The sequence below is a fragment of the Phaenicophaeus curvirostris genome, chromosome 5 (assembly GCF_032191515.1).
Source record: "Phaenicophaeus curvirostris isolate KB17595 chromosome 5, BPBGC_Pcur_1.0, whole genome shotgun sequence".
Classification (NCBI taxonomy): domain Eukaryota; kingdom Metazoa; phylum Chordata; class Aves; order Cuculiformes; family Cuculidae; genus Phaenicophaeus; species Phaenicophaeus curvirostris.
The window spans coordinates 64,476,659-64,615,961 of record NC_091396.1 but is presented as its reverse complement, the minus strand read 5'-3'; the positions used below and the strand labels follow the sequence as shown (position 1 = coordinate 64,615,961).

General features: G+C 49.9%; 7 protein-coding genes across 9 annotated transcripts in view; 4 read left to right on the top strand and 3 right to left on the bottom strand.

The window, feature by feature from the left end:
* POLE2 (DNA polymerase epsilon 2, accessory subunit) overlaps positions 1–14,759 on the bottom strand; it is a 20,430-nt gene extending 5,671 nt beyond the window's left edge. For both annotated transcript variants that reach the window (XM_069856859.1, XM_069856860.1), the window contains exons 1-12: positions 14,681–14,759; positions 12,476–12,576; positions 10,050–10,125; positions 9,015–9,092; positions 7,651–7,744; positions 7,014–7,088; positions 6,035–6,118; positions 5,067–5,122; positions 4,623–4,672; positions 2,755–2,827; positions 1,613–1,785; positions 161–250 (exon numbers count right to left, since the gene is read on the bottom strand). In XM_069856859.1, coding sequence (XP_069712960.1) covers positions 161–250; positions 1,613–1,785; positions 2,755–2,827; positions 4,623–4,672; positions 5,067–5,122; positions 6,035–6,118; positions 7,014–7,088; positions 7,651–7,744; positions 9,015–9,092; positions 10,050–10,125; positions 12,476–12,576; positions 14,681–14,748 — 1,018 coding nt within the window. In that variant the 5' untranslated portion in view covers positions 14,749–14,759. The remainder of the gene's footprint in view (positions 1–160; positions 251–1,612; positions 1,786–2,754; positions 2,828–4,622; positions 4,673–5,066; positions 5,123–6,034; positions 6,119–7,013; positions 7,089–7,650; positions 7,745–9,014; positions 9,093–10,049; positions 10,126–12,475; positions 12,577–14,680) is intronic.
* Positions 14,760–17,705: 2,946 nt separating this feature from the next.
* On the top strand, positions 17,706–46,709 carry KLHDC1 (kelch domain containing 1). 2 transcript variants are annotated; one of them, XM_069856873.1, is made up of 14 exons: positions 17,706–17,965; positions 19,875–19,945; positions 22,419–22,536; positions 23,663–23,781; positions 25,479–25,557; positions 25,901–25,984; positions 27,877–27,960; positions 31,740–31,964; positions 34,887–34,945; positions 38,716–38,828; positions 39,632–39,704; positions 44,712–44,796; positions 45,118–45,170; positions 45,826–46,709. In XM_069856873.1, the coding sequence occupies exons 1-14, from the start codon at positions 17,864–17,866 to the stop codon at positions 45,995–45,997; spliced, it is 1,437 nt and encodes a 478-aa protein (XP_069712974.1). In that variant the 5' UTR covers positions 17,706–17,863; the 3' UTR covers positions 45,998–46,709. The 2 variants fall into 2 exon arrangements, with proteins under 2 accessions (XP_069712974.1, XP_069712975.1); XM_069856874.1 differs by lacking the exon at positions 31,740–31,964 and having other exon boundaries at positions 17,723–17,965.
* A 2,037-nt stretch (positions 46,710–48,746) lies between these two features.
* Positions 48,747–60,766, top strand: KLHDC2 (kelch domain containing 2). The gene is made up of 13 exons (XM_069856888.1): positions 48,747–48,993; positions 49,868–49,947; positions 50,931–51,048; positions 53,129–53,244; positions 54,250–54,331; positions 54,420–54,503; positions 55,278–55,358; positions 55,436–55,494; positions 56,017–56,126; positions 56,751–56,823; positions 58,847–58,934; positions 60,133–60,185; positions 60,452–60,766. Exons 1-13 carry the CDS (start codon positions 48,838–48,840, stop codon positions 60,573–60,575), a joined length of 1,224 nt encoding a protein of 407 aa, XP_069712989.1. The 5' UTR covers positions 48,747–48,837; the 3' UTR covers positions 60,576–60,766.
* Positions 60,767–62,273: 1,507 nt separating this feature from the next.
* NEMF (nuclear export mediator factor) lies at positions 62,274–89,789 on the bottom strand. The gene is made up of 33 exons (XM_069856785.1): positions 89,710–89,789; positions 88,055–88,123; positions 87,290–87,392; positions 86,160–86,285; positions 85,925–86,073; positions 85,644–85,711; positions 82,872–82,958; positions 81,887–81,963; positions 79,865–79,935; positions 79,699–79,774; positions 78,300–78,362; positions 77,906–77,983; positions 77,461–77,669; positions 76,312–76,497; positions 74,863–74,926; positions 74,238–74,326; positions 73,060–73,163; positions 72,456–72,518; positions 71,640–71,752; positions 70,991–71,048; positions 70,561–70,619; positions 69,386–69,506; positions 68,968–69,244; positions 67,843–67,885; positions 67,708–67,757; positions 67,272–67,419; positions 66,616–66,690; positions 66,340–66,534; positions 65,439–65,471; positions 63,397–63,503; positions 63,261–63,304; positions 63,095–63,174; positions 62,274–62,559 (listed from the first exon to the last, which is right to left on the bottom strand). The coding sequence occupies exons 1-33, from the start codon at positions 89,766–89,768 to the stop codon at positions 62,482–62,484; spliced, it is 3,222 nt and encodes a 1,073-aa protein (XP_069712886.1). The 5' UTR covers positions 89,769–89,789; the 3' UTR covers positions 62,274–62,481.
* A 17,180-nt stretch (positions 89,790–106,969) lies between these two features.
* On the top strand, positions 106,970–108,552 carry LOC138720579 (ADP-ribosylation factor 6). The gene is made up of 2 exons (XM_069856928.1): positions 106,970–107,067; positions 107,163–108,552. The coding sequence occupies exon 2, from the start codon at positions 107,410–107,412 to the stop codon at positions 107,935–107,937; it is 528 nt and encodes a 175-aa protein (XP_069713029.1). The 5' UTR covers positions 106,970–107,067; positions 107,163–107,409; the 3' UTR covers positions 107,938–108,552.
* Positions 108,553–124,086: 15,534 nt separating this feature from the next.
* LOC138720758 (ADP-ribosylation factor 6-like) lies at positions 124,087–124,605 on the top strand. The gene has a single exon (XM_069857107.1). It carries the CDS (start codon positions 124,117–124,119, stop codon positions 124,603–124,605), a length of 489 nt encoding a protein of 162 aa, XP_069713208.1. The 5' UTR covers positions 124,087–124,116.
* Positions 124,606–138,911: 14,306 nt separating this feature from the next.
* VCPKMT (valosin containing protein lysine methyltransferase) overlaps positions 138,912–139,303 on the bottom strand; it is a 6,071-nt gene continuing 5,679 nt past the window's right edge. The window contains exon 6 of the mRNA XM_069856920.1: positions 138,912–139,303. This exon is cut by the window's right edge and continues 238 nt beyond it. The gene's annotated coding sequence lies outside the window, so the exon portion shown is untranslated.

Genomic DNA, 139,303 nt, shown 5'->3' with positions numbered 1-139,303 from the left:
CCCTCTCATCCTATCACGCCAGACCCTTTTAGAAAACCCCTCCCAGCTTTCCTGCAGCCCCTTTCAGTCCTGGAAAGCTGCTCTAAGGTCTCCTTGGAGACTTTTCTTCTCCAGGCTGAAAAACCCCCTCATGTCCAACTGCATACAAAGACTTCCCTACCTTTCAGTGACTGGATTTGATTTTTTCCATATGGTGCAGATGAAAAGTTTCCACAAAAGAAAAAGCAGGTTGGAGGTGCAGCAGAATAACCTGGGAAAAGAGAGTACCTGTGAGTATAACATCCATTCACACCAGTATCCATAATCCTTCAATCTGTTCCTTGGAAAATAGAGTCTGAAAGAAGCTCTTCGAGCTCTGCTGCTGTTGGTACACGAGAACTCTTTTCTTCATACCAGCTTTTGTTAGATTAAAAGCGGTGATGGCAGTGTAGAAATGTCACTTCAAGGGAGCCCTCTGCTATTTACAGGCCCAGTTCCCACAACACTGTCCATGTGTATCCAACTGCTGACCCGGTCATGTAATTACACAAAGTACAATTATAATAAACAATACAATTCAACATGTACTCTGTCCTTAAAAAGAAAAATGGGGAGTAGGAAGAAAGGGGTTATTATTAACATCCGTGCATCATTGCAATGCAAGGCTTCTACCAACATTTAACTCCCTCTTTGGCATCAAAAAGCAAGAGCAACTGGAATTGCCTGAGCGTTGTAAGACTGATGAATCCTCACAATACCAGTGATCACCCAGAAATACAGAAAATAGTTAAAAAAGAAACCTGCTTCTCATCCCTAAGGGAGAAATCATACAATCATAGAATGGTTTGAATTGGAACGGACCTTAAAGGTCATCATATTCCACTCCCCTGCCATGGGCACGGACACCTCCCACAGGATCAGGGGCTTCAAGCCCCATGCAACCTGGCCTTGAACATCCCCAGGGATGGGGCAGCCACCACCTGTCTGGGCAACTTGTTCCAGGGCTTCACCACCCTTAATGCGAAGAAATTCCTCCTTATGTCCAGTCTAAATCTGCCCCTCTGCAGTTTATACCCATTACCTCTCGTCCTGTCACTACCTGCCTTTGTAAAAATAAAAGCATTTACTCCAGCACTCATCTCCCGCTCCCAGTTACTCCCCATTTTCCCAACGTGCAGTATCAGGCTTAGATTTACTTTGCTATTTTTCCATCCAGCTGGTGAACAGGACAGAATTATTTATACTAGAGAAAGGGCTCAGCAATATTGTTTTCCTTATTATTCTACTCAGCTATGATTGTTCTTAATTTATAATCATGAAGCTCATTATTTGCCTCATAAAAAATGTCTCAAATCAGGGAATGCAGCTTACGCATCTTTGCCAGCAAGTTCAGTGTTTTAACCTCACAGTCCCTTTTAACCACAGTTCCTTTATCACTTCAGCATTTCCAATCTTCAGTTTGCTTCAAGGATCTAGAGGGGCCTACAGGAAAGCTGAGGAGGGACTTTTTCCAAGGGCTTGGAGTGATAGGACGATGGGGAATGGCTTTAAATTGGAAGGGGGACAATCTAGACTAGACTTTAGGATGAAATTTCCTAAAGCAAGGCTCAGAGGCAAAGGAGCTCTCACCTACCTGAAAACATCGTGTGCAGCTTTTCCAGTACCTCTGCTTGGTCCAACCACACATCAGACAGAAACACAAACATGGCATCTTCATTTTCATCCTCCAGCTGCTTTAGTTTCGCAGAAGCCTTTACTGAAGCAGACGAAGGGCCTCCGAAGAAGTTCACATTCCCATAGAAGGCTCTGCATCATCACAATATTCAGTTAGTTCTGCTTTCTTCCCAAACAGTTTTGATTATGACTCACTACAGTCATTTTGATGATGATGATGATGGCTGGCCAGATAGTATCGACCATCATCCAGTACTTCATGGATGATCAATATGATTTCAAGACGATGCAAGGGCTGGAGCACCTCCCGTACGAGGACAGGCTGAGAGCGCTGGGGTTGTTCAGCCTGGAGAAGAGAAGGCTGCGAGCAGACCTGAGAGCAGCTTCCAGTGCTGAAAGGGGCTCCAGGAAAGCTGGGGAGGGGCTGTTTACAAGGGCCTGAAGTGATAGGACAATGGGGAATGGCTTTAAATTGGAAGGGGGAAGATTTAGATGAGATGTCATGAAGAAATTTCTCACGCTGAGGGTGGGGAGACCCTGGCCCAGGTTGCCCAGAGCAGTGGTGGCTGCCCCATCCCTGGAGGGGTTCAAGGCCAGGTTGGATGGGGCTTGGAGCAACCTGATCCAGTGGGAGGTGTCCCTGCCCATGGCAGGGGGTGGAACGGGATGGGCTTTGAGGTCCCTTCCAACCCAAACTATTCCATAATTCTATGTGGAAATTCATAGTGAAATGGCAGTCACCCAGACACAAAACAGGGCTGCTGCCCTGCCTTAATTTGACAGATTATCTCAGGGGAATATTTATCCTGGGTTCTTTCCCACATACATTCTTTGAGCACCAAGGATTTTCTTATTCCCATGTAACAGTTGCAATGGAGAGGGGCTGGGATCTCAATGGTCATTAATATGCAGAAACCACACTGATCCAAAGAAACCAACAAGTCTCAGAAATGCTTCCTTAAAATCCTATTTACTTGGAAGCACTTGGAGAGGGGGAAGAACCACACACTTTGATGTCACAGACATTATGAAATAACCACGTGCTTGCTTAGAAGCCCATAACAAAACACAGGGTGAGGCTGCCAAGAGCCGGCTTCATACCTCGTGGTAGCAGAAGGCTCAGTAGGTGGAAATCCAAACGCGTTCACATGAAAAACTTCATCTTCATACCAACCTAAGAGGTTTTTTAACAACAAAATAACCTTCAGTTTCTCTAACAACGCCATGTCCCAGACATTACTCAGTATTGGCAGCCGTGCTGCATAGCTCTTCCCAGCCTCCACCAACCCATCACGTGCAATAGCCCCAGTCCCTGCGCTGCTCCGTGGGGAACCAGATCAGGGAATCATCCAGACAACAGGCTGAGCAAGAAAACAGCTATTTTTTAACTCCTGTCACTTCTTTGCTGCTCAGCCATGTAAAGAATCTTCTCAATCCAAGTGAGTAAGGATGTAGGGGAACAGGAATCATTTTTGCTGGCCCTGGCCCAGAGAATCATAGAATTATAGATTAGTTTGGATTGGAAGGGACCTCAAAGCCCATCCAGTTCCAACCCCCCTGCCATGGGCACGGACACCTCCCACTGGATCAGGGGCTCCAAGCCCCATCCAGCCTGGCCTTGAACACCTCCAGGGATGGGGCAGCCACCACTGCTCTGGGCAACTTGTTCCAGGGCCTCCCCAGCCTCACCGCGAAGAAATGCCTCCTTATGTCCGGTCTAAATCTGCTCCTCTCCAGTTTATATCCGCTGCCCTTTGTCCTATCACCACAAGCCTTTGTGAACAGTCCCTCCCCAGCTTTCTTGTAGCTCCTTCAGGTACTGCAAGGTTGCTCTAAGGTCTCCTTGGAGCCTTCTCTTCTCCAGGCTGAACAACCCCAACTCTCTCAGCCTGTCCTCATCTGGAAGGTGCTCCATCCCTCGGATCATCCTTGTAGCCTCCTCTCCCATTCCAACAGCTCCATCTCCTTCTTATGTTGAGGATTCCAGATTCCACAGGACTCCAGGTGAGGTATCACAATAGAGGGACAGAGGGCAGAATAAGAAGAGGGGCCCAGAGAAGTCTTCATCAAACTCAGTATTGATACAGGCTGGGGGACGACGTGATTGAGAGCAGCCCTGAGGAGAAGGACTTGGGGTGCGAAAGGGTGAGAAGCTCCACATGATCCAGCAACGTGCGCTCACAGCCCAGAAACCAACCGTGTCCTGGGCTGCATCCAAAGCAGCGTGGCCAGCAGGATAGGAGGGGATTCTACCCCTCTGCTCTGCTCTGGTGAGACTCCACCTGGAGTCCTGTGTGCAGCTTTGGAGCCCACAGCACAGGAAGAACATGGAGCTGTTGGAGTGAGACCAGAAGAGGCCACAAAAATGCTCAAATGTCTGGAGCACCTCCCATATGAGGACAGGCTGAGAGACTTGGGGGTGTTCAGCCTGGAGAAGAGAAGGCTCCAAGGAGACCTTATTGCAGCCTTTCAACACTGAAAGTGTGCTGATAAGAAAGATGTTTTAGGAGGGCTTGTAGCAAGAGGACATGGGGTAATGGTTTTAAACTGAAAGAGAACAGGTTTAGAGTAGGCATTAGGAAGAAGTTTTTTGCACTGAGGGTTGTAAGGTCCTGGCCCAGGTTTCCCAGAGGCTGGATGCCCTGTTCCTAGAAACATTCAAGGTCAGGTTGGAAGGGGACTGAAGCAATCTGATCCAGTGGGAGGTGTTCCTTCCCTTGGCAGGTGGTTGGAATTGGATGGGCTCTGAGGTCCTTTCCAACCCAACGCATTCCATCATGATCACTGAAACCCTCAGTCCTCTGTCCTTTGCCTCCAGAGCCCACAATGTAACTGAAGAGGCTCCTGGCCAAAAAGTTTACTTGCAAACCTCACCGACGCGAGATGTGGCTGTTCAGCCACATCTGACAGACACAGAACTGCAGCAACAGAACAACTTATCACAAGCAAAGAAAACCAGTCTGCTTTACCTTCTGCCAACACAAAGCATGATTCGGTGTACAAACCACTGTGGAACTGGTGCAGAAAAGTTAAGAAATATATTTTCTTAAATCAGGACTCTTAAAGTAGTTCATTTGCCCCAGTTCACTTTCCAGCTGGTGCGGTAGATGTGGACAGCACTGGAAGTTCACAGGCTGCCTTCAGAGCCAGGCGATCACCCAGCTGCGGAGCTGGTGAGCTCAAAGAACCTGCAAACAGGAACACGCTCAGCTTCCACCAGGAGGAATAAACCCTGTCCTAACAGACTCTCTGAAAGGGCGCTGAGCTGCAGCGACCAAGTAACTTGAAAAGAAGGAAAAAGATAGAGCTGCGGTTCTCAGTACATAATTTGTAGTGGTCAGAATTGATTTGTTATTCAGTCTGCAGCTCTTCAGGTCTATAGGAAGTCTCTTACATCACAGAAAAAGGATATTGCTTTGCTAAGGTCGAGCTGGACGACGCCGGTAGGGTCTTCCAGGAAAAACTTCCCCTAAAAAACAGGACGAATGAATAAAGCAAAATATACCTAAACACACAAACACTTCAAACAGGAGCACCTATTGGCCAGCATTCAGAAATTAGCCAGTTTTAACCCTGTGAGCTTAGAAGACACGGGCAGAACTGAAAACAATGCAGTTATAGAATCACAGAATTGCTAGGTTGGAAAAGACCTTTGAGATCATCAAGGTCAACTGTACCTGTCCAGTACTAAATCACATCCCTCAGTACCTTATCTGCCTGTCTTATAAACCCCTCCAGGCATGGGGACTCCACCACCTCCCTGGGCAGCCTCTGCCAGTGCCTGAGAACCCTTTGGGTGAACAAATTTGTCCACATGTCCAATCTGAACCTGCCCTGGTGCAGCTTGAGGCCATTTCCTTCCATCCTATTGCCTGTCACTTGGGAGAAGAGCCCAGCACCCATCTCTCCACAACCTCCTTTCCGGGAGCTGTAGACACTGAGGTCTCCCCTCAGCCTCCTCTTCTCTAGGCTGAAAACCCCCAGGTCCCTCAGCCGCTCCTCACAAGACTTGTAGGTAGTAGTTACTTGTAGGACGTTATGGTAGGTGTATCACCACCTTCCCTTTAAGCTACAGCACTCTGGGTCGCTGGGGCTCCCCTACAATCACAGTTCAGCGCAACAGCACGTCCAAACACAGCCAGGGGAAGCGCCGGCATTCCAAGGGGCATCCCTAGAAAATGGAACTGAATCTGGCTGCCAACATCCACTGCCTGTGGAAAAATCTCCTCTTAGGGAAGGGCTCTTGCGCCACTGACGCTGACGGGGGCTCTCCCACTGACATACGACAGGATAAAGCAGTGAGATATTTAAGCCTCCTCACATTCTAATACACCACGGGATGAATGGTGGCTAAGAAACTCTGCAATAAAATGCAACTTACCTCCTTGAGCTGAGTTATCATCCCCAGCACAATCACTTCGCCCACTTTAGCTGTATTGCCCAACAGAGTTTCTACTGTTTTAAGCTGTAACCAAAGGCAAAAAACCAAAAAGCAAATAAAAATTAAATCAAACTCTCTATCTTTTCTTAAGCAATAAGACAAAGCACCACACGGCACGTGTGTTTACATAAACAGACAGATGAGCTCTGAGAGAATTCAGGCCCATTACAAAACTCAGGGACTCTTTTCTGAATGGCAAATGTAGCACAGTTTACAGAAAGATATGCAGTTGTGGATGCTAAAAACTGTGAGCAAGTAAATATTTATTGTGATTATTTTGCTTACACATGGATGAAAATAGGATCAAGCAAGTGGCAATTCCTGATCTTGCCTAAGAATTTCAGTTATAGTAAGAGGATCCTCAGCACGATCCAATTGGAACCACAGGACCAGAAGAGTAGTGACTTTAATGGAAGAACCTTAGCTTGAGGACAGAGAACCCTCCAGAGCGGCGCAGGTGACACCACACTCACGCACACACACTTTCATCTCTTTTTAGAAGAATATAGTAACTGTATAACATAGCAAGAGTATTTAACGTGAGAAAGCTGAAGTGGGAAGAACAGAATGGACTAAAGTTCTGACCTCCTTCAATTGTAGGTTTCTGAATTTAGTGCTTACGAAAGAAAAAAGCCAGGAAGGCAAAGTGTAACAGGGTGAATGGTTAATGTTCTTCCCTGTCTGGAAGCCACGTTTCTCTTGTGTTTCACAGCTGCCTTTGAGCAGCTTGGTCAGCAGCTGATCTGAGCCAAATAACGGCATTTTTGACCCACAGGCTAAAAATGATTGATAACAACTCATTACAGTTGATTACCCATATTGGATGTAAAACTGAAATGCCACTAGGGAGCTAATACTGCTTTAAAGTGTGACACAAATGCAGCTCCCTCTGCAAGGAAAAATACCTCAGCTTTTTTACCTGGAACTTGCTCCCGCTGTCATCAGGATGAGCAACAATTACTGAAGGAGTGAACAACTCGTGCCTGTGAGTCCTCTGCAGAAACCAAAATTGAATTAATCCAGTTTAAAACTAAATGGGCTCTGTCAAAAAGCCACTTCACCACTACACAAAACAGTTTTTCAAGTTCTCTATTTTAGCCAGCAATGTTTAATTTGTTGAGCAGAATCGGTTCTTTTGACAAGAATTTGCTTCTGAGAAAGAGATGATCAATAATAGGGGACAAAAACAAGCCCAAAGAGTAACAGCAAAGCATCTGTAATGCTTTTAAAGGAAGGTATTCGTGACTACCTGGGAGGAAGGGGCAGGAGAGCAAGGGAAGTAAACTGTGTTAAATGCTGACTGTAAAGAAAAGAGCAGGCACTCTCTTCAAGGTAGGACCTGCTAAAAATAAGTAATTTAGGTTTTACTAACAGAGAGCCTGAAGAAAATGCATTGCAAAAGTTTTCCCTTCTGCTCTCATTTTATTTAATTCCCATTTTATTTAAATCATACCTCACACAAGCACCTCAACACAAAGCGCTGCTGTGCATGTGAGAATATAAAAACCACCATTTTATTTGTGGATATTGTCAAACAAAGCAAAGCTTTTCCTGACCTGCTGTAAGATGAAGTAGCGTTCCCGAAACAGTTCTGCTTTATCTCTGGCAGTCCCAAATAAATTTGGTGCGGGGAGGTTGGTCATCGACAGCCTGCAAGAAGTTTAATACAGGCAAGATTAAAAAAAATGTACCTTCCACACACAAAAATGATTTATTGATCTAAGAGTTGTAGGAGGCTGTAAAGCTGTAACACGACTGCATAATTTATCTGCTCAGCGAGGAAGATTTCTGTGAGGGATCCCGTGTTTCTGCATCTTCAAGGCTACATCCATTTCATTTCCCTCTCACTCACAGGTCCTGAGATTTATGTTCCTGCCTGAATGGGGCTCTGCAGAAATCAGTCTTTAAAAAAGCAATTATGTCTTTTAAGTGGCTGTGACCAAGAGAATCATGAACTCCTAGCCATGAACTCTTCCTCTTGGTTAGCAGATTGTCTTCATGGCATTCTCTGCTTCTGATAGCCTGGAAATGGCACTGGAATTAAACCCCTCCTGCTTGATTTTGCTGGACCGGTAGAATCAAGGAGCAAGGGCAGAAAATAAGCTGCACATGACATGAAAGCTGCTGCAACCCCTCACAGTGAACACCACTGTCCCTTCCTCTGCTAACACCACTCAAAGCTTTCCAAAAACAAGGACAACTTGTGGCGCAGCAGCCTGGGCCCCTTGCTGTCACAGGGAAAATCTGCAGCTAGCAGACATCTACCACTGATTCCTCCAACTGCTTCTTCCCTTCTCCAGCCTGGGGATCCTAATTTTCTTTTGCAGCTCTCCTTAGGAATCCCCCAGGGCTGCAAGGAGCAGCAAGCTAGAGTATAAGAAATAAATCCATGCAACCGACAGAGCAAATTTATTAAGAAACAAAAATTAAGCAGCCAAATGTGAGAAAATCAACAAAAACTACATTTATCATAGAATCATAGAATCCCACCTTGGTTAGAAGGATAGAATAGTTTGGGTTGGAAGGGACTTTAGAGATCATCCAGTTCCACTATGGGTATAAACTGGAGAGGAGCAGATTTAGACTGGTCATAAGGAGAAATTTCTTCACAGTGAGGCTGGGGAAGCCCTGGCCCAGGTTGCCCAGGGAAGCTGTGGCTGCCCCATCCCTGGAGGTGTTCAAGGCCAGGCTGGATGGGGCTTGGAGCCCCTGATCCAGTGGGAGGTGTCCCTGCCCATGGAAGGAGGTGGGGCTGGATGGGCTTTGAGGTCCCTTCCAACCCAACCCGTTCCACGATTCTGTGACTCTATGAGCAGATGCAAGAGGGAAAGATCAGAAAACAGCTTTTTAACTGTACAGAAATAGAGGATTTTTTTCTTAAAAAAAGAAGTGGTCGAAACTTAAAATATGCAAGACTTACGGTAGAAACTTCTTTCCTTCCGAATTATAAATATAACGTGGAATGTCGAAGGCTCCAATAATGTTGAAAACATTTTCTCTGAAATAAGAATACATTTACATCTTTATCTGAAGCAGAGGAAACAAACAGTAACAAAACATGCTCAATAAAATTATATTCCTTTGTCCACTGTCACCCTGCGTTAACATCCTCTCTCCCACATAAATACACCTACTGGATGCTACTGCACCTTCTAATTCAAGAAAAGAAACCCTTCACAAGTTCATTTAGAAATGTGAGAGGGGTACATCTCCTTCCCTTATCATGCCCTGCTGTCTTTTTTAACAACAGAAGAGCCTTGGCATGGTTAACATGAACAGGGTTAAACAATGGGCACACAAAACTCTTCATTGTTAATCAAGTTGATATGTCCCATCATTCAGCACAAGAAGGACATGGATCTGTTGGAGCAAGCCCAGACGAGGCCACGAAGATGATGCGACAGCTGAAGCACCTCGTGTATGAGGACATGCTGAGAGAGTTGGGGTTCATCATCTTCATGGCCTCCTCTGGACCCATGTCAACAGCTTTTTATCCTTCTTAAGTAGAGAATTCCAGAACTGAACACACAGCTCCAGATGAGGTCTCACAAGAGCGGAGGGGCAGAATCCCTTCCCTCTCCTACTGGCCACTTTGCTTTTGATGCAGCTCAGGACACAGTTGGTTTCTGGGCTGCGAGGGCACATTGCCAGCTCACATTGAGCTCCTCATCAGTGAGCAGCCCCGGGTCCTTCCCTCAGGGCTGCTCTCAATGCTGTCGTCTCCCAGGCTGTATTTTAATTCCAGAACATCGGCTTTATATTTAGAATCTCAGGCCTATCCCTGAAAACAAATTTTTTAGGAAGGAACAAAACAAGCCTTCAAAGACAGTACCAGGGAGACAAAAGCACAAAGTAATTACAGCACGTGTACCACTGCCATTTATTTCCCAAGAGGACATAAGGGAACACAAACCAACTCCCATAAACATCAAACAGAAAAATAACATCACCATACATAGTTTCATCTGACGCCTGGCTGCATTCCTGGATGGCTGCTTCCACCATGGACTGTTCAACCATATTAGATGACACTGAAAAGGAAATAGCAAAGGTTTAGGGCTGCAACCTATGGAAAGTGGTAAGGAAGAACGTTAGTGGTGCTCAAATGTTTTACAGAAAAGGTTCAGAGTGGTATATTGCACAAATAATCCCCAACATAAGAAGAAGGAACTGTTGGAACAGCTCTAGAGGAGACCACAGAGATGATGCAAGGGCTGGAGCACCTCTGCTATGAGGACAGGCTGAGAGTCGGGGTTGCTCAGCCTGGAGAGGAGAAGGCTTCAGGGAGACCTTAAAGCAGCTCCCACCACTGAAAGGGGCTGCAGGAAAGCTGGGGAGGGGCTCCTGATCAGGGTGTGCAGGGACAGGACAATGGGGAATGGCTTTAAATTGGAAGGGGGAAGATTTAGATAAGACATTAGGAAGAAATTCTTCACGCTGAGGGTGAAAAAATATCCCTCACACACTGCCCCCACCATTAATTCACTAAACATGGAGAACCAGATAATTATAGTTCATGCAAAGCTGCCAAACATGCTGCAAATGTGTCAGATTGGAATTTTTGCATTCTGGAGGTTATTTTTGTTCCAGAACATTATGACAGAATCACAGAATCGCTTTGTTGGGAAAAACCTTTGAGATTATTGAGTCCAACTGCACCTGTCCACGACTAAACCAGATCCTTGAGCACCTCATCTGCCTGTCTTCTAAATTTCTCCAGGGATGGGGACTCCACCACCTCCCTGGGCAGCCTGTGCCACGGCCTGAGAACCCTTTCCGTGAAGAAATTCTCCCCAACATCTTGTCTAAACCTCCCCTAACATAACTTGAAGCCATTTCCTCTCATTCTATTGCCTGTCATTTGGGAGAAGAGACCAGCATCCACCTCACCACAACCTCCTTTCAGGGAGCTGCAGAGAGCGATGAAGTCTCCCCTCAGCCTCCTTTTCTCCAGGCTAAACAACCCCAGGTCCCTCAGCTGCTTCTCATAACCCTGTTCTCCAGCCCCTTCACTGTCCCCATTGCCCTTATTGCAGAGATTTGTGCCATAAATAAATATTCACATAGACCTGGAGATAGGCACATGGTTGTCTTTATGGATTTAAACTAATAATTGAAATTAAATACTGCAAAATACTTATGTCTGGCTGAATTTCAAGGGAAAAGCAATCAGTGCAGATTCACAAAAGGACTCCATCAGCCTAAATAGGTTCCTGGAACAGAAAGCAGTCTATGAAAACCTACCCTGGAGCTCCCTGCTCAGGGTATGGGACTTGTAATCACTGCTCCTGTATGACAGTGACGAACAGCAGAGCAGAAAGGGCACGAAGGCAGCCAGCAGGAATCACAGGGGAGAGTGGAATGTCTGAATTGCATCTCCACCATTGACCTCAAACAACTCATGGACCCTAGGGGAACCATACGGGAATGTACAGCACAGAATTCCACCTCGGACAATGATCAGCGCTGGCGAGGGCACCGACTGTGCATACTACATTGGCTCTGGGGCTTCTCAATCTGCTTTTATTCCCTGTTTGATCAGCTACGACCTGTTATCTCACAGCTAAAGTAAGGATACAAAGCCATAACTTCTGCAGTCTGTGCTCCAGTAAAACTGTGAAGCAAGCACGTACCCACCCTTGATTTAAATTTGCTGGGCACGTTTCCTGAACTCACTTAAGGCCTAGGATTTACTTTAGATCATGTTTATATGGATTTGAATCTCCTCAGCCAAAATCTGGAAGCGATCTCAAGTTTCCTAGTTCCCAGCAGCTCCAGTCAGCAAACATCTGCCTTGCTGCTTCCAAGACCATCCAGGGACAGTTAAACTCTGTCCTCTGTCAGTTTATGTTAATACCTTGGACCATTACATCAGTGCGCTTCATCTCCCTCCCCTGCAAGGGCAGGGATCTCTGAAAGAAGGAATGCAACTGTTTCCTTCTTACAGTGACAGGGAGGCTCCTAAGATCACAAACCGAATCCTTTTCTGGACCTGGACTGCTGAATAACAAGTGAATTAACTTACCACTATTTCTTTGGCTCATTTTAGTATTTAAAATGACAGGTTTGGACCCAAAGGCATCTGTAGAAACTGGCCCAAATGCTCTGAGTAAGTGGAGCTGGAAAAAATTGCTGCTTTTGGAAAAGATACCCAGCTGCCAACTTCTTAAATAGCACAGATACCTTTTGCTGATGTTACAAACTTCAGCATTGAACAAAATGTCATGAAATGTATTTATTTTGATCAACTTGGTAGAATAGAATGACACCTTGGAGCACAACATGCTGCCAGGAGCTCTGTCTTTGTCTAAACATTATAAACTAACGTTATACGCACAGGATCAACACAGTAAGCTTAAGAAAAAGAAACTGTTTACTTACAAGGCTGTTTTTCAATGGCATCGATGACATTTTCAATCACATCATCAAGTTCTACTTCACTGACAGACTGCAGAGCTTCGGTAAGATATTTCAGAGCATCCCTAATTCCAATTAAGAAAGTCAGCTCAAACAGCAATCAATATTCATTACAGTTTATACAAACTGTGCCAGTTTTAGCAGACGGGCCCCATCCCTGGAGGTGTTCAAGGCCAGGCTGGATGGGGCTCGGAGCAACCTGATCCAGTGGGAGGTGCCCCTGCCCATGGCAGAGGGTTGGAACTGGATGGGCTTTGAGGTCCCTTCCAACCCAGACTATTCTATAATTCTATGATCACTAAACGGCTTGTGATTAAAAAAGGAGAACTAATTACTACTGTGCAATACTGCAATAGTTTAAGCCAAAGAAAGGAAACCATCAGAGCTGCAAACATTGAAGATAAGAGGGAGGTGCAGAGAGCCTCTTCTTCAGAGAGACTCTGGTCCGAAGGGACCTCTAGGGTCCCCTGCTCCATCTTTCTGCTCCAACAGTGCAGGCCAGTCACTGCTCACAGCGCTGTTCGCTTCGAACACCCCTCGGTCCTGTCCTGGCGCTTCACTACTCTCCCTGGGAACAGCTTTTTCACAGGATTACAGAAAAGTCCACGTTAGAAGAGGCACCTGGAGACCACCTGGCCCAATCTTCCCCTGAAAGCAGGGACTTGCGATTACGCCATCCGGATACCGGAGTGGGCATCGGAGTGGGGACCGGCACAGGGGCTGGAGCCGGTACGGGAACAGGCACCAACCTGGCACTGGAGGACGTAGTGATGTGGGTACCAGAGCGGGCACCGGAGCAGGTGGAAAAGCAGGTACCAGAGCTGTGAAAGGAATGGGCACTGGAGGGGGCACTGATGCAGGCACCAGAGCGGCACCAGAGCAGCACCTGGAGTGGGCACCAGAGTGGGTACTGGAGCAGGCACCGGAGGAGGCATTGATGTGGCTATCAGAATGAGCATCGGAGCGGCACCCAGAGTGGGCACTGGAGTGGGCACTGGAGCTGGCACCGGAGCAGGCACTGGAGCAGGCAGTGATGTGGGTACCAAAATGGGCATTGGAGAGGCAACCGGAGTGGGCACTGGAGTGGTACCAGAATGGGCACTGGAGCAGGCACCAGAGGAGGCAGTGATGTGGGTAACAGAGTGGGCACCAGAGTGGGCACCGGAGCGGGCACCAGAATGAGCACCAGAATCGGCGCCACACTGGTACCAGAATGGGGAGCAGAGTGGGCACCGGAGGGGGCACCGAAGTGGGCACTGGAGCCGGCACCGGAGCAGGCAGTGATGTGGGTACCAAAATGGGCACTGGAGCGGCAACCAGAGTGGGCACCAGAGTGGGCACTGGAGTAGTACCAGAGTGGGCACCGGAGTGGGTACCAGAGTAGGCACCAGAGTGGTACTAGAGTGGTACTCGAGTGGGCACCAGAGTGGGCACCGGAGTGGTACCAGAATGGGGAGCAGAGTGGGCACTGGAGGGGGCACCAGAGCAGGCATCGGAGGAGGCAGTGACGTTGGGTGCCAGAATGGGCACCAGAGCAGCAACTGGAGTGGGCAACAGAGTGGGCACCGGAGTGGTACCATAGTGGGCATCGGAGTGGGCACCAGAATGCGCACCAGAGTGGGCACTTGAGTGGGCACCACAGTGGTACCAGAATGGGGAGCAGAGTGGGCACCAGAGGGGGGCACCGGAGGGGGCACTGGAGCTGGCAGTGACGTGGGTACCAGAATGGGCACCGTAGTGGCAACTGGAGTGGGCACCAGAGTGGGCACTGGAGGAGGCAGTGATGTGGGTACCAGAATGGGCACCAGAGCAGCAACCGGAGTGGGCACCAGAGTGGTACCAGAATGGGGAGCAGAGCGGGCACCGGAGTGGGCACTGGTGTGGGCACTGCAGGAGGCACCAAAGCGGGCACCGGAGTGGTACCAGAATGGGCACCGGCGGTAGCGCTGTGGGTACCAGAATGGGCACCAGAGCAGGCACAGCATGGAGCAGCGGAGCAGGTAGCAGGGCGGGTACTGGAATGGGCACTGGAGCGGGCACTGGAGCAGCACCAGAGTACTGGGTGTAGGAGTGGGCACCGGGACGGGCGCAAGAGCGAGCAGGGGAGCGGGCAGGGCAGCGGGGCAGGAGGCAGGTCGGCACCGTCCCGGTCCCCCCCCCGGTACTCACGCCCGCAGCAGGAACCCGCGCAGCCGGAACGCGCGGCCCGCGCGCCGCCGCGCCAAATCCGCGTCCATGGGGCCGCTTCGCGCCACGGGCCGGGACACGCCCCCTGCCCCCTGACCACGCCCCCTGCCCCCCTGACCACGCCCCCTGCTGCTCTGACCACGCCCCCCGCCCTGTGATTCCATTATTCTACATTTCTATGATTCCAGTTTTCCAGGATTCCATATTTCTATGATTCTATGATTCCATTATTCTACATTTCTATGATTCAATGATTGTACAGCTCTATGATTCCATTATCCCAGAATTCTATGATGCCAGGATTCTCTGTTTCTATGATTATATGATTCCAGTATCGTAGGATTCTGTGATTCCGCTATTTGACATTTCTATGATACCGTTACTCCAGTATTCTATTATTCCAGGATCCTATGATTCCAGGATTCCATATTTCTATGATTCTATGATCCCACGATTCTGTGATTCCATTATTCTGTGGTTCCATTATTCTACATTTTGATGATTCCACGATTGTACAGCTCTATGATTTCATTATCCCAGGATTCTAGGATTCCAGGATTCCGTATTTCTGATTCCACGATCCTCTCTTCCCACGATTCTCTGTGATTCCACGATTCCCTATTCTGATTCCCTATTCCCACAATTCTCTATTCCCACGATTCCCTATTCTCACGATTCCACGATTCCCTATTCACACAATTCCCTATTTCCACAATTCCACAATTCTCTGTTCCCACAATTCCCTATGTCTATGATTCAACGACTCCATTATTCTACATACCTATGATTCTATTCTTTCAGGATCCTATGAATCCAGGATCCCACATTTCTATGACTCTATGATCCCACGATTCTGTGATTCCATTATTCAGATTTTAAAACAACCAGAACAGGCTTTAATATGTCTGCATTCTCTTTTTGATACTTTCACCAGGCAAACCACAGGTCCTCCATACGGCCAATGCTCCATCACTAGAGGAATAATTCAATCTCACCGGTGCTGGTGCTGGATTTCACGCTCCGCTATGCACTTTTGCACAGCTTTTGGTATAGAGAAGGGTATCGCTGGTACAGAAGGGGCTCAGATGTTAGCAGAGTCTCCCTGAGATGCCTTACCTGGCTTCAGGAGAATTTGGGTTCTTTGCCATATCAGGAAGAAGGATGCTTTATTTTTTTAAGAGGATAACTAAAATAGCCAAAGTATTCCATAGCATTCCATAGCATTCCATAGCAATGAGAGACCTCGTTGCTCTCTATAACTACCTGAAAGGAGGCTGTAGAGAGGAGGGTGCTGGCCTCTTCTCCCAAGTGACAGGGGACAGGACAAGAGGGAATGGCCTCAAGCTCCGCCAGGGGAGGTTCAGGCTGGACATTAGGAAAAAATTCTTCACAGAAAGGGTCATTGGGCACTGGAACAGGCTGCTCAGGGAGGTAGTTGATTCACCTTCCCTGGAGGTGTTTAAGGCACGGGTGGACGAGGTGCTGAGGGTCATGGTTTAGTGTTTGATGGGAACGGTTGGACTCGATGATCCGGTGGGTCTTTTCCAACCTGGTTATTCTATGATTCTATGATTCCCTATTCCTGCAATTCCCTATTCCCATGATTCCCTATTTCCCCAATTCCACATCTATGATTTCACGCTTCCCTATTCCCACGATTCCCTATTTCCACAACTCCCTGTTCCCACGATTCCCTATGTCTACGATTTCATGTTTCCCTATTCCCCCAATTCCGTATCCCCAAGATTCCACGATTCCCTGTTCCCATGATTCCCTATTTCCATGATTCCACAATTCCCTATTCCCACAGTTCCACAATTCCCTATGTCTATGATTTCACAATTCCCTGTTCCCCCAATTTCCTGTTTCCACAATTCCCTATTCCCACGATTCCCTATTTCCACAATTCTGTTCCCACAATTCCATATTCCCACGAGTCCCTATGTCTATGACTTCATGCTTCCCTATTCCCACAATTCCCTATTCCCATGATTCCCTATTTCCACAACTCCCTCTTCCCATGATTCCCTATGTCTATGATTTCATGTTTCCCTATTCCCGCAACTCTGTATCCCCACAATTCCATGATTCCCTATATCAACGATTCCACAATTCCCTATTCCCACAGTTCCACAATTCCCTATGATTTCACAATTCCGTTTCCACAGTTCTCTGTTCCCACGATTCCCTATTTCCACAACTCCCTGTTTCCACGACTCCCTATGTCTATGATTTCACGTTTCCCTATTCCCGCAATTCCGTATCCCCACAATTCCCTATTTCCACAATTCCCTATTCCCACAGTTCCACAATTCCCTATGTCTATGATTTCACGATTCCCTATTCCAATTCCCTCTTCCCACAATTCCCTCTTCCCACGATTCCCTCTTCCCACAATTCCTTATGTCTGTGATTTCATGGTTCCCTATTCCGACGATTCCACAATTCCCTGTTCCCATGATTCCCTGTGTCTATGATTCCCTATTTCCACATTTCGCTATTCCCACGATTCCCTATGTCTACGATTTCACAATTCCCTATTCCCCCAATTCCCTATTCCCACGATTCCCTATGTCTATGATTTCACAATTCCCTATTCCCCCAATTCCCTCTTCTCACAATTCCCTCTTCCCCCAATTCCCTCTTCCCACGATTCCTTATGTCTGTGATTTCATGGTTCCCTATTCCCATGATTACACAATTCCCTGTGTCTATGATTCCCTATTCCCCCAATTCCCTATTCCCACGATTCCCTATGTCTATGATTTCACGATTCTCTATTCCCCCAATTCCCTATTCCCACGATTCCCCAATTCCCTGTCCCCACGATTCCCTACGTCTATGATTTCACAATTCCCTCTTCCCACGATTCCCTATGTCTATGATTTCATGGTTCCCCATTCCCACGACTCCCCAATTCTCTGTTCCCACGATTCCCTATGACTCCCTATTTCCACACGCCGCTATTCCCGTGATTCCCCGATTCCCCGTTCCCACCACTCCCCATGTCCCCCTGCCCGCGGTTTCCCCGCCGGGGCGGCGAGCGCGGACGGAGCCGCCGCAGCCTTTGGACCCTCCTCGCTTGCCGTCCGGGCCCGGCGGCCGAGCCGCAGCTCCTCGCGGCGGAGGCGGTGGCGGCCGGGCCGCTCCCCACGCCCCCCCAAGATGGCGGCGGGCCCCGCGGAGCCCTTCTGCGTGGCCGAGGAGCGGAGCGGACACTGCGCCGTGGTGGACGGGAACTGCCTCTACGTGTGGGGGGGATACGTGGTAAGGCGGCGGGGCAGGACCCGGGGCGGGAGCGGCCTCACGGGGGGAGCGGGGCGGGGAGGTGGGGGGGGGAACGGACGGGACGGGGCTCCCCACGCCCGCCCCCCTCAGCCAGGCCCGGAGCGCGGGCTCTGATTGGCTGTGGCCACACGCCCTGAGGCCGGAGCGCGGGCTCTGATTGGCTGTGGCCGCTCCCCTTTAGGCCTGAGCGCGGGCTCTGATTGGCTGTGGCCGCGCGCCTTTAGAGGAGGCCGTGGAGATGCTCTGAGGGCTGGAGCACCTCCTGTACGAGGACAGGCTGGGAGGGTTGGGGTTGTTCAGCCTGGAGAAGAGAAGGCTCCGGGGAGACCTTAGAGCAGCTCCCAGCACTTGAAAGGGGCTCCAGGAAAGCTGGGGAAGGGCTCTTGATCAGAAAGTGCACGGAGAGGATGAGGGGGAAAGATTTTAAGCTGCAAGAGGGGAGATTGAGAGATCTTAGGAAGAAATGTTTTGCTGTGAGGGTGGGGAGGCCCTGGCCCCGGTTGCCCAGAGCAGTGGTGGCTGCCCCATCCCTGGAGGTGTTCAAGGCCAGGTTGGATGGGGCTTGGAGCAACCTGATCCAGTGGGAGGTGTCCCTGCCCATGGCAGGGGTGGAACTGGACAGGCTTTGAGGTCCCTTCCAACCCAACCCATTCTGTGATTCTATGAAGTAATCAGTATTAGAAATTCAGTGGTTAACAATTAAATTTCAGGTTTGTATTTAACTCTGTTTACTGAATCTGGCTGCTTATTCCCTCACAGTCTTCCAATCCTGTCTACTGCTGAGACAATAACAAATGGTGTAATTGTTACTTAGCGTGAGTGCTGCAAGTGCATTGGGTAGGGCTTTCTTCTCCTGTTCATTACTCTTCCTCATCATTAATTCCCAAATTATTTTTCTTTCTTCCGTGGCCTCTTTTTGGGAGATTTACTTGATCTGTTTTCCCCAGAGGAATTCTTTTTCTCCTTCATGTTATGGCATAGGTTAAGTTCTTTTATATCCAACACTTTATTCTTTCACAACAACTAAAGAAAAACGTCAAAAAATGTACTGATTTTAAAAATAGGGAACTAATTCCTCAGGCCCACTCACTGACCAACTTCAATGTTTTGCCAAGAAAGATGTGTACCAGCATAAACCAGACCAGATCTGAAACTTGCACATTGAAACTCATTATCTTTGGTTTTGGGAGATGCTTTTAACTGGGCGACAACTCTTGGTATGGTTGAAATTCCAAGAGGAAGGTGTAAATGAAAAGCACAGGACAAAGAGTTACCTGCAGCAACTGAAGGAAGAAAGACCTTTGCGATCATTGAGTTCACCCTGAGCACCTCATCCACCCATCTTTTAAACCCCTCCAGGCACGGGGACTCCACCACCTCCCTGAGCAACCTCTGCCGGTGCCCGAGATCCCTTTCTGTGAAGAAATTTTTCCTCATGTCCAATCTGAACCTGCCCTGGTGCAACTTGAGGCCATTTCCTCTCATCCTATTGCCTGGCACTTGGGAGAAGAGCCCAGCACCCACCTCACCACAACCTCCTTTTAGGGAGCTGTAGACAAAGTGCTGTTAGCAATTAGCAAAGCTCAGCGACATCAGGGAATACCTAACACCACATCTGGACAGCTTCAAAAAATGAAAAACATCTTCTTTGAACTTCTAGTGTAAACTTAGCGTTATTGAGCTGCCTGTCTACAACTGTCACTGTCAGAGCAGAAATGCTGGGGTATGACTCTGGTAGATTATTTCCCTAAGGTTGTTCTGTGCTGCTAAGGAATGTAGTTTGGTATTTTGTTTTTAAAACGTGTGATGTGTAACGCAGAATTGAATCGATCACAGAATGGTTTGGGGCAGATTGTTTTAATGTTTGCCAATTTATTTTCGGTTGTAGTCAATTGAAGAAAATGAGGTTTATCTGCCTAACGATGAGCTCTGGATCTATGAAATGGATAGTGGGTTATGGTAAGTAGCATAATTTCTATTTAATTAGTAGATAAAGTTGATCTTTGCATAGATTACAGTTGGCTGCGGTGAAAATTTTGCCTTCCTTCAGGTATGTGAATTATCAGATGGGTTCCCTGGAGTTTAGATAGCAGACTTTTAATGTAAAGACTGAAGAACAGATGTTTACTTGTAAATTGTTCCAGGAAACATTTAAGTTCCTTAAGTCTCCTTGTTTTTCTCAAGAGGATGCTTGAAACGGTCATCTTAAGGCTCTGGTGTTCAAACAGGTGCATTTTATCTGTGCTTTTATTTTGGCTTAATTCTCTATCCATTAACTTTTATGTTAAAAAAACCCCAAACATTTAAACACTGGATATTTGGGTTCTTGATCTATTTACAGTTTTGTTATTACTGAATTGTGTTATGAGCATATTTGCATAAATAACTTGTAACTGACCAGATTGAACATCCCTTGCACTTTAATCTCAGTACTTTATATTCATTGTGTTTTCATATCGTGTGTGGAATGTGGTAACAATGCGTCTTTTAAAAGTTTTCCAGTGGTTGCTATTATGATAATTGTAATTAGTCTGGGGAAGTGGCATCCGTTTGGGTGTACGTGTGTTTTTTCTCTCCCCCTGTTTATGTGTTTCTTGTACACCTGTATTCAAGAGATTCATTGCCCCCATACTTAAAGCAGCGATCTGAAACAGAGGGAAAAGGGGAGGAGGGGTAGACTGGAAAGGTGATTCTCTGCTCCACTCTCATGAGACCTCACCCAGTGTCCTGTGTCCAGGTCTGGAATTCCCCACATAAGAAGTATGTGGTGCTGTTGGAACGGTCCAGAGGAGGCCACGGAGATGATCCAAGGGCTGTAGCAGCTCTCCTCTGAGGACAGGCTGCTAGAGTTGGGGTTGTTCAGACTGGCAAGAGAAGACTCCGAGGAGACCTTAGAGCAGCTTCCAATAATGAAAGGGGCTCCAGGCAAGCTGGGGAGGGACTTTTTACAAGGGCCTGGAGTGATAGAAGAAGGGGGAATGACTTTAAATTGGAAGGGGGAAGATTTAGATTAGACATCAGGAAGAAATTGTTCACACTGAGGGTGGACAGGGCCCAGGTTGCCCAGAGCAGTGGTGGCTGCCCCGTCCCTGGAGGTGTTCATGCCCAGGCTGGATGGGGCTTGGAGCCCCTGATCCAGTGGGAGGTGTCCCTGCCCATGGCAGGGGGTAGAACTGGATGGGCTTTGAGGTCCCTTCCAACCCAAACCACTCTAAGATTCCCCTCTTTCCCCTTTCTTTTCCCCTCCATCCCCCCCACCCCCCTTTCCCCTGTTGGTTGCTACCTGTTTCTTTTGGTACAAGAGGTGGCTCAAGCCACCTCATCCTCTCTCCTGGTTTCCACGCTGTTTTTCACCCTGGTGTGCCTGTATCAGTTGCACTGGTTCAGCTGTTTATATGGTCACACGGGAAATCAGATTAGGAAAGTGATCCAGGTTAAATATAACCTTTCATATTCTAGGGTTGGTTTTAACCTGAAGCCATTCTTGCTCTCATTCGATTTGCAGCATGAATGGTTGCACACACGCAGCCAAGTGCATTGCACGGCACAGGATCAAGCAGGAATGAGAGAGCAAGAGCAGAGGCGGGGAAGGTGGGCTGGCTGCAGCAGGGCTGGTGCCAGAAGAGAAGCAGTGCCCTGAGCAGCTGTTAGTGAGCTTTCAGCAGGGACAGTTTCCATGTGCGTTGTTCACAGCTTCTGATTTAGCCTTTCCTTTTCATGGCTGCCTCTGGTTCTTTGAGGTTGGGTTACGGTCAGATGTCAGAACTCAAAGAACTATTTTTTCCTGTATAGCCAGCAGTGACAGACAATCATAGAATCATGGAATGGGTTGGGTTGGAAGAGACCTTAAGGCCCATCCAGCTCCACCCCCTGCCATGGGCAGGGACACCTCCCGCTGGATCAGGTTGCTCCAAGCCCCATCCAACCTGGCCTTGAACACCTCCAGGGATGGGGCAGCCACCACTGCTCTGGGCATCCTGGGCCACGGCCTCCCCACCCTCTTGGTGAAGCATTTTTTCCTAATGCCCAACTAAATCTTCCCCCTTCCAATTTTAAGCAATTTCTCCTTGTCCTATCACTCCACACCTTGTAAAAAGTCCCTCCCTAGCTTTCCTGGAGCCCCTTTCAGTCCTGGAAGCTGCTCTAAGGTCTCCCTGGAGCCTTCTCTTCTCCAGGCTGAACAACCCCAACTCTTTCAGCCTGTCCTCAGAGCAGAGAATATGCACAATATTAACATGAATGTCATCTTCCACCTCAGGAGCCTGACTTCATCCTTCAGCTGTCATTTCTAGTGCTGGTTATGGTCAAGGCATCACTAAAACTGTCTTTTTATGTTTAAATATAACAATTATTAATACGTCTGGGTTGAGGTTGTTAATTTTAGCAGGTTTCAAAGCAGCTTTATGAGACTTAACATATGTGCTAACTGCAGGACAATGCACTTAATGGAAGGAGAGTTGCCCACCTCCATGTCAGGAAGCTGCGGGGCAAGCATTAACGGGAAGCTGTACATTTTTGGTGGATTTGATGATAAAGGATACAGTAACCGGGTATCGTATGCTCTTCTTTCCTACATACTGCGTTTGAATGAATGAACGGTAATGCTGAGTTACTGTTTGGTTTGGTGCACTCTGCCTTTGAATTAATGGGAAATTTAAATAAAAGCTTTTTTTTTGTTCGGTTCCATATGTTTCTGTGATTTTCATCAAATCACAGAATGATTTGGGTGGGAAGGGACCTTAAAGCCCATCCAGCTCCAAACCCCCTTGCCATGGGCAGGGACACCTCCCACTGGATCAGGGGCTCCAAGCCCCATCCAACCTGGCCTTGAACACCTCCAGGGATGGAGCAGCCACCACTGCTCTGGGCAACCTCGGCCAGGGCCTCCCCCACCCTCATTGTGAAGAGTTTTCTGCTAATGTCTCATCTAAATCTTCCCCCTTCCAACTGCATTTTTCACGGAATTGTAGCTTCAGAGTGAGACCCTTTATGGGAACCTTTCTGAGTATTTTTCTGAGAACTGCCAGAGTGTTTTCCAATTACTTTCTTGGGGGTTTTTTAATGTATTGGTAGCCATGATTTTAGTTGATCTCAGAATATCACTTTTAATTTTGCTTTTTGAGAGTGCTTACCTTTCTTGTATAATCAGGTAACACTTAAAGTTGAAATGTAGCTACCAGTGTTCCTTGTGACTGAAGACCGGGGTAGCAAAGCAGATGAAACGAGGTGTTTTATCGAGTGTAAAAGAAGTCGGAATTCAATCCTGACTAGAAAATAACTGAGATAAGCTGTAACCAGATCTCAGTTTAGAGCTCGGCTTACGAGTCTGGTTGGTTTTCCTCTAGTCACATGGTTAGTTTAGGCAGAATGACCAACCATTCTGCCAGAATGGAAACGAGAGCCATTTGTGCTGCAGGAGTGTTCTGCAAGGCTACCGCTGGCTCTGGAAGAAGTGGGATGTGGCTGCAATGCAAGGAAACTGCTGCTGATTCTCACACTTTTTGCGTTCTTGTTGTGTATTGGATCCTTCCTGTACGGGGCTGCAGATTGCAAATGTCACTGTCAGCTCCTTTGTTTAAAATGGCAGTAGTATGTTCTGGGTGAGGGTGGGTTGTTCTCTTTGCTGGGTTCTTTGACGTCATTTATACTGAAAATACTGTAATTTTTTCTTTTAAGCTGTATTATGTTAATTTACGAACAAAAACTGGAACGTATAGGTGGAAAAAAGTTACAGATTTTAAGGGTCAACCTCCTACACCACGTGACAAGCTTTCCTGCTGGGTGTATAAGGACAGGTAACACATTAAGTATATTTAATATGTGTTAATTGCAGAGAAGAAGTTTTGTAAAGTGAAGAGCACGCAGGTTTGGGAGTCAGGAAACTCTAATTCTTAGCTTGACTCGCTGTGTGATTTTGTGTAAGTCTCTTAACAACTTATTGCTAGAGTTTTGTCACCTGTGAGCTGAGTGATGGTGAGTATAAACCTGCATTAGGAGAGGGCTGGCAAAGTTAGTGGGAGTTCCTGGAATGCTTTGAGGGTTTAGATGAAAATAATTATGCATCTCTTACTTAATTTTAACATGCTAAAAATCAGTATAAAAATTACATTGATTTTTTGGTGTCGCATTATGCAAGCATTAAATTATTACCTGTGATAATATCTACGTAATGTATTTTCAAGGATTTACGTGGCGTACAAATACAGTTGCAAAGGTGTTTCAGTGAATGTCTTTAAGTCAGTCTAGAAATTTGTGTTGTAAGGATGTATCCAGAAAAAATACTTTGCTAAAAGTGAATATTTTCCTTCATATTTTTTGTTTATTGTGGGAAATGTCTGGATATTGTGGCGCATGTGGCCACAGGAAAGTGATGTGTCAGTGATTTGTTGTAAAAGTGGCTATATATGCAGTGAACACTAAAATGTAAGGGATTTATCCGTTTCTGACTCCACATTGAAAGGGTTTTGCATAAACCATACAATGCCTCTCAGCACTGGTTTTGTAGTTCTGATTTTAATACAAGATATAAAAAATTACATATGTTTGAACAACTTCTCCATAGCTGTTAATACCAGATTGTTCAAAACTGAATTATCCTGTACTCCACGTGTGGAGAAAATGCCCTCTTTGAAATGGCTCTGTGTGACCTTTTCATTTAATACATGTACTTGGGGACAAGCTGGGCACCTTTTTAGGAGTATTCCTGAAGGTTTCTCAAGGTTGGAATGTGCGGATGAGGATGTCTTGGTGTGTTGCACAATGCTCTCAGTAACTCTGTTTCCCTAGGAATGTCAGGCTGGAATGACCTTCACCATACTGCCACTTCCTAAATTGCCTTCTCCCGAGATCACTAACAACCAAGTGTCCTCAAATCTTGAAGTTAAACAAAGCGTTAGGAAGCGTTACTTGTGGATGGCCATTTCATGGGTGGAATATTAGGCTGGGAGGTGTGTAACAGTACTTGGAATGCGATATTCAGTAGTGCTAGTGGAAAGAATCTCTTTGTAAGCTAGAAAAAGACTTTGTGGGTCACAGGCAGGATGTGGGATGAAGCTCCGAGACGTTTGTTGTCCAGAGATGCTAACAAACATAGCAGGAGCACAGGGATTTTCAATGGAAAAGGGCAAGAATTCTAGCAGAAGCACAGGCATTTCTGTGTCTTGTGTGTTACGGGTCGTCCCAAGACTCCTGTCTGAAAATCTAACTGGGATAAACTCATGAATGGAGGAACAGAGACCAGAGACGTTGAGGTATACTGAGCCTCCTTCCTTGCTTATGTGAATTTCTGTTGGGCTTGTTGAGGAGCGTAACTGTTACCTTCATCTCAGTAAGGTTTTCTGTCTGATTAGGCACAATATGGAACATTTTAATTCGTTTATATCATTAGTAATGCACTAGGCAAACCAGAATTCAAAATTAATTAGTACAGCTTATTAATTTGAATGTGATTTACAAAACAGCTAACTGAGCTTATTTTTTGCTGTTCTTTTAGGCTAATCTATTTTGGTGGCTATGGCTGTAGGAAGCACAATGAACTGAGTGATTGCTTTGATGTCCATGATGCATTCTGGGTAAGGAATTTGTCACAATTCAGAGGGATTTGTCCTTTCTGATTGTCAAACATGATCTTTTCATAGAATCATAGAATCACCAGGTTGAAATGTGCATCCTTACATCAAATACTAAATACTGACTTACAGAACTGGACCCAACAATGAATTCCTGAACACCGTTGGCCTTCAGCAAGACCCAAGCATCATTATTAAAAACATTAACATGTATTGATTTTGATGGCATTTGATATTTTAGTTTATTTCCGGGTGTGATGGTTCACTTCTGGATTTGTATCCCTTAATAAGCACAAAGGTTTTAGAACAAAATAAACTTACTTTCTATTTTTAACTTCTTTTTTAGGAAGGACAGATATTCTGGGGGTGGCACAATGACGTTCATGTGTTTGATACGACCACACAAACTTGGTCTCAACCAGCAATTAGAGTGAGTGTTTTCAGTCCTGTCTTTTGACACAGTTGTGGTTTTACTGCTTTTTGAACATCTCTAGAAATTTATGTTGGGAAAAGTGCTTGGAATATGCTTAGTATTGCTCAGGCTTGTAAAATTAAACAGGAGGACGCTCGATGCATCTGAAATGTGGAAAGCTCTAGACTGATGTGAATTTTTTTCCCCACAGGATGTTATTAGACCTATGTTCTCCCTATAATGCAATTCTGATGCAAAAATTGTGTGGTAATCTTCAGAGAGATATTAGAACTGGATACGTTAGGGGATGATACAGCATTCTGTGTCTAGGGGAGAGCTTTGAGGTAAAGCTTTGTTTTCAAGGTTGAAGATAACTGTTAGGAATTTAAAAATTACTGTCAGTGCTCCGTTACTGGAAAGACAAGGTGATGAAATGTTGCAGAAATGCATTTAGCAGGACTACTGGGATGGTGCTGAGGAGCAGGATGTGGAGGTGAGTTGGTGGCTCCTCACAGAGCAGCCTGGGTCCTGCAGAAATGGATTGAGGTGATTACACCCACTCTAGGTGTCCTTGTAGGCCTTGCCTGGGCTCTGGGACTGGAAGAGTTTTGACGCACAGCCCTTAAACCAGGCTGGCTCTGCATTCACCCTGTCCAACACCGAACGCAACCTTCCGGAACAAAGAGAAGGTCCTTGGGTGTGTGTGGTAGAAACACGTGGATGGCTTTAATGGTGCCAAGCTGAGGTTGCAAGCCTCCTTCATCTGAACTGTTTGATATGAAGCCGCTTGTTTGACTGTAAGTGTGTGTAATTAGTCTGCAACGTGGATAACCTATCCCAAATAAAGGAGAGCTGCCCACACAAGAGAATGAGGGGGATTTCTTCCTCTCCCCTGCCTCCCCCTTTTCACAAAGCTGGTAGGACAGCATGAAGGATGGTACGTTGGGCAGAAAGAATGACAATGGCTTTGAATCTGATCCCACTTGATTCACTGCTCAGCTTCCACAGACTTAAAGAAGGCAAGGGTAGAGAGGGTAGACTCACTGTATTGCTTGTTTAGGTCTGCTTTGCGAAGTAAAGGTATTTTAGCATCATAGAATCACAGAATGGTTTGACTGTGGCTGCCCCATCCCTGGAGGTGTTCAAGGCCAGGCTGGATGGGCCTTGGAGCAACCTGATCCAGTGGGACGTGTCCCTGCCCATGGCAGGGGTTGGAACTGGAAGGGCTTTGAGGTCCCTTCCAACCCAAGCCATTCTGTGATTCTGTGATTTATGAAATCCTGGTGAGTTAACATCAGCGCTCAGTAGAACCAGTACATCCTAATCAGCGTCTTGATGCTATTTCATGGTCTTTATAGGATGTTCTAAAATCCCTATGAAACTGAATGCAAAAACTGACATTAACAGTGAAACATAAAAGCCAATTTTGCAGTTTTTATTTCTGATCTACACAGGGAATACCTTTAGGCATGTGGCTGTGGGTTGTAACACCAGATTTTAAGATCTGATTTCCAGAGGTTTTTGTACCACTTCCTGATGGTTTGTGTCTTGGAAAAATAGAGCTGCCCAGGACACGTTGCCAGTAACAGCTGTGTTACTGTGATTTTTATACTTAGGAATTAATGATAAATTAATTCCATTTCACTTAAGTAAAGCAATGATAATTCATACCAAGAGGGAGGATATTAAACATCAGCTACTGAGAGAACTCCCTTAAAGCTATCCGTGGCAAATCCATGTATCTTCTAATGTCTGTGGGGTCTTGGACATGACTACAAACAATTCCCTTCTGAAGGCGCAGTTCTGTCAGCAGATTGGTGCACGTTGGCTTTACTTTTGCAGTCTCCGATGCTGACTTGCCCGGCTGACACGTGATAAAGTTCTGAAGGGTCTTATCTTGGTTCTTTCAGGGTGGAGATCCGCCTCAGCCTCGAGCAGCTCATACCTGTGCTGTGCTGGGAAATAAAGGCTACATCTTCGGAGGACGAGTGCTGGTTAGTGCTTAAACTAGAACATTTTATTGGCAGTAATGTTATTTTCTTGTCTGTTATGTTTTTTATAGCAAATTATTTTTGTGGTAGAAAGAAATCCAGAATGTCTGTGGCCTGACCTGTGTGTTAGGGACGTGGAGTCTGGGATGCTGCTTTTCATCCCCCTGTGCCTTACAGAAAGAAGAGCTTATCTTTCTGTCTGTACTATTCACGATAAAGCATTCATTGTCCCAGAAAGGGAAAGACCGGAGGACTGTGTGGTTATAAATCAAGAGGAATGGTTGATGCATACATAAGCTCTGTAGGGGATGATTCTTTGCGATTGGAGCAAAAGCTGGGTGATAGACCAGGTTTAAATAAATGATAAGATGCTGGCATTCTGCACTTGCTACAGCTTGGCAGATTTATACGTCAATCTGCTGGCTTCTTTCCCCCACTCCACTTAATGAAATTCCAGCAGGTAGTAAATAGTAGCATAGAATGGTTTTGGTTGGAAAAGAGCTTTCAGATCATTGAGTCCAACCATCGATTCAGACCAGGTCCCCAAGTATGACATCTGCTCATCTTCAAAGCACCTCTAGGGATGGGGACCCAACCACCTTCCTGGGCAGGCTCTGCTAGTGCCCGAGAACCCTTTCAGTGAAGAAATTCCTCCCAACATCCAACCTAAATCTCCCCTTGGAGAGGTGGCCATTTCCCCTTGTCCTGTCATTGGCTACCAGGGAGAAGAGACCAACCCCCACCTCGCTGCAACCTCCTTTTAGGTAGTTTCTAAAACTACCTAAAGCGATGAGTGATGAGGTCTCACCTCAGTCTCCTTTTCTCCAGACTAAACAACCCCAGGTCCCTCAGCCGCTCCTCATAAGGCTTGTGCTCTAAACCCTTTCCCAGCTCCATTCCTTTCTCTGGACGCACTCCAGCCCCTCAGTGTCCTTATAGTGAGGGGCCCAAAACCCAGGATTCGAGGTACGGTCTCACCAGCGTTGAGTCTGGGGACATAATCCCTTCCCTGCTCCTGCTGGCCACTCTGTGTCTGGCACAGGCCAGGATTTTTGCTTTTGCTTCCCCCATTCCCTCTAAGGAAAGTGGGAATGTGTAAGGATATTCAGTTACTCACATACATGTTTCTCATGCCCTGATATTTTCCTCTGGGAAAGTGAAGTTCAGGATAGCTGTTGGGATACAGCATTTTATATTTACAGTTGCCACGTGAGGTTCTGAACGGTAGGAAAGAACAGAACTCAGTCAGCTTTGTAATTGTCATTTTTTGCACGTACGTGAAATACAGACATTTGGAAGAGCAGCAAGTGGCAATAATGTCTGGATACAACGATATCAGCCTCCATAAGTTCGAGCTGGTACGGGATGCTGCAGCGTGTTATCTGATAGCACAGCCTGCTGCAGGCACAGGCCATTCCAGTCCTGTTAAGCCTCTCTGAATGTCAGTTCTTCAGTCGTTACCTTCGGCACGCTCTGTGCCCTCAATACAGAATGTGTGAAGCGCCACCATAGAGGTTGCTGTTAACAGCTTCATTCTGTGCAGCCAACAGCTCTGCACCGCAAGAGTGAGGCTTGTATTTGCTTTCCTGATAGCTGATCCAAGACTATCCATTTTTACACACTGTAAGAAGATCTTGGATCTGTTTTCCCTTAGGTAACAGCCAGAGGCAGAAGTGCTGCCTGTGCAGGATGCAGTCAGTGCGTATTTATGTCAAGGCTAGATTCTTGCTAGGTAATTTTAACTCTTCCCTGCTCTTTTTAACTTAATAAAACAAGTCATAGTCATGCCCTGGTTGTGTGTTCCTAACAAACCCCTGGAGGTAGTAAAACCTCTCAGCAGCACACTTAATTTTTCCATTCCTACTCAGAGGAGATTTTCCCTTCTTCTCTATTGAAGCATTAATGTAAGAATTCAAGCCTGAGGCAACAATCCAGTACAAAGAACGTATTTCTGTTTCATGTCTGGAAATAGGGATGGTAGCAGGTGTTCTTCACTAGCACAGGCTCCCCTATCCTCTGTAATTTTTTTGCAAAGACAGTTTTATTTTTGGGCTGGCTCTTTTAGAGCTGTTGCAAAAGGACAGAGAAGAGAATATTTTTAAAGGTCTTTGTATGAGCTGGAGTTTATCAGGAATGTGAGAAACAGTTTCTGTAAGGCAACTAGAAAAACCTTCTAATTTAAATTACTGTTTCCTCTTCCATAGTTTTTAAATTTAAGTTTTTAGCTCTTTTTACCTACAGCTAATTTAATCATACAGTTATAGAATGGTTTGGGTTGGAAGGGACTTCAAAGTCCTTTGGAAATGCCCTGCAATGAACTTGTGCCAGCTTCAGCCTGGAAAGCTGCCATAATCCAAACCCTGTATTCCACGTGCTTGCAAATAAAACTGTGTAAAATGGCACTTTGTTCCCTTTCCTCTGGTTTTCATGCTGCAAACGCTGTCCTCGATGTAAGGTAGTGTTTTCCTTGGGGGAGGTCTGCAGTTCTGTTATAAAATGCCTTACTCCTGCTTGCTCAGACAGAAACCAGATGTACAGACCAAGGCCAGCTCCAAACAATCACGCAGCACCCGACCTGTTTTTCTGCTAGAATTCCTTTCATGGCTATAGGAAAAGTTTTTACTGAAACTCCTTTTCAGGGCGATCAGAAAAGAGCCACCACAACTGATCCTGTTTGTTCTTACCATTCTGCACTGTGTGTTACGTGACCTTTCACGTGGGTGCACGACCTCTGGAACTGCTGCTAAAGCCCGAGAGAGAATGCACACAGCAGCAGGCTTGGATAAACTTGAATTGCAAATAAGTGAGGAAGTAGTGGGGAATTCGAAGAGACAAACATTTTCTAGTGCTGCTTGAGTCTTGTGTGTCAGGGTTTGCCTTGGCCAGCAAAGTGAGCTCAGTGCCATGGCTGTGGACTTGCTCTTTCGTGTCTGCTGTGTAACTGAACTCTTACTCCCCGCAGCGGAACTGAATCCTGCTCCTCACGTAGCAAGCCCGCACGCATGACAGGGCAGGAAGCCTAGGTATGGAGAAGTAGATGTGCAACGCGGGACCGTCTGGCCTGTATTTCTGGCCTTCTGTGTATTTCTCAGCCTTCAAAGCCTTGCTCCCTCTGGTGTTTTGTTGGCAAGAGCTGTCTGTGCTGCAGAGGCCTTCACCTCAGGAGCAGAACAGCAGCGAGTGCCGTGTCCAAGCGAGTTAGGGGTGCTGCACTCTGCCTGCTGCGACTCAACTGCTTTGTACTCCAGCTAGGTTCCTCCTGCAGCCTCTGCAAGTGAAATTATTGGTAAACCAGAGCTCAGCCCTAAGAGGACGTGCCCTCTGGCTTCTGTTTAACAGTGTTTGAGTGCTGGATTCAGGAATACAGGAAGGCTCTGATCTGAAAAGGTTTTCTCTTCCTCAGGTAGCAGCTTCTTTAATAACTATTTGAATAACCAAGTGAAACCACTTGGAAACAATGTCAGAGAAGAGAAAAATTTTGGAAAGCAACATTTAATTTTGTAGGAGAGCGGCAAGGGTAATGTTCACCTTAGTGATGCTTTATTATCGATTCACTTTCTGTCTTAGAAATAAGTGGAAAGAGACTTAGAAAGGTTAGGGAACATTCAGTGGGGCTTGAGGAATTGATGTAAGTGGAAACAGGAAAGGAAAGCTAAAGGCATCAGAAAAACACAACATTCCCTGACAACAGGAGTAAGTCCTCCCCAAAGGATGAAGTCCTGCTTTTCTCCATAAATTAAGGAGCAAATACGGGGTTGCTCTGCTCCTCCTTCTCCTTCCAGTTCACCGTAATACAAATCTTCCCAGGGAAAAGACTCTACAAGGAACCAGAAAGGGCCAGGAAGTGTCATGAGGCTTCTCTTCATCTTTCTGTGAGGAAAGGGCACCTTTTCCCAGACTTGGAGCTAGAACGGGTAAAAGAAGATGATGGTGATGATCAAAATCAATTGTACCAGGAATCATTTGAAAGCAGGCTCAGCAGTGTTAAGTGGACTCTGTTCCTCCAGGTAAGCCCTTGAACCAACAGAAGTGGGAAAAAGCGGGAAGGAAGGAGAGTTAACACAAAAGTCAATGCAAGTCGTATGTTTGATTTAAGTGGAAAGTTTTCATGTAAAGAATGATGAAGTAATAAACCAAAGTCTTTGCAGCAGCTCACGCATCTGATGCCTTAAGGTGTGCATGTTTATATTTCATGTTATCCTTTACGTCATGGAAGATCAGAAGGTGCATTGAACTGTAGTCCTTCAAGTACAAAGATTTGAGCTGTTTCCTTGTAAATCTCTGAATGGAGAGCTGCACAGTTTACTGTGAAAGCCGTGAGCTGTAAATATGTCACCCTTAGCGCTTCTCACCCTGCTAGAAAACTCATCCTGAGACAAAGCAGAGCCTGGTTAACGTTTGCCGGGTTGCACATAGTGGAGCTTGCTGTGGATAAGTAGGGCGTCTGAGGAGTCCTTGTGGCTCAGAGGGAAATGCCTGCCCTCTCAGGATGCACACCCTCTTGATGCTCTTATGCCAGTTAAGGATCATCTTTGGATTATCAGCTAAATGATTAAATAGAAGAGGCAGCATTTAGAAATACATGAGAACCTGCAAGTAAACTCTGCATGTGGCAGGTGGCAATACTATAACCTGACTGTGCTTCACATTTCCCAAAGAAGGGTCAGGTAGAAAGGCATTTTCGTTCATTAAAGCTATGTTAAAGGGCTGAATTGTAGACATAACTGTCCAGCTGATGCTGTGTTTTGAATTGAAGATGAGTTTGATGTAATTGTGCATCTGTCAATCTGTTGAATCATGAGAATGTAAAGCTTATACTACATTGATTTCCCAGGGACCAAGACACTGAGAACTGCTCCATCGTCTGCCTAATGCCTAGGAAAGGAAAGTCAGCGAGGAGGTCTTGAACAGGATCTCCTTGAAACCTTGATATCCAGCATAACAGCGACTTTCTTCGCTCTCTTTCATAGATGCCTTCTGTATTGACTCTTCTATTCCCAGATGATTAAATATTTTCAGTTCTAGAGGCTGGGATGCTGCTTTCCCCCCACCTGCTCCCAGGTGTCTGGCTGTGTACAGGGACAGCAGAAGATAAGCAGTAATTGCATTTTCCTTTCTGCTTGCATAATTTGTTCCTCAATTCCTTCTGAAAGAGCAGGAAACTGAGTAGACTTGTCGTGGAAGACAGATCTCTTCCACTAGCTGTCAGTTGGACTTTGCATTATTGCTATATTCACCCTCTTGCAGGGATGAAGCTTCTTGGGCGATGCACAGAAGCCCTTGCATTCTGCTTTTCTTTACCCTGTCAGCCTCTCTGGAGGCGTTCTGAGACGCTAGTTAACGTTCTCTTCCCTAGGACAGAGAAGGGCTAGCACGTACTTGATCAGAGGAGGCCATAGCTATACTGAAAACCTTGCCGTTTCCTGGAATCCACTGAGACTCTTCCCGTAGCTCTGATGGACAGCTTTGGAAATCTCTGAAGCTGAGTTCTCAGGGGTAGAACTGCTCCTATTCTGACTAAATGACGAGTCTAGTTTCCACCTCAAAGGATCCGCAAGCTGGAGAAAAGCTTATTCTAATAGATCTATGGACTGCCCTAGGAGAAAGAAATGGTAAGGTAAGGCAAGATGTATTTCGCTACTTCTCAGATGTTGTTTTGCAGTACCGAGGGGAATCACAGACACTGGTCAAGTGTATTGTGAGCCGCTGAAAGCATCGCTACAGCCTAACGCAAAGAAATTCTCACTGGTATTCTCCCCTCCCTTTATCTTCCTGAGGGAATTACCTTCTCCAAAACACAGGCAGATATGCAAATGTATTGATTCCCCGTTGCTCTTATTGATACACTTTAGTATTTTTATAGCAAAGGTGAAAGGGTTGTTAAACCTTGTTGCCAGGAGTTACTTTGTGAAAGGGCTTTTGCCTTCTGGAAAAGAGACAACACCACAATTACGATGAGCTTCTTGTGGGATGGCACGTCCCGAGTACAGTACCGACTGGAATATTTCAAGGAATAAGTGACCAGGCAGGAGGCGGCGTAGTTCTGATCAGAACGCGAAGAAAAATAACCAGAGGGAACTATATAGAGAGCATTGTCAGATTTTAGCCCTGGCCTGGCCAATTTCAGCAGCTAAAACCAAGCAGTTGGAGTCCCAAATCCCTTCCCTCCACCCCTGGAAAAGGGGAAAAGAAAATGAGAGGAAAAGGCTTGCGGGTTGAAAGCTAAAACTACAGCTTTAATGAAATAGTAATAATAATAATGGTGATGAAAATAATAAGAAAGTAGTAAAATCTATACAAACATATGAGATCAGACCCCCACGCCACTCCTTGATGACCGTAAGTCCCCACAACCGCTGCAGAGCAGACACGAGGGGAAGGGTCCGACTTTGGTTTCTCCAGGACCAAGCACAACCAGTGGCCTCTCTGCATCCCAGTGCCCGTGTGATCACTGCTGGAGAGAAACCGTCTGAAAAACATGCAGTTAGCTCAGAAAATGAAGTTCCTTAGATGAGACTGAGATAGAGTCAGAAAACTGATTGTACTTTAGCTCAAACCACAACAAGCATTTCTGCCTTCTACAGTTCCGTGCCGTGAGTTCTGAGGAAGAACATTGAACACGTTTGCAGGAACTGAATATCACAGAGTTCTTCCCTATCAAACTACTCCTAAAAGCTCACGCTGGCCCCAAACTGCCTTGCATTACTGTAAATATTCCTGACAAGGAGTTCTTGGAGAGTTGCATGGGGTTTTGGGAAGACGTGCTTTTCATCTGCCACACCATACGGAGCTGTTTTAAGGCACACGGGTACAGTTTCCTTCAAAACGTTGTTACTTCAAATGTTCTATCCTGGGAAAGCCTCACTGCAATATTTTGCTCATTGTTTGCTTTCGTGTAACACAACTGGTATTTTATTTCTTTGTTTTAGCAAACCAGAATGAATGATTTGCACTGCCTGAACTTAGACACTTGGACGTGGTCTGGAAGGTAGGTTTCTCTCTCGAACGCTTAAAGCTGAATATATCAGATTGAAATCCAGAGCTAAGTTTGTAGCTTTTTCAAGAGGAGAATGGGAGTTTTGGGACTATTTTAACAGCTGTTATATTGTGATTTCAATTTAATTTAATTTGATAGTGGTTACTACGCTTTTTCTGTTCCACACAAAGTGTTGATGATTCTAAGCACAGCATGCAGTGATTTAACACCCTCATTTTCGACACAGGGACGTTTATCCTTATGGAATTTTAGTTTTGATGGCTTTTTGAACGCTTTTTTTTGCTGTCTATATTTGGCTTGTTATGGTACAGATTGGGGAAAGATCTCCTCTCCAAGAGAAGCATCTTAACCATTTTCTTAAAAATCAAGTAAAAGCATGACCTAAAGATTTCAATTTTAGACTAAATCAGGTGTTAGAGTACTTCCTCAGGTTTGTGTGTTTGCGTATAGCATTTCTAATAGCGTAGAGTCAATGGATCTGTTGTTAGCTCAGGAACAAACCAGGAGATAAACAGTAACTGATGGGTGATGCCCAGTGTCTCAAGGTAGCCTCAGAGTAATAAAAATAGGAAGAATGTCTTCTTAATGTCTCATCTAAATATTTCCTCTTCCATTTTAAAGCCATTTCCCCTCATCCTATCCCTGCACTACCTGGTCAAGAGTCCCTCCCCAGATTTCCTGGAGTCCCTTTCAGTCCTGGAAGCTGCTCTAAGGTCTCCCTGCAGCCTTCTCTTCTCCAGGCTGAACAACCCCAACTCTCTCAGCTTGTCCTCATAGCAGAGGTGCTCCAGCCCCTGCATCATCTCCGTGGACTCCTCTGGAACCTTTCCAACAGTTCCATGTACTTCTGATGTTGGGGATTCCAGAATTGGGGTTGAGTCCAACCTTTAACCTCATACTGCCAAGCCCACCATGAAGCTGTGTCCCTGAGCACCACATCCACGTGGCTTTTAAACACCTCCAGGGATGGTGACTCCAGCACTTCCCTGGGCAGCTTCTTCCAATGCTTGAAACCCTTTCTACCAAGCCATTTTTCCTAATATCCAGTCTAAACCTCTCCTGGCACAGCTTGAGGCTCTTTCTTCTCAGAACTGAAGCTTTCTCATTAACAAGTCAAGTCAAGTTTTCCTCTATGCAGATTTCTTAAGGAGTTGCATAACACTAAGCTGTTAATCCAGGAATATCTTCCAATGAGCGATTGCAGTATTTATTTTAGTTGCCATAACCTAAGAGTTCTCTTGCCTTCCCTGCACTCCACCGACTCATTATTCCAAGTGTTCAATATTCTGTTATTTCTGTTACTGTGCTGATTTTTTGTATCAGTCTCATGAAACACTGAAACATCACCCCTTAGTATCTGGAGTGTGTGTTTCCAACCGTCACAGCCTTTCATAGCTCAGCACACCCTGCCCCTTCGCCAATTTTAGAAGCATCTTATACAAGAGTTGTGCAAAGCAGGCGCTGAAACATTGTGACTTGGCTCCAGCTTCGGTGCCAAATTTAGTAAGACAGTTTTGCAATCGCTGTTTAATTAGCTGTGATTCTTCAGTCTCTGCTTCCAAATGGAGAGCTTGCTCAGCAGCCACCAGCACTGACATTCCTCTGACTGCACTCCAGTGCCTGTGTCGCTCACCCTAGGCTCCCTCTGGGCTCAGTTAAGAGAAACAGGCACTTTGGGGGCACAGGACAAATGCTGGTGAGGCAGGCATCTAAATAAATCCTGAGCTGTGCTTTTCAAGGCCCTGCTTCTCTTAATTGGTAATAAAGGAAAAACAGATGTCTGTCTCCATGCTGTTCGTGTTGTGGATTGAGCACACATCTGGCACTGGAAGAGGCTGCCCAGGGAACTGGTGGAGTCACCTTGCTCCAACCACGTTTCAGGAAGGTATGTGCTGAGGTCTGCCCTCAGTGTCCTACAGGCTAACGAGCCCCAGGTCCCTCAGGCTCCTCTCGTAAGACTTGTCCAGCCCCTTCCCCAGCTCTGTTCTCTTCTCTGGACACTCCCCAGCCTCTCAATGTCCTTCTTGCAATGAGGGGCCCAAAACTGAGGCCACGGTTTGAGGTGCAGCCTCACCAGCACCAAGTACAGGGGAACGATCCCTTCCATGGTCCTGCTGGCCATGCTGTTTCATGCAAAGCTTGTTTATACACAGGACCCCCCCCCCGCCCCCAATACACATACGTATGTATATATGTATATGTTTCTGTGTATGGAAGAGGATGAAGGGGCAAACACAGCTCTCCTAACTCCTCCAGCTGTTCTGTGTAGAGTTTTCCAACCAAATGATTCCATGTTCCATCACTGGCAGAGGCTGCTCAGGGAGGTGGTGGAGTCCCCATCCCTGGAGGGGTTTAAAAGACGGGTGGTTGGGGTGCTGAGGGGCATGGTTTAGTGGTTGATAGGAATGGTTGGACTCAATGATCCTGGAAGTCGTTTCCAACCTAGTGATTCTGCAATTCTGTAACACGACCAGATTTTTAGCATAGCAAACCTGCTCTGTGTTGTACTCAGGAATTCTGCTTCTATAAATTTCATCTCACAGTTTGGTCAACCCACTGCAGCAGTTGAAGAGGCAGTGGCTGCTGGATAAAAGGCAAAGCCACAATCCTTGCATCATTTAAGATCATTTTCCTAGGAGTGTGTCACAGTTTAGCCCTGGCTCAGCCAATTTCAGCAGCTGAAACTGAGCAGTTGGGCTCCCAGTTCCCTTCCCCTTGAGAGAAAGGGGAAAGGGAAATAAGGAAAAGACCTGCAGGTTGGAAATGAAACTAAAGCAGCTTTAATATAACAATAACACCAACAATAATAATGAAAATAATAATAAAATCTATACAAACATATGAAATCACATCCCCATCCCTTGATGACCGTACATCCCCACAAACACTGCAGAGCAGACATGAGGGGAGGGGTCTGAGGCTGTAAGGGAGCTGAGCTCAGAAACTGGGTTGAGGAATGTGTGGATCCAAGATCAGGGACAAACAGACAGACGAGGACATTTGCCATCAAAGAAGAGAGTGAGACCTTGTGATCTCTGTTTTATATCAGTGTGACGTCTCTGGGATGGAATCCTCTGCTAGTCAGTTGGGGTCACCTCTCCTGTCTGCCCCTCCCTGCAGGTGTGACCTTTTTTCCCCTTTCCTTTATGGCTCCACCAGCTCGAGGGTGGCCTTGGTTTCTCCAGGACCAAGCACAAGCAGGGGCCTCTCTGCATCCCAGTGCCTCTGTGGTCATTGCGGGAGAGAAACCATCTGAAAAACATGCAGTTAGCTCAGAAAATGAAGTCCCTTAGATAAGCTGAAGTCAGAAACTGATTCTGCTTTAGCTTAAACCAGGACAGAGAGGAGAGGCTGTAGCCCGTTGGGATTCATTACATTTGACCTCCGATAACCAAGTCTCTTTACCTACTTGTACCCTGCAATTTATTTGAATGTATTGTTCCTTTGCTGTTCTACATGTCTGGAGTTGAACAGCTTCAGTGATCTTAAAACAAACAAAATAAACCTGCTTTTGTCTTTACATTTCATATTTGTGTAACTGATCGTTCAGAGAACAATTCCTATAAGACATGACTTTTTGGATTTCAACACTGCTCTTCTCCAAAGTGCATTCAGATTGCATAAGTGCAGCTTTTTCACTGGGAGAATAGCCAAGCTGGTTCTAGGACAAACTAAATTCACCGTTAATTTGTCTGGCAGGTTAGTTGTCAGCATTGCTTTAAATGGTTTTGGTTTTTTTTTTGTTTATTTGTTTCACCAAGAATCAATATCAGCGGAGAGAAACCACAAGATCGATCCTGGCACACGCTGACTCCGATAGGAGATGACAGACTTTTTCTTTTTGGTGGACTAAGTTCTGATAATGTTCCTTTAAGTAAGTAATTTGAAGATGATGACTCTGTTATACACGTTAGTGCTCACCTGGTGTAGCGAGCTCATTTGCTCTCTTTCTCAAACTGCTCAGACCTGAGTCTTGTTACAGAGTCTTCATGGTCCTTGAATATTTCTTTAGTTGTCTTATTGTTTTTAATCATAGAACCATGGAATGGTTTGGGTTGGAAGGGACCTTAAAGCCCATCCAGTTCCACCCTGGTGTCCTGGGCAGGGACACCTCCCACTGGATCAGGTTGCTCCAAGCCCCATCTAGCCTGGCCTTGAACACCTCCAGGGATGGGGCAGCCACCACTACTCTGGGCAACCTGGGCCAGGGCCTCCCCACCCTCAGCATGAACAATTTCTTCCTAATGTCTGAGTTAAATCTTCCCCCTTCCAATTTAAAGCCATTCCCCTTCGTCCTATCACTCCAGGCCCTTGTAAAAAGTCCCTCCCCAGCTTTCCTGGAGCCCCTTTCAGTCCTGGAAGCTGCTCTAAGGTTCACCCTGGAGCCTTCTCTTCTCCAGGGTGAACAACCCCAACTCTCTCAGTTTCTCTGGGATAGGGTGATTTCAAAGGGATGTTGACCCATTTCCTCAATACATCTGAAAGAAAAGAAATAAGTGTCTATCCCAAATTTCCATGCAGTGAGCTTTCTGTGACTGGTTAGGTTAAATTACAAAGAGCTAAAAAGATGCAAGGTGATGTAGTGATGTCTTAGAACAGGGAGCTCCTTGTATACATAATAACATCAATAATACTTTGATCCAAGAAAAAAATGCTAACATATATTCTTGTTTGTAGGTGATGGCTGGATTCACAACATTACAACAAACGGATGGAAACAGCTGACCCATTTGCCTAAGAACAGGCCTAGGTATACGAACCCAGATCATATTTGCTGGTATTTAGGCATTTTAAAAAATTAAGTAATTTTGAATCATCAAACAGTATTTTTAAGCTGCCTTATAAGAATATTTTAGGAATTTAATGCAGTATGATTGAATAGTTTGCCTTACTAACTAATGTTTTCTCCACCCCAATGCAGCATTATCCTCTCTGTGTTTGTTGTAGTTGATGCTTACTTGCATTACAGGATTCTTTTGTGATGAAGGATCTGGGTGTCCAACTAATGTGCTGTTCTATATCCAAATTATTTTTATTAATTACTTAATTTTGAGGATTTAGTAACCCATGAGAATAATAAAAGCTGATTAATGTTGATACCTCATTAGAAACACGGGGGAGAGAGCCACTCAAATGTTGCTGCACCTTTCAGGATTTGAAAAGTGTTATGAACCACCTTGGTTGGTTTGTTTGGGGTTTTTGCCCTGAGCAGAAGCAGCTAATTGTGATTCCAGTTTTGCAAAACTGAATTTAGCACTGAACAGCCCAGTAAATGGCTGTGGAGCTTTGTTATTTTGAGGAATTAATTGCCAGGTCCTCATTTTAGGACATGTTTTGTTCACACTGGCAATGATACTGTCTCTTCCAGACTCTGTTCCCTGTCTCTCTCTAATCTAGGACTACAGAAAGAGATTGGTTCTTTCTAACTAAAGAAAACAGGTTTCATGTTCTGGACCTGGAGGTTATTTTGAATCAAGCACTGAAATGAGTGCTTGCTGTACCAGAGCTTTGCTTTTAACATGGTATGTGAAGCATCCTCTGTATTTATAAGGTAAATACCATTGCATTGATTTGCTGTAGACAGTGAACATTCGGTTTTCCATGGAATTCATTCTGTGAGTTCACCCAGGTGCTCTCAGCACAATTTTATATCGTGTTCTTAGCACTGTGTACAGTTCTGGTCTGTCACTTGCATGCTTCCTGCCTTACCTTCTGTTTTCAGTTACAGAAATATCTTTACCTCAATTAATTTTCTTCCTGTTCTATCCTATTCTAGGGTGTCTTTTAAATATAACAGCGCTGTTAGACCAAGATTTTCTCCTTTCTTGTATTTCAGACACTTTCAAGCCCAGATAAACTTACCCCTTACCTTCACAGAATATTTTCTGTCTGTTTATGATCAGTGAACCGATGAAGGGACTGCTGGCTGCCCTAACTAACAGAGCACATCACTAGTCATCAAGGCTCGTGTCTGTTGTGCCTGTCTCCATGTTTCGTTCTTTACATGGATGGTCTCACAAAAGTTAACCGTTGACATGCATGGCCTCACCTTCTGTAACTGTTTTTACTGATGCATTGTGAAAAATGATCAGGCAGGGACGGAGTGTGCTCTTCATGCAGGCAGCAGCCCAGGGAGCTGCAGCTCAGCTGGAATAACGTCTGTGCCACGGGCGGTGGTTGGGCTGGATGTTGGGAACCGCTGAGCCCTGAGTGGTTTCAGGCAACTTGAGGGCAGATCCCATACTGGGATACAGAGCAGAACTGGGTAGCAGCTGAAAAAAGTTTAAGTCAGTTCTGTGACCAGTGTGACTTCACAGCAGGACTTAAAATGCCCTGGTAATAACACATATATGTGTACTACTTTTACATATCTCTATATTTTCCCTCCCAGGACCTGAAGGGGCTACAAGAAAGCTGGGGAGGGTCTGTTCACAAAGCTTTGTAGTGATAGGATGAAGGGCAATGGGTATTAACTGGAGAGGGGCAGATTTAGGCTAGACATAAGGAGGAATTTCTTCACCATGAGAGTGGTGAGACCCTGGCCCAAGTTGCCCAGGGAAGCTGTGGCTGCCCCATCCCTAGAGGGGTTCAAGGCCAGGTTGGATGGGGCTTGGAGCTCCTGATCCAGTGAGAGGTGTCCCTGCCCATGGCAGGGGAATTGGAAATGGATGGGCTTTGAGATTCCTTCCAACCCAAACTATTCTGATTCTATGTTATTTTATAATAATGCATGGTATATCACGTATGTGTTAGTGTATTTGATACAAAACTATTGATTCCCTCGTTAAATTCTGTAGAGAATCATTTCCTGCAACCTTCGTTTTTAGTAATTTCTAAGAAATTGTCTTCCAGGTTATAGATTCTGTACTGGCGAAAAATATTTCTCTTCTTTTTGTCCATCAACTGTAGCTCAGCTAACATTTGTATGCCAGGTTAAAATACAGCGCGAATTGTATGTTTGACTTAGAAATTCCCAGTGTTTTCATTACAATTTAATTCTGTTATTCTGGTTAGAAGAACTGTGTAAAAGGTTACATCAATTCAGCATCTGTGTAATGTCAATAACCTGCTTTGTTAGGATGTTTAGGTGATAAGTTAGAGCAGCTGTGAGAGGACATAAACTCGGTCAGTCTGTAGAGAAAGCTTCAGGTTGGGAGCTAGGATGCCAGCAGAATTCAAGGCAGGAAAGGCTTCCCAGTGTGCTGCGGTGATGAAGTCCAGGCCAGAGTTTTCCTAATGCAGATAAGGTAGAGACAGATCTATCCACAGGTAGGAGGAAAAGAAAAGGTGGGATACAGTTTAGCATAAGGAGAAGGGGGAATAATTCCTGATATGAATGGAGTAAGAAAGTGAGCATGAAAGACCAAGTGGTGCGTTATTCTCTTGGTTACGTAGCCGTGAAGGGCAGAGCTCTGTGGTGATAGTCATCTTGTGATGATTACTTCAGTGGGGATACACCAGGAGAAGAGTTAAGAGTTCAATCTGCTGATAATAAGAAGTAAATCCAGGAAGGTGCGGTTGCTGAAGGAGCATAATCCTTAGTAAGGCAAGATTGGACAAGTCAGGGTTTGGTTTGGGCTTTTTATACCACGTGCTTTTGTGTGCACAACACAAAACTTACTGTGGGCATGATGTAAGGAACTGGCACGTAGAAATCGAGCCCTGGGAATCTTTGGGGGAAGCGTAAAACAGCAACAGGCCAACCTGTGCTCTGAAGTTCTGATCCATGTGGTCAGGGGCAGGAGTCAGTACTGAAAAGCCCATGGTTGTAAAGCCATGAGAACTAAAGGAATAGTGGGAAATTTAAAAAGAAAAAAAAAAGAAAAGAACAGCTGTGTTTGGCAAAATCTTGGTTTGTAGAATCCTTTGCTCTCTAATTGTTTCCCACTGCACCCTTTTGTTGAGGTAGTGGCAAATATGGTAAAGTATAGATAACTGGTGTACAGAAGAGTCAGTCCCCAGGGCTCAGTGCTGGCTCCAGCCCTGTTCAATGTCTTTATCAATGACCTGGATGAAGGCATCGAGTGCACCCTTAGCAAGTTTGCAGATGACACTAAGCTGGGTGGAAGTGTCGATCTGCTGAAGGGCAGGGAGGCTCCAAAGGGATCTGAACAGGCTGGACCGCGGGGCTGAGACCAGTGGCATGAGGTTTAACAAGGCCAAATGTTGGATCCTGCACTTGTGCAGCTACAGACTAGGAGAAGTCTGTCTAGAAAGCTGCCTGGAGGAGAAGGACCTGGGGGTGTTGGTTGACAGCGACTGAACATGAGCCAGCAGTGGCCAAGAAGGCCAATGGCATCTTGGCTTGTATCAGAAATGGCGTGGCCAGCAGGGCCAGGGAGGTTATTCTCCCTCTGTACTCGGCACTGGTGAGACCGCTCCTCGAATCCTGTGTTCAGTTCTGTGCCCCTCACCACAAGAAGGATGTTGAGGCTCTGGAGCGAGTCCAGAGAAGAGCAATGAAGCTGGTGAGGGGGCTGGAGAACAGGCCTTCTGAGGAACGGCTGAGAGAGCTGGGGGTGTTTAGCCTGGAGAAGAGGAGGCTGAGGGGAGACCTCATTGCTCTCTACAACTACCTGAAAGGAGGTTGTGGAGAGGAGGGTGCTGGCCTCTTCTCCCAAGTGACAGGGGACAGGACAAGAGGGAATGGCCTCAAGCTCCACCAGGGGAGGTTCAGGCTGGACATCAGAAAAACTTTTTTCACAGAAAGGGTCATTGTGCACTGGCAGAGGCTGCCCAGGGAGATGGTTGAATCACCTTCCCTGGAGGTGTTTAAGGTGCGGGTGGATGAGGTGCTGAGGGGCATGGGTTAGTGTTTGATAGGAATGATTGGACTCAGTGATCCTAGAGGTCTTTTCCAACCTAGTGATTCTGTGATAAAGGCAAAAAGATTGTGTTTTGTACAAAGTGCAATCATTCAGCAGAATCCTCACAAGATGGCTACTCACATTGCTCTCTCCTTTTATGCTGTTAAAGAAATGAGTGTGTTTTAAGGTCTTATTTTTTACCTCTGAAAACTTTTGGAATAACATCTTGGTTTTCTGAGAAGTACAGGTTATGTTACTGTGCTCCGTGCCCATGGCTTCCTCTCCTGCCCAGACACGTTGTGTCAGCTGGCCCATTTTGGGAATATTTGACAGAGAAGTTGGAAGCTGAGAGATCCCAACACGCTCTGGGCAAACGCATGGCCAGAGGGAGCAGAGAGACTGTCGGCACCGCTCCAGGGAGTGGCAGGATGGCTGGAACCTTGAGCCCCTGATGCAGCGAGAGGCATCCCTGCGCATGGCAAGGGGTTGGCACTGGATGGGCTTTTAAGGTCCCTGCCAACCCAAACCATCCCATGGCTGATTCTTCCCTCAGTGCAGGAGGTCTGCCTGGAGATAACGGTTGATAAAGAACCGGCAGAGCAACTTGTCAACGCAGAGCTTAAAGCTGTAACAGCCTTGTGGGCAAGTAGTGAGGTCAGCAAGGCTTCAAGGCTCTGTGCAGAAGAGGTGGAATCACAGGATTAGAGAAGTGACCTTTCTGTTTCAGTTGAAAGGAACTTATCTCCTGGTAGCAAAGGAGTCTTTTGACAAGAAACTTAAGTATGAAGAGTGGAGGAGAGTCTGGGTGAGGGGAAGAGGTTCATAGACAAGCAAACCAGCTGCTTCTCTGAAAGCCTTAGAAACATATAAGGTTTAGATCTGTTTTGCTGATAACACAGGACTGCTTGTTGTGACTTGCTCACTAATTCTGTTTATAATGTTATCTCTAGGTTGTGGCATACGGCCTGCCCCGGAAAAGAAGGAGAAGTGATGGTGTTTGGTGGAAGCAAAGATGACTTGCATTTCATGGACACAGTCAGTAAATGGAATAATGAAATCCTATCACTCTTATAATTAAAATTGATATAAAGTTAATGCAATTGGGGATACCATTGGGTTAATTTGTATCGTACGGTGTGAGATGGGACCTCGGGTGTTGTTGGAGAGTAATTTATGAGGGTGTTTTCCTGCCATTGTTAGGCTCATAAAAAGGAATTTGTTATTCAGTTTCTTTATAAATAATTGCTTAGATATTATCAGATTTAAATGGCACACATGGTAATAAATGCTACATTGATCCAGAAAACAGTTTCTGAGGTAAGCTGTTTGTAACGGCTCTGCTTCTCTGTTCACCAGGGTCACTGCAGTGACTTGTTGATATTCCAGACTCAGCCGTATTCCCTCCTCAGGTGAGCGCACCTCGAATCCGGGGTTCAGTTTTGGGCCTCTCACTCCAAGAAGGACATAGAGGGGCTGGAGCGCATCCAGAGAAGGGAACAGAGCTGGGGAAGGGGCTGGAGAACAAGGTTTATGAGAGGCAGCTGAGGGACCTGGAGCTGTTTAGACTGGAGAAAAGGGGGCTGAGGGGGAGACCTCATCACTGTCTACAACTCCCTTGAAAGGAGGTTGTGGTGAGGTGAGTGTTGGTCTCATCTCCCAAGTGCCAGGCGATAGGAAGAGAGGGAATGGCTTCAAGCTGCACCAGGGCAGGTTCAGATTTTACATCAGGAAAAAGTTTTTCATGGAAAGGGTTCTCAGTCCCTGGCAGAGGCTGCCCAGGGAGGTGGTGGAGTCCCCATCCCTGGAGGTGTCTAAAAGACCGGCAGATGAGGTGCTCGGGAGTCTGGTTTAGTAGTGGACAGGTACGGTTGGACTCGATGATGTCAAAGGTCTTTTCCACCCAAATGATTCTATGATTCTGTGTGCAAATCATGCAGTTTAAACTCTCGTGCACATACAAGCCCAACATGGTTGTGAAGAGCATCAGCTTTTATTAGGTGTCACTCCTTTGTCTCCAGGTTATAAAGCATTTCATTCCTTTTCTTTCTTTGTTTCCTTCCTCAGGTTGTGTCTCGACTGCATTGGTAAAAACGCAACAGTCTTAAAGAATCAAATACCCTGCTTGCCACCCAAACTTCTGCAGCAAGTGCTGAAGAAAATAACCTTCTGGGCGGCAGTTAACCACCGTCAGGAGAAGAAAGCGGAGGCTGAGAGGGAAAGCCAGCTAAACACATGAAGGGTGGCAACGGAACTGGAATGCCATGGTTTATTTACACGTCTTTTGTTAGTGAACTTTACCAACGCTAGAGAACAACTGTATGTTAAGCTGAGTTTCTAAGTGAAGTTTGAGAACAAAGAAATGCTTTTTATGGGAGTCTCTCTCATTTTCTGCATTGTAGAAAGCTGAGGGGACTTCGTTTGTACATATCGTTAACTTCTGCTGTTGTGGTCTTAATGAGGCGAGTGCACGCCACTTGTTCTTTCCAAAGGTGACAGATGATACAAAATGTTGGATAAAATATGGTTTAAATCTAAAATCTTCCTACAGCCTTATCCCCTCAGCGTTCCTGGAAGGATGAAGTTAGTTCATATCCTTGGAAGAGTCACACTTGTCGATCCTGGAAAAGGTCACTGGTTTGCTGGCGGCACTGGATCTGGTTATTTGGATCGACCGGAGTCTCTCATCCAACCATCCCAGCAAGCGACGGAGCCCAGAGCCTTAACCGCAGCAGGAAAATCGATGGCTGGCCCTGGAACTTGTTGGGAATGCTGTGAGGAACAGCGCTGCGATCCGTATAGGAAAGCACCCGGGTGGTCTGTGATAGGGCTTCACTGTTCCTGTAACCAATGGGTCCTTTTTGAGACAGGTTGTACATTGTATTTTGGATGTGTAAAGTTTATATTTAATTCTTGTTTAAAAAAAAAAGCTTATTTATTGTTTAAAAAGAGCATATGTAGTACTGGCTATTTTTCTGTTCCAGATATTTCGTTAACAGGAGCACAGTGATTAAAATTTTATAGAGGGTTGAACCAAAACCCCTTTTGACCAGTTTGTGATGTTTTTAGATTCTGAAAAACTCGGGGGAAGGTTTGGGGGTTTTTTTGAGCAAAATGGATCATAGAATCGTGGTACCGTTTGGGTTGGCAGAGACCTTAAAGCCCATCCAGTTCCACTCCCTGACAGTCCTGGTGCTCTCATGGGCAGTGCTACTGGTATCAGTACCGGTGCAATCACAGCCAGTGTTACTGGTACCAGTGCCATCCTGGGGCAGTGCTACCAGTACTGGTGTCTCCCTGGGGCAGTGCTACTGGTCTTGGTGCCATCACAGGCAGTGGTGCTACTGGTACTGGTGCCATTGTGGGCAGTACCAGTACCAATGCTGTAGCAGGGCAGAGTTACTGGTACCAGTGCTGTCACGGGGCAGAGCTGTAGGTACCAGTGTCACCACAGGCAGTGGTGCTACTGGCCCCAGTTCCCCTGTGGGGCAGCCTTATTGGTCCCAGTTCCCTTGTGGGGCAGCCTTACCGGTCCCAGTTCCCCTGTGGGGCAGCCTTACTGGTCCTAGTTCCCTTAAGGGGCAATGTTACTGGTCCCAATTCCCCTGTGGGGCAGTGTTACCGGTCCCAGTTCCCTGTGGGGCACCTCTACTGGTCCCAGTTCCCCTGTGGGGCAGCCTTACTGGTCCCAGTTCCCTTAAGGGGCAATGTTACCGGTCCCAATTCCTCTGTGGGGCACCGCTACTGGTCCCAGCTCCCTGTGGGGCACCTCTACCGGTCCCAGTTCCCTGTGGGGCAGCGCTACTGGTCCCAGTTGGCCCCGCCCCGGTCCCGCCCCGCGGCGCCTGCGCGGCGGCAGCGGCCGGAGGTGAGCGGGGGGCCGGGCCCGGGGCTGCTGGGGGGCTGTGGGGGAGCCCCTGGGGGAGGCCCTGGGTGGGCTCGGAGGTTCCTCCCGGCCCGCCCTGCGGTTCCGCGGCGCTGGACGTGAGGGGGGAGAAGGCGAAGGGCTGGCGGGGGCCGCCCGGGGAGGGTGGGCAGGTGAGCTGCTGGATGCTCCCCTGCTGGAGCCCTGGGGGCAGCTCTGGAATCCTCGGCGTGAGGAGATGGAGCTGGTGGAAGGGGTCCAGAGGAGGCTACGAGGATGATCCGAGGGCTGGAGCATCTTGTGTATGAGGACAGGCTGAGAGAGCTGGGATTGTTCAGCCTGGAGAGGAGAAGGCTCCAGGGAGACCTTATAGCGACCTTCCAGTACCTGAAGGGGCTGCAAGCAAGCTGGGGAGGGACTGTTCATAAAGGCCTGGAGTGATAGGACTGAGGGCGACGTGTATAAACTAGAGAGGAGCAGATTCAGACAAGACATAAGGAGAAATTTCTTCACCCTGAAGGTGGGGAGGCCCTGGCCCAGGTTGCCCAGGGAAGCTGTGGCTGCCCCATCCCTGGAGCTCCAAGGCCGGGTTGGATGGGACTCGGAACAACCTGATCCAGTGGGAGGTGTCCCTGCCCATGGCACTGGGAGAACTGGTGGGCTTTGAGGTCCCTTCCGAATCAAACCGTTCTATAACAGGTCTTACGAGGAGCGGCTGAGAGAGCTGGGGGTGTTTAGCCTGGAGAAGAGGAGGCTGAGGGGAGACCTCATTGCTCTCTGCAACTACCTGAAAGGAGGTTGTGGAGAGGAGGGAGCTGGGCTCTTCTCCCAAGTGACAGGGGACAGGACGAGAGGGAATGGCCTCAAGCTCCATCAGGGGAGGTTTAGGCTTGACATTAGGAAAAAATTCTTCACAGAAAGGGTCACTGGGCACTGGAACAGGCTGCCCAGGGAGGGGGTTGAGTCACCTTCCCTGGAGGTGTTTAAGGGACGGGTGGACGAGATGCTAAGGGACATGGGTTAGTGTTTGATAGGAATGGTCGGACTCGATGATCCGGTGGGTCTCTTCCAACCTGGTTATTCTGTGATTCTATGATAATAACTCCTTCCACTTCAGAAAGAAGCACGAAGGTGTAGTTTCTCCTTTCTTTGCCCCCGGTGGCTTCTAGACCCCCGCTCTGTGTGCTGTTCTGTGCAGGCAGCCCTACATCGAAATGGCCGATGATAATGAAGACCTGCAGGCAGATGAAGAGCTCCCGGCCCCAGCCGAGGATGGCTTTGAGCAGCTGGAGAACGACAGCCCTGCGGAGCGCAGCGGGCACGTGGCCGTCACTGATGGGCGCTGCATGTACGTCTGGGGAGGCTATAAGGTACGCGGCTCTCTTGTGAAGTAAGGCTCCTGCCACCCATGCTGCTGGTAATTACATCTCATTAATTTGGGAGTGACTTCGTTAAGTTATCTCTCTTCTGGAAAAGAAAAGCCCTGGTTATCAAATTAGAGGATGACATTTAAGAGCTTTTAAATAAATGGGGAGTGTTGAATGCAGATCTCAGCAAACGGAGAAGTTTTGTGGGATGCGGTGTGGTGTTTGCCTCCATCAACTCCCGTGTCCATGGGAGAGAAGGGAAGCGCTGATTTGAACCGCACACCATGCAAAGCGCTCCTTTTACTGACAGCATTATCAGCACAACTTGTATTGTGTGTTAATTATCATGGGCCAGTTAGTTGTCACCCCAGGCTGTGCGTGGCTGCAGGGAGAACCAAGTCATTGTGCAGTTTTGGCAAGAATTAAGAGGAGTCGTCCATGAACTTGGGACATAAATCAAGACAAAGCTCTGTTGGTGTCACGTTTTAATGCCCATCCAGCTCCAATCCCCCTGTCATGGGCAGGGGCACCTCCCATTGGGTCAGGTTGCTCAAAACTCCCTAAAAAGGGAATTCTAGCTCATTTATGCACACTAGATATCCTGTTTGGGCTACAAAAAGGAGGTTTAACTCCTATTTTGTCCTGGTCTCTGGCTCAGCTGGGTGCGTCTCTGGTCACCAGAATCTTGGATAGGCTGATGCCCGCTCTCCAAGGGCAGCGGTGCAGGGAGAGGTGGAGGAGTGCAGCCAGCACCACTCCTGCTGCTTTCTGTTCCGGGATCAGGTCTCTGAGGGGTGTATACAGTCACAGCAGCTTGTAATTCCACATGCCAAGCATCCTTCCCATGGTGCTTTTTCTTCTCTGACCTATTCTGCAGAACGCCCAGGTGAGGGGATTTTATGACTTCTATCTGCCTAGAGATGAAATATGGATCTACAACATGGAAACTGGAAGATGGTACAGTAAATAATTAACTTAATTATTGGGTTGAGGGTGGGGGGAAGGATAAATTCTTAAACTGGTATAGAAAGCACGCTCAGGGCCTGGGAACAGAGAAAGAATTCTGAGATCTCCTTGTTTCTGCCTATCCAACTGTTGTGTAAGCATGTAAAATCCTTAGAGAATGTTGGGGTTTTCACTGTGGAAACGGCAAATATATTTTGACTGGGTGAAGCAAGAGAGGCAGCTCAGACAGGCAGCTTGAACAGGAGGATGTGAAGTGGTTTGGGATGCCTGGAATAAGACAGAGCACCTGAAAGTTGTGTTCGTACCACTTTGGACTGCAGTGGTGCCTTGGTAAGGGATCCCATATGGAGTTTTTTATTTGTTGTCCTTTTAAGAAGTGGTTTTTCAATGTTGATGCACAACTACTGTGTCTTCTTAGACCGTCCTGAGCCCAGCAGCTGGGTCAAACCCACTTGCCTTGCAGTGTGAAAGGAAGGAATCCAGTGCTCTGGCTTAGTAGCGAGGGCCCCTCCACATAAAGTGCAGTTTCAGCAGTGCCTCCAGTCCCCATTGTGGTTAGGGAGAGCCCTGGGCACTGGACAGAAGCTCCTCGTTGTGGCTGGCATGTTTACAAACATTAAAACCCCAGGATGGAACCAGAAACCTTCAGTTTAGATGGGCACATCCTCTTTGCCTGAGGATCTTTCTGTGCTTTGGAAAGAGATGCCAAAATCCTGAACTGGGCAGACAGGATTCCTCCCCCACAAACCAGGTCACAATTAAACCAGGAAATTCCCTCCCTTGCACCAGGTCAGTGTTGTAAATTGTTAAACCCGCAAGCGCGTGAAGAACTCAAGGGCGTGAAGAACTCGCAACTCAACAGCCCACAATGAGCTCTTGTCATTAAAAACACACTGGCACTGTAAAACTCCTCTTCAGATAAAATCGCTATTGTTGGGTTTTATCAGATAAAGTGTTTTAACCTGTGCCTCCAGGAAGAAGAGTAAGACCGAGGGAGATGTTCCGCCCTCCATGTCTGGGAGCTGCGCAGTGTGTGTGGACAGAGTCGTGTACCTGTTCGGAGGGCACCACGCGCGTGGCAACACCAACAAGGTGAGTCATTGGAAGGCACGTTCCTCCTCACAGATGAGTTTCTTCTCATTATCTTCTATTCCTTTTGTTTATAAACCAGAAGGGGCCTTTTCAGTTAATTAAAATCCATCCAAATCAAGAGGTCCATAGTCCTAACGAGTCAAGGAAGTGTTTTCTTCCAAATGGCTGTTGAGGTTGGACCTCAGTTTGGAGCTTAAATGGTAAAACCAGAAGTGCTGGGTGTGTGTCCGGTCACCGTGTCCTCTGTGGCTCCTGCAGCAGAACGTTTTCATCTGCTGGCTCTGTGTCCATTTCTTGGAAGCAGATACCAGATTCCCCACCCCAGCGGCAACTTCCCCAGATGAGAACTGACTGAAGCCCTGTTCTTTTTGTGTTCGCCTAAGGAAAGTTTTGTCTAATGAGATACAGTGCTTGCTGCTTGGATGTTTTTCCAGAGCAGAGGTGGCTGCCCCATCCCTGGAGGTGTTCAAAGCCAGGTTGGATGGGGCTTGGAGCCCTGATCAGTGGGAGATGTCCCTGCCCGTGGCAGGGGGGTGGAACTGGATGGGTTTTAAGATCCCTTCCAACCCAAATAATTCTATGATGCTGGATGTGAGGGGGGATGGAGGAGATGAGGGGATGAAGATGATCCAATGGCTGGAGCACCTCCCATACAAGGACGGGCTGAGAGAGTTGGGATTGCTCAGCCTGGAGAAGAAAAGGCTGTGGGGAGACCTTAGAGCAGCTTCCAGGACTGAAAGGGGCTCCAGGAAAGCTGAGGAGGGGCTCTACATCAGGGAGTGCGGGGATGGGATGACGAGGAATGGTTTTCAGCTGAAAGAGAGGAGATTGAGATGAGATCTTGGGAAGAAATGTTTTCCTGTGAGGGTGGGGAGCCCCTGGCCCAGGTTGCCAAGGGAAGCTGTGGCTGCCCCATCCCTGGAGGTGTTCAGGGCCAGGTTGGATGGGGCTTGGAGCAACCTGATCCAGTGGGAGGTGTCCCTGCCCATGGCAGGGGTGGAAATGATTCTCTGATGAGCAGCCTGAGTTTTACCAGCTCAAGTGTCTTCGTTCCTCTACACCAGGCCAGGTAACCTGACGGTGAAACCAGTCAGCTCCCAGCTCTGCACCACTTCACGCGGTGGCTTTGCTCCAGTAGCTTCACAGCGCTTCACAGGAACACTGTGCCCTTTTATTTATTCTGGGTGCAGTTGTCCTTGTGCAACTCACCTCATAATTTATATTGCACTGGTGCCTCTGAGTTTGCTACTTCAGAAAGGTGGGAATTCCCAGTATTCACTGAAATAACATCAGGAGATGATTTGTAACGGTGCTGGAGCTGTTTGAGGTGTTATCCTTCTCTGATGTCCTGGAAGTGCGGTTCAAATTAAACAGTTTTGGCCTTGCTCTTCAGTATAAACTGAAAGTACCTTGATGCAGTGCTTGCAAACAGTCAGAAACAAATTGTACCTGTAAAATGTGCCCTGTTTCCTTCCTGTTGTGGTATCACTAAAATTCAGTTTATATGTGTGTGTCTGCTCTTTCTCTCCCTGTAAAACAATGTAACATGCAGAGGAGGGGTGGGTAGTACTGTAAAAAGCACAGTTTAATTTATTTTTTAAACCAGATTTTTTAATTGTAAGATAGTGGCTACCTTGCACGCAGCTTCACTGCATCCAATTTTGGCTTTGGGATGGTAAAACTTAATGTCCACCATTCTGTTACTTTAGTAAAAACCTGTTTGGGGCTGAGTCTGCATCAAGACAAGGATTGAGATAAGAAGTGGTGGCTGACCCATCCCTGGAGGTGTTGAAGGCCAGGTTGGATGCGGCCTTGAGCAACTGGATCCAGTGGGAGGTGTCCCTGCCCATGGCTGGGGGGTGGAATTAGATGATCTGTAAGGTCTTTTCCAACCCAAACCATTCTATGATTCTGTGAACTTTGGGTCCATATTTTGTTGTGCTGTGTGCGGCTAAGAAAAGAACTTGTTAAGTATTTCTGTACCAAAACATGCTAATGAACAGTTAATATTTTAGCATCAGACTTTAAGTGTGAAGCCGACTGTGTGGGTAAAAAAAGCCTGGTTTTATTTTATTTGCAGTTCTACATGTTAAACTCCAGATCCACGGACAAGGTGCTGCAGTGGGTCAGGGTGGAGTGTCAGGGGGTGCCCCCTTCGTCAAAGGACAAACTCGGCGTCTGGGTTTACAAAAACAAGTAAGGCTCCGGGGACAAAGGTGGGGAGGGGCTTTTTCCAAGGGTCTGGAGTGATAGGATGAGGGGGAATAGCTTTAAATTGGAAGGGGGAGGATTTAGATTAGACATTAGGAAGAAATTCTTCACGCTGAGGGTTGGGAGGCCCTGGCCCAGGTCGCCCAGAGAAGTGGTGGCTGCTCCATCCCTGGAGGTGTTCAAGGTCAGGTTCAAGGAGATGTAGATCTGTGCGAGAATCGGGCTGTGGGTGTTTGGTTTGGTGATGTAGGTTGTTTTCTGCTGCTCCATAATTCGATAGGGATTTCTGGCCATGCCATTAGTTTTATTTAATCTGTGCTAAAACCCTACCATTGTATCTAAAACCCAACAGTAAAGCCAGATGAGTGACTGCTTATGGTGGCTGCTCTTCAGGCTTTGAAACAAAACGCAGCAAGTATAGAGGAAAACATCTTCCTGCCCCAAAACTCAAAGCTTCCCAGGCCGCTTCGCTGGTAGAGGGTTTGACCGCTGCATGTAGCATCCCTTGGTCTCCTCCTGCCCTGCCCAGCCAAGCTGTGATGCTTTCCCTTTGTTCCTTGCAGGAGAAGTGTCCCTGTACGTTTTGCTCTGGGGAAAACCGGCAGAGGGCTTGGAAGGGACGGAGTGAAGAATCTGTGGGAATGAACCCCCACAGCTGCTGGGGGGGAGCCCTGGTAGCCCAGGCTGCAGCGCAGCCACCAGGCAGCAGGCTTGGTGCCTTAAAACTTTTGGAACTGGAGCAAAGTTTCAAGCCTGAGGGCCTAGGAAGCAGCCACAGAGGGATTTAATGTGGGTGGTAGGGTCAGTTAGGCAAGAAACAGGGCCCCACACCTGGAAAAAGTGCATTGTTGACATATCGCAACTAATGAAGCCAAAGGAGCTTCCCTGGTTTTCCAGTCTTCTGTTTGAGCACAACCCTGACAGAACTTTAATTTATAGTGACTGATGTGATAACATTTCTAATCGATCTCGTTGCATATTTTCTTTCAGGCTAATATTTTTTGGAGGCTATGGCTATTTTCCTGAAGGGGAACAACGGGGAACTTTTGAATTTGATGAAACCTCTTTTTGGGTAAGGAAACCTTGTGGTAATTTCTGTTTAAGCTTCAATATTTGATTAATGCTTATTAACATTTGCTGCTTATTTCATGTGTTTAAAGAATTCAGGTCTTCCGAGAGGGTGGAACGACCACGTGCATGTTCTGGACACTGAAACGTTTACTTGGAGCCAGCCTATAACTACGGTAATTAATAGTCTTACATCAGTTAATTAGGTTATAGCTCTTAGGAAATACTTGCCTTGTGTGCCATATCTCTTGCAGCATCCTCTGAAAGAAAGCGTGGCTCTGCCAGGCCTGAGCTCACTGCTTTGATTTGTGGCAGGACAGAGGATGGTGCTGATAAAAAGCCCTTGCGTATCCTTGGTGGGGGTTGTCCTCACAGCGGTGGCTTTTGGTGCAGGTGCTCAGAGCGCCAGGCTGGTCACTGAAAGGGGCTCCAAGAAAGCTGGAGAGGGACTCTTGATCAGGGACTGCAGGGATAGGATGAGGAGAACAGGTTTTCAGCTGAAAGAGAGGAGACTGAGATGAGAAATGTTTTGCTGTGAGGGTGTGGAGGCCCTGGCCCAGGTTGCCCAGAGCAGCGGTGGCTGCCCCATCCCTGGAGGTGTTCAAGGCCGGGTTGGATGGGGCTTGAAGCAACCTGATCCAGTGGGAGGTGTCCCTGCCCATGGTGGGGGGTTGGAACTGGCTGGGCTTTGAGGTCCCTTCCAACCCAAACCATTCCATGATTCTTTCATCTCCCTGGGTGGCTGATTTGTGGCACTGGGAGACCTTGCTTGCCTGGAGAGCCACAGCCAGGTGAGGTCTCCCTCCCAGGGTGCTTTTGGTGGCTGCGTGGACGACGGGCATCTTCAGCCCAGCTGCTCTTCTCTTCAGCTACTGCAGGATTCTGGTGGTGTTTTCTTTTGTTAATCTATCAAATAAACAAAGTTCTTATTTCACCGTTTCTCTTCCCAGGGTAAAACTCCGTCACCGCGAGCGGCTCACGCCTGTGCCACCGTTGGGAACAGAGGCTACGTGTTTGGTGGCAGATACAGAGTAAGCCCCTGCCCAGCCTAACGCTGCGTTACTGAACCCCAACCCGGGTATTCCAGCCACGCTCTGCTTTATTGCAGGAGTCCAGAATGAACGATCTCTACTACCTGAATCTCGATACGTGGGAGTGGAGTGAAATGTAGGTACTAAAACTGGAGTTCTTTTGTTTGTAAAGCGGTGTGAAGTTGCCGTTTTAATTCACTTCTAATCGTGCTAGTGAAGCGTGCGGAACTCCAGCAGTCAACTACGCTCAAGTAGAGCTGATCTTCATCCGCTGCCAACTCTTGCTGTCGGGCGTTGTTAACTGTTGGTACCGGTGAAATTCTTTCACTGTCTAAAGAAACGACGCTTGCTGTTGGGTCGTGAGCTGCGTGCAGTGCAATGCTGCATCCTTCAGATAGCTGAAAAATAATCAGAGCAGAAAAGACCAGCAGTGTTTTATCATAGTAGAGAATCACAGAATGGTTTGGGTTGGAAGGGACCTTAGAGCCCATCCAGTTCCACCTCCTGCCATGGGCAGAGACACCTCCCACTGGATCAGGCGGCTCAGAGGCCCATCCAACCTGGCCTTGAACACCTCCAGGGATGGGGCAGCCACCACTGCTCTGGGCAACCTGTTCATAGTACCTGTGTGATTTATGGTGCTTTTATTGACCTGCAGAATCGTGCAGGGCCTCTGCCCGGTGGGCCGGTCGTGGCATTCCTTAACACCGATCTCCTCAGATCATCTCTTTCTGTTTGGAGGCTTCACCACGGGCAAGCAGCCATTAAGTAAGTCCTTCCAAAAGGATTTTGCATTGTCCTTGTCTTTATGTTTTTGAACAGCTGAGTGCAGAAGCTTGAATTATTACTTTGTCACCTTCAATTCTTGCAAAATTCCTTCCCTAACTTGTCATCCCACTCCATATGGAATGGTTTGGGTTGGAAGGGACCTTAAAGCCCATCCAGTTCCACCCCCTGCCTTGGGCAGGGACACCTCCCACTGGATCAGGTTGCTCCAAGCCCCATCCAACCTGGCCTTGAACACCTCCAGGGATGGGGCAGCCACCACTGCTCTGGGCAACCTGGGCCAGCACCTAACAGGCAATTTCACAGAGCAGGAGCCCCCAGGTGTGTTAAGACACTATCCTCTACAGGAATTGACACTCTAAACACGTATCTAATGCAAATCACAATTAGTAAGAGCTTTGCGGTTCAGACTTTGCTTCATAAACCACTGTTAATTAAACACCCATTTTCAAAGAGACAGACCAGTGTTACATAAGATTTTCCCTAAAACACTGGATTTATTCAAGAACAAAACCAGATTGTGTTATATTGGCCTATGTTTGTTGCAGCCAAACATGGAAGCACTAACAGAATCCTGCTTGTCTTTGGGATTTTGCTTGTTTCCAGGTGATGCTTGGATTTATTGCATCAGCAAGAATGAGTGGATACCTTTTGAGCATAACTACACTGAAAAACCAAGGTATGGTAGATGCTTCCCTGGAAACCTGTACACAAGAGGAAGCTTTTCAGGCTGGCTGTTGGAGAGACACCCATTCCTCTACGGCGTTCCTTTTCCTTAACAACACAATGCTAACACTTGCTTCTGGCTCCGGAGCATGGAATGGGTAGGAGTGGGGCTGGAGGTCAGGGATAGCTCCGTGTTGGTGTAAAAGCAGGAGACAGGGGATGTAAGGTTGTCTGTCCTGGCTGCGACTGCCAGTGCAGGAGCGAACTGCAACCTGCGTATCCTTGCTCTGCCAGCAAACTGGACGGAGGCAGCTGTCCCTGTTTGGAGCGTCCTGGCCGCTGGGTAACCCTGCACACACCCAGGGTATTTTTGTCTTATTGATGAGTCAATTAGAGGTAATGACCTGCAATTTAAAAGCATCAAACCGAGTGTGAGGCATGTCTAAGGCATTGAAAACACTCGTGTCCACTGAATTCTCATGATCCATCGTGGTTGGGGTGATGTTTTGCTGCAAGTTATAGAGTCATAGAATCATGGAATGGTTTGGGTTGGAAGGGACCTCAAAGCCCACCCAGTTCCACCCCTGCCACGGGCAGGGACACCTCCCACTGGATCAGGGGCTCCCAGCCCCATCCAGCCTGGCCTTGAACACCTCAAGGGATGGGGCAGCCATAGCTTCCTTGGACAACCTGGGCCAGGGCCTCCCCACTGTTAAATAAGGTTAAAAATGGGTTAAAGCAGCAATGCTTCCCAGTCTCCCCCTTTGTCCTTGCTGCTGGTGGGGGTGAAGAGGAGCCTGTATTTCTGGGGCAGTGACAAGGCTGAGGTGCTTCCCCCACCCACTTTAACCCCTTTGGAGCTGCACTTCAGGGCCGTGGTGTTGCTGAACACACGTGTGAGATGGGTTGTTTCCCCACGTCCTAGGAGAACAATATAAAATCTCACTGACAGTGTTTGTTCAGTCTCCTGACTCAAGTGGGACATGACAATAATGTCTGTGGCAGCGGATGGTGACAGCTGTGCCCAGAGATGACCAAGTGCCGGGTCCTGCACTTGGGGCACAACAACTCTGTGCAGCTACAGACCAGGAGAAGTCTGGCTGGAAAGCTGCCTGGAGGAGAGGGACCTGGGGGTGTTGGTTGAACATGAGCCAGCAGTGGCCCAGGTGGCCAAGAAGGCCAATGGCATCTTGGCTTGGATCAGAAACGGCGTGACCAGCAGGGCCAGGGAGGTTATTCTCCCTCTGTACTTGGCACTGGTCAGACCGCTCCTCGAATCCTGTGTTCAGTTCTGGGCCCCTCACCACAAGAAGGATGTTGAGGCTCTGGAGCGAGTCCAGAGAAGAGCAACAAAGCTGGTGAGGGGGCTGGAGAACAGGCCTTATGAGGAACGGCTGAGAGAGCTGGGGGTGTTTAGCCTGGAGAAGAGGAGGCTGAGGGGAGACCTCATTGCTCTCTACAACTACCTGAAAGGAGGTTGTGGAGAGGAGGGAGCTGGCCTCTTCTCCCAGGTGACAGGGGACAGGACGAGAGGGAATGGCCTCAAGCTCCACCAGGGGAGGTTCATGCTGGACATTAGGAAAAAATTTTTCACAGAAAGGGTCATTGGGCACTGGCAGAGGCTGCCCAGGGAGGTGGTTGAGTCACCTTCCCTGGAGGTGTTTAAGGCACGGGTGGATGAGGTGCTGAGGGACATGGTTTAGTGGTTGATGGGAATGGTTAGACTGGATGATCCAATGGGTCTTTTCCAACCTGGTGATTCTATGAACTGTGGTTTTCACGTGTGTCCACGCTGGCAGGCAGTGTGTTTTGAGCCCCTCAGCGCTCAGCTCCGCTCTAACCAGGACACCTTGTGCAGCCCAGGCTTTGCTGACTGTTTTTGTCTCTCTGCACATAACCTGCTGTTGAATCAGCCACAGCAGCAGCGCAGGTGGAAGGGGGGCCAACTGTTGCATGTGAACTTGAATACAAACCCTAAACATCCATGATTGGGTGGGTGGCTTTCGGTTTGATGCAGCGCTGACCTCTGTTTCCAGGTTGTGGCACACGGCTTGTGCCAGCGAGGAGGGAGAGGTGATCGTCTTCGGGGGCTGCGCCAACAACCTGCTTGCCCATTCTAAAGCTGTAAGTTTATTTGGAGCTTTCCCTCCCCGTGTGACCTGGCCCTTCCTGTAGGAGCCGTGGTCTCTTCCCACTTAAGCGAGAACACGAAAAAAGTGAGAACACTAGGAGGAGGAAATTGGATTGACCTTGGCTTATTAAAGAGTAGTATACACTGATGAATCAGTAAATTCAGGCTCCGCTAAAAAGGATAGTAAAGGGTGAAAATTATCTCTGGTTTTTATTAATAGAGTTGGTGGGAAATAAATAGCAAATGTAAAGAAAAGATAACTTGAAAAAGGGATCTATCTTAATGGGAAAATGTTTTGTTATCAATGGTTGTTGGTAGCATTCGTATTAGACTTGTGTTCTGGGTCTGCTTTGAGATGACAGAATAGGGAGGAGCCATGTTGCACTTTTTACTTTGCATTCATCTAATAAAAGATTCCCTGTCTTCAGAGTTCACAGCTCATATGAGGTGGGATAAAGGGAGTTCCTGCTTACAGAGATTATCAAGGGCAGGAACTTAACTGCAAGACTTTGAAAATGTCCTTAAGCGAGCACAGTGCTTGTAGTCAGCCGCATGATCTCGTGAGGGCTGACCAAGGTGCAGAGCCAGAGCTTGGAGTTTTTGTGCTGCTGTTCTGCAAACCAGGTCATCGTTCATTATTCAAACAAACCGTGACTCGCTGTCCCTCGCACACGTTTCTCTTGGAGCCAGTTCTCTCCCAGCCTGGGCTTCTTGGGGGGGTGTTTTCAGGATACAGCGAGGCCTGGGGAGCCCTGGCTGAGCAGAGCAGGGCTCTAAACCAGGCCAGGGGCGTCCAGAGTCTGCAAAACCACCTGCTGGCTGGGAAGGGAGACGGGGAACGAGCGTGCCAGCACCGTCCGGTGCAAGAGGCCAAGTGGCAAACAGGAGTGGTGCAACACGGCAGCTCAGCTCGGGCAGAGAACATGTTTACAGGCACTCAAGGAGCAGCCGTAGCTGTTTAGATAAACAGACATTGACTGCTGAGCCTGAGAAGAGGCCCCGTGTCCCAAGTCCCTCGTATGTGGATCCCTGGAGCCTCGGAACCCCTGCCTCAGCCTCCCTCCAGCCCCGGAGCTGGGCTGTTTGCTGTTCTTCCCAGGGTGTCTGTGAGCACCTCAGCTGGCTTGGCTCCTGCTGCAGTGATGGGAATCCACATAACCAAAGCTCTTCCCTCTCTCTTCCCCACCCCAGGCTCACAGCAATGAAATCCTGGTGTTCTCCCTGCAACCAAGATCTCTGGTAAGGTAAGAAAGCACGGCTTCGGCATTAAACTGTCGCGTCTCCACCTCAGACAGGTAGCGCAGGGCCACTGCCAGACAGATTCTGTGTTCCTGGAGTGCTTGGAAACACTTCTTCCCCTAAAAAATGCCAAAAGAGCAGCAGCCAGGGCTGAGAGCGCAGAGCAAGGTCCCTTTGAGGAGCACATCTGGCACCGAGAACAAGCCCTCAGTGAGCTGTAACGCTGAGCTGAGCTGGCGGTGCTAACCCTGCCCTGTTTCCCTCTCCCAAGGCTCTGCCTCGAAGCCGTCATCTGCTTCAAGGAGATGCTGGCCAGTTCCTGGAATTGCCTCCCCAAGCACTTGCTGCACAGCGTCAACCAGCGGTTTGGAAGCAACAACACCTCGGGCTCCTGAGCCCTCGCGGCTGAGCGGCTCGGAGAAGATGTAATGATCATACCGAGTGCGGCAAACGTTAACTTGTATAGGTTAAAGCTCTGTGTTGGTGTTGGTAGTCGCTTCCTGCCCTTACGTTGCATGTGAATGGCCTAGAGAGAACCTATTTTTGTGTAAAGATGTTTGCAATAAATGTATTTAATGCAAGCGGAGATGCAGCCCGTGCTTAAGCCAAAGTTGGATCTGAGTTTGGTGTTTGGGGGATGGACTGGAGGAGCTGTAAAGGTCCCTTCCAACCCAAAGCATCCTGTGATTTGTCTGCCTTGGCTTATGTGAGGGTCACCGTCAGCGAGAGGAGGGGCTGTGCCTGTTGGGATGTTGTGCAGGAAGCACGGAGGCACACCGGGACTAGCGGAGGGAATGCTGCTGCTAGAGAGTATTAATTGTTTAGTCTGGAATCTCATCAGTCCAGCTGCTTACTTAATTCATTTAGCTGTAAGAATGAATGGCAGAACTGCGGCGTGACCCAGCCCTTGCTCAGCATCAGCAGCGGCACTTGTGAAGCCCTCGGGCACAAGCTATGAAGGTTCCATCTCGAGAAGACGAACTTAATAGAATTTCATCGAGCTCCACCCAGCCACGAAGGCTCAGAGCAGGTTCAAACCAGGAGGAGGCTACAACCAGCTGCAACCCTCCAAGATGAAACAGCCAGCCAGGAGGCAAAGAAAGAACCCAATGGAGAAAGGGAAGACCTCAACCCTCGCTCCCTGAGACTGACCAGCGCGTGGAGAGCGTGCAGGGGCGGGAGCTTGGCTGTAAGGGGGCAGCTGCCCAAGGGTTTCCTTGTTCAGGTTCCCTCTCCAGAGGCACCAGAGCTGTAACCTGGGGCTGCACCACCAAGAAACTGGTCTCACGTGTTAGTGTGTGCAGATCGGCCCTGGGAAGCCCAGGGAGGAGGACATGAAGGTCTTTCACAGCTGCTTTAGGCTGGGCTGGAGCCTGCTGCGAGGAGTCCTGCGTGAGGCCACAGCGTCAGCAAACTGCTGCTAACACTCTGCCAGCGCCGCTTACAGCAAACAGGGATTTGGGAATTGTGCGTTGTCAGAGCTGATAAAATTTCTGAACCTCCAGCTGTTACAGCACCACAGCTCTCTGCTTGTTTGTAGTTTGCTTTGTTGGAACTCTGTGTTGTGGAACTTCACTTGTGAACCGTAGGTAGCGGATATTCTTGCCCTGAGAAGCACTGATGGTGCCTGAGCCCTTTACCAGCCGCATCTAGAACTTGTGGAGCTCACCTGCGGCTGGAACAGCCTGCGGGACTGGGTCAGCAGCTGCAAGGAAGGGCTGGCATCACGGTTAATTAAAAAAAAACCATTAAAAATTCTGACTTCTAGACGAAAATAATCACTGTACTGTAATTCCTGCACTGGTGGAGCCTGTTGGAGCTGAGCTGTTACCATCTCCAGGGATTTATGCCAACGCTCGAGCTCCTCTCCCCTGCCTGTTCCTCCTCTCCATGGAGGAGAAGCAGCTTCTCTAAAGAAGCGTTTTTGCGCTGAACCTTTCCTACTCCTAGCAGAAACTCCCCTCCCATTCAGAGGGAAGGGGCAGGGACTGGGAAGAAACTGCACGGGGCAGAGGTTTGCGGCAGCAAGTCCAGGAGCACGGGGAGGGAGCGCGCGACTCCTGCAGTCAAAGCATTAGAGAAGGACCAGCACGAAATGGCATCGCTGACCCAACGCCAGCCATTTACTCGCAGGGTTTTACGCTGTTTGTTGGAATCCACTGAAACCACGACGCCAGTGTCTGTCGAAACTGCGACGCAGCGACTGGGCCTGCTCCCCCGGGAGCCGAATTCAGCCCAAGGAGGGCTGGGGCCGCCTCCTCCGCAGGCGCTGGCAGCGTCAGTTCGGAAATGAGGAGGGCGTCACTTCTTTTTCACGTTCAGGAGGTGAGGTGCGGACACTTTCACTTTGCCAGGAATATTCCTTGACAAATCGGTATCCTATGAGACAGGAAAAAGAAAAATGGAAAACAGCAGAAAAGATTTCCGAACGCCTTCCTCACCCCGCCAGGGCTGCCTGGGCCGATGGTAGGAGCCAACCTGCCCCTTTCTGCCAGCTTTCTCCCCAGAAAAGCGTGGCTAAGAGCAGGCTTCTGCTCTTGTGCTGTGTTTTATTAATGAAAGACTTCACGGAGGGGTTCAAGGCCAGGTTGGATGGGGCTTGGAGCCCCTGATCCAGTGGGAGGTGTCCCTGCCCATGGTAGGGGGGTGGAACTGGATGGGTTTCGAGGTCCCTTCCAACACAAACCCCTCTGTGAATCTACACACAGTACAGAAACCCAAGGGCCAACACCGTAGGGGAAGCCCAATTTCTAACCATCCTCCCCAGTACTGCTGAGAAAAAACACTGCTAAAAAACACCAAACCCACTAGCCCTCCTATTTTTGGAAGCCTTTACTCCCAGAATGGCACTAGCGGATATTTTGCTGCCACCGTTACATTTGTACAAGAGAAACCAAGTAGGAAAAGGGGTCACCTTTACACTGCGGAACAGGTCTTTCTCTCTAGCAGTAGCTTCTCTGGATTGCATAAAATTATGCAAGGCAATCTTTGCAGCTGTAAAAACACAGGGAAGATTTAAAGATCACATACAAGCATGCTGGCTGCCATAGACAGAGGATTCGAGTGCTTTAGTACATTACCTTTTCCCTTCTTTTGGGTGCCTGGAGTGAGTTTGACTTTATACCTGTGAAAAGAAAGGGTTTCTGTAAGCCTGTGGCTCCCCTCGCCCGCGCAAGCCGCTGCCGCTCCCTTCCCGCAGAAGGTGCCACAACTCACTTGTAGTTCGTCATCGCTGTGTAGGGAGCACAGATGGGAACAGCGAAGAGCAGAATGTCCTCGGGGTGCGGCTGCCCGGTCAGGGAGCCCAGCAGCGCCTCGCCTTCCTGCACGGCAAAGCAGCAGCGCTGGGAACCCAGGTGGCGGCTCTCCAGCCCCCAGCTCCTGTTTTCCCAGGGGCTGAAGGGTGTCCCCTTCCTGCACCCCGAGAGCATCCACATCTCCACAAGAACCAGGAGTCAGAGCTCACCACGGCATTACCAAAACCTTTATGGCACCGAATCCCAAGCCACGATTCATTACCGACCATCTCTGATTACTAACACCACATCAAACCCAAAGCTGGGCTTGGTCAGTCTGGGGGAGAGAAGGCTGCAGGCAGACCTTAAAGCAGCTTCCAGCACTGAAAGTGGCTCCAGGAAAGCTGGGGAGGGGCTCTGGATCAGGGAGTGCAGGGGGGAATGGTTTGAAGCTGCAAGAGGAGAGATTGAGGTGAGATCTTGGGAAGAAATGTTTTCCTGTGAGGGTGGGGAGGTACTGGAACAGGTTGCCCAGAGCAGTGGTGGCTGCCCCATCCCTGGAGGTGTTCAAGGCCAGCTTGGATGGGGCTTGGAGCTCCTGATCCAGTGGGAGGTGTCCCTGCCCCTGGCAGGGGGTGGGACTGGGTCGGCTTTGGGGTCCCTTCCAACCCAAGCCATTTCATAACTCTGTGACTGAAAACAGGGTGGACTTAGTTTCAAATGATCCAAACAAGATGCCCCAATGCAGTCACAACTTCAGGTCACCAGAAGCTTCCCCTTGAAGACAACCGTTATCCTCCTTCATTAACGAGCGTAAAGAATCAACTTGTTCCCAGCCTTGGGCAACACCCACTGGCTGTAATTACAGAAAATGTTGGAGCAATTTTATATGTAAATAAACTTCTTAACTAAAGAAAAGCAACAAAGCTGGTGAGGGGGCTGGAGAACAGGACTTACTAGGAGCAGCTGAGAGAGCTGGGGGTGTTTAGGCTGGAGAAGAGGAGGCTGAGGGGAGACCTCATTGCTGTCTACAACTACCTGAAAGGAGGTTGGGGAGAGGAGGGAGCTGGGCTCTTCTCCCAAGTGACAGGGGACAGGACGAGAGGGAATGGCCTCAAGCTCCGCCAGGGGAGATTTAGGCTGGACATTAGGAAAAAATTCTTCACAGAAAGGGTCATTGGGCACTGGCAGAGGCTGCCCAGGGAGGTGGTTGAGTCACCTTCCCTGGAGGTGTTTGAGGGACGGGTGAACGAGGTGCTGAGGGACATGGTTTAGTGTTTGATAAGAATGGTTGGACTCGATGATCCGGTGGGTCTCTTCCAACCTGGTTATTCTATGATTCTAAAGAGCAATTTGTCCCAAATTGTATTGTGCCATCCTGCAGCCCAGAGCTGCTGTTCCTGGGGGTGCAAAGGCAAGGGACAAACTTCAATTTGCTCCCCCTGCAAGTTACTCTAGGGAATAAAAAGGGTTGGAAGAAAAAAAATAGCTTACAATTTAAATAAAATAGCAGACAGTTGGGTTCAAGGAGTCATGGCCACGAAGGGGAGGTCAACAACTACCTGAAAGGAGATTGAGGAGAGGAGGGTGCTGACCTCTTCTCCCAAGTGACAGGGGACAGGACAAGAGGGAATGGCCTCAAGCTCCGCCAGGGGAGGTTCAGGCTGAACATTAGGAAAAAATTTTTCACGAAAAGGGTCATTGGGCACTGGCAGAGGCTGCCCAGGGAAGTGGTTGAGTCACCTTCCCTGGAGGTGCTCAGGGACATGGTTTAGTGTTTGATGGGAATGGTTGGACTCGATGATCCGGTGGGTCCTGTCCAAGCTGGTGATTCTATGATTCTCTGAACAGAGCCAAGACCCCTCTGGAGGGCTCACCCATGGCTCAGCCCCAGCCCACACCTCTGCCTCCGCTCTGGCCCCGCTCCCAGCGAGCTGCGTGCACCAGTGGGGCCCAACAGCTTCCAGCAGGAACGAAACCTTTTTCTCACCACTTACTGGAGCTTCAGAGACGAGCATTTACCTCAACTCCCAGCTGATCCTGGTCTTGCTCCTCCTGCAGACACAAAGGAGATATCAGAGCTGAAATGAGCATACAGCTGCTTTTTTTTCACCCCCAGCCCCTGGAGAAAAGAAACCCTTCTATCAGCAGTGCACTGAAATCCACATTCTCCCCGCAAAGAGAGTTTAACTGATTTTAAAGCAAAGATAACAAGTGCACTTTCATGTGGGTGAGGGGAGGAATATTTCTTCCCTAACTAATTTTCTTGGCAGATGCCAAGTTGAGATAAGAGAGATGGGCTGCGATTCAGAGATCCTGACTCACAACAAGAGATCTGGAGAGCGCTCAGTTACATTTCAGATGCATCGAGTGGGAGGTATTGACTTAACCGGCTCCTCAAGAGCCTGGAGAGGCTCCGCACCTCTCCGAGCCCTCGCTCTGGCTGTGCTGGGAACACAGCCTGCACACAAACTGCTGCAGGGGGTTTTGCTGCTTCTTGAACCCAACGGGCTCCCAGAGTTGTGGCATTAGGCACAACGTTCTCTGCTGTGCCCCAAATCCAGCAAGAGCTGCTCAGGCTCCTCAGCAGAACAGAGCTACACAGTGCCAGGAGCACCATGACGCGAGGGTGGAAGGGACAGGTCTTAGGAGGAGCAGCTGAGAGAGCTGGGGGTGTTTAGCCTGGAGAAGAGGAGGCTGAGGGGAGACCTCATTGCTCTCTCCAACTACCTGAAAGGAGGTTATGGAGAGGAGGGAGCTGGGCCCCACATCCCTGGAGGTGTTTAAAGGACGGGTGGATGAGGTGCTGAGGGACATGGTTTAGTGATTGATAGGAATGGTTGGACTTGATGATCCAGTGGGTCCTTTCCAACTTAGTGATTCTGTGACTCTATGACAGGCAGGAGGAGAGAGTGCTGCTCACCTTCTCATCCTGCTGCTCCTCCAGGGCTGGGTCCTGCGACTTGTGCAGCAGGACTCCGGCTGGCAGCGTCTCCTTGCTCTCTCCAGCACCACGAGGCACAGCCTTGGGTTTCTGCTGTTGCTTCTTTACTGGCTCTTCTTTCGTCTTCCCCTTTTTCCCTTTTTTACCTTTCTCCTCCTTGTTTGACCCTGCAGACTGTGGTTACACACAGAGGTGCTCAGCGACAGCGACGCAGGCGTCTGCGCCACAGGGAGGGGCAGAACTCCCCTCACTCACCCCCAGCAGCTTCATGATGAGCTCCCGGTCCTCCTCATCCTGGTCCTTGTACTTCTTCATCTTCTTCATTTTGCCCTACAGAAGAAAACATACCAACAGGTTTACAAACAGTGACTTCTGCAGGGTTTTGCATCCACAATTAAATACTGATTGCACATTCATGTTCTCTCCAGGTTCTCCTGCACCTCTTTCATAGAATCGCTTGGTTGGAAAAAGACCTTTGAGATCTCTGAGTCTAACCATCCCTGCCCACTACTAAATCATATCCCTAAGCACTTCATGCACCTGGCTTTTAAACCCCTCCAGGGATGGGAACTCCTCCACCTCCCTGGACCATTCCAGGGCCTGAGAACTCTTTCAGTGAAGCAATTTTTCCTGATGTCCAATCTAGACCTCCCCTGATGCAACTTGAGGCCATTCCCTCTCGTCCTCACTTGTTTGGAGCAGTTCACCAATAATCAAGAGATCGTGGTTTCAGTGAGGCAAGCGCAGCGTGCTCAGGGCTAACAGACCAGCACCGTCCCCCTGAACCCACCAAGAGCACCACCAAGAGTCTAAAACCACCAGGCAGCCAGCGACAACTGACAAACCTGGTAATTCTGCCTAAACTTCACACGGCAACAGCTCAACCCTGGGTAAACCTGCTCCCCACCTACCTTCTGGCCCCGCTTGATGGGCTGAGGGGCTGGCACCTCCTTGTTGGTGTTGGGAGCAGGGGGAGGCTGCGTCTCCATCTCTCTCTGCTTCTCTTCGGGCAGCTCCACGTTCTCAGAATCATTTTGCTGCTTCTTTTTCTTCATTTCTCTAAGAAAAACGACGGTTTGTTACACTGCCTCTTGCGGCGACGAGACAGCCAGCGTGACCACAGGGAAAGCTGAAATCACCCCTCAGCAGTGCCCCAAGAGCACACAAGGAACTTTGCTCACAACCAGCGCCCCTGAGAGACAGGGCAGCTGCTTCCCCACAGGCAGGACCCTCCCTTGAAATGCAGGACGGACAATCCACACGGATTAGCAAGACGTACTGTGCCCAGGGCCTGGAGAGGGACTGAGGAGACTGCGTTCACCCCGCTGCTAACCCAGAGGTGCTCACCTCCTCTCCTTGGCAGAGAGATGCCTTCGCCCCTGGGACTTGCTGTCAGCCTAAGAAGTGAAATGTAGTTAGAACACACCGTGGCCAGCAGCAGGTCACACCGTTCTTTGCCAAACACCGGAGCTGGGACCTTACCAAGCTGCGTTCTTCCTCTTTGGGGATGATTTTCTGCAGAGATCTGTGGGGAGGACAAAAATGGAGCTCATCAACAGAGGTCATGCAGTAAAACCCTGGACACATCACCAGAGCTCGCACACCGGATAACTCGGTTGCATCGCCTTCACTTTTCCAGTTCCTGAAAATCCCAGTGTCGGTGAATGGAAAAGGGAAGCTGGGGGTGTTTAGCCTGGAGAAGAGGAGGCTGAGGGGAGGCCTCATTGCTCTCTACAATTACCTGAAAGGAGGTTGTGGAGAGGAGGGAGCTGGGCTCTTCTCCCAAGTGTCAGGGGACAGGACAAGAGGAAATGGCCTCAAGCTGCACCAGGGGAGGTTTAGGCTGGACATTAGGAAAAAATTTTTCACAGAAAGGGTCATTGGGCACTGGCAGAGCCTGCCCAGGGAGGTGGTTGAGTCACCTTCCCTGGAGGTGTTTAAGGGACAGATGGATGAGGTGCTGAGGGACATGGTTTAGTGATTGATAGGAATGGTTGGACTCAATGAGCCAATGGGTCTTTTCCAACCTGGTGATTCTATAATCCTACGATTCAGTTTACAAAACAAACCTGTAGGTCTCCGCCAGCTCATCTCTTGTGCACAAACAAGCAACAAAGACAGCCTGGGCACAGCACGCACTGGAGGAACCCCTGATGTTCAGCTTCCCGCGCTCGCGGCCCCGCTCACGTGCGGAACAGTAACTCAGCACCAGTGCAGCAGCACAGAAACAACGCACAACTCAGTTTTTCAGGTCTGCACAGAGGAAAATGAGGGCAGCCACTTCACGAGGAAGGTGGCGTGCTGGTCAAGGGATGCTGAGGTCATAACAGGGAATAGAGGCGATGAAAGAGCCAGATTCCGCCGTGTGCAGCAGGAGGGAGGCCCACAGCAGCAGCCCCCAGGGAAGAGCTGTGCAGGGAAGCAGCAGGGAACGGTACAGAGCGTGGCAGCTTCCCTGCCGTGCAGCCTTCCTGCCCGGCACTCCAGCAGCCTGCGGAGCTGAGCATCGAAAGAAGGGATGGCAGCTCCCCGCAGCAGCATTTTAACAGCAGGGAGATCCTAAGAAGGGCCCACGTTGCTGATAAACACAGCAGCTTCTTCACTTACCTTTGAGACTGAAGATGTGACAGGTCGATTGTTGTATCTGGGTAATTTACTACGTCTTCCTCCTTCATTTCGCTCTTTGGCTCCAGATGCTCTGCTTCATCTTCAGATTCCCCACCATCCTCCTCAGAGTCCCCCTCTGGTGCAGGAGGAACGTTTACCCTGCCCTGTTCAACATCAGCAACGTCCTCCTCACGATTGCTCTCAGACACAGTTTCCACATCCTCTGGTGCTTCCTGACTCTCTGCTTTCTCCTCTTCACTGCTGCTGTCTACTCCTTCTGGGTACACAGGAGAGGAAAACACAGCTCACGTTAGAAACGCCAAACCGACCCATAGCACAGAACAGAGAACTGAACATCAACCTCCAAAAAGTTGTGTCTGCAGCAGCGCACACAGCACCCCAATCACACCCACTGTACCTAACAGCTCCACTTCATCGGACACCAGGTCGCTGGCACTGCTGGAAACCGTGTCCAGAATCTCATCCTGTACTTTGATCTTCCTTTCTTCGCGGTGTCTCCAAATACAGCTTTCATCCACCTAACAACAGAGACACCTTGATGTTAGGCCGGTACCTGCTCCAGTGATGGTCACTAGTCCACTCGGAGAACACCCAACACCGATTTATTCTGTCTCTTTGAACACTTCTTTGCCATTCAAAGGCAAGAAAACTAAACCAGCACATGTAGAATCACAGAATGGCTTGCCTGGAAAAGACCTTCAAGATAGAGTCCAACCGTACTTGCCCACTAGTAAACCAGATCCCTGAGCATGTCTTGTAAACCCTTCCAGGGATGGGGACTCCGCCACCTCCCTGGGCAGCCTCCACCAGAGACTGAGAAGCCTTTCCATGAAGAAATTTTTCCTGATGTCCAGTCTAAGCCTCCCCTTGTGCAGCTTGAGGCCATTTCCTCTCATCCCATCACCTGGCACTTGAAGAGACCTTCACCCACCTCACCACAACCTCCTTTCAGGCAGTTGTAGAGAGCGGTGAGGTCTCCCCTCAGCCTCCCTCTCTCCAGGCTAAACAGCCCCAGGTCCTTCAGCTGCTCCTCATAACTCTTGCTTTCCAGCCCCTTCCTCATCTCCATTCCCTTCTCTGGACACGCTCCAGCCCCTCAATGTCCTTCTTGGAGCAAGGGGCTCAAACTGAACCCAGGATTCGAGGTGCGGCCCCCTCAGCATGGAGTCCAGGGGCACAATCCCTTCCCTGCTCCTGCTGGCCACGCTGTTTCTGATACAGGCCAAGATGTCACTGGCTTTCAAACCCAGATCCGACAACCTCGATAGCACAGCTGGCGAGGAGACGCACAGCTGCACGACCTGCTCTAAACAGGCACGTGCTTCAAACAGAGCTGGTATAAAAATATAGAAGAGGCAGTAACGCTCAGGGTGTCCGTCTGTTTTAAATGAAGACAACGCACACTGGAAATGAAAGCAGAGTAATTTTTAGCAAGTAGCATTTTATGGGATTTGCCCCAGTGGGAAAAGAAGTAATTGGGAATATCTGGATAAGCCAGAAACGGAAAATGAGCCTCCTCCAGCTCATTCCAAATTACAAAAGCCAGCAGGAGCTGCGCAGAGAAAGCAATACCTTAAACAAGAAGCTGAAGCCCATCATCAGATATGAAGGTGGAAGAAAATTCTTCTTCCCTGAAAAACAAAAGCAGATTCTCATGAGGTGGTTTAAGAGCTGCGTTACATGATGTATTTTCAAAATTCACTTTTTCCAGAGGCTTCAGGCTACCAAAATATTACATTGGGGCTTTTTATCTCTCTTGGGTGGTGCCAGAACGGGAGAAACTCAAAAGCAGTTTAGCTAATGATCTTCTGTCTGGTGCTCAGCTGGAAATGCTGCTGCTGCCTGATACTCAATCTAAACCACCCAGAACAGATTTTCAGGAGAAGAAAGGGATCTGTCTGGCTGTGAGAGGGGCAGCACGGGTAGCTGTCACTGCAGGACAGCACAGCATCTCCAGACAAAATGCCCAACATCAAATCCACGCCATGCCTTTATACCTCACCTCGGATCATGAAGCTTCCAGTAGTGAGGTATTCTCCTGTAGGTGCAGTTTTAGAAACCTGAAAAAAAAACATGGCATACTGTGAAGAGCATCATCACAGAGGGTCAGCCCTGCAGAACAACAGCACTAACAAAAACAACATTAAGCAAGCTGCATTTTTAACATATAAAATCATAGAATCACTTGGTTGGAAAAGACCTCTGAGATCGAGTCCAACCACACCTGTCCACTACTAAACCAGATCCCTGAGCACCTCACCTGCCTGCCTTTTAAACCCCTCCAGGGATGGGGACTCCACCACCTCCCTGGGCAGCTCCTGTCAGTGCCTGAGAACCCTTTCTGTGAATAAATTTTTCCTACTATCCAGCCTAAACCTCCTACTTCCTCTCATCACAGAATCATAGAATCACCAGGTTGGAAAAGACCTCTTGCATCAGAGTCCAACCATTCCCATCTGCCCCTAAGCCACCTCCCTGAGCACCAACCTTGAGGTTTAGTGATTGATAGGAATGGTTGGACTCGATGATCCGGTGGGTCTTTTCCAACGAGGTGATTCTGTGATTCTATGATCCATCAGTACCCCCCAGAGACATTCTGTCTGCGGTTATTCAGCTATTCCTTCAGAGGTTCCATCTGCAAAGCTCCTTACCTGGTTGTGAGAGACCCACCAAGCGCTGGTGACAACGCGGGCGTCCCAGGCAGCACTGTAACACAAAGCCATGGTGCCTGCCTCCGTCAGGGTTCGTGGAGGGATCGGTTCACCTACAACGTAACGCCTGACACATCAGTGAACGTGATCCAGCCACAACAGGTTAAATTCTCCAACTTCCAAGCACACCCTAATGCAGCATGTGAACTTTCCAGGCGCTGGGCAGAGATAACACTGCTCGGCTAAGCGCGAAGGCAATTCAGACAGAGCAGAAGCAGCGTCAGCAGCTGCTCTTCACAGCTCCTTCCTCAGCTCAGCTCCACAAGTGAGCAGTAACCGTGCTCCTCACAACACCGCCCCAACTCCCACCACCTCTCGGGAATGGGGCACAGGCAGGGTTTGCGTTGCTGGTCTCCCATGAGGTCCACCCCACCACGTTAACGCTTCACTGGGGAGACCAGCACCCTCTGTCGGCACCCAAACTGCATGAGGAACTCATCAAAGTCCTGCCAGGACTCCATTCTCTATGGCTAGAAGCACGCACTTGCAGCACCACCTCTGCCAGCGACTAACGCTTGCCTCTGTGAGCACATCTCCATTGCTCCTTCCCATCAGGAGGTTCACTGAGCAATGGGAAGCAGCAAACCCTGTTTGGGAAGCAGCAGCTGTCAGTGACAACCCGATCTTGGCAGGACTGATGCCTCCCATATCCAAAGGGAAAGATCTGCTGGAGTGAGAGGGGATGGCTGCTCCCTGGGCTGGGCTCAGACAGATAAAAGGCTTCTACAAGTCCTGCCTCCACCCCACACGAGGTACCTGATGGGTTCTTGATCACGCAGCTCGTGGCTCCGTGGAGATCGGCATGCACGTACACGTCCCCTGGGAAAGAGGCGACTCAAATCAGTCGCATACATGGTAACGACACAGGTCACTCACACGAAGGTGTCCTTGCCCTGGAGGTGTTCAAGGCCAAGTTGGAGGGGCCTTGGGGAGCCTGATCCAGTGGGAGGTGTCCCAGCCCATCACAGGGGGGTTGGAACTGAATGACCTTTAAGGTCCCTTCCAACTCAAACCATTCTATGATTCTATGTCCCAACGTTACTTGGAAACGGCTGTTCTGGCTGCAAGGAGCAGGATGGGAAGAGGATATAGAAGCCTTTTAGTCCACCCTGGTCGCCCCAGTGGGTGTCTGCCTGACCTACTCTGATCCCATGCGCTGGAGGACACAGTTTCCCACAGCAGATGATCCAGCACTCCACAGAGGACACACACAGTCTCTAGGACTCATATCACCAAAGCCCCCTTCTAGCAAGGTCCATTGTAAGCACAAAGCAAACAGACCTCCTCGTATCATTCTTTTACGTTGACAAACTGGAAAATAAGAGAGAAACCAATCTACTCCACCTCATTAGACTCTCACCTGGTTTAAGATACCGCTTTACAATCAGCTCGTTCTGCTGTTGATCTCTTCCAGCAATAACGAGGTAATTCTCAGAACTAATGAACCACAGGAACTTCTCAAACCTGCCAAATTACATCAATCCATTGTGTGAAAAATATCTGGAACTAACAGAACATTACAGAGGTTTGTTTTTGGTTTTTTTTTTTTGTAACAGACTAAGAATATCATAGCACCTCTGCTCTGATGGCAGGCTGAGAGAGTTGGGGTTGTTCAGCCTGGAGAAGAGAAGGTTCCGGGGAGAACTTAAAGCAGCTTCCAGCACTGAAAGGGGCTGCAGGAAAGCTAAGGAGGGACTTCTTACAAGGGCCTGGAGTGACAGGATGAGGAAGAATGGCTTTAAATTGGAAGGGGGAAGACTTAGATGAGACATTAGGAAGAAATTTCTTCATGATGAGGGTGGGGAGGCCCTGGCCCAGGTTGCCCAGAGCAGTGGTGGCTGCCCCATCCCTGGAGGTGTTCAAGGCCAGGTTGGATGGGGCTTGGAGCAACTGGATCCAGTGGGAGGTGCCCCTGTCCACAGCAGGGGGTGGAATGGAATGGGCTTTGAGGTCCCTTCCAATCCAAACCAGCCTATGATTCTATGAACATCCACCTCAGCATCTACTCACTAAAGACACTCGTGGTTTCACATCCATCCATATGCCTAGGGCATAAAACCAAGGGATGGTACCAATCTAACAACACTGCCTCAATAGTTTGAGATGAAACAAAGTCCAGCTGCCTCCTATTTATTTTATTTTAATAATGCAGTTATTAGACCATAGAAATCTTTGAGGTTTTTTATTGCCGGGGTTTTTTGTCGACCTCCTGTTGTTTTTTCACAGAGCTGCCAGGAAGTATTCCCTATTTATAGCTGCCAGGAAGTTCCCTATTTTCACTAAGCCCATGTTCCCACCTGTGTTAAAAGCAAAAAACTGCAAGTCCACATCCACTGAAAGGAACTTTCCCAGGCAAAGGCTCTAAAAGGACCAGGCCAGCACCTTCGAGGAGCAATTGTAAGTGGACTCGGTATGTGTTGTGCTTGGAAATCAGAATGAACCCCACCTCTAAGCTGATGAACAGTCAGCCTGACACAGCCCTTCTATATTTGCACACGTTCACAGTACATTAGATTAGGACAATGGAACTGTACTTGCCAATAGACCTTTCGCGCTTTCTGAATGGTGGTAACTGTCTGAACCTCCCTCAGAGTCTGCTTCGTCTTCTTCTCAGCCGATTTAAATGCCTATTTAGACAGAAAGCATGATTGGAATCCACCAGCACAGGAGTCACAGAAATTAACTGAACAGCAGGAGGAGAGGCAGACAGGAGGCTGGTAGGAGATTTACCTCAACTTCTTGGGAGCACTGGAGCTGCTCCACACACTGCTCTTCACTGGCCTGCCTTCCCCTCCTGCATGTGTAAGATGACTGCTATCCTAAAATCTCTCTACATCTCCGCTTAGGATAGCTGCCCCCGACGTGATCAGCTCTCTGGCTGTAAGGATTCCCACCAATGTTCCACTTCTGCCTCCAGAAGTGCTGCTTTGTCACTATCTCCACCTTACATGCTCACAGTGCTGCTGGTGGAAACCAGAGGATCCATCAGGGATCTGCAGTCCTTGGGTTCAGTCAGCTTAAAAGCTCAAAGACGAAACAGCCCTGGTTGGTTGGTTTCAGCTTTCATATCTCTTAGCACTACCTAGACATCGTCAGGGGTTTCCATTTATCAGGGATACGGACTTGAATTTTAATTATCTTCTAAAAACAAAGGAAAAAATACCTTTTCTGCAGCCTCTACAGTCTTCTGGGTTTTCTTAGCTGCATGTCGTTTGTGATCATAGTACCTGCAAAATACAAGTTTGTTTGTACCCGAAATCCCAGCAGACTCACATATTTTCAGAACGCACCTGTCACAGTCCTCTGTGTTTCCCGTTAAGTGTTCAGTTTGGAGAAGAGTCTTTTTTTTTAGCCCAGATCTCTGTCTCCACCGCCAGGTGAAGTCAGTCCCCTCTTGGGCAGAGAGCGCACCGTGTTTGAGTTAATATAGAATCATAGAATAACCAGGTTGGAAGAGACCCACCAGATCATCGAGTCCAACCATTCCTATCAAACACTAACCCATGCCCCTTAGCACCTCGTCCACCCTTGAACGCCTTAAACCCCTCCAGGGAAGGTGAATCAACCACCTCCCTGGGCAGCCTCTGCCAATGCCCAATGACCCTGGAACAGGCTACCCAGGGAGGTGGTTGAAAGGAGCTGTTTCATTCCATGTGTCACTGAAGAATCTTGTTTGAAATTAAACAAATGGGACAGGTAGAGACCTGGACACACTGGAGAAGTGTGGGTGTGTGAACCTCATGAGGTTCAACACAGCCAAGGGCAAAATCCTACACCTGGGTTGGGACAATCCATGGTTTCAACACAGGCTGAGGGATAATGTGACTGAGAGCAGCCCTGAGGAGAAGGAATCGGGGTGCTGGTCAATGAGAAGCTCGACATGAGCCAGCGACATGCGCTCACAGTCCAGAAACCAACCGTGTCCTGGGCTGCATCCAAAGCAGCGTGGCCAGCAGGGAGGGAGGGGATTCTGCCCCTCTGCTCCGCTCCGTTGAGACCACACCTGGTGTCCTGTGTCCAGTTCTGAAATCCCAAACACAGGGACATGGAACTGTTGACACAGGTCCAGAGGAGGCCACAGAGATGATTGGAGGGCTGGAGCACCTCTAGTGTGAGGACAGGCTGAGAGAGTTGGGGTTGTTCAGCCTGGAGAAGAGAAGGCTCCAGGAAGACCTTAGAGCAGCTTCCAGTGCTGAAAGAGGCTCCAGAAGAGCTGGGGAGGGGATTTTAAAAAGGACCTGGAATGATAGGATGAGGAAGAATTGTTTTAAATTACAAGGGGGAAGATTTAGGTGAGATACTAGGAAGAAATTCTTCATGCTGAGGGTGGGGAGGCCCTGGCCCAGGTTGCCCAGAGCAGTGGTGGCTGCCCCATCCCTGGAGGTGTTCAAGGGCAGGTTGGATGGCGCTTTGGACAACCTGATGCAGTGGGAGGTGTCCCTACCTGTGGCAGGGGGGTTGGAACTGGGTGGGCTTTAAGGTTGCTTCCAACCCAAATCATTCCATGATTCTATGAATAAGAAACACAGATCCCTTGCTATAACATTATCACTAACACCTGCAAGCATACAGGAACTCCCACTACTAGAGCCCCACTCACTGTAAACCTTACTTTTTGGCATTTGCATATGCAGACAAACTGAGATCAACATCAACCAACAACGGTTTGTTTTTCTGGGGTTTCTTCAACTGCTTGTTTTTATCCTTTTTCTTTTTGCCCTTTGGTTCTTCCGTTTCTTCTTTCTCTAAATCAGCACCCTCCTCCTCTTCCTCCTCTTCAGATAACACATACGGGTTCCTGAAAACACGTGACATCATATGATTACGATAAGAGAACCGGTTATTTCTGATCCTTAGTGCAATGCAGTCTTCTATTCTCTGCTGCAAACTGGAAATGGCCTAAGGAACCCTTAAATCATTTTCACTGAGCAGTCACAAGAAGGCCCTCTGCCAGATGCCCTATGTTCACATGAGTTTATGTCTTGGAGTCAGCCTAAGTTTTGGGGAAAAGAACACAAAAGCAGAAGATAAAGAACCCAGATTTGTCAATCCAAGGAACTGACATTTTCAATGACAATTTCTTCTATCAAAAGACACACATCCATGCTATCAAGCTAGAGAAAAATGTGGACTTAAAGTGAAGGCCAGTTCCAAATATCTGCTTTCATGTGTGACAGAAACACAAGACATTCTATGCACGAAAAGAGAACAGTTACATCATCACACTGACTCATTGCACACGACAGCAATGTGCTGGTTTAAAGCCTTAAGAAACAGCTGCTCCGCTGTTTTCAAAGAGGTGTGCTGAGCGCACACCAGCTGGATTTATATTTGTTTCTCACCAGGACATTAAATCCTACTCGATACATCTGTGCTAAGTCTGTGTAGCAAAAGGTGGTGAAGCAGCATAAAATAACGTTCTTCATAAAGGAAAATGTATCTCCCTAGTTCTCTGCATGAAGGATGCATGGTTCAGCAAGAAAGAAGGCATCCCCCTCTGTGCTCACAGAACTGTTCTCCTCATGCTGCTGTAGGAGAAAACTAACAATTTGAACATGAATGCACAAGCTAAAAGGTTCAAGGCCAGGCTGGATGGGCCTTGAGCAGCCTGATCCAGTGGGAGGTGTCCCTGCCAATAGAAAGGGGTTGGAACTGGATGGGCTTTAAGGTCCCTTCTGACCCAAACCGTTCTATGATTCTCCTACACAGCTCACAGTCAGCTCTACTCGTACTTGCTACAGCTGATCTGCAACGTACTCACCTCAGCAGCATTGTGATATGATTTGTCTGAAGCTTTAATTCTTTGATTGCATTTGCAACAGGGTCTCCCTGCGCTTGGGCTTCTTTAACAATTGTGCCGATCTCTGTCCAGTCTATCTGGTTGGCTAAGGCACTACGGACCACCTGGATGGCTCGGTCGACGATCTCCAAATTCATTTCTATAAGTTCTCCTTTTATCTGATTAGCTTCCTTAAGGAAAGAAAAAATTGATACCTATTGATGCTAAACGCACACTCGGCAATAAAACTAGTCATTAATTTTGAGACAGAATCCAAGAATGGCATTGAGGTGAATCCATACGACATTGGCCAACTGGACACAAAGGCTTCCCTGTGGGATCTAATGCTGATCCTCCTCTTCAAGGCCCACCTCTACAAGAACCATAATGTATCTTCTGAGTTAAAAAAAATCAATCTCGGTCTTACCTGAGCTTGCTGAAGCGCTTCTAGTCTGTGCTCGTGATCCTTATGGACATTTTCAAGTTTCTTCAGTGCTTGTTTTTCCTTCCCAAAATAAGAAAGGTGAAAAAAAAATAAATACAAATTGCCTCATCACTGTGAGACATTTGAGAGAGCATTCCAGCACAGAAAAATACAGCAGTGCAAGAGATGCAGAGTCTTCAAAATATTGTTGTTAATGCTGTTGTTTATTCTAAGTAGAACCAACCGCTATGTCATGCATCCTGAAATCCACTCCCTGACCACCACTGGCTCAGCATTTCCACAACAAAAATGTGGAATGACATCCTCCCCACTGGCTACAAGAACCAAATGAAGCATCTGAAGCTCAGAGAGGCACCTCAGCTTGATGAGAGCATACCTGCTGCAACGCTTTCAGATCAAGTTTCTGTCCTTCTAGCTTGGAGTAGAACTCATCCACTGCCTGCAAGAGAAAATCAGTCCTAAGAATCTCCAAGTTGCACTAACTTATACCAGCGACACGCAGGCAAAGGAGGTTCTGCTTGAGAGAGGTGGCTGCAAAGCACTAAAAGAGGAGACGGATGCTAAAACAGAGTTCAGTAACTTCATTTCACCTTTGCACGAGATGGGTTCAGCAAGACACAGGAATATGTCTCACTGCACACAACTTAGCATGAAGTTGACACGAGCCAACTCTTTGCCAAGAAATGATGAAAAGGAAGTTGCTGTCTGACCCAGTGTGCTCTTCAGATCAAGTGACTGCAATGATAGATCTGCCTGCCCTGAATTCCTGCTGCTCCAAAAGGTCAGTTAAAAAAAAATAAGCACAAAAATCCTAGAAAGTCTTCCTAAGAACTGCTCCTGGTGCTCCAGTTGCCAGACACTGTGCTTAAAACAAAGGAGGAGGAAGGTTTTAGGCTGCTTCAATCATCGGTGCTGTGAAGGAGATGCCAGAAATTCAGCCAAGAAGCAGGGTAGGAATGCGGAATGGGAATTGTGGAGATCAAGGTCAGGAATAATACAGAGTTAACGTTTTCAGATGTTAACGAACCAAGGACCAGGAAGGACAACACTCAAGGAAATATTAAATCAGGTGTCTGAAGCTTTCAAAGCAGAAACTGGAAATGTATCAATGTAGTGATTGGGACCACTGTTTGCCTCCAGCAATAACTTGGTGCCCCAACTCCCCACTGACAAAACATTTGACCAGGCCACTTTCACAGAATCATAGAATCACCAGGTTGGAAGAGACCCACCAGATCATCGAGGCCAACCATTCCTATCAAACACTAAACCATGTCCCCCAGCGCCTCGTCCACCCGTCCCTTAAACACCTCCAGGGAAGGTGACTCAACCACCTCCCTGGGCAGCCTCTGGCAGTGCCCAATGACCCTTTCCATGAAAAATTTTTTCCTAATATTCAGCCTAAACCTCCCCTGGTGGAGCTTGAGGCCATTCCCTCTCGTCCTGTCCCCTGCCACTTGGGTGACAGGCTGAGCACACACCTCCATTCAGTGCCACACGGAATGGTTTGGGTTGGAAGCAACCTTAAAGATCATCCAGTTCCAGCGCCCCTGCCTTGGCAGGGACACTTGGGATAAAGAGGACCACGCTGCTCAATAGTAGCCTAAAGGCCCTGGTTTAGTCAGTCTTTTCTGTATAAAACATTTATCCATAAAATTAAGCACCTCTTTCAAGGTCTATGTTCCCATTAACATCTTCTGCATTACATTTTAATCACTCTTTTTAGCATCAGTCAATTAAAGCACTTAAGTACAGTATCAGCAAAAGCACTGTACCTTATTGAATGAGTCAAATTCCAAGTACGGACATTTTGAATGTTGAGAAAACAAGAAAGGATGAAACTCCTCATATCTGTAAAATACACATTTGATATTATCACCTGAAGACTAAATTATGTTATGCAGACTAGTAGAAAATGAAGTAAATACTTCAAATATTTACGTGTAGATATCTTCTGCTGGTTTATTTGGCTCCAGGCTTGGCTTTTTTTCCCTCTTCTGGATAACGTAACCCTAAAAGAACACACAAAAATGTCACCAGCATTTGATTTTGATAAGGATCCCTCTTACCTGGGCAAGGCAGCAAGTTTTAGGTGCTAAGGTACTGATCAGTATGAGATGGTAATTCATAGAATCATAGAATGATTTTGGTTGGAAGGGAACTTAAAGCTCAATCAGTTCCAACCCCTGCCATGGGCAGGGACACCTCCCACTGGATCAGGGGCTCCAAGCCCCATCCAACCTGGCCTTGAACATCTCCAGGGATGGAGCAGCCACCACTGCTCCAGGCAACCTAGGCCAGGGCCTCCCCATCATGAGAAAATTTCTCCTTATGTCCAGTCTACATCTGCCCCTCTCCAGTTTACACCCACTGCCTCTCATCCTATCGCTACAAGCCTTTGGAAAAAGTCCCTCCCCAGCTTTCCTGCAGCCCCTTCAGGTACTGGAAGGTCACTTTAAAGTCTTCTTGGAGCCTTCTCTTCTCCAGGCTGAACAACCCCAACTCTCTCAGCCTGTCCTCACACTAGAGGTGCTCCAGCCCTATGATCACCTTTGTGGTCTCCTCTGGTCCCGTTCCAACAGCTCCATCTCTTTATTATGTTAAGGATTCCAGAACTGGACACAATACTCCAGGTGGGGTCTCACAAGAGAGGAACAGAGGGGCAGAATCCCCTCCCTCCCTGCTGGCCACGCTGCTTTGGAGGCAGCCCAGGGCATGGTTGGTTTCTGGGCTGTGAGCACATGTTGCCGGCTCATGTCGAGCTTCTCACCCCCCAGCACCCCAAGTCCTTGTCCTCAGGGCTGCTCTCAGTCACATCATCCCCCATTCTGTATTGAAACCATGGATTGCTCCAACCCAGGTGTAGGAATTCATCCTAGTGGAGGAACCTGTGGCAGAAGTGATGTCTTTGAGTAAATGGTCTTTGTCATTGACCGAGTAAAAAAGGGAGCCCTGACCACTCCTTCATCTCACCTCTGAGTTGCTCCAGACAAAACAGCGGCAAACGCCTCTTGCAGACCTCAGGACTATCACACAGCTGACTGCACAAACACATGGTTTACATGCAGAATGGTGTTATTTGTATTAAACACGAGTGCAGTTCTCATAGGACCAACATAATCTGCTTGTAAATGATATAATTGCCTTTCCCTTCCTTTTGCATGTTATCAGAGGTGCTACCACCTCACTGAAGGGCTTGGGCTTGGCCAGAGGCAGGTCTGCTCCACAGCCAGCTGGCCCCAGCTTCTAGCAGCCTCAAGCCCCTGCAATCAAACCCCTTGCCATGCAAACCCCACGCTTGGAGAATAAAACCCACACCTGGTAAGACAAGGAACAAGCATGCACAGAATCTCTACTTGCCAGTTGAACTCTGCAATTCCTGCAGAGCTGACAGGGAGGGGATTCTCCCGCTCTATTCTGCTCTTGGGAGACCCCACCTGGAGTCCCATGTCCAGTTCTAGTATCTCCAACATAAGAAGGAGATGGAACTGTTGACACAGGTCCAGAGGAGGCCATGAAGATGATCGGAGGGCTGGAGCCCCTCTGCTCTGAGGACAGGCTGAGAGAGTTTGGGTTGTTCAGCCTGGAGAAGGCTCTGAGGAGACCTTACGAGCAGCTTCCAGTGCTGAAAGGGGCTCCAGGAAAGCTGGGGAGGGACTTTTTACGAAGGCCTGGAGTGACAGGATGAGGAGGAATGGCTTTAAATTGCAAGCGAAGAGATTTAGATGAGACACTAGGAAGAAATTATTCACGCTGAGGGTGGGGAGGCCCTGGCCCAGGTTGCCCAGAGAAGTGGTGGCTGGGGGTGTTGAAGGCCAGGTTGGATGGGGCTTGGAGCAACCTGATCCAGTGGGAGGTGTCCCTGCCCATGGCAGGGGGTGGGACTGGATGGACTTTGAGGTCCCTTCCAACCCAAACCACTCCATGATTCTACGACAGCCAGGCCACCCGGCTCAGACCCACCTTCCCGTTGAAGCTCTCAGTCAGTGCCATGTACTCCTCTGCTTTCTCTAACGCAGTCAGCACCTTTTCAATATTTTCTAAAGAGAGAGGGAGGATGAGAGGGATATTTTAAAACATCTAGAACAGAAAGACATTTTTACATAGACAGAAAACAGCAGCAAATCAGCAAGAGCCCCAGGCAACTGCTCTTCCAGTTCAGTGCCTGAAGCAACCTGTCCAACGCAACTACGTTGAGTAGGATTCCAGCAGAGCTCAGAAATAAAATCACAGGTATCCTTTTCCACTTGGGCTTCATGACAGCAATTATTGTTCACTTTAAACAGCAGCCTTAGCATGCCTTTTAAATTTGGGGGATTTTTAATTATAAAAATCTATATATGTACTCATAAAACATTATTATTCAGGTTTCATGAGAAAAAAGACCACAAAAATGCTAGGACTGCGTAAAAATCAAACTGCAGGGGCAAAGCACAAACCAGTAGCTGTGAGAAGTTATTTGCCTGTTAGAAAGTTGATTTATTACAGCACTATAACGGAGTGGGAAGCAAAAATGCCTTTTGATTTATGGCAACTATAAAGCACAAACGAAAAACACGACTGCAGAAAAATCTGTACTGATGTCACTCCCCAAACCCATATTTTCCCGATAAATATAAAGCTGATACTTTATCAAATCCCCACAGTGTTTGCTACAGATAAAGGTATGTTTGATGCTAACTCTTCCATGCAGGATTCTTATAAAACATCCCTTCACACAGCCAGTTACCCTGATGTTTAAGGTTGTACCTAATTAAAAACCGTTTAAGTCTGATGCTTTTATTCCAACAATATGCACAATTCAAGAGTTTTACTGTGAGCAAGCTTGTTCCCCAAAAACACTACGGTCAGAACGACAGGTTTAAGGGCTGCTTATCTCTTTGGAAAGAGATATTATATAGACATAAAAATTACCACATACACCTTTAAAATATCATTTCCTACATACCTTTACTTTCCATCTGCTGATCTACTTTGACGTAACCAGGAAATCCAACTCCGATGAGGCAATGCTCAATGAGAGTGGCTCCATAAGCTGTTACAAAAAAATAATAATAAAGAATCACTCAGAAAACATTCACAACAGAATTGCTATTCACATGAAAATCATGAGTGTGTTTCAACAAGCTATCGCCCTGCAACTACTGTTAGTCCTTAAGGAGGCTGGGGAGAGCAAGGGAGTTCAGGAAAGAGGGAGCCCAGAGAGAGGAACGAGCAGGACTGGAGAACCTCCATACAAGGACAGGCTGAGAGAGTTGGGGTTGCTCAGCCTGGAGAAGAGAAGGCTGCGAGGAGACCTTATAGCGACCTTCCAGTATTGAAAGGGCTACAAGAAAGGTGGGGAGGGGCTCTTTACAAAGGCTTGTAGAGAGAGGATGAGGGGCCATGGGTATAAGCTGGAGAGGGGCAGATTTAGATTGGACACTAGGAGGAAATTCTTCACGATGAGAGTGGTGAGACCAGAGCATTGGTGGCTGCTCCATCCCTGGATGTGTTCAAGTCCAGGTTGGATCGGGCTTTTATCAGCCTGATCCTGTGGGAGGTGTCCCTGCCCATGGCAGGGGGGTGGAACTGGATGATCTTTAAGTTCCCCTCCAACCCAAACCATTCTATGATTCTGACTCCCACAGTGACCCTCTCAGAAACACTCCCTGGGCAGAGCTGCTTTTACATTTCAAGGTGGGTGGGGAAGGTTCTGAACTGAAGAGCGCAGGAAACCTGACAAGGGTGGCAAACAGCCTGGCTTGAGACAAGGTGTAACAAAGGGTGAAGCCACACAAACTCTGTAGCTCCAAATAAAGAAGCAAGGAAGAGCTGGAAAAGCAAAACGTGAAACGTGAATGACAAAAGGAAACAGACACAGCCCTGCTTGAACAGGGTGCAAATGAAAACAGATAGACAAGCTCCCAAAAAGATGCTTGAAGACTAAGAAACAAGATGGGGCCGTGGAAAAGCAGATTTAACTTAGAACACTGAGAACAAGGAAAGCAGAAACATGGGGGAAGGAAGACATCAGGCTGGCATGGTTCAACCCCAGGTGGCAACTAAGCACCACGTGGCCACTAAGCACCACGTGGCCACTTGCTCATCCCTTCCCTGCTCTGGTGGAATGGGGTAGAGAACTGGAAAAAAAGGTAAAACTTGCAGGTTGAGATAAAGACAGGGTACTAGGACAGCAACGGAGAGAGAATAATAATAACAATAACAGAATATACTAAGCAAGTGATGCACAATACAATTGCTCACCACCCGGTGGCCGATGCCCATCCCATCCCCAAGCAGTGATCCCCAACCAACTCCCCAGTTTATACACCGCGCGTGGAACTGGGAAAGGTACAAACCATCCCTCTGGCCAGCCTGGGTCAGCTCTCCTGGCTGTGCTCCCTCCCAGCTGCTCATGCACCTCCCCATGGACAGAGCAGGGGAAGCTGAAAAGTCCTTGACTGCTCAGCAGCAACTAAAACCAGCAGTGCTATCAATGCTTTTCTCATACTAAATCCAAAACACAGCACTGTACCAGCTACTGGGAGGAAAATTAAGCCCATCTCAGCCAAAACCAGGACACAAGCTTAAAATGATGCAGGCAACTTTACAGCAGGCGTTCAGGATGTTGGAGTCCAAACAAATTAACAAGATAACCACTCGAAAATAACCAGCACAATCGCAAGGGAATGAAAACCCAGCCTACATCTGGGATATGAGGGATTAAGGCTACAGTATTAACTGCCTAAGCACAGCTGGTGGTCACCCCAACACGCAGAGTGACAGCCAAGAGATTGTGGAAGCAGGACACACAACAGCTAAACCAGGTTCCAATGATCCCAGCCTGGCTGGTTGGATGTTATGTCACAGTACAAGGCCGGCACTAAAATTTACCTGGATCTACGCTAGCACAACAAAAAGCCAAGGAATGTCTTCAGAATGAGAGTCGTGAGGCACTGAACAGACTACCCGGGGACGTGGTGGCTGCCCCATCCCTGGAGGTGTTCAAGGCCAGGGTGGATGGGGCTTGAAGCCCCTGATCCAGTGGGAGGTGTCCCTGCCTATCGCAGGGGGTGGAACTGGATGGGCTTTAAGGTCCTTTCTGACCTAAACTATTCCACGATTCTATGACAGTGATAGTTAGGTCTGCAAGTCACGTGCTTTGAGCTGTTCAGGGGCACCTGCCAGACACTTCCAGGCTCGATTAAATGCTGCTGAATCAGGAGGACAAAGCAAGCTTGTCCTGACCATGTCACCACAGCTCAAACCTGCTTCTGTGGTCAGGAAAACTGAGGCACAGGGCACTTTTCCTGGCTACCAGAGAATACCCAGAAGGACATATCCACCACCCTGGAATTTCCATTGCAGTAGCTGCTCCAGGACTGGCAGTATTGGCCGGTGTCAATCACTTCCTAACATCCTTGCCCTGACTGTACAATTACACCTCCTATTTGGTGCCAGTAAAGGCAAGATGCTGGACAAAATGCATCAAGTTAGAGTTCCACTCTCAAGTTCTCTTCACTGCAGGATCACAGCAAGGCTCATCTCTTTGTGCAGTCGGCTTGGAATCAAAAAGACCTACTCTGTTTTAAAAGGCTTAGTGGTTTTGTTGTTTCAAACATACATAATAACAGACTGAACATCAAAAAACTACTTGAAGCTGTTCCAGTTTTCAGCATCATCTGAACATGATGCATATTGACCCCTCTTCACTCTCTAATAAAACATAACGACTTACGAAGATGCGGGTTAAGAACCCTCTTCAGCTGTTCTCCTTTGGGTGCATTTGATATTATTTCAGTTAACCTACAAAAGATAACAGAGAGCTATAATTCCCAAGGAAGGATGGGTTTTAGGACTACATTGCATCGCTTAGAAATTACAAAACATTTAGTTTTAAAAAACAGAAGCACAAAATGACCCGTAAGAAGCGAAAAGACTACCCAAAGACGTGCTACCTTTCAAAGTTCTGAGCGATTTGGGTTTAATCCAATACACACACCACTGAAAAGCCGTTACCTTTCCAAGGTTGGCAGGGGCGCAGGCGCTTTTGCACTATCGACTGGGTATCGCTCCCGAACCGCAAACCTGACATCATCCGCCTCATCCGTGCGAAACCTCAGCAGGTTTAAAATGATGTATTCGTGGTCTGTCAGGACAATGTTACCCTGCGAGGACAGCACAGGGGACCATCAGCAAAGGCTGCACGCGCACGCTTGCTTATCAGAGGTCAGGTGTGGAGCTCTGCGCTCACCTTGTCGTACAGCTCGACGATGAGGTGATACGCAGCTTCATCGCTTCCAAATTGGAAGTCCACGATCCTGTCTATGCCCAGCTGTTTCACACTGACGAGTCTTCTGGTCTTCAAATGCTTACGGCACTGCGGATAATGGAGAAAATGTCTGTGAGATGATGCAAACCTTAGCTATAGACCCCTCCTGTGACATTAACCACTTCTTAACATCGACACGGTAAGGGCAGACACAGAGACGAGGCAGCTCTAGGCAAAATAATACCATGATATTTATAGGTCGTATAATTGTTCCAGATTCTTAATGTCGAGATGTTTTTACCAATAAAAACTGCTATTTGTTTAGCTCGCCTAGCAAGCAGATAGGTAAAACTCGAAGGGTTTATGTTACAAAGGGAATTGGGATTATCCCTGCATCCATATATAACACGGAAAGCCAACCTAAAGTTTTGCTGTGTCGTTTCCCTGAGGCTGCATGTGGAGGTGGTGGGCTAAGCAGATCCACGTGAGTCCACACTCGGGTTCCATCCCTGCAGATCCACCTGCAGGAACACAGCCTGAAGGCTGGCAGCAAGATGGGAGCCCTCACAGCCCAGCAGACTGAGCAGCAGGACTCCCCCAGCACAGGGTGCTGCCTCTGCAGCCTTAATATTTGGACAATCCAACCAGAATGACAAGGATGCCCCATCCCTGGAGGTGTTCAAGGCCAGGCTGGATGGGGCTTGGAGCAATCTGATCCAGTGGGAGGTGTCCCTGCCCGTGGCCAGGGGTGAAAATGGATGACCTTTGAGGTCCCTTTCAACCCAAACCATTCCACGATTCTATGACTTTGCTGGAATAAAATTCCAAATGGTCTGGCTGAGCCAGAAAATGCCCAGATTTATGAGTGTCAATAAATTTATATTTTCATTGTTTCAGACAATGAACATCAATGATAAAATGTGAGGTTCACATTTGCTCTTTCCATGTCTTCAGTCACTCGCTTGATCAGGATCCACCTGGGCAAATCCTTCCGCTCTTTTCTTGCCTCAAATCGTCCCACTATCATCTGCTGTCTCCAAGTACAGAACACGAACACTGCTTTCTGATATCCAGCTACCTTATTAAAAAGCATTAAGAAAAAACTAATTTACCTTCATTGCAAAGCCAGATGGCATCATGTTCTTGGGCCACTCGAACTCCGTCATGTGGATGCGGATTCCAGACTCTAGCAGCAGCGTGGCCTTGCAGTCCGGCCTGTTGGCAGAATAAAAGAGGGGAGATTGAGATGAGATCTTAGGAAGAAAGGCTTTCCTGGTAGGGAGGCCCTGGCCCAGGTTGCCCAGAGCAGTGGTGGCTGCCCCATCCCTGGAGGGGTTCAAGGCCAGGTTGGATGGGGTTTGGAGCTCCTGATCCAGTGGGAGGTGTCGCTGCCCGTGGCAGGGGGTGGGACTGGGTGGGCTTTGCGGTCCCTTCCAACCCAAACCATTCCACGATTCTACGAAACTCTCCAGCATGGCTGGAAGTGATTAGATAAGCAAAAGTCCATCTTAGGCACTGCTGGAGGGGCAGGTTAGTGACAGAACACCACCCCTCCCTCCCACTTTGCTTGGACACCAGCACCACTGACTAAATGTTGTTCTTCATTGCTCCAGCTCCTCTCCTCCCTCCCCACAAAAAGCAACAATGACAGCTGTGCTTTCACACCACCTTTGGCCTTTTGTGCCTTTTCTGCAGTATTTCACACTTGAGATGCTGTCTAAAAAGAACTTCCTGAGTAAAAATCACTGTATTTTAACAAAGAACAAGAGAATTCTACTGAGAACTCATCAGAAACGCCACACACCTGCAAGCAGAGGTTGCATACAAAAAAATCCAGTTCTCAGTGACAGCATAAAGAAATTTAGAGCAGTTCTTACTTTTGAAGGCGGATAAGATACGTCTTGTTATCCACATCATAAACGTTGTTCACTCTCATTCCCAATAAGCTGTCAAAAGAGAAAACCATGAGATTCTGATACACAAACTACACACAGCTGAAAAAAATCCCAGAGATAATTAAAATATAGAGGAGTGCAAGCTGGGATAAATTACATGCAGTAACCAAAGAGGCAGTGAAAGAAGATTAATGGAATGAGCTGGAGGATGAACAATAAGATGGAGAAATTGTGATTAATGAATAAGGACCAAGAATCTAAACAAGTCAAAGGCACTGCGGATGCTCCAGTTGCAACCAGACAGCTTCAGGCCCTTCGGCACAGGACGGAGGCTGGGCTGCCGGCTCCTGCAAGCACTCCTGTGTGGCAAGGATGGGACGCTCCTCGCGATGCTGGAGCACTGTGCTCCTTCAGGATAACTTCTGCGTCACCTGGGGAGCACGGGGCACCGGTATCCCTAGCAGAAACATGGAAATGGTCTGCGGGGTCAATCTCAGAGCAGGGATGAATATGCAGGCTGGCCTGGACATCAGAAGGGAATCAGTGCTCTATGGGACACAGATGTGAGGAGCACTGGAGCTTCCCTGCTGGATGGGATGGTCTAGGACAGACCACAGGTCCTTCACAATGCGAGCAGGAAAGGGAAAGTGCTCCATGGCTCCATGGGGAAGAGGCTGGGGACAGCAGCAGGGTGAAGAGATGATGGAAAGCGATCCATGGTGGCCCAGGGGAGGGACTGAGGGACAGGAGCTGGCAGCAAGGGGAGACCCTAGAGATGCTGGGACAGGAGATGGCAGCGAGGTGAGACCCTGGAGATGCTGGAGGAGGAGATGGCAGCGAGGGGAGATGCTGGGGCAGGAGCTGGGCAGCAAGGGGAAACCCTGGAGATGCAGGGGATGGAGCTGGGCAGGGAGGGGAGCTCCTGGAGACGCTGGGGCAGGAGACGGCAATGAGGGGAGATGCTGGAGACGCTGGGGCAGGAGAGGGGCAGCGAGGGGAGCTCCTGGAGACGCTGGGGCAGGAGATGGCAGGGAGGGGAGCTCCTGGAGACGCTGGGGCAGGAGATGGCAGGGAGGGGAGCTCCTGGAGATGCTGAGGCAGGAGCTGGGCAGTGAGGGGAGCTCCTGGAGATGCTGAGGCAGGAGCTGGGCAGTGAGGGGAGACCCTGGAGACGCTGGGGCAGGAGACGGCAGCGAGGGGAGACCCTGGAGACGCTGGGGCAGGAGAGGGGCAGGGAGGGGAACTCCTAGAGATGCTGGGGCAGGAGATGGCAGCGAGGGGAGCTCCTGGAGATGCTGGGGCAGGAGATGGCAGCGAGGGGAGCTCCTGGAGATGCTGGGGCAGGAGATGGCAGCGAGGGGAGCTCCTGGAGATGCTGGGGCAGGAGATGGCAGCGAGGGGAGACTCTGGAGACGCTGGGACAGGAGATGGCAGGGAGGGGAGACCCTGGAGACGCTGGGACAGGAGATGGCAGCGAGGGGACCTCCTGGAGATGCTGGGACAGGAGATGGCAGCGAGGAGATACCCTGGAGACGCTGGGGCAGGAGCTGGGGAGGGAGGGGAGACCCTGGAGACGCTGGGGCGGGAGCTGGTAGCGAGGGGAGACCCTGTAGGTGCTGGGGGGCGGGGGGAGGTACCTGTGCCTCAGCTCGGCGAGCGCCGCTCGGACATCGATCGTGCTGAACCGCGACTTCATGGCCGCGGCGGCCCCGGAGCCCGCACTGCGCCTGCGCCGCGCCGGGAGGGGGGGGCCAAGGGGCCAAGAGGCGGGAACACACGGAAGGGGGCGGGGCCAGACGGGGAAGACGTCAAAGGGGCGCGACCAATGGGAGCAGCGGCGGGACCTATAGTGGCGGAAGGGGGCGTGGCCAACGAAGTGGATTTTTAAATAGGGCGGGTCAGTGGGGTCAATGGGCGGGGCTAACGGGAAGGGGACAATGGGGCGTGGCCAAATGGAGGTGGGGTGCCGAGGGGGGCGGGGCTAAGGCGGAGGGGCGGGGCCAAGGGGCCGCGTGGGTGCAGGCAGCGTGTAGGGAGCTCTGTGCACGCTGTGCGGGGTCAGGGTGCGGGTCTGGAGCTCTGTGAGGGGTCAGGGTGCGGATCTGGAGCTCTGTGAGGGGTCAGGGTGCGGGTCTGGAGCTCTGTGAGGGGTCAGGGTGCGGATCTGGAGCTCTGTGAGGGGTCAGGATGCAGGTCTGGAGCTCTGAGGAGTCAGGGTGCGGGTCTGGAGCTCTGTGCGTGGTCAAGGTGCGGATCTGGAGCTCTGTGCGTGGTCAAGGTGCGGGTCTGGAGCTCTGTGCGTGGTCAAGGTGCGGGTCTGGAGCTCTGTGCGTGGTCAAGGTGCGGGTCTGGAGCTGTGTGCATGGTCAAGGTGCGGGTCTGAAACGATGTGAGAGGTCAGGATGCAGGTCTGGAGGTCTGTGCGTGGTCAAGGTGCGGATCTGGAGCTCTGTGAGGGGTCAGGATGCAGGTCTGGAGCTCTGTGCATGGTCAAGATGCGGGTCTGGAGCTCTGTGAGGGGTCAAGGTGCGGATCTGGAGCTCTGTGCGTGGCCAGGGTGCAGGTCTGGAACTCTGTGTGGTGGGGAGCGCTGTGCGGTGCAGGTCTGGAGCTCTGTGCATGCTGTGCGGGTCCAGGGTGCGGGTCTGGCGAGCTGCGCATGGCGAGGAGCGCTGTGGGGGTGCAGGGGGAGCTGTGCGGGTCGCAGGGGGAGGTCCCGAGCTGTTCGCGCTGCGCGGGGCGGTGTCGAGCGGCAAGGAAAAAAGAAAACTTAAACGATTGAAGGGCGGGGGTGCAAAAAGCGAGCACACCGTCTCTTGCACTTGTCCTGCTGCAGCCCCCGCCTGTCGCTTTTCCGCCACTGCGGATTCATTTGCCGGCCCCACCCTCTCCGGCCGCGAATCTACGCCCCGTGGTGCTGCCGCCTCGCCAGGTCGGTCAGCCAATACCGACGATCAGAGCGCGCTCTGCAGTCTCGAACCCGTGAGGAGCGATCCGGCTGGCTCTGCCTCCCTCCGCCTGGCTGGGATTACAGGCGCGCGCCACCGCGCCCGGCGAGGGAAAAGGCGGCGCTGAGGAGGTTTATGCCGCCACCGCGGCCACGTCACGGTAAGCGGGGACACCGCCCACTGGGTCAGGGGCTCCGAGCCCCATCCAGCCTGGCCTTAAACACCCCCAGGGATGGGGCAGACACCACTGCTCTGGGCAACCCGTTCCAGGGCCTCCCCACTCTCACAGTAAAACATTTTTGCCTCAGATTTAAGCTGCTGGATGAGGGAAAGGCTGTGGATGTATCTTCCTGGACTTCAGTAAAGCCTTTGACACAGTTTCTCACAGCATTCTGCTTCGGAAACTGTCACCTCTGGCCTGGACAGGCGCACACTCTCCTGGGTGGAAAACTGGTTGGCTGGAGGGCCCAGAGAGTGGTGGGAAATGGTGTGAAATCCAGCTGGAGGCCAGAGACAAGTGGGGTTCCCCAGGACTCAGTGCTGGCTCCAGACCTGGTCAATGTCTTTATCAATGACCTGGATGAAGGCATCGAGTGCACCCTTAGCAAGTTTGCGGACAACACTAAGCTGGGTGGAAGTGTGGATCTGCTGGAGGGTTGGGAGGCTCCAAAGGGATCTGAACAGGCTGGACCGCTGGGCAGAGTCCAATGGCATGAGGTTTAACAAGGCCAAATGCCGGGTCCTGCACTTGGGGCACAACAACCCTATGCAGTGCTACAGACTAGGAGAAGTCTGTCTAGAAAGCTGCCTGGAGGAGAGGGACCTGGGGGTGTTGGTTGACAGCAGCTGAACATGAGCCAGCAGTGGCCCAGGTGGCCAAGAAGGCCAATGGCATCTTGGCTTGGATCAGAAACGGCGTGACCAGCAGGTCCAGGGAGGTTATTCTCCCTCTGTACTCGGCACTGGTGAGACCGCTCCTCGAATCCTGTGTTCAGTTCTGGGCCCCTCACCACAAGAAGGATGTTGAGGCTCTGGAGCGAGTCCAGAGAAGAGCAACAAAGCTGGTGAGGGGGCTGGAGAACAGGCCTTATGAGGAGCGGCTGAGAGAGCTGGGGGTGTTTAGCCTGGAGAAGAGGAGGCTGAGGGGAGACCTCACTGCTCTCTACAACTACCTGAAAGGAGGTTGTGGAGAGAAGGATGCTGGCCTCTTCTCCCAAGTGACAGGGGACAGGACAAGAGGGAATGGCCTCAAGCTCCGCCAGGGGAGGTTCAGGCTGGACATTAGGAAAAAATTCTTCACAGAAAGGGTCATTGGGCACTGGCAGAGGCTGCCCAGGGAGGTGGTTGAGTCCCCTTCCCTGGAGGGGTTTAAGGCACGGGTGGACGAGGTGCTAAGGGGCATGGTTTAGTGTTTGATAGGAATGGTTGGACTCGATGATCCGGTGGGTCTCTTCCAGCCTGGTTATTTTGTGATTCTATAATTCTAAATCTCCCCTCTTTCAGCTGAAAACAGTTCCCCTCGTCCTATCCCTGCTCTCCCTGATCAAGAGACCCTCCCCAGCTTTCCTGTAGGCCCCCTTTAAGCACAGATGATGCTATTGATAAATAAATAATGCTTGAAACCCTTTTTCTTTCCTTAGGAGGACTTGGCTGAGGTCCAGCTCGAGGGGGAAGAGCCGACAGCTCCTGGCTCAGGACAGGAGCCCCTCGTGCCCCTACTGCTCCGCAGCTGTGGTGAAAACTCCCTCGGCGGTTTACACGAGAAGAGAAGGAAGCCGAGGTGTAGATAACAGGCTGAACTCCTGAACTCGTCGCTGTGTCTGTGCCTAGAATGGATTCCTTGTCTGAAATATAATGGGGGGAGCGCAGGCTGGGCCAGGCGCTGGCTTCGTCCCGAAGGTTGTTTCTCATGCAGCGGGAGGGGAGGTTTTCTAGATCTCCCCTTTTTCAGCTCAAACCGTTCCCCTCGTCCCCTCCCTGCACTCCCTGATCAAGAGCCCCTCCCCAGCTCTCCTGGAGCCCCTTTCAGTCCTGGAAGGCAGCAGCAAGACAATAGCTGGGGACAGAATTTATTTCCTGCTTAAATGCATGTGTAGAAATTCTCCCAGAAATCTTATGCATATTCTGTTACTTTTCAAGGACTAATTTTAATGTTATTATGAACTTCACAGCAGCCAAATCTCATGCTCATTTGGAGCTTTGGAACCAGCTCTGTCTGACCTTGCATCTGAGATGGGGAAAGACTGCACACAGGGGTGATTACAGAAGAAGAAAATCATAGAATCACCAGGATGGAAAAAATCTCTGACATCATCGAATCCAACCATACCTATCTGCCTATGGAACCGGATAGGCTTTGAGGTCCCTTCCAACCCAAACCATTCCATGATTCTACAGTTTACCAGACATGGTGATGTTGGGCTGAAGGTTGGACTGGATGAGCTTAGAGGTCTTTTACAACCTTGATTACATGATTCTGTGATGAAGGGATTTCTTTAAAAGAACATTCCTGAGCCTCCTCCCTCCCCTTTTAAAAACATCTGGAGTTTTTCCCTATTATCCTCTCCTTTGGCCTGGAGAAAACCCCTGTGAGATGTGATTGCTACTCCTCTCTCCTGGCCAGGATCCCCATTTGGGATTCTCAGCTGGGATTCCTGGCTGTATCGGCACCTTGGCATTCGCAGATCCTAACACCTTACTGCCCTGTTCCCCAGGCAAAAGGAAGCTGGGTCCCGCTCTCTTGCCCAGGCTGTGCTACAGGGACTGTTCACAGGCGCGATCCCGCTACTGACCAGCACAGGGGTTTTGACCTGCTCCGTCTCCGACCTGGGCCGGTTCACCCCTCCTTAGGCGACCTGGTGGCCTCCGGGCTCCCCCAAGACCACCATATCGATGCCGGCCTTAGCGCGGACGCCCGCTCGGCACAGCTCGCTGCAGCCCAGAACTCCCGGGCTCAAGCCGTCCGCCAGCCTCAGCCTCCCAGACGCTTGGATTACAGGCACAAGCCACCGTGCCCGGCTGGTCTCCAGGATTTTCCAGATTCCTTGCTATCCACCTCGTATGGGCTCTGCCTGGCCACAAAGTGGCAGAGGAGACCTGAGAGACCGTCCTTGGGCTGCTTGCGTTTAAAATTTAAAAAAGGGAGGATGCATAGATAGTTTTTCTGAGCAGAAGATGGTTTAAGCCGAGAAAGCCCAGGCTTCTGGTTTTGAGCCAGCAAAAATCACATCCTCGTGCTTTATTTTCATTTTAAGCAGAGGGAGGTGCATCGGGGAGCTCCGTCTCAGCTCATTTGCTTCATTTACTGAAGAATAGATAAGAGATATCTCACTCACTGCTTTGAAAATGCTCCTTAAAGAGAAGGGCTTCTTGATTCTCCAGTGTTTTCCTAAGAGTGTGCAGCTCAGAGCTGATGACACAAATAAGCTGCGACAGTAAAATCCTGATGGGGCAGAGTAATGAGGCACTCCTGAGAGCTGCAGACCCAGCTTGGGCTGGAGTGGTCTGCCTAAGCTGGTGGAATTTGAGGGATGCTTACTGACTCACTGGTGTGCAGGGTCTCTGAGCCAGAAACGCAACAGGGAACCCTGCTGCCCACAATTTCCCATTTTATAGTTACATCCACTGGGATCCCAAAGGTCTGTCTGGGTCCTGGACTGTGGCCGTTCACCGCTGCAAGAAGTCACAACACATGCCACCAAAACATGAACACAGCTGAGTGAGCAAGGCTGGGGCAGCGTCCTCAGGTTGAACATCTGTGGGAGATGCTTTTGCCTTTCCCTGGTTTTACCTGACCCTTTTGTGATTGCTCCCTGGCACAGACAGTGCAGGAGCTGACAAGTGCAGGGTCTTGCATGTGAAAGATGCCAAAAGAGACTGGGTCCCGCTCTCTTGCCCGGGCTGTGCTACAGGGACTGTTCACAGGCGCGATCCCGCTACCGAGCGGCACGGGAGCTTTGACCTGCTCCGTCTCCGACCTGGGCCGGTTCACCCCTCCTTAAGCGACCTGGTGGCCTCCGGGCTCCCCCAGGACCACCATATCGATGCCGGCCTTAGCGCGGACGCCCGCTCGGCACAGCTCGCTGCAGCCCAGAACCCCCGGGCTCAAGCCGTCCGCCAGCCTCAGCCTCCCAGGCGCTTGGATTACAGGCACAAGCCACCGTGCCCGGCTGGCTGCAGCTCTCGCTGCCTCTGTTCTCCAGCTCTCTGGGAGCAGCTCCTCCAGCCTTGCTGTGATAGCCAGGAACGCAGGCAGCAGGATGCATTAACGCTACAGGAACACAGTGGGAACACAGGGGAGAGGGAGCATCAAATACAGGAAGAAAAATGTAGCTCTTCAAGTGAAGATTCAACACAAAGACCAAGTTAAGCTGTTGTACACCAAAAGATTAAGTTGATGGTCCTGTTCTAGGATGCCCAGTGAGAGTTGAGAAGGATTTGTTAAAGGGACTCAAACAGGCGATCCACTTGCTGCAGTGAATACTTGCAGATGTAATGAAGTGGTTTGATTCTCAGAGAAGGAGTTAAAAGTAACAAAAATGGGAATAAAAAGCAGGAGCTTCTTGCCTTTATCCATTTACTACCACCTAGAAATACTCTCCCAGAGTACCGGAGAACTTCACATTGTGTTTTGCCAGTGCCAAAATGGTCCCTTTTTCCCCCTCTTCTCCCCTTACACATTATTTCTTCAGACACACAGCACTGGCCTTGGGAATCTCTGGTGGCTGCGAACATAAACGGTAGAGCAGGAGTTCTCAAACAGTCACGTCTCTCTACGAAAGCCATGCAGACCATCTCTGAAGGGGCAGCAGCCACCCCTGACTCCACGCCAGCCTGGAGGAGAGCAGAACCAGCTGCTGAGATTGCAAACGCTGCTGCAGAGTGGCACCACCCTAGCCAGAGCCTCTTGCTGCTGCCTCTGCCGCCACAGGTCCCCTCCACACACAGCAATCCCATCTCAGAAAAGACAAACAAGATCTTCCCCAGCATTACATGAGCCTGAAGCCCTTAAGGGTGTCAGGGTGAGAGAGACAACTTGTTCTGGGCTCCCATCATCCACTTAAGGAAGAGCTGCCTGTGACAGCTGGAGTTTCGGTTAAAGGCATTAAGATAATGACTTAGGAGTCGTGGGCATGAGGAGATGGAGGTTTGATGTCCATAAACAGGGGAGAAAGAAAGGCAAGCTGACTACATGGAAATAACGCAGGGCTGGGATCCCTCTCCCAACCCCTCCTCCTACCAGTAACACCAGAACTGTTTCTTCCTATACTGAAGTTTTTCCTCACATAGAAAACCACGATGGGAGTCAATCAAGACAGCAGGGGCATGAAACTGGTTGGTTTGCCCAAGAAAACCTGATGGCAACAAGCTTGGCAGACTGAGGAGGGACAGTGCCCAGTCAGGATGCAGATACGGAGTCCTGACAGCAGTGCCAGCCTGCTAGCACAGAGGGGTGCCCTGGAGTAGCTCCTGGCCACCGAAGCAACACCTGGAATTAGAAATGAGGCCACTCAAGAGCGGGGGGAACCTCAGCTACCCAACTCTGGGCTCACGAAGAGCCGCAGAGCTCTGCTGGTTGCTGCATCTTGCTTAGTGGGAGCAGCTGCTCCAGGCTCCTGCTGAGCTCCCCACGCCCTTTGTTGAAAGTGGAGTAAGTTGGGCTCTGGCCTCCCGAAGAACCGGTTTAGGGCTCCCACTGAGCTCCAAACATCCACCACTCATAAAGGCCAGGCAACGTTCACTCTGTGTCTGGAACCAGGGAGCCTTTGAATAGCAACATTTTTTTTCCTTACAGGAAAAAAACATCTTGGGAATTGCTTGCAAACCCCCTCTGCATTTATGTGGATGCAGGATACAGCAGAATTCCACTGACCCGCAGCACCGACTGCAAAGCATCCTCATCCTGAGCTTCTCAGACAGCCCCATGACACTGCCGTGCTCTGCAGGACACCAGGATGGCTCAGAACATCTGGGCATCAGCAATGGGGTCCAAATCCCTCGGGATGCAGGTCTCCATGGGCTCAGCCAGCACATCCAACTGGGTCCAGAGGTCGCCAGTGCATCTCCTGCTTTGTTGCTGCTAGGAAATACTGGGCATGAAAGTGCAACAATCAGAGAGGGAAGGAAAAGCCTCACAAATTATTTTTACACTGGCTTAAAGCTTCGTATTTTTTTGCTGTTGTCATGGTGGTACTTCAGGATTTTGGTGTATGGAAATTTGGTTGGGAAGGAAACCCCACCTACATTCCCTCTGCCTGGTCCTGAAAACAAGCTGCGAGAGGAGAAGCCAGCTTGTTTGCCAACAGTGATTGCAGAGGCATTTCCATCTACCTGAGAGACAAAACAAACCCTAACAGCCTGCAGGCCAAACTGTTTTTCTGCTGGGAGGCTGCTTTGGAAGTGTTCTGCTCCACTCCCACAGGAGGCTGGAGGAATTCCAGGGAGACCAGGGCAAGGCTTTCTCCTGAGGAGAAAAGTGGGATTTCTAGTGATTCCTTGGAGCCCTCATGACACCATTTCAGCACACATGGATGCTAAGAGGAATCTGCTGCAGTTGGGATACTCTGCAACTCCCTCTTTCCCACCCCTCCTCCTTCCCTAACCTTATGGGTGCAAGGATCTGTTTAATGCCAGGCTGCCAGGAAAGGAACCACTGCTGGAGACTGTAGGTGTAGTGTCCTGGCCAAGCCCAGCTGTGGTTGCACAGCCACTGGCATCACAGAATTGTAGGAAACCAGGCTGAGATGCCCATGGGGACCACATCCATCACTCCCTGCCTACAGGCAGGAGCCACCACAGCTCACAGAAAGTGCTTCTCTAACCTGACTCACCCCAAAAGAGGACACTTGGCCCATCCTATTGGATTTCTCGGTGATAAGAAATCTGCCACTGGAATGCAATTGTGATATCAAGGATATAACTCATTTGCACAACAGAAGAATTTATCTAACATAGATACTAAACCCAAGGCATTATTATATGCCCCTTGCGTTCCTTGGAAAGCCACAAAGGTCTTTGAAGGTTTCATGCAGCACAGTCTTTTCCCATCTCCTTCTGACAAAAGGGGACTGAAAAGTAAGCAAGATGAGATACACCACACTAAACCATGTCCTGGGCTGTATCCAAAGCAGTGGGACCAGGGTGAGGGAGGGGATTCTGCCCCTCTGCTCCGGTCTGGTGAGGCCTCTCCTAGAGTCCTGAGTCTAGTTCTGGAGTCCTCAGCGCAGGAAGGATATGGAGCTGCTGGAGCGAGTCCAGAGGAGGCCATGGAGATGATCCGAGGGCTGGAGCACCTCCTTCATGAGGATGGGCTGAGAGAATTGGGGTTGTTCAGCCTGGAGAAGAGAAGGCTGAGGGGAGACCTTGGAGCTTCCAGTACTGAAAGGGGCTCAAGGAAAGCTGGGGAGGGGCTCTTGATCAGGGAATGGAGGGACAGGATGAGGGTGAATGGTTTTAAGCTGAAAGAGGTGGAATTTAGATGAGAATTTAGGAAGAAATGTTTTGCTGTGAGGGTGGGGAGCCCCTGGCCCAGGTTGTCCAGAGCAGTGGTGGCTGCCCCATCCCTGCAGGTGTTCAAGACTGTTTGGATGAGCTTTGAGCAACCTGATCCAGTGGGAGGTGTCCCTGCCCATGGCAGGGGTGGAACTGGATGGGCTTTGTGTTTCCTTCCAACCCAACTCATTCTATGATTATATGAAAACAGGTTTGGTCTGATAATCCAAACTGATTGGGAAGGTAAATTATATTAAAAGAGATAAAAGCAAAGGGGACCATCGATCCATTTCCTGGAGGTTTGCTTATCCTGCCACGATGACTATTAAGTGAAGGTGAACGTGTACCATTATCATTCACTGCTTTCTCCTGACTGCACTCCTATTACTGGTGGAGGACAGAACATACAGACAGAGCCTGATAAAACCCTCAAAAACAACAGATCCAAATCCTGGTACCTGCACCGCCTCTAGGCTTCTTACAGAGAAAGTAAAGAGAAGGAAGTGGATGCCCTGCAGCCAGGCCCAGATGAGTTATCAAAAGGTCTTACAGGTATCTCCCATCTTTTTCCCTGGGCTTTAACCCATAATCACTTTATAACCATAACTGCTTTTTAATCTCTGGGCTGTAAATCCATACTGGCACACAACAGACACTCCATCCAGCAACACATTGTCAGCCAGTGCTTCCTTCTGAAATATTTAACCTCTGCAGGCTACCCAGTAACTTGTCCAGTGTTGTCAGGGGACCAAAGAGGTTTTGAACTCTTCGCAGGGTATGTGAAACCAAACCCCTTCTGAGAGATCGTGTTTTCCAGGTGATCTAGAAAACATTCAGGCATTGTAAATGCTTTTGGTGGGTATTTGACCTTGAAAACCAGCCAGCAAGGGAAGAACCTACGCTATACTGAGTATATACAGTGCCCTACCTGCACTTCTGCCCCTGAGGGGTGGTTACAGGGTGAAGGTCGGTATCAGCTTTCTGCAGGCTGAGCACTGAGATTAAGAGTCCCTTTTGCTCAGACCGTCACTCTCCTTCATCTTTGATGTCACACTTCCATCCCACAGTCACTTTAGCAGCTATCTTAAAAATAAGAACCTTATTGAGAGTATCCTGGGCTGCATCCAAACCAGCAGGACCAGGAGGTCAAGGGAGAGAATTCTGCCCCTCTGCTCCACTCTCATGAGACCCCACACGGAGTCCTGAGTCTAGTTCTGGAGTCCTCGGCTCAGGAAGAATATGGAGCTGTTGGAGCAAGTTGAGAGGAGGCCACGGAGATGATCCAAGGGCTGGAGCACCTCCTGTACGAGGACAGGCTGAGAGAGCTTGGCTTGTTCAGCCTGGAGAAGAGAAGGCTGCAGGAAGATCTTAGAGCAGATTCCAGTGCTGAAAGGGACTGCAGGAAAGCTGGGGAGGGGCTTTTTAGCAAGGCCTTTTGTGACAGGATAGGGAGTAATGGTTTTAAACTAAGGGAAGGGAGATTTAGACTGGATATAAGGAACAAATTGTTTCCAACAAGGGTGGCACAGGTTGCTCAGGGAGGTGGTGGATGCCCCATCCCTGGAAACATTCCAGGTCAGGTTGGATGGGGCTCTGAGCAACCTGATCGAGTTAAAGATGTCCCTGCTCCTACATGGGGATTGGACTGGATGGGGTTTAAAGGTCCCTTTCCAAACCAAAGCATTCTATGATTCTTTTTCCAAACACCTCGCACTGGGACAAGTGCATCTCTTAAAGACTCTGACACAAGCTGTGCTGTCTCCAGCCTCTCTGAGGTAGGGGACAGTAACTCTGCAGGGATACAGCAGCAGGGTTCCTCAGACAATGAAGCTTTTATTTGCTTAACTAAGTTATGCCATTTACATTCTGCTTCCTGTTTACCACCCTTTTCTGTTCATTTACGGAAACTGCTATGACTCTACATAAAAATGTTTCAAAAGTAGGTGGTGCTCTCTCACCAGCTTCTCCCCCATTCCCTGAGGGATCGGTATCTGTGAGCTACAAGGACTGACACGCACAGAGTTTATTAGTGACTAATTTCAGATCTTAACTATTGAAAGTGCTGAGTTCTCAAATGTCTTTTTGCTATTTATCATCCAACAGAGCAGTAATAATTATTTAAAAAACACACGTCAAACCACGTAAAATCTTTTTCCGATGCACAGACCACACGGACAGAAAGTTTTCCTAGAGGGCAGGGAAGATCGTCACAAATAAAGCCCAGCGCAGGTGAAGAGGTATTTGCCAGAGTGGATCACATTTCTCCTCCATGGCACATAGCCACATCCCCACGTCCTCCGTGAAGTTTTGGACTGCCTATGTGAAGTAGGGAATGTTAGTTCTCCTCATCAGATTTTTAGACTTGGATGATGGAAGATCAACTTTGGATGCTTTCAGCAGGTTATAGAGTTGCAGCTGAAGGATATGGCACCATCTCAGGGCTGGTCCCAGCGGCAGAGCATGTTCAGTAGCAGTGGGAGAGCTCAGGGAGCCATCCAAGTGCCCAGCCGGTCCCGTTCCGTGGCTGAAGGGCAGGACTAAAGGCTCAGGGACCCGTGGGGCAAAGGCAGTTGAGCAGAACCTGAGCCTGGAGCAGCATGGCTCATCTCGGCCACCGGCCCACCCAGTGCAGGGCACACACCTGGAGAGGAGCTGGCCCAAAGGTTAATACGGATTGGAGCAACCTCTGGTTTGCTGATATCAAGCACAGGCAGGCAGGAACCCTGAGGGGAGAGGAGCAGCTCAGGAAGTCACACAGCTGCTTACTCAGCGGAAGGGCAGGTTGCGTGAAGACCAGCTCCTCAACAGCTCCAGTGCAAGAGCAGCTGCTGGCTCCCTGAAAGCAACTTGACATGCAAGTATTTCACAGGTCCCATCACTTCCAGTTTACCAGGAGGGAAAGGAGCGAAGGAAAAAGAGAAGAGCCCGTCTGTTTGCCAGGTGAAAGGGATAAATCCAAAGCTGGCCAAGCCCCATCTGCAGACATTCCCAAGGATGACAGGCAACGCAGTCACCACAAACTGAAAAAAGGCACGATTCAGGAGGAGAGACCCAAGGAACAGCACATCTGGGTCCAAAACAGAGGGAGAAGGGGCAGGAAAAGCCCTCCCCACTCTGCAGTTATCATCTTGGTTCATGCCTTCTGGTATCCACTGGTGGCTGGCACAGCCCCTCACTTGCTGTGCGGGCTGCCTGGCGCTGACGTACTTAATGCCTGAGAGCCATGTTCCTCAACTGGTGGACCCTGGGAGAAAGCACCACAGGTAACTCTCAGCTGTTAAAAAGTGGGAAAACCTCATGTATGGTCACACCCTCCCCTTCACACTTTACAAAACTGCTTGCACAGCAGCCATTTCCCAAAAGCAGAAGGTGCCAATCCGAGGGCCAGTGGGCAGTGCAATCCCTGCCTGTACAGGACAAAGGCAGAGCTTTACAGCTCCCAACATCTCCTTTCCCAACTAGTTTGGTCAAGACCCATGGTGTCGCACTGCTGTTGCCTAATGGAATCATAGAATAGTTCGGAGTTGGAAGGGACCTTAGAGATTATACTGGTTGGCTGGCCATGCCCAGAGAGTGGTGGTAGATGGAGTTTACTCCAGCTGGAGGCCAGTGACAAGTGGGGTTCCCCAGGGCTCAGTGCTGGCTCCAGCCCTGTTCAACATCTTTATCAATGACCTGGATGAAGGCATTGAGTGCACCCTTAGCAAGTTTGCGGATGACACTAAGCTGGGTGGAAGTGTCGATCTGCTGAAGGGCAGGGAGGCCCTGCAAAGGGATCTGAACAGGCTGGACCGCTGGGCAGAGTCCAATGGGATGAGGTTTAACAAGGCCAAATGCCGGGGTCCTGCACTTGGGGCACAACAACCCTGTGCAGAGCTACAGACTAGGAGAAGTCTGTCTAGAAAGCTGCCTGGAGGAGAGGGACCTGGGGGTGTTGGTTGACAGCGAACTGAAACATGAGCCAGCAGTGGCCCAGGTGGCCAAGAAGGCAATGGCATCTTGGCTTGGATCAGAAACGGCGTGACCAGCAGGTCCAGGGAGGTTATCCTCCCTCTGTACTCGGCACTGGTGAGACCGCTCCTTGGAATCCTGTGTTCAGTTCTAGGCCCCTCACCACAAGAAGGATGTTGAGGCTCTGGAGCGAGTCCAGAGAAGAGCAACGAAGCTGGTGAGGGGGCTGGAGAACAGGCCTTCTGAGGAACGGCTGAGAGAGCTGGGGGTGTTTAGGCTGGAGAAGAGGAGGCTGAGGGGAGACCTCATTGCTCTCTACAACTACCTGAAAGGAGGTTGTGGAGAGGAGGGTGCTGGCCTCTTCTCCCAAGTGACGGGGGACAGGACGAGAGGGAATGGCCTCAAGCTCCACCAGGGGAGGTTCAGGCTTGACATTAGGAAAAAATTTTTCACAGAAAGGGTCATTGGGCAGTGGAACAGGCTGCCCAGGGAGGTGGTTGGCTCGCCTTCCCTGGAGGTGTTTAAGGTGCGGGTGGATGAGGTGCTGAGGGGCACGGTTTAGAGATTGGTGGGAATGGTTGGACTCGATGATCCAGTGGGTCTCTTCCAACCTGGTTATTCTATGATTCTATGATCATAAACTGCCACTCGTGTGCACCAGCACAGAAATGGTCACACAGAACAGAGCCAAGCAGAAAACCACTAACATCCACATCCTGACAGTAATTTTAGCCCTGCTCGGCAGCAAACTTTATTTAGATAGATTTCCTGTGCAAGTGAGAGAAGACTGAACTGCAAGGATCCAGCCGGATCATGACAGCTTGCTGTAAATCCTGTGCCAGTACAGCTCTCAGCTTTATTATGTGCTGCTTCAAAGACCAGACTAGCTGTGGCACTGCCCGATGTATGTAGGGACACTCGTCAGCCCTGGTGCCAGCAGACCATACCCCAACACAGCCACACGTGCTCACGAGGAGAGGCCATGGATGGTATGTTTTCTTTGGCATCCTCCTTGCTCATTGCATGAAAGGGCAAGGCTTCCTTAGAAACTCTTATTGTCATCCACTTAATTCTGTAGTCTAGGGAATCTCCTGTTCTTCCAGACTTCAAAGACACCAAGCAATTTCCCTTTTGCTCTTCCAAGGGGGATGGCTCTGCCCATGCCACATAATTGCAAACAGGTCTGTCATACAAATTAATTCAACATTTGGGATTTTTGAAGGGACAGAAGGATATAGAATTATAGAATAGGTTGAGTTGGAAGGGACCTTAAACCCACTCAGTTCCACCCCCTGCCAGGGACACCTCCCACTGAATCAGGTTTCTCCAAGCCCCATCCAACCTGGCCTTGAACACCTCCAGGGATGGGGCAGCCACCACTGCTCTGGGCAACCTGTTCCAGAGCCTCCCCACCCTCAGCGTGAAGAAATTCCTCCTTATGTCTAGTCTAAATCTGCCTCTCTCCAGTTTATACCTATTGCCCCCTGTCATATCACTACAGGCCTTTTTACTAAGTCCCTCCCCAGCTTTCTTGTAGCCCCTTCAGGTACTGGAAGGTCGCTATAAGGTCTCCTCGGAGCCTTCTCTTCTCCAGGATGAACAACCCCAACGCTCTCAGCCTGTCCCAAGTGAAGTCAGGCTGTCATCTCCGATAGCCGTGCACTCCAGAGGGTGACCGTGTCACTTGGCCTTCCTGAAGGCTGACCCCAAAGTGACTACACACACGGCAACATGCACTTGCAGCCCAGAAGGTCAACTGCATCCTGAGCTGCATCAAAAGAAGCGTTGCCAGCAGGGTGAGGGAGGGGATTCTACCTCTCTGCTCTGGTGAGACCCCACCTGGGAATATTGTGTCCAGCTCTGGAGCCCTCAGCACAGGAAGGATGTGGACCTGTTGGAGCTGGTCCAGAGGAGGGCTACCAAAATTATCAAAGGCCAGGAATACCTCCCCTGTGAAGAGAGGCTGAAAGATTTGGGGTTCTTCAGCTTGGAGAAGTCTCCGAGGAGACCTTATTGCAGCCGTTCAGTACTTGAAGGGGACTTACACAAAACATGGGGATAAACTTTTTAGCAGGGCCTGTAGCAGTAGGACCAGGAATAATAGTTTAAAACTAAAAGAGAAGTTTAGACTGGATATGAGGAAGAATATTTTCTTGCTGAGGGTAGTAAAACACTGGCTGAGGTTGCCCAGAGAGGTGGGAGATGCCCCATCCCTGGAACAATTCCAAGTCAGGTTGGATGGGGCTCTGAGCAACCCGAGTCCCTTCTCGCTACAGGGGGACTGGACTGGATGACCTTCATGGCCCCTTCCAACCCAAACCATTCTATGATTTTGCTGGTTTTGTGTTCTGGATGCCACTTCACACGTCTGCTCCATCAGCTCAGAAACAACCACCAACACAGGCTTGCTTCCCCCTCACAGGGCAGCCCCTGCTCCAGCCTGCCAGACCTGGAGGACCAGCCTCATGCTGCTCACGTGTACTGGGCTCATCACCAGGAGCGCAGGGTTGCGACACACCGTGCCTGTGAAACCGGCCAAACGTGTGGCCGCGATGTGTATGCGGAGGGTGCTGCTCTGCATCACGCTGGGCGTGCTGGGGCACTGCTCCAGGCAAGGCAGCGAGGTACACGAACGCTGCTGTTCCCAAAGGGGTTGGCCACGGTTTGAATGTCACTGACCTGAATTACAGGGAGTGACCCAAGGCAACAGGGAGCCATAAACTCAGCAGCACTATGAATCACGAGTTGGTTTGGGTTGGAAGGGACCTTTAAAGTCCATCCAGTGCAACGTACCTGCAACGAGCAGGGACACCTTCCACTGGATCAGGTCGCTCCAAGCGTCATCCAATCTGACCTTGAATGCTTCCAGGGATGGGGCAGCCACCAGCTCTCTGGGAAATCTGTCCTAGGGTTTCACACTCTCATGGTGAGAGGACCCCAGCGTCTGAAGGGCAGGTGGTAGTTCTGTAGGGGGAGGCTCTTTCAGATGGCTGTAGAGAGTACCACCCAGTAGGTCACAGGTATGGAGCAGGCCCATTTGAGGTCACCTCCATACCCAGCTCCTGCTGCAAACCCCCACACTCCATCTCCTCATCCTCCCTGAAGGGCACCCAGGCCCTCAGGCACCACCAGCACTGCCTGGGGAGAGGGGCTTGCAGGTGCTCAGGCAGGGTCTGAGCCCCCTCCCCATGCTGACACCCCCTCCTCAGGCTGCCTCGTTGCTCTCCCCCATGGGCGGGCAGGGTATGAGCCCCGTCCTCATGCTGACACCCCCTCCCCAGGCTGACACCCTGCTCCCAGCTCTCCCTCATCTGCGGACAGGGTCTGAACCCTCCCCATGCTGACAGCCCCTCCCCAGGCTGCCTCCCTGCTCTCCCCCATGGGTGGACAAGCTCGTAGCCCCCTCCCCATGCTGACACCCCCTCCCCAGGCTGCCTCCCTACTCTCCCTCATGGGTGGACAAGCTCATAGCCCCCTCCCCATGGTGATGCCCCCTCCCCATGCTGACAGCCCCTCCCCAGGCTGCCTCCCTGCTCTCCCCAATGGGTGGACAAGCTCGCAGCCCCCTCCCCATGGTGATGCCCCCTCCCCATGCTGACACCCCCTCCCCAGGCTGCCTCCCTGCTCTCCCCAATGGATGGACAAGCTCGTAGCCCCCTCCCCATGGTGATGCCCCCTCCCCATGCTGACTTCATGCTCTCCCTCACGGGTAGGCAAGCTCGTAGCCCCCTCCCCAGCTGGCACCCCGCTCCCAACTCTCCCCCATGGGGGGGCAGGGTCTGAGCCCCCTCCTCAGGCTGCCTCCCAGCTCTCCCCCATGGGCGGAGAAGCTCGTAGCCCCCTCCCCATGCTGATACCCCTTCCACAGGCTGACACTCCACTCTCCCCCATGGGTGGACAGGGTCTGAGTCCCCTCCCCAGGCTGACACCCCGCTCCCAGCTCTCCCCCATGGGGAGGCTAAGCCCCCTCCCCCCTTCTCCCCCCCCTCCTCTCCGGTGACGCGCGCTCGCGTGGCGCCTCTCCCCACCGCGGCCCCGCCCCCCGCGCCCCCTACGCATGCGCACTGGCCGCTTCGGCCGCCGCGCCCTCCCCGCCCCTCCCTCCCCTGGGGCGCGCGCGGGTGGGCGTGGCCTCAGGGGTCCGGCGCGCTCAGCGCACGCGCGGCGGCCGGCTCGCCCTTCTCGCCCCGCCCCCGGGGCGCGCGGGGGTGGGCGGGGCCGCGGGCGGAGGGGGAAGACGCCGCGTCGGGCGCATGCGCGTTACCGACCGCGCAGCCCCGCCCCTCCCCTGGGGCACGCGCGGGGGGGGCGGGGTGGGGCGGGGTGGGCGTGGCCTCAAGGGTCCGGCGCTCTGGGCGCATGCGCAGCTTCCGGTTCACCCCCCGCCGAGCTCGGCGCATGCGCAGTGAGGGGGGGGGCGGGGCCGGGGCCGGGGATGGTGCGGGGGCGGCGGCGGCGCGCGCGCGGGAAGCCGGGCCGGGCGCGCGCGCGGGGCGCATGCGCGCGGGGCGCGGGGCGGGGGGGGAAGTGGGGCGGGCGCGCGCGGCGCCTTTTCCGGCGGCGCGGACTGAGCGGGGAGCGGCGCGGAGAGCCCGGCGGCCTGAGGTACCCACCCCGCCGCCCCCGTCCTCCTCCTCTCCCTCCTCTCCCCGTCCTCGCTTCCTCGCCTCACGCTCTTTCTCCGTTTCCCCTTTTTCCAGGCGAGGACGCGGAAGCGCCCGCACCCATGAGCTGATTCGGCGAGGCGAGGAGCCGGGCGGAGCCGCAGCCTCGGGCCCGGCGGAGGGCGGACGGGAGCCTTTCCCCCCCGACCTCAACCCCCTCACCCCCGCCCCTCCACGCGGCCCCCAAACCACCCCCCCCCGGCCCTGCCCCGCGAGCCCCGAGCGGCCCCGCTCGGCCCCCGCCCCGGCCCCCCGCGTCCCCGGGCCCTTGGATGCCGCCGAGATGGGGAAGGTGCTGTCCAAGATCTTCGGCAACAAGGAGATGCGGATCCTGATGCTGGGTTTGGACGCGGCCGGGAAAACCACCATCCTGTACAAACTGAAGCTGGGCCAGTCCGTGACCACCATCCCCACCGTGGGCTTCAACGTGGAAACGGTCACTTATAAAAACGTCAAGTTCAACGTGTGGGACGTCGGGGGCCAGGACAAGATCCGTCCCCTCTGGAGGCACTACTACACGGGCACGCAGGGCTTGATCTTTGTGGTGGACTGCGCCGATCGCGACCGCATCGACGAGGCCCGCCAGGAGCTCCACCGTATTATCAACGACAGGGAGATGCGGGACGCCATCATCCTCATCTTCGCCAACAAGCAGGACCTGCCCGATGCCATGAAACCCCATGAAATCCAGGAGAAACTGGGCCTGACCCGCATCAGGGATAGGAATTGGTACGTGCAGCCCTCCTGTGCGACCACAGGGGATGGACTCTACGAAGGGCTGACATGGTTAACATCCAATTATAAATCCTAATGAGAGAATAACTATTTAGTCTACAAAGAATTAAAGAGAAAAAAAAAAACAAAAACAAACAAAAAGAAAGAAAACAAAAAAGCAACCCACATGGCTTTCCAGAACAATTCTCTACTGAAAAGAAAAAGCATCCATAGGATTATGATCACCTTTCTCCAGTTGCCGCCCTTCCCTTCTGCACACTTGACTGGATTCCTGTTTTAACTCTTCTCTCGCTTGGCGTTAGGATGCTCTAATCTCCGAATGTGACACGAACACAAGCACTAGATGCTATGGCAGACTTCCAGCAAACAGGGGAAAGGCACATTGTAGACTTGCTAAGTAACCTTTCTCTTTTTTTTGGTTGTTTTTTTCTTCCCCCCCCTCTCGGGAGCCCTTCCGTTGGGTTGGGGGTGTTGGGGGTGGCGGGGAGAGGGTTCCCGGTTTCAGTGTATGCTTTCTGGTTCTACTTTTTTGATTATATATTTTTTTTTTCTTCTCTCACTTGCTGTAGATTGCTACTTTTTTGCATTCACGCAGAATATGTTGGTAGGTCTCCTTCATCTAGTAAACTGAAAGTTATTGCTTAAAATCAAACTGCAGTCTGTCTTTTTATATCAAGGGCTTTTTTTTTTTTTTTTTAAAGAAAAGTTCTTTTAATCTGTAACTCGACAGTGACTCTTGCTCTGTCTTCATATCTCAGACTAAAACTTATATGGATTCTTGCCTAGCGATAGCGAGAATACCACTGTAACCTGTTCGAAGCACACAATGTTAACTCGGTAATGTACGAACTGCTGTGAAATGTCAGCTGTGAAGTTCTGAACCGTACATCGTTGCATGAGAAGGGATGCAAATAACTTCCCCTACCGCATAGCAACCATTTAGCAAATAAGACAGGAATGATGTAATAGTTCCAGGGTAGATACTGTTAAGTTTTTGTCTCACATCGCTAACTTAAGTGATGTTTAGGTGCAGTTTTTACTGCTCGTGTCAGTCTCCGATTCAATGCAAGGTAGGTTCCTTCCAGAAAACGCAGCAATAACGTCTAAGCACTGCAACAAGTTTTTACTTTAAATCACAGAGGTTTAGGGCAAAAATCTAGCACCAGCTTGCCTGTCTTGCGATGGAGGTGAGTTGCTTTCATCGCAAGACAGCTAAAGCGTTAGCGGATTTCTGATTCTTTCCGATGTGTGTGTAGTGGAGAAAGAAGTTTTCTTTTCTTCTCTTCCATTCCATAGGCGTGAGTTCCGTGCCGAGCTGTAATTGGGCTCGATAGCTCGGACATCCCTTAATTGAGGCAATCGCTTCGCTGTTTAGTTTTTGAAGACTTGATTGAACTCGTTGCAGTCCTTGCCCTCTGTCTCGGTAGCCATGTTGTTGCTGTGGTCCTGTAGGAAGGGAACTGTGTTGGATGTCTGAAGCCCATCGAGTAACGACTAATGAGAGTGGGGAGGAGAGAGAGAGTATACACGACTATGAATGTAAACTTCCATAATTAGTTCTTAAAGGGCAAGCAGCTCATTTGCCATATCATGGTTTGCAGATGTGACTGGCAAACAGAAAACCCCACCCAGAGCAGTGTTAGTATAAAAACCTTAAGTGTTAACACTGGGTGCAAAACACGATAAAGCAGCTGGTTCTTATTCAGCCTTAAGGATTAACTTCAGATTTCCTCAAGGAGTTAAACTCGATTGGGGAATTCTAGGAATGTATGCTACAAAACCAGAAGAAAATGGCTTTTTTTTTTTTTTTCTTTTTAATTTTATTTTCCAAGGATATGAGTTTTACACGGAATTGGGGGCATTACACTACATTTCTGCAGTGTTGACTCTGCATGCTGAGTGCATTGTATACGGAGCTCTTACCAAAGATGTATGGGAAGATAAAAATACTGGATTCACTTCTGCTATTGAATGCTTTGGACCACTTAACAGTTCCTTTGGGATATGGTTCCAAGAGGCTTGTCTGGATGTGGGTTGCAAATGGGCCAGAATGGGTTCTTGCTGCTAGAAGACAGAGCACTGATTGACGCTAAGTCTTTGTGAGTTAGAGAGTCTGCAAGAGCTCAATGTCAAACAACTTGGAAATCTCGGCTCTACAGAAAAGGAGATGGGATTTTCCCCACCCAAGGCTCTTTGCCTTTGGAATATCATTGCTCTATTTTCTAGCTTTGGGTTGGTTTTTTTTTTCCTGTTGATGTAACTTAACACATAGTGTGGTATAAAGACTAAAAATACAAGAATATGGTTACTGTTTTCTTCTGGAGCATAAATAAAATAGCCAAGCACAAAGTAAATGCCTAAACTGGAAAACTTGAAGCTCTATTAATGGTTCTTGAACTTTATTCTCAGTCAACATGGAAACTTCAATAATTTCATTTCTCGTCTCAGTTGATTTACTCTGTTTTCTCTTAAGTGCTGGGGCAGACTTCTTTGCTAGACTTTGCATTAAGTTGAATTTGCAATTTTGTATTTCCTTAGCAACTTTGTTATTCTGTTTTCGTAGGTGAAAGGAAACTGATTATGCTTTTGATTTTTTTTTTTTTAATGTCTCTTTGGGGGGGGGCGGGGGGAGCAAGGGGGGGGAGAAAAAGTTACTGAAACATGTGGCAGAGACTTCAAAAATAAACGGCCAAACAAAACACAAAAAACCCACTTTCGACGTGTCCTTCACAGGTCGTAGCTTAACCTCACCACCAGTAAGTGGCTGCCAGGCAGCAAAGGTAGCTTGCAGGATACAGTGTCGATCTGTAAGAAATCTGATCATTTAAAAACCAATCTGGAGTTTTTAAGCGCATCGATTTGTGTTCATGTGAATCTATGGAGTAAGTTTTGAATGGCGTTAATTGTGTCCGATCAGTGAATGAGTCTGTAGACTGTGATCTCCCTGACTAAAGTAAACAGGAATTTTGTGTTCTCAATATGGCTGTAGTGTTGATAAAGAACTAATAAGCAGAAAATAAAGCAATTATACAGCGGAGCTCTCTTGGTATGTTACTTATGTTTTAATTACGAGAGAAAGAGCCAATATGGTGCTGGAGTAGAGCATTCTGCTGGCATAAAGAGATCTCTGTGCTGTATCCCGCAGTTTGGAAAGCCTGCAAGTCCTTTGAGAGGTAGATTAGTGCCTGGTTTTATGAGTGGGAAGGATGATCCTCCTCCAACGCTTCCACTGGCATCCAGCAATCTTTAGCAAACTTTGGTGTTCGATTTGTTCTTCCCCTGTACTTTGGAAAGGTGAGAGAATGCGGAGGGGCCATGGCGGAGCAGGATAGCGCCGTGGTTTATGGAAAACACTGGGAAGTGGTTGAAGAGGGCAGATGTTGGCTTGTGTGGAAAACGCAGTGATGGACAAAAGGGCCGATGAGTGACTAGGGGCGCTTGTGGAGTGGCAGATATGAAGTTGGGACGTCTCTGGTGTCTGAATGGGACACGAGTGAGCAGGTAGTAGCCTTGGGCAGGTGTGGTGAGGCAGGGTGGGGGCTGGGGCCGAGCAGCGGGCTGGGCGCAGGCAGCGGGCACCGGTTGCTGTGGCAGCTGCCGTCCCACGGGGCCAAGGAGCGGCGTCGGCATCACCGGAACCATCCACAGAGTTCAACCTCAACCGGGCTGTCAGGCGGCTGCTGGAGGTTTTGAGGTACCCACAGCTGCAGGTGTTAAGGCAGCACCGGCTGCTCAGAATTGTCTTCTTGGGAATCGCCCGGAGACACCACCCAGATGGACAGGAATACCTGCACGCAGGGGTGGTGGCACCGCAGCTGCAGTCCCCCCAAAGCCTTGTTCTTCCAGTGCATTCCGGCTCGGCTCTGTCTACCTGAATGTTGGTTTGAGGGTGTGGCTGTGTAAATGAACTTACTCTGACTTAATTAAACTGCTTGGGGTTTGGAGACAAGGTTCCAGAAGAGTAAACTCGTGTCTCTCTCGTTGCTGTAGCGTTTCTCAAATTGTCTGCCCTTACCATTGTCTGTTGGACCTTTCTCACTGCAGCACTTGGCTCCAAGAGCACCCGTCCTGAACGCAGCCTCACGCTTCAGCAGGGCTTTTTCCCCCCTGCCCAAGTCCTCATGGACAGCATTTGGAAAAAACGTGCCTGTCATCTTTAATTGGAAATTAACCCTGCTAATAGATCGTCCTCCCAAAGGGATGTCTCTCGGTTTAAAAACTCAGTTGCATCGTCAAAAAGCTGGCTGCAAGATCTATGACAGCCGATGGCTTCTCCGCTGGACCTGAGCGTTGTTTCCCTTTGCTGCTGGGAAGTGGGAATGGGAGAAGCAAGCACAGAACTCGCTCTGGAGTGTGCAAGCAGCCTCGGTGTGGGCGCCGTGACTCAGACTCCCCGCTAACACACGGTTGTGCTTTTTGACTTGGATTTGTTTCTAATATCTGACCAGCCTGGCGAGCTCAGGCTGCGGGAGCTGAAATCACCTCGGATTTGGTGCTTCCTGGAAAAAAACCAGCTTCTCCTTGCCTTAGGGGAAGTGCCAGCTTCGCAGGGCTGTTGGTGAATTAGTGGCACCTCCAGTTATGAACTTTGTTCCTCTTCTGAGCTCCTGAGCCCGACTCCGGCGCTGCTCCTGCAGATGATGCTCTCGGGACTCCAGGCTGAGGTGGGTGACTCGAGCACCACAACCCATCTCGCTTTCAAAACCCAAAGCAGCACGCGGAACAGTGTAATTTTAGCCCTGCTGTTGGTTGGGAAGGGGTGAAGCGGGTGAGTCAGAGCCCTGTGGCAGCGAGGGGTGCGTCCCCAACGAGCTCCTGGGTGAACTGGGTACACAGAGCGTTGCTCAGGAAGTCACTGTTCTCTTGCTGAAGAACAGGTATCTCTGGCCTCCTTAAAAAAAAGAAAGAAGGGGAGGGAAAAAAAAAAGTAGAGATGTGAGTCATCTGCTGAGTTCTTCAGCCTTGGTCTCACAGCGGTTTAACAGGCTCAGGCCCTTGCCTCGCCTCAAGATAAAGGTTTTGCCTTCCACAAGATGGGCTGGTTTCTTTAGCTGTGTCTTTTAGGACAGCACTAGGTAGAAAACACACTTCATCAAGATTTAATGGGTGTCTGTTTTGTGAGAGATGCAAATGAGTAACGCTTGAAAATTCATAGAAATAATAGAATCATGGAATGGTTTGGGTTGGAAGGGACCTCAAAGCCCACCCAGTTCCACCCCCTGCCATGGGCAGGGACACCTCCCGCTGGATCAGGGGCTCCAAGCCCCATCCAGCCTGGCCTTGAACACCTCCAGGGATGGGGCAGCCACCTCTGCTCTGGGCAACCTGGGCCAGGGCCTCCCCACCCTCACAGCAAAACATTTCTGCCTAAGATCTAACCTAAATCTCCCCTCTTTCAGCTGAAAACCGTTCCCCTCGTCCTATCCCTGTACTCCCTGATCAAGAGCCCCTCTCCAGCTTTCCTGTAGGCCCCCTTTAAGCTCAGATGATGCTATTGATAAATAAATAATGCTTGAAACCCTTTTTCTTTCCTTAGGAGGACTTGGCTGAGGTCCAGCTCGAGGGGGAAGAGCCGACAGCTCCTGGCTCGGGACAGGAGCCCCTCGTGCCCCTACTGCTCCACAGCTGTGGTGAAAACTCCCTCAGCGGTTTACACGAGAAGAGAAGGAAGCCGAGGTGTAGATAACAGGCTGAACTCCTGAACTCGTCGCTGTGTCTGTGCCTAGAATGGATTCCTTGTCTGAAATATAATGGGGGGAGCGCAGGCTGGGCCAGGCGCTGGCTTCGTCCCGAAGGTTGTTTCTCATGCAGCGGGAGGGGAGGTTTTCTCTCATTGTTCCAGGAGAGGAAACCTTGTGGAAATCTGAAAGTTGTTTAGTTGCTTTCTGGCCGTGCACTCTTAATTCACATTTTAGGGGGGAAGTGAAAGGCCCTGAGGAGCTCTCTACGTTTCCCATTTGCAAACAGGGGCTGTGGTGGAGCAGGTGCTCGCCCCGTGGCTGTCGACTTCCAGCTGCCGCCCGTCAGCGGAACGAGGTGCGCCCGTGCGCTTATCCCGTTAGCTTAACAGGGGCTGGATCAGTCTGGAACTGCACCAGCTCTTTGGGAAGTTTTTCCTATCACATCCTTACGGCTTTCAATCTGCTGCCCTAACTGTAACCAAACCCAGCGCTCGCCTTTCTCCGTGGAGCAGGAATCTTCTGCAAGCAAAGCGGAGATTTGGCTCTAGCTTTCCCTCCAAACCAAGCCTGTCTGTTTAAATGTTCAAATTGCATCCTATATTTGATGAAGATACTCATATTTTTGATCTAAAGAGTTGTTTCGTCTGCGATGACCTGCACTGGGCTGGTTTTCAAGCCAGCACTGGAAATAAAAGCGTTTTTGAGGGGGCGGCGAGGGGCAGCACCAGGGCAGACGCGGCGGCTGCACCTGATTTCTTCTTGCTGCTCAATACAAAAGTTCAGGAATAACTTCCCCAGCACCTGCTAGCTGGAAGAGGAGCCAAACTCAGCGAGGGCCGATGTGAAAGTGGTTGGCGTGCGGCGCTGCATTGTGGAAGGCGTTGAACCGCTGCCAGCGAGCTGTCCCTGGAACTTGCTCTGGCTCATCTTACAACCTTGGAGTTGTTAATGAATTCAAAGTCCTCCAGCCGTTGGCTCCAAGCATCTTGAGTATGTGTGGGGTGTGAGCCAGGGTCACCATCAGCCGGGTCGGGATGGGATGCAGGTGATGCTCCTGGGCTGCTCCTGCGAGGCTCCTGTGGCTGCACAAGCACCTTTCTGCCCCAGATCTGCTTCTGGCTGCGCTTGCTGCAGCATTCCAGACCTCTTTCAGGAGGGATGGGAATATTTCAGACCAGAGTAATGGTACGTTCCCCTTAAGGAATGCTGCCTGCAGCCTTGCAGCTGCAATCTCAGGATCTCAGCTCCTGCTTTACCTGTTTGGCTAATGCCTAAGAAAGAGACGATCTGTCTTTTCCCCTTGATGTGAGGTTACACTTTAAACTCAGTACAGCTTTTTTTCCATCATGGACCTTACTAATGATTTCTGACGGGGGACACGTCTCCCTCTGAAGCTGAGCCGCAGCTTTTCCACTTCGTTTGAAGCTGCCCATGGGTTTCTCTTACCCAGGGTCTCCAGGTCGTAGCCTGAAACCCCTTGCTCAGGCACCACACTTGCTTTTGGTCATGGTTGGCTCTTTACCGTGCCAGTGTCCCCACAAACCCACCGTGCCGTGGGGGAGAAGGAACTGCACAGCTTCTTCCAGGCTCTCCGGTGGCTCCTGCTGTTGCTCCTGGTCCTCCTGGAAACGCTCCGAGCAGTGAAACAGGTTAATCACGTTGATGCTGGAGGAGTGCTGGCATCTCAACTGGATCTATGGATGAACTCGTTCTTCCCAGCGTTTGCCAACTTCTCGGCAGCCTGATGCATTATTCAGCGGCCGGGCTGCTTTCGGAAAAACTGGAGCTTCCCAACACTTGAGGGTTTTATGAATTGACATCTCTCCTCTGAAGCTCACAGCTTCCTCCTCTCTTGGATTGCTAATGAACCGCAGGCTGATTAATGCCTAGACCTGGAATATTTTGCTGCCAGTTCCGTAGCCTGGAGAGGAGGCTTATGGCAAGCAGGCTTACTGCTGAGCTCCGACCCACCTCCCCGCGACCGCCTTTGGAAAAGAAGATGCTATTTAAGGCATCGGATCCATGGACACGTTTCACATCTGCCAGCTCGCCAGGTTGCCAAAAATATGCGTGGTGGCAGCAGCAGGGAAGGCTCCGGGACCGCCGCGCCGGGGCTGCGTGGGGACGAACCAGCCTCCTTACAAACCTGCAGTTCAAGCCGGGGCGCCTGCAGATGACAGATAGGGAGGGTGAGGTGACTCACAGAGAATAAATATCCTGTTGCACCCTCCTCGTAGGCAGCGATGTCTCAACACAGCGATGGCAGATATGGGGAGGTGGGAGGAGGGCACAGTCTCCTCCGTCAGCCCTGGTTTTCTTCTGCTGCCAGGTGCGGGAGAAAAATGGGGAAAGGCAGAAGCTGTGGTGGCTGAGATGCTCCTGGGGGAGGCAGGGGTGGGGGAGAGGAAGGGGCTGGAGAACAAGACTTATGAGGAGCAGCTGAGGAACTGGGGCTGTTTAACCTGAAGAAAAGGAGGCTGAGGGGAGACCTCATTGTTCTCTGCAGCTCCCGGAAAGGAGATTGTGGTGAGGTGGGTGCTGGGCTCTTCTCCCAAGTCACAAGTGATGGAAGAAGAGGAAATGGCCTCAAGTTGCGCTAGGGGAGGTGTAGGTTGGATTTTAGGAAAGATTTCTTTACTGACAGAGTGGTGAAGCCCTGGCAGAGGCTGCCCCGGGCAGTGGTGGAATCTCCATCCCTGGAGGGGTTCAAAAAGAGTGTAGACGTGGCACTTCAAGACACACTTTAGTAGGCACGGTGGTGTTGGGCTGGATGAGCTTACAGGTCCTTTCCAACCCGACCGATTCCATGATTCTATGGGGGCCCTGTGGAGGGTGGTGGGGGTGGGAAGTTGACCAGTACCACACAGAGAGATAGAGCAGTGCCCGGGGGGCTCTTCCTTCCTCAAATGCATTTATTTCCATGTGTTGCAATGGCAAAACCTGGATTGCTGCATCGTTTCTCGTACCGTGATGACACCTTTGAGGTTCTGCCTGTGGAAGGCATCTGTAGGGCCATCAGGTCCGAGATGATGATTTTCCATTGCCTCTGATTTTTTGCAGATGTGTTGTTGTCAAAGCTCGTTCCCCATTTTGGAAACATAATTGAAATTATGCAAATGCTGGTGCGACACTGGTGACGAGCGATGTGCTCAGGGGCCTGGTTGCGGCTCCATTCCACCGTGAAGATGTTTTAGCACGAAAGCTCTGTGTCAGCTGGGGAGACTCTGGGGGTTCAGTCCCACTCCTGCTGTGGCTCCTGGTCCTGCCTGTGCCAAGCGTTTTCTCTGTTGGTGCTCAAAAGTGTTCTCGTTTACACGAGAAGAGAAGGAAGCCGAGGTGTAGATAACAGGCTGAACTCCTGAACTTGTCGCTGTGTCTGCGCCTAGAATGGATTCCTTGTCCGAAATATAATGGGGGGAGCGCAGGCTGGGCCAGGCGCTGGCTTCGTCCCGAAGGTTGTTTCTCATGCAGCAGGAGAGGAAAACTTGTGGAAATCTGAAAGTTGTTTAGTTGCTTTCTGGCTGTGCGCTCTTAATTCACATTTTAGGGGGGAAGTGAAAGGCTCGGAGAGAGCTCGCACTACGCTGTGCCGTCCCACGCCTCTGCGGTGACAGGAGAGTGGGACAGACGGGCTGGGATCAGGAGCAAGGGAGGTGTTTTCCCAGGCTCAGCCCAGATGGTCTGAGAAGCCTGGATTGCTCTTTGTGCCCGAGCTGCGGCCAAGCTTGTCCCCAAGCCCACAAGGGTCCATCGGAGGAAGGCGCAGCCTGAAGAACCTGCCTGGATCGCCACTGCTGGGGATGGAGGAGCGGAGGCAAGCGTCCAGGGCTGACACCAGCCCTGAAATACCTCTGGTGCCTATTGGTATTCAAAGAACAAACTCGCTACGTGAAAGAAGGGAGCTGTCTAAAGGGGTTTGCAGCGCTGGGATGAGCTGCAAGGTGCAGCTGACACCGGTCCTGGCGCTGACAGCTTCCAACTTGGAAGCAGCGTTTGCTTGGCATACTTTCTCAGGAGGAGACTTTGCACTTTGTGCGCACAGAACGCAGGATTGCGCAGTCCTCGTGCTGTTAATATTTGCCTTTTATGCCCTGAGGAGCTTTCTACGTTTCCCGTTTGCAAACAGGGTCTGTGGTGGAGCAGGTGCTCGCCCTGTGGCTGTCGACTTCCAGCTGCCGCCCGTCAGCGGAACGAGGTGCGCCCGTGCGCTTATCCCATTAGCTTAACAGGGGCTGGATCAGTCTGGAACTGCCCCAGCTCTTTGGGAAGCTTTTCACAGAATCATAGAATAACCAGGTTGGAAGAGACCCACCGGATCATCCAGTCCAACCATTCCTATCAAACACTAACCGATGCCCCTCAGCACCTCGTCCACCCGTGCCTTAAACACCTCCAGGGAAGGTGACTCAACCCCCTCCCTGGGCAGCCTCTGACAGTGCTCAATGACCCTTTCTGTGAAAAATTTTTTCCTAATGTCCAGCCTAAACATCCCCTGGCGGAGCTTGAGGCCATTCCCTCTCGTCCTGTCCCCTGTCACTTGGGAGAAGAGGCAGCACCCTCCTCTCCACAACCTCCTTTCAGGTAGTTGTAGAGAGCAATGAGGTCTCCCCTCAGCCTCCTCTTCTCCAGCCTAAACACCCCCAGCTCTCTCAGCCGTTCCTCAGAAGGCCTGTTCTCCAGCCCCCTCACCAGCTTCGTTGCTCTTCTCTGGACTCGCTCCAGAGCCTCAACATCCTTCTTGTGGTGAGGGGCCCAGAACTGAACACAGGATTCGAGGAGCGGTCTCACCAGTGCCGAGTACAGAGGGAGGATAACCTCCCTGGCCCTGCTGGTCACGCCGTTTCTGATCCAAGCCAAGATGCCATTGGCCTTCTTGGCCACCTGGGCCACTGCTGGCTCATGTTCAGTCATTGTCAACCAACACCCCCAGGTCCCTCTCCTCCAGGCAGCTTTCTAGACAGACTTCTCCTAGTCTGTAGCTGCACAGGGTTGTTGTGCCCCAAGTGCAGGACCCGGCATTTGGCCTTGTTAAACCTCATGCCATTGGACTCTGCCCAGTGGTCCAGCCTGTTCAGATCCCTTTGCAGAGCCTCCCTGCCCTTCAGCAGATCGACACTTCCACCCAGCTTAGTGTTGTCCGCAAACTTGCTAAGGGTGCACTCGATGCCTTCATCCAGGTCATTGATAAAGACATTGACCAGGTCTGGAGCCAACACCGAGCCCTGGGGAACCCCACTTGTCACTGGCCTCCAGCTGGATTTCACACCATTTCCCACCACTCTCTGGGCCCGGCCAGCCAACCAGTTTTCCACCCAGGAGACCTCATTGCTCTCTACAACTACCTGAAAGGAGGTTGTAGAGAGGAGGGAGCTGGGCTCTTCTCCCAAGTGACAGGGGACAGGACAAGAGGGAATGGCCTCAAGCTCCGCCAGGGGATGTTTAGGCTGGACATTAGGAAAAAATTTTTCACAGAAAGGGTCATTGGGCACTGGAACAGGCTGCCCAGGGAGGTGGTTGAGTCCCCTTCCCTGGAGGTGTTTAAGGCACGGGTGGGCGAGGTGCTGAGGGGCATGGTTTAGTGTTTGATAGGAATGGTTGGACTCGATGATCCGGTGGGTCTCTTCCAACCTGGTTATTCTATGATTCTAGGAACATACTGTTGTTTTCCGAATACCTTAAAGTGAGTCCCATCAGTTTGCTGTATTTGCAAAGGGCCTAGACCTTGTGGATTTACAGCTGGCACGGGCCCTGTCGCTGAGCGCTGACAATCAGAACAACATTGACTGATTGCCTTTGCATCTCCTCTGGAGATTCCAAATTGTTTTGCCAATGTTTTAGCAGATTGATGAAAAAAATGGTGTGAGAATCGCGCCTGCTGCGAACGGTCTGGCAATGGTGCTGCCCACACAGGGTTGGTTAATTTGTCAGCGATAGCATTGCCACGTGTGAGCTCACCAGGCAAACTGGTATGACTATGTATATGAACAACGTAATAACCATACGATCTTGTTTGTAATAACCATAACAAAACATTTAAACTGATTAAACAACATCTCATTCTCTATATGATGCAAGTCTGACCTTTCTATACGTTGAATGACCCCTACAACATAATGTGAATCCACTACAAGATTGACGGGTTCATTTTGGAACAATTTAAAGGCCTCCGTTACTGCTTGGAACTCAACAACTTGAGGTGATCCTGGACAAATCTCAATATGCTTTTTCCATTCCTGATCATCTTTCCACACAACCACTGCTTTACCTGTTCTGCCACTTCCATCTGTAAATACAGTTTTTCCTTCAACTGGATGTTCACAATTTTTTTGTCTTGTGTTCTCTTTCTATTTGTTTTAAAAAAGCAATTAACTTATGTGCTGGATGTTGTATCTCTAATCTCCCTTCATATCCTTGTAAGGCAATTCGTATTGGTAGACTATTTTGGTGACACCATTGTAAATAATTGTCTGCCATGGGTATAATTATACTTTCTGGCTCCTCACCAGGAAGGTCTACAATTCGTTGCCGTCCTTTAATAACTAATTCTGCAAACATTTCAACTCATGTCAAAATTAGGTTTTTTTGGGTTGGTGAGCTAAAACTATCCATTCTAAAATCATTAAAGGATCTTTTGCTGACTCGTCCCATTGGGCGATTATCCCTAAAGGCTGTTCCTTTTGATTACAAATGATGAATTGTATAGCTAAATCATAACGGACCCGATGACACTGTACTAAACTAATATGCTCACTGATTTCCTGCAATGCTTGTTCAGCTTCTTTTGTCAATGTTTGAGGGGCATTTAAATCAACATCTCCTTTCAGTAATTCAAATAATGGTGTCAATAGCTGATTATCAATCCCCAACAAGTTTCGAATCCAACTAATGTTACCCAACAATATCTGCACATCATTTAGCGTATTGATGTTTACTTTTAATTGAAGCTTTTGAGGTTCTATTGTGTGTTGTAAAATTTTCCATCCCAAATATTTCCATGGAACTTCTCTCTGGATTTTTTCAGGAGAAATTTGTGACCCATATTGCTCTAGGCAATATTGCAACTCCTTCAGTTCCATATTCAGATCTGCCTTTCCCGTTACCAAATTGTCATCCATATAATGATAGACAATCAATTCTTGGTGATGATCTCTAAAACTGGACAGAGCACGATCTACATATATTTGGCACATTGTTGGCGAGTTTTTCATTCCTTGTGGCAAAACAACCCAATGATATCTTTTCATGGGTTCGCTTTATTAACACTTGGCACAGAAAAGGCAAATCTTTGTGCATCTCGATCATGTAGAGGTATTGTGAAAAAGCAATCCTTCAAATCTATGATTAAACTACTCCAGTTTTTTGGTATCATTGTCGGTGAGGGGAGACCAGATTGAAGTGCTCCCATATCCTCTATAACTTCATTGACTTTTCTTTAATCATGTAAAAGCCTCCAATTTCCAATCTTTTTAGGTATAACGAAAACTGGAGTGTTCCATGGACTAGTAGTTGGTACAATACAATTTTTCTCTAACTGTTCTTGCACTAATCCTTGTAAAATGGCAACCTGCTCTTCTGTTAGTGGCCACTGATCGACCCAAACTGGCTTTTCTGTTTTCCAATTCAGTTTGAATATCGATCGCCCATCAGTGGTCGCTCCTACAAATTTTTCTGATTAGTAGCCAGTGTACATCCCATTTGCCCCAAAACCTCCCTTCCCGTTAAATTCATAGGAAGAGGGGCAATGTATGGCCTGACTTGACAGGTAAACCCATCCTCTGTACTTATTTGAATTAGATATTTACTTTGCGTAGTTTCTGATACACCCCCAACTCCCATTAGGCCTCCATGGGGGTTAGTCAGTTCCCATGTTTTCAGCCAAAATATTGAAGAAACAACTGTGACATCTGCACCTGTATCTAACAACATATTCATTAACAATCGCTGCTGTCCTTGCACATGTGTTACCACTACTAACACTGTTGGGTTTTGAGCAGTTATTTGTGCCTCCCCAAAAATGTTTTTGTCATTCCCTGTAGAACCAAAACCTCCCTTTCCCCTGTGAATATTTCCTGCTTGACAAATTTGTGCCTTAAAAGGTATTAATTGGGCAATTCGGCTCCTCTTTTCAATAGTTACTGGAGGGCTGGGTGTCCACACCATGGCTTGAATTTGCTCTTCAAAATCTGCATCAATCCCCCCTGGTAATACAAAAATTCCCTGTAATGTGGTACTTGACCACCCTAACAACAACGCACTCAGTCCAAATCCTAACAGCCCATGGGCGTCAACTGGAACACGCTGTACACTGTTGTTCCACAAATTCGCTGTCTCTATTGTGGAGAGGTCCACTCCGGCACTTCCACTTGTCCTTGCTCGGAGGTGGGCCAGGCACCCTGGAGTCTCCATCTTTGTCCTGGAGCAATTTGTGTCGGGGCACAGCTCCGGGATGTGCTCTGCAGCCTGTTTCCCTGCTGCTTTCTAGGTGGTAGGGGTTTCCCATCCTTATCATACCGGGAACGACACTGATTCACGTAATGGTTGAATGGTTGGACTTGATGATCCGGTGGGTCTCTTCCAACCTGGTTATTCTATGATTCTATGGGGTCCTCGCCGGCATCTCAGGCAAATATCAGGGGCTTGTGACTGTGCTGGCTGTTTTGACCCTTGCTCTTTACATTTGCGCTGATAGCTTAAATGATCTGGAGCCCCACAGCTATAACAACGACGCTGATCGCTCCCTTCTCTAGGCTTCCAAGCTGCAGACATTGCGTCTGCCATGGCTTGCGTGTGGTATTTTATAGAGCCCATCCTGTTACATGCTTCTATCATTTGCACTAAGGTTGCAGCCTGCAGCAGGCGTAGCGAATCATCTTTACAGTCCTCATTAGCGTTTTCCACCACAAGTTTCATCATTAACGCCTGTTTTGCAGCTTCATTATCTATCTGTTTGTCAATAGCATCACGCAATCGATCAATAAAAGTCATATATGGTTCAGTCGCACCTTGGTGAATACTAGTAAACGATTTCTCAGGCTGCCCTGTCTCTGGGATTGTCAGCAAGGCTCTGTCTGCTGCTCGGGCTGAATCCCATAAGACATCAGGCTGTAAACGAGCTTGCACAGTCGGGTCTGACCACTGACCTTGTCCTGTTAGCTGTTCCATGGTTATAGCAAACCTGGGGTCTCCTTGTGGAGATATTCTCTACCGCTAGTTCTTCACAGATCTCTCTTCCCACTTTGATGCCCATAACAACTTTTGAGTCAGGTTTAAGACCGTAGTCGCTAGCTGTTTACAATCCCAGGGGACTAATACTTGTCCTAGAAACACATTCTCCAGCAATGACTGTGTAAATGGGGCTCTCAAGCCATTCATTTGTACTGTTTTTCGAACTTCCTTGATGAGATCCCATTGCAAAGCTGCCCATTGAGGTGGTGCATTTTCGCGGAGCTGAACTGGGGAAGCTGCTTTAGGCACAATTTTCCCTTCAGCCGCAATGTTTTTAAACACATCATCCCATCTATGTCTATAATCTTGCGACGAGTGATACCGTGACTCCGTCCCTTTCTCAAATAGGGGAGCCAATGGATGTACAATTATGTTTTCTGAAGCAACTTTTTGAGGTTTAAGAGGGGGGTCTCTTGGGTCTCACTACATTTTTCCTCTCTACCTCTGCTACTAATTTCTCCTCTTCATCTTCTGACGAACTCAAGGAGCTTACTTCAGAAATCTCCAGACCTTGTTCTTCTGAATAATCATTTTGCATTCCTTCGCCATCTAATGTTTGTTTTACTGACCAAGCTAAGGACTTCTCTGCTTTCAGTGCTTCTAAAGTCTCTAATACTAAGCGCCACGTGGTTGCTACACGCATGGCAATACCATCTCCATGGGAGACGTTTCCAATTAAGTCCCCTGCACGTTGCCAGCTTTTGAGATCAAATGCTTGAGAGGCTTCTGTCAGAGCTCCATGATCTTTGAGCCATCTCAATAATAGCTGCAGGGTATTTTTATCATAGGTAACTCATCATTTTGCTAAAACATGCATTATCATCTTTACAATAGCTTTATCTTCTGCAGATATCTGGGTCCCCATCTCTACTACTGTATCTTCAGCCGCTCACCTGAATTCGCGATTTGGTGATTTGCTGGGCGTAGGTTTGTCCGCTCAGTCCAGCTGCCCAGATGATCATTTGGCTGAAGTTCCCCCCGAGCGCTGGTTCCGCAGATCCAGATGCCTTGTAGACTCATCACACCAAGGTCACCATTTGAGGGGATTGATGCCTGATGAGCAGAAGACCTTTATTTAGGCTTAATGACTCCTTTATATATGTTAACTAGCAAGAACGCGCACCGTTTTTCTTTACAATGATTGGTTGGTTTTGCTACTTGTTCCCGTGCCTAGGACAGGCATGCAATGTGGTGTTATACAATTGGCTAGATTAACTGTTCATTCCTTCTTCATGCTTCTTCTTCTCTCAGCCAAGGTCTTTCAAGAACAGCCTCCATTTTCCTGTGTCCTTCAGCCTGCAAAAACCTCTACAGGGAAGGTGCTGTCCAAGATCTTCGGCAACAAGGAGATGCGGATCCTGATGCTGGGTTTGGACGCGGCCGGGAAAACCACCATCCTGTACAAACTGAAGCTGGGCCAGTCCGTGACCACCATCCCCACCGTGGGCTTCAACGTGGAAACGGTCACTTATAAAAATGTCAAGTTCAACGTGTGGGACGTCGGGGGCCAGGACAAGATCCGTCCCCTCTGGAGGCACTACTACACGGGCACGCAGGGCTTGATCTTTGTGGTGGACTGCGCCGATCGCGACCGCATCGACGAGGCCCGCCAGGAGCTCCACCGTATTATCAACGACAGGGAGATGCGGGACGCCATCATCCTCATCTTCGCCAACAAGCAGGACCTGCCCGATGCCATGAAACCCCATGAAATCCAGGAGAAACTGGGCCTGACCCGCATCAGGGATAGGAATTGGTACGTGCAGCCCTCCTGTGCAACCACAGGAGATGGACTCTACGAAGGGCTGACATGGTTAACATCCAATTATAAATCCTAGTGAGAGAATAACTATTTAGTCTGCAAAGAATTAAAGAGAAAAAAAAACCAAAACCAAACAAAAACTAGGGGAGATGTAGACTGGATATTAGGAAAGATTTCTTTACTGAAAGAGTGGTGAAGCCCTGGCAGAGGCTGCCCCGGGCAGCGGTGGAGTCTCCATCCCTGGAGGGGTTCAAAAAGAGTGTAGACGTGGCACTTCAAGACACACTTTAGTAGGCACGGTGGTGTTGGACTGGATGAGCTTACAGGTCCTTTCCAACCCGACTGATTCCATGATTCTATGGGGGCCCTGTGGAGGGTGGTGGGGATGGGAAGTTGACCAGTACCACACAGAGAGATAGAGCAGTGCCCGGGGGGCTCTTCCTTCCTCAAATGCATTTATTTCCACGTGTTGCAATGGCAAAACCTGGATTGCTGCATCATTTCTCGTACCGTGATGACACCTTTGAGGTTCTGCCCATGGAAGGCGTCTGTAGGGCCATCAGGTCCGAGATGATGATTTTCCATTGCCTCTGATTTTTTGCAGATGTGTTGTTGTCAAAGCTCTGGGGGTTCAGTCCCACTCCTGCTGTGGCTCCTGGTCCTGCCTGTGCCAAGCATTTTCTCCTGCTCCGTTGCTTCTCAAAAGTATTCTCGGTCCCTGGCAGAGGCCGCCCAGGGAGGTGGTGGAGTCCCCATCCCTGGAGGGGTTTAAAAGATGGGGAAATGAGGTGATCAAGAATCTGGTTTAGTAGTGGACAGGTACGGTTGGACTTGATGGTCTCAAAGGTCTTGTCCAACCAAACAATTCTATGATTCTATGCTTGGAGAGACCAGAGGGTAGAAGCTGGAGCACGTGGCTTGAAGGATCAGAGCAAAACTCTCCCCACAAATCTGCTTTTTGGGTTGTAACTCTGCCACCCTCCAGAACCCCCGCCCTGCCCTGACCACAGAATCATAGAATCACCAGGTTGGAAAAGACCCACCGGATCATCGAGTCCAACGTTATGAGTGCAGGGATGCCTGGGTCCAGTTATGGTTCAAACATGGACCGTCAGCTGAGTGAGGCTGCTCTCAGCAGCCCTTTGCCTTTGCACCTCAGCTGTGATGGTTGGCAGTGGGAAAGGGGCCTAATAAAGTCTGGAATCATGGGAGAAGCTAGTTTGGTGGCATCTTAACAGTGCTCTCGGAGCGGGATGCTGGGAGGGGCTGCCAATGCAAAGGACAGAGTCCTTTTGCAGAGAGATTTGCAAGAGGGAGGAGGATTTCCCAGAATAAAGCACTTGTCCCCCACATCCATCCAGGCATTTCCAACCACGCATCCCTCAGTGGTTCCTCTTTTAGCACCGTGTCTCCTAAGGAAGGAAAAAAAAAAATGTGTTGACTGCAGCTTTTCTGGAGGCTGCAGCGCTCTCGCGTCGGTTTGTGCACAGCTTTTCCCCAACCTCCTTCCGCTGCGGTTCCAAGGCTGGATGCAATCTTTTCCGGTCTGATCGCATGGCCAAGGAATGTCTGTGCACATACAGCGTGTGTCTGGAGTGAGTTAAGTGCCAACGGAGAGGCTTTCGTGAGTAGCACGGAGGAAAAAATGATGCCCAAGTCGCTGCTCCCCTTTGGCTTTAGGCTGTCGATCTGGCAGGGGATGGATTGCTCCGTCCTGACTTCAGCGTCTCCACCTGCATCGTGGGTGCACGGCAGCAATTTCTGCCTCTCTGCAGTCAATAACTTCTTTGCTAACTGGAACAAAAATGTTAAATCCGGTTGGTCTGGGAGGTGACGCTGGCTAATAAATCAATGGGGTTGGAAAAGAATCCCTGGGTGATCCAGCCTTACAAACAAGCCTGGCATTCAGCGCTTCCTGCAAGACACCGCGGGAGGGTGCGGAGTGAGGATGGTAATTAAGAAGGCAATTAATGCTAGACGTGAAACTGCCTCCCAAAGACACAAGGCAATCCAGACTACATCTGCGCTGGCATTGATGTCCTGGCAAAGCCCCTGCCTGTGCTGGAAAGGGGCTTGTGTGTGGTGTGGATTCAAGCTCTTGGTCCGTATTCTGAGAAAGACAGCGAATCGGGGGCTCAGCATCCCCCAGCGGGTGTAAAACCTCTCCATCAGCTGTGATGGGATCTGTCCTGCCCGCTCCCTCCTACCAAAATGCAGCTGGAAAAGGTCAGCTGGGGCAGAGAAGCAGGAGGACCAGCAGCTCTTCCCCACTGCCAGGGCTGAGTGGTCCAGCACAACAGTGTGAGCTCCCCAAACATCTTTCTGTGCCAGCTGCTTTGTCAGCTTGGAGCTCTCAGACAAAAATAAAAAAAAAATAAAGAGCAGGATGACAGTTCTGTAGCAGAGCCAACGTCGAAAGCGCTCAGCTTGGCTGCGGCGCGCACGTGGGGCTGTGGGAAGGCATGGCGCTGGATGCAAAATCAGGATAAGTGGAGACTTAAGTTAGATCTAAATCTGATTCTGTGTGCTGGGGTGAGCCCTGCCCGCTGCATTGGGAAGCATCGCGCTGCTGGAGGTGGCCAGCGGAGCCCGGCACGCGCGGCAGCACCGGCATCGCTTCTCTCAGACAGCACATCAGAGGTCTCCACGCATCCCCAACCCAGTCCTTGCAGGACCTTCGCTCTCAAGCCGCAGCGACTCCACTTTTGCTGAAGCCAAAGCCCCTTTGTGCTGCTCGGTGGCCGCTGGGGTGGGGGACGGGGCAGGGAAATGGGCTCTGGGTGATTTTGGGGCAGACACACCATCCTTGCTTGGCTTGTCAGGGACTGAGGGACTGGATCTGGGTGCTTCTGTCCTTCCTTTGCTCAAGCGTGAAGCCTTGGGAGCATCCTTCATCACTACAGCCCTGTGGTCCTGGCTCCTGTCTTCCCAAAATATCCCCTCCCAGCTCAGCCTGCCCCGACAGCGTTCGCAGGGCGTTGCCTACAGGCCTTTCCACCGGGTTATATATAACACTTTGGGGTTGGAGTTTGGTTTTTTTCGGGAAGGAAATCTGTTGCCAAGCAATAGTGCTGCAGCCCCGGTTTCTCCTCCCAAACCAGGAACTAAAATCATGTGTATGGCTGGACTCGATGATCCAGTGGGTCTTTTCCAACTTGGTGATTCTATGATTCTATGATTCTATATACCAGCACATCTGAACAGGGGTGGTAGGAGGCTGCATCCCAGGTATCTGGTGGAAAAGCAGCTGCTTGGGCTGGGAGAAGGTTTCCCTTTCATTCTCCAGGGGCTGCAAAGTTGCAAGTGGAGAGTTGGTTGACCCTGGGGGCTGCAGGAGATGTGGAGGATCCTGAGAAAGCCTATGAGGTCCTGCAGGGAGGGCAGCAGCAAGCTCTCCATGTGGATTTACAGCTGGGATGTGTACAGCACACCCTGGACAAACATGTGGGGCTTTTCCCTAAAGGAAGGGCACCACGGGGCAAGGACCAGCCCTGGCGTGGAGCCATTGGGAGGGGACAAATCTCGGTGCTGCAAAGCCAGAGAGCAAACATCGGCACCTGCAATTACCCTGCTCCTCAATAAATCCCACTCACATGGTGCCAGCGAATGCAGATTAAGGGCAGGGTCAGTATTGACCCAAGTCCCACGTGCAGGAGGCTGAGGGTGCCCAGTGGCCCCCTTGGGAAAGCTCTGGTGGGAATGACATCACCCATATGAGGACAGGCTGAGAGAATTGGGGTTGTTCAGCCTGGAGAAGAGAAGGCTTTGGGGAGAGCAGCATTGAAAGGGGCTCCAGGAAAGCTGGAGAGGGGGGTCTTGGTCAGAGAGTGCAGGGATAGGATGAGGAGAACAGGTTTTCAGCTGAAAAAGGGGAGATTGAGATGAGATTTTAGGAAGAAATGTTTTGCTGTGAGGGTGGGGAGGCCCTGGAATGAGTTGCCCAGAGCAGTGGTGGCTGCCCCACCCCTGGAGGTGTCCAAGGCCAGGCTGGATGGGGCTTGGAGCCCCTGATCCAGTGGGAGGTGTCCCTGCCGGTGGCAGGGGTGGAACTGGGTGGGCTTTGAGGTCCCTTCCAACCCAAACCATTCCTTAATTCTATGAAATCAGCTGGTGATCTTTGGCCCCAGTGCCTGTGCCGCAGCCCTGGACAGGGGTGACCATAGATTGTCTTCAGTCTGACACCCCGAAACACAGCCAAAAGGTTTCACCTTCAGCAAACTGGAGGGTTACCAAGTTTTCCTGACTTTTTCCCCAGCTGCTCAGCTTCGGAGGGAAATCGCACCGGCATGCTTTCCTCATCAACTGCCGTCACGTTTTCCAGCCCGAGCCTCAGCGTGCAGGGCTGTAAATCAGACTTATTTCCCTTTCTCAGCTGTGGTTGCTTAAGGAGTTTGGATTTAATGGGGTGTCTGCAAGCCCCCACTCCCCACCCCTGCAGGATGGGACATCCACCAGGATGCCCTGTCCCCCTCTCTCCCTCCCGTCCCTCCCCACATCTTCCTTTTAGCTCTCAGCTCTCCTAGAGCGTGCAGCAAAAACGAAAGCAAGGTTGACCGTGCCGGTATCACCCGCAGGATGCAGCTCTGCGAACTCCCTGTACCCAGGATTGGGGGCCAGAAAGATCTTCAACCCAGGAGCAAATCCTGCTTTTGGCACATGGTTAAGCCGACGGTGCCGAGGGTTTCACCGGCCTGGGCGTGTGCACGAAGACAAGCTGCGATTTGCATCGCCAGATCACAAGTTGCTTTTAAAGGATGTGACCTAATTAAGTTTCAGCTCGTTTCAATATGATTTTCATAGTCACACAGCTTTTTTTTTTTTTTTGACCTGTGTAACCAGCCCTCCTGGCAGCGATGTTTCAGGCTTGGATGCGGATGAAGGAGGAAATACCTAAATTCCCCCTGGGAACGGCTGCAGGGGTGAACCCTAGGGTCTCTCCAGAGCCCCTCTCTGCTCCTAAATTTAACCTCCAGCATGAAGCTTGCAGGGCTCTCCCCATCCCTGCAAAACAAGGGGACTTGGTAAGAGTGGGGCTCAGCAGGCAAAGGGCTCCCAGGGCTTTCAGAAAGTGCTTTTCTCCCCCAAAACCAACAGATTTCATAGAATCATGGAATAGTTTGGGTTGGAAGGGATCTTAAAGCCCATCCAGTTCCACCCCCTGCCATGGACCTGCAGGACCTTGCACTTTATGCAGGAGAAATTTGCTTTGCAATGGAGGCTATGGCTCATCGTGTGGAGGGTGACCTTGTTCTCCCACCCCGCATCCCGGCATGCCCTAAATCCAGCTGTTCAGATGCGGGATGCGGAGTGGGAGTTGTTGGAGTAAGATGGGACCAAGCATCCTTTCCAGGTCTTAGTGTTGGATTTACAGGATGATTCCAGCTGAGATGAGTCCCATCAGGGCTCCTCAGCTAAACCAAACCTCCCTTGCACCCAGACCTCCTCAGGAGCCTTTTAAACCCCAGCAAATATGATTTTAAGTCTTAATTTTCCCCTGCAGGGATGTCTGGGGAGGGCCTGTTCACCGGTGAGGCTAATGCATCTCCTCGGGGAAGGCATCTCAGGTGGTTTTTATGGCTGGATGAGCAGAATACCCTGTGTTTTCCGGTTGCTATGGCAAGGGTGAGAGCCGGGATTTTTGTGCATGGGTTGGTAAATCAAGCCCGTTCTGCACGGCTGATTTGCCCTGCAATTAAGGGCATTCTTCACTTTCCCTCGCAATTAGCATAAAGAAAACCAATTAACTCCCATACGGGGGATGCTGAGCTCCGCTTTCCGCAGCGTAAAACCCCTGCTGTTCTCCTGCATGTTGACACAAGCAAAAAAACCAAAAAAAAACTGTTGAGGAAAGACTTTTTCCAGGCTGGAGCAGCCCCAATGCTGGTGCCCGATGCGGATCGGCGTGCAGTGCCTGGTCCTTGTGGGAGCACCTGGTTTTCAGAGAATCAGAGAATCACCAGGTTGGAAAAGACTCACCGGATCATTGAGTCCAACCATTCCTATCAAACACTAAACCATGTCCCTCAGCACCTCATCCACATTAAGGCACGGGTGGACGAGGTGCTAAAGGACATGGTTTAGTGACTGATAGGAATGGTTGGACGCGATGATCCGGTGGGTCTCTTCCAACCTGGTTATTCTATGATTCTGTGATTTTACCCATCCTGCTCTGCTTTTGCAGCACACACGCCCCGCCGGCTACACCTGAAATCCCTGCCATGAGGTGAGGCAGGTCTTACCTGTTCCCAACTGCTGGAACTCGCCCTGCGTAGCTCGAGCCGTCGTCACAGCTGCCCCAGAAGAACGTGGGGCTGGCATGGCCAGCGCGCTGGCTGCTGCTTCTCCTGCCTGCAGCAGCTTTGCCACCCCAGGTGCCATGACAGCATCAGCAGGGACAGTCAAAGAATCACAGAATGGTTTAGGTTGGACAGGACCTCAAAGCCCATCAGTTCCACCTCCTGCCATGGGCAGGGACACCTCCCACTGGATCAGGTTGCTCCAAGCCCCATCCAGCCTGGCCTTAAACACCTCCAGGGATGGGGCAGCCACCACTGCTCTGGGCAACCTGGGCCAGGGCCTCCCCACCCTCACAGCAAAACATTTCTTCCTAAAATCTCATCTCAATCTCCCCTTTTTCAGCTGAAAACCTGTTCTCATCCTGTCCCTGCACTCCCTGATCAAGAGCTCCTCCCCAGCTTTCCTTGAGTCCCTTTCAGTGCTGGAAGCTGCTCTAAGGTCTCCTTGGAGCCTTCTCTTTTCCAGGCTGAACAACCCCAACTCTCTGCATGTCCTTGTACAGGAGGTGCTCCAGCCTATAGATCATCTTTGTGGCCTCCTTTGGACTCGCTCCAACAGCATCATGTTCTTCCTGTGTTGGAAACTCCACAACTGGATGCAGGGCTCCAGGTGAGGTCTCACCAGAGCAGAGCAGAGGGGCAGAATCCCCTCCCTTGTCCTGCCGGTCTCACTGCTTTGGATGCAGCCCAGGACACGATTTGCTTTCTGGGCTGCGAGCACACATCATTTATGCACCTTTTCCCCAGGTCTGTGCCCAGAAAATCAGTGTCTCCCTGGTCCCACGTCCTCACCAAACCCCATTCTCAGCACTTTGCGCTCTCTGTTTCCCCTTCTGCCTCCTTTCCGTCCCACGAGCTTCAGCCATCCCCAAAATATCTCATTTTGTGACTCGAACTCGCTTCTCAAGATCCTCCACGTTCCTGCCCCAGCAAAGGCTGCACATAAAAGCATTTTGGCTCTTTATTTGGCTGCACCCTGTCCCTAGCGGAGGTTCATCGGGGCTGCTCTGTAGCTGCTGTACCTCTGACACAAGCCTCTTTTTTGTTTTGCAAATCAGATCACGGGAAAAGCTCTTGGCAGCCTTAGGAGCATGGCTGGGTTGGAGAGCATCCTTCCTACCCTGAGCTGTTCCCCATACAGGGTTGGAAAAGGACCAGAACATCTTCCTCTGCATCCAGATGTATGGAAAGAGCCTGGAGACTCGTGGAAAACCCCTGCAAATGGTTGTTGGGATTTGAAGACCGAAATGGACCCGTGTGGGTCTGATGGAGGCCACAACGCTGCTGTTTGGAGCTCTGGAAGCAGGTGCCGTGGCCAAGCCAACTGTGAACACGTCACCTCAACCACGAGTCCTGACCGTCTCCCCTCCCTCATGGCAGGGGTTACACCTCGCCGAGATACGTCTTCTGGCTATCTGAAGGTCCTTTTTGGGGGGATAACTCCCCTCTAAAGGGTTTGGATGCTCCTGTCCAGCCCCAGCAATGCCACCCCATGACGGGGACCCCACAGAGGGTCCCCACGTGCCCACCACCTGCTGGCTCTGTTCAAACACCCGCCGGGGCGGGAAGGCGGAGCGCGATCCTTGCACAGTTAATTGGATTTGGCTGCTGGGACAGAAGGGCTGGGGATTAGGGCGCAGGGGAGGAATTACTGGTGGGGGTGGGAGCTGCCTCTGGGGTCTTTTGTCCCAGGGGATTATTGTGGGGGCTGAAGGACACAGTGTGACGTCATGTTCAGGGTGGGTGGTGTAATCACGTGTTGCAGCATCGTGGGCAGCCCCCAGGGATGGGGGGACAAAGCTCCAGGTTCTGCTCAGGCTGAGGGCTCAGTGCTGGGGATGAAGGATGCTCCAGGCAGGAATCTTTGGATGAAGGTGGCTGCTCTGTCCACTACCAAGCGATGGGAACTTCCTAAATGGATTCATAGCTCCTGAAACCCACTCAGTCACTAGCAAATGATGGAGCCATCCCATCCCTGGAGATGTTGAAGGCCAGGTTGGATGGGGCTTTGAGCAACCTGATCCAGTTGAAGGTGTCCCTGCCCATGGCAGGGGGTGGAACTGGATGGACTTTGAATCATAGGATCACCAGGTTGGAAAAGAGCCACTGGATCATCAAGTCCAACTTTGAGGTCCCTTCCAACCTCAAACTATTCCATGATTCTATGTGCGGCCCCAGAAGTGCTTGCAGAAGTGCTTGGCGGTGGCTTAAATTGGGTGTAGAAACACATGAAGGCAGAGGCTGACTCCGAGGGGACCGAGTTCAACCCGGCTGGGGGATGGCTGAGGGCAGCGTGCCGGCCATCGGCAGCTGTTCCAAGGCCTGAGCTAATGTTTAGCTTTGGACTTTGCCAAGTTGTCCAAGGGGCAAAGGAGGACGAGGGCAGGAGATCCACGTGGGGTGGAGAGGGGCTGCAAGCCAGCACAGTCCCTCCTTGGCCATGGTGCCTGCACGAGCTCCAGCTTGGAGGGGAGCAATTTCTGCGTGTAATTCCTACTGGTTTGGTCCTGGCTCAAGCCACGTTCCCTTGTTAAGCTCAGATATTCACATCACACTCGGCCCTTCCTGATTTATTGTATTCCCGGCACACCAGACGGCAGAGGGGCGTTTGTGAGGGCTGCACTAAGGGGGCATCACAGAAAGGACGAGGAGCCTGGTGGCATCGCTGACAAAGCTGCAAAAGTGTCCCCAGCGCCGCACAGCCCTGAGCGCATCCCGCTGGCCTGGATAACCCATCCCAAGAGACGCTCGTCTCTATTTAAATCCCCCTTCTCCTGGGATGCTATTAAGAACATAGCTACGAAATTGCTCCGTGTCACTTCGGGTTGTCCTCGTCATCACCCGCACTCCCTGGGCAGCTCTCGTTTGATCGCAGCCACTGGGTTTCCTCTCCATCCCCTTTACCCTCGCAGCATCCCAGACTTATCCATTTTCATAGAATCACAGAATCATAGAATCACCAGGTTGGAAGAGTCCCACCGGATCATCGAGTCCAACCATTCCTATCAAACACTAAACCATGTCCCTCAGCACCTCGTCTACCCGTGCCTTAAACACCTCCAGGGAAGGGGACTCAACCACCTCCCTGGGCGAGTTTTTTGAGTTTTGCTTCGCCACGCAATTTTGCACAGCAACATTTTCCAACCCCAGATTATTCTAACGACACCGCCAAAGAGCTAAAAATAGGAGAAAGGCATTTTCTATCCCCCCCCTACCCCAGCAGCCAGCGCTGAGCGCGTGGGGACGGCACCGGCAGCCTCCGAGGTGTTTGTGGAGAGCGTTTGGAGAGTATCACACCTCCCCTTTCCTTTCCCAGCCGTGGATCTTTAAATATCTGGCCCACATCCACACGAGCCTGAGGCTGCTTAACTCTTTCTTTGCATTCAAATCAAAAGGAAATTGGGCACCAAAATTGGGCTGGCTGAGGAAACGGGGTGCTGGGTGCGAAACCGCCCCGGGGAGCTCCTGCGCGTGCTCGAGCTGCGAGCTCTGAACCTGCAGCAGTGGCTCAGCCGTGGCGTGGGCAGTGGGGCTGGGGTGGTAGGGCCTCCTGGCTCCCACGGGAATGGTCCCAGCTCCCGTGGAACTCATGGCCCTGTCCCACCTGGCTTTGTCTCACGCCAGGGCCCTTGGAGGTTTCCAGGTCCTGCGTGCGGTGGAAAGGCTGAAAACCTGTTGGAACGGGACCAGAGGAGGCTACAAAGATAATCCAAGGGCTGGAGCACCCCCCATACAAGGACAGGCTGAGAGAGTTGGGGTTGTTCAGTCTGGAGAAGAGAAGGCTCCGAGGAGACCTTATAGCAGCTTTCAGTAGCTGAAGGGGCTACAAGAAAGCTGGGGAGGACTGGAGTGATAGGACAAGGGGGGAATGGTTATAAACTGGAGAGGGGCAGATTTAGACCACGCATAAGGAGAAATTTCCTCACCATGATTGCCCTTGGGGCAGCACAGGTCCAAACCAGAGGTGAATCATAGGATGAATCATAGAATTCCGTTGGAATGGGACCAGAGGAGGCTACAAGGATGATCCGCGGGCTGGAGCACCTCCCATACGAGGACAGGCTGAGAGAGTTGGGGTTGTTCAGCCTGGAGAAGAGAAGGCTGAGGAGACCTTATAGGGACCTTTCAGTACCTGAAGGGGCTACAAGAAAGCTGGGGAGGGACTGTTCACAAAGGCTTGTGGTGATGGGACTAGAGGCATTGGGTTTGGTTGGCTGGGGTTGTTTTAAATAAGAGAGAGGCTGCTCAAGGGAGAAGACAGCAGTGGGCAGGGGGGAGGTGGGGACACCCTGGGGAAGCAGCTGGGCTGGAGATGGCTCTTGCTGAGCTGGGATGTGGTCCCTGGTTCCCTGCCAGCACCAGCTGGGAGGTGCTGGCAGCCCCACACTGGTGGCTGCTGGTGGGACGGGGAGGGCACGTGGCACGGCCCTCAGCATGCGCATTACCATCACTTCACCCATTTCCTTCCTCTCCTGTCAAGTAGACAGGCAAAAGCCACATTTTGTGCCGCTGCTTCTGCGTGGAGGAGACTTTGCTTCTGGTGATGCAGCACCCCGTGGCCTCAAGGCCCCATCCCAGCATGTCCTCATCCCAGCGTGTCCCCATGCTGACACGTCCCCATCCCTGCTGAGCCCGCGTTTCCCTTTGTGCCTGAAATCTCTGACTCATCCGTCCCACGGCCAGGGCTGAGCTGCTTTGCTCCAGCACGATCCCGGCATGTGGCAGGGGCAGCCACCACCTCCCCAGCTCCCCCACGTTTCTGTTCCCCTCTGCGACAGCAGGAATCGACCGCTTCTCCTCTTGCTCTGACCGGGCTCCGAAGCCTCAGCTTCATCAGAATCCTGGCCGAAGGGGTTGATTCTAGTGGGAGGTGTCCCTGCCCATGGCAGAGGGTTGGAACTAGATGATCTTTAAGGTCCCTTCCAACTCAAACCATTAGAATCATAGAATCATGGAATAGTTGGGGTTGGAAGGGACCTCAAATCCCATCCAGTTCCACCCCCTGCCATGGGCAGGGACACCTCCCACTGGATCAGGGCCTCCAAGCCCCATCCAACCTGGCCTTGAACACCTCCAGGGATGGGGCAGCCGCCACTGCTCTGGGCAACCAGGGCCTCCCCACTCCCATGGTGAAGAATCACCACTCTCACGGTGAAGAAGCCGTTGCCGAGCATCCCTGGGTCAGCTGGCAAAGCACCTTGGGTTGGCAACGCTGCCAGCGGGGCCGGCAGTTCCTAGCCTCATCCTGCCTGCGGCACCGTCACCACCAGCGCTGCGCCTGCCACAGCCCCCGGGAGCCTTGCTCAGCCCTCCTGCAGAAAACAGACAAAATTGCTGGGTTTGCAGGTTTCTTGCAGGCAGGACTCGTGCAAACAGGAATCTTTGCTCTCCTTTAGCTCAGCACAGCCCAGCTCTTGGGATCGACGGGCGGCAAGCAAGTGTCAAAGGGACGGGAGCCCCGGGATGTGATCTCCCCTCGCCGAGTGGGTGAGGTTCGGCATCACCGTGCCGTTTGCAGCAGCTCCGTGGCTGAGGCTCAGGAAATGGCACAACTGCAGCTGCTGCTCCCTCGGAACAAACCAGATCACGGTTCAACTGAACCATTTGCCCGTGTCCCTGGGACCCACTGCAGTTTGTGGGAGCAGATCCACTGGAATAAAAATCCCTTCCTAATGCTGCCTTGTTATGCTGCAGGCAAGAAGTATCAGTTTCTAAGAGCAAATCCATTGGTCTGGGATTACACGCCTCTGAAAAAAGATTGTCCAGCTGCAGACCTTCCCAAGCAAAGCCACCAGCCCCGTGGGACGTGTGGGTGGGTCCTGGCCCCAAGCAGTCCTGGAGGGCAGTAGATGCACGAGAATCGCTCTTGGATGGTTGGATCCAGATGCCGGTGCGCTCTGCAGCAGCTGCCCCATGTCCCATGCTCTTCCTGGGAAAGAAAAAACCATAACCATGGAGTGTTATAAGTAAAACTCCTGAGGTTCCATGGGTTTCTGAGCTGTGTTGCTGGGGAAGGACTTTTTTACAAGGGCCTGGAGTGATGGGATGCAGGGGGATGGCTTTAAATTGGAAGGGGGAAGATTTAAATGAGACATTAGGAAGAAATTCTTCACACTGAGGGTGGGGAGGTCCTGGCCCAGGTTGCCCAGAGCAGTGGTGGCTGCCCCATCCCTGGAGGTATTCAAGGCCAGGTTGGATGAGACTTGGAGCAACCTGATCCAGTGGGAGGTGTCCCTGCTGCTCTCTCTCCTCCAACTTTGGCAAGACAACGCAGAGCATGGTGCTGAGGCACCGCGGCTTTGGTGCTGCACGCCCTTTGGAGCCGGGGGAGGGATGCAGAGCATGGGGGCAGTTTTGGGCTGGCACCACAGCCGACCCTCACCAGAGAAACCCCGTGTCTATAGGTGGGCGCTGACACCCTCTTTCGGGACAGAACCACGACAAAAAGCCAATGAGGACAAACGGGATGGGTGAGGGAGCAAAGAGACCAGCAAGAAGCACAACCAGCATCCCTCAACACCCCCTTTTCCATGAGGGCCTAGTGAAGAGCAGCAATCCCTGCGCCACGGCAGCCACCAACCCTACAGGTGCCCTGTCCCCAGCCACCACGGAGCTCAGCCCAGACTGGAGAATCCCAACCTCCTTGCCAAGAGCCCTGTTTTCCCCCTAAAAAAACAGCCCTTTCCTTCGGTGGCTGCAGGGCCAAGACACAGCGGCTGCGTACGTGACCGCTCTCCCCTCTGCGCTGGTTCGCGGCGGTTTCCTCCTTGCAGAGACGGAAGCAGAAGCGATTGAATTTTACATCCCCCCTGGCTGCTGGTGCAGCCGGCGCTGGGGAGACAGCACGGGAGGTGGTAGGACCTGGTCCCCACAAGGTCCCTCTTGTTCGACAACATCCACAGCTTGAGCAGTGCAGGCACGAAGCTGCAGCCGCGGAGGAGCAGCCGGCGGCTGCACACGGGGAAGAGCAAAGCACAACTTCCTCATTTTCTCCTGAAAGAGATCCGAGCCCGTACGCAAAGGAAGTGCCAAAATCACACGGCCTGCAGATAAAATACAATTAGCCCATTGCCAAGATCCCCGAGAAACGCTGCTCCCCTCCTTCCCAAAGGGTCTGTGCTCAGCGAAGAGGCTGCATCTGCAGGGAGATGCCACCAGAGAAGGGCACGGCTCCCACATTATCCTTACAGCGCACCTTTGGGCACCTCGTTTGGAACAAACCTCTCCACCAGGAAAGCCGTGCTGGCACAACCACACCAGTAAACGTCTTCCTGCAGGCCACCAGTTAATTAAGAAGCTCTTTTCATTAACAAGTTAACAAATAACATGTGCAGTTACAACAAATTACATTCTCGCTTCGCTGCACACCTGCTCATCACCGCTGCTGTGCTTTGCGAGCCCGGGGAGTGCTTTATGGAGTGTGAAGTTTGCAAGGAACGCTCTCCTCAGAGATAAAGGGAACCCAAGCTCAGGGTAGGTGTGGGAAGCACCCAGGTGGCTGCGAGCAAGGCTCCCCCCAAACCACCAGCCGAGGTTTTGAGGAAACTCAGCAGATGTAGCTTAAATCTTCAGGTTTGTGATGCAGGGAGGGCTCGTGCTGTGTGCAGCGAGGGAGGAATCGCAGCACCCTGATTTTCAGAGGGGCTGTGGGATGACGCAGGCAGCCATGGCTGCTACTACTACAGAGCCATTTCCTTTGAAATGGAATCTCAAAGCCATCGCTGCGCAGCAAGAGGCAGCGTGGTGAGGAATAGCAACAGCCACAGCCAACCTGCTCGCCAGAAGGCGTCACATTTAAACGCTGCGGATCCTTGTACCAGAAAAGCGCAGGTGGAATGGAAAGGAAGAACAATTCCACCCCGGGTAACGAGTGACAGGACAAGGGGAAATGGCCTCAAGATACACCAGGGGAGATTTAGGTTGGATATCAGGAGGAATTTCTTTACTGAAAGGGTTGAGCATTGGCAGAGGCTGCCCAGGGAGGTGGTGGAGTTCCTGTCTCTGGAGGGGTTTAAAAGATGGGTAGATGTCATACTCGTGGATATATTCTGGTGGCAAACTTAGCAGGGCTGGATGGATGGTTGGACTCGGTGATCTTAAAGGTCTTTTCCAACTGAAACCAATCAGCAATTGTGTTGTGTCTGTACAGCACCTACCTCCAGGACATCCTGCTCCTGGAATGACTCCCAGGATCTCTGCAATGCAGAAACGACACAGAAACCAGAGCTTGGGAGAAAAAAAACCAAACATCTCAGCTGTGGAAGTTTTATTGACTGGCCATCCGGGGCTGGGTGATTGAGGCGTCTCGCAGTTTTCTCCTGATGGAGAGAGCGGAGTGGTGTCGTGAATCTGCTCCATGAGCACTCGGCAAGCTGCTCGCTGCTCCAACAAGTGGCTGAGCAGCAGAGGTGACCAAAACACGCACTCAGGCTGCTCTGGGTGAAGCTCTGGTTGTGTTTTCTGCCCCAGCCTGCAGCC

Coding starts and splice junctions, on each gene's coding strand:
- KLHDC2 (XM_069856888.1), top strand. CDS start 48,838: ATGGCCGATGATAATGAAGACCTGCAGGCAGATGAAGAGCTCCCGGCC. Junction 51,049..53,128: donor CGCGTGGCAACACCAACAAG/GTGAGTCATTGG, acceptor TTTTATTTGCAG/TTCTACATGTTAAACTCCAG. Junction 58,935..60,132: donor TGCTTGCCCATTCTAAAGCT/GTAAGTTTATTT, acceptor TCCCCACCCCAG/GCTCACAGCAATGAAATCCT.
- KLHDC1 (XM_069856873.1), top strand. CDS start 17,864: ATGGCGGCGGGCCCCGCGGAGCCCTTCTGCGTGGCCGAGGAGCGGAGC. Junction 38,829..39,631: donor TTCTGATAATGTTCCTTTAA/GTAAGTAATTTG, acceptor TCTTGTTTGTAG/GTGATGGCTGGATTCACAAC. Junction 39,705..44,711: donor TTGCCTAAGAACAGGCCTAG/GTATACGAACCC, acceptor TGTTATCTCTAG/GTTGTGGCATACGGCCTGCC.
- NEMF (XM_069856785.1), bottom strand. CDS start 89,768: ATGAAGTCGCGGTTCAGCACGATCGATGTCCGAGCGGCGCTCGCCGAG. Junction 86,286..87,289: donor CATCTGGCTTTGCAATGAAG/GTAAATTAGTTT, acceptor CATTATCCGCAG/TGCCGTAAGCATTTGAAGAC. Junction 76,498..77,460: donor CATATCACAATGCTGCTGAG/GTGAGTACGTTG, acceptor ACGTGTTTTCAG/GAACCCGTATGTGTTATCTG.
- LOC138720758 (XM_069857107.1), top strand. CDS start 124,117: ATGCGGATCCTGATGCTGGGTTTGGACGCGGCCGGGAAAACCACCATC.
- LOC138720579 (XM_069856928.1), top strand. CDS start 107,410: ATGGGGAAGGTGCTGTCCAAGATCTTCGGCAACAAGGAGATGCGGATC.